This window comes from Melitaea cinxia, chromosome 12 (genome assembly GCF_905220565.1).
Source record: "Melitaea cinxia chromosome 12, ilMelCinx1.1, whole genome shotgun sequence".
Taxonomy (NCBI): Eukaryota; Metazoa; Arthropoda; class Insecta; order Lepidoptera; family Nymphalidae; genus Melitaea; species Melitaea cinxia.
The window spans coordinates 9,078,299-9,222,477 of record NC_059405.1 but is presented as its reverse complement, the minus strand read 5'-3'; the positions used below and the strand labels follow the sequence as shown (position 1 = coordinate 9,222,477).

Genomic DNA, 144,179 nt, shown 5'->3' with positions numbered 1-144,179 from the left:
TTGATTATAAGTTATAACCTTCTCCTAGAATAGACAATAGTGAGTGTAGTCTGCTGTAGCTGTTCCTGTTCCATCGAAATCCTTAGGTAATTTTTTATCAGTTTTAGTTTTGAAAAACATCAAGTTAATACCTCCAGAAAATTGGATGCAAGGCTATGGAATTTTATCAGTAATAATTCCATGAGTTCTTTAATGGAATGAATGTTTTGAATTTCGGATTTTAAGCTAATTTAAAGAGCTTGTAGTTCCAAGCTGGAGAGTTATTAGCCTTGACCTGCAGCAATAGATGCGGGGGATCGTTCGCTTCAGCCTGTGAGGCCAATACTATTAGTGAATCCCTATGAATCTTCCGCATTTATATGGGGGATTCACAGGCGCATAACCTGAAGAAGAGATTCAACGCTGCCTCCAGGTCTTACAGCTAGTAAATCGCTAGGGCAAAGTTCAAACACAGCAGAATTGGCGAGAGACTATTGGGCTTTCCAAATGGAACCCGTGCCTTTTGTTTCTTACAAAAGCTGTCGAAGGTAACTTTTTTTAGTCTACACTTCCATCATTGTGCGAACCTGAAGGCTCTCTGGCATATTATGCGAAAAAGTAAGCGGAATTCTTTGCACTCTTTTTGCGTCGAATTCAACTCTTGACGATGAGGGAAAAGCACCACCGAGCATTCCACGGTGCGAGCACGCGATGCGTAATGTGCACTATGAGCAGTGTCGTTTGTCGTGTTCTGCATTCTTTCGATGTCAAGAAGTCTAGTGGTGCTAATTGTATCCACCAGTGGTTTGCAACCAATGTGCGAGCTTCGTGCGCAATGTTTCCACGTACATTCAAAGTGTGGAATGACCTTGCTATAATTTGGGGGTTTTAAAGCGTCTAGTGTCTACATCTTTTCTCTAAAGGCCATGGGCGACGGTAGCCGTTATAAATCAGATGGCTTCGTCTGCTTGTGTGCCCCATTCTTATATAAAAAAGATTAATTCATTGTTCATAATGATTAACTGAATCCCGAAATAAACGATACAGAATGTTATCAAAAGGGGATTGCTTTTCAGACTTCAGTCATTTCTGAAGTGAAAACTCTATAGGTATGTATGACAGTGTTTTTATTCTTTTTTCCAGGAAGCACAAAATTAAGTGACATTGTGGATAACATTTTACTAATTTTTGCTTACACATCTTAGGGGCCCTGTAAATAGGGGGGCCCGTATCATTGATATGGGTGATACGGCAGTAGTTACGCCCTGAGTGGCACCCAATTCCCTACTGCGGGAATACATATATTCTCAACTTACTTTAATCTATTCTTTTTAACCCTGTTGTACCTGCTTATCTAAAACGACGATTTAAATTTCTTAGTGATGCCAATGAACGCAGTCTTCGTTCTGAGGAAAGCTTACTTCTTGAATTTCCCTCTCACTCCTCTTTCTTTTATACTAAATCTTTCACTGTTCAAGCTTGTCGACTTAGGAATTCTATAGACGTGTAAAATCGGTTTCTATTTTTAACCGACTTCCAAAAAAGGAGGAAGCTCTCAATTTAACTGTATTTTTTATGTATGTTACTTCAGAACTTTTGACTGAGTGGACCGATTTCAACATTTTTTTTTAATCGAAAGGTGGTGTGTGTCATTTGGTCTCAGTTAAGTTTATTTGAGATCTAACAACAACTTTTCGAGTTATATAAATAATACGTTGTTAATTATAATATTATTTTTAACCATTGTTATATCGCCGCAATTATATGTTAATTAATATATATAACCTATACCTATGTATTAATAACTGCGACAAACATGAGACATTACAAATTATATAGGTACTAAGGCAAACATTTTATACTGTGTATGTACTACATTACATATATATACTATACTTACACTTATACTATGTACTACATGTATACACTATAATTATGTATGTATTTCATTACCCATTCTTACACACACCTCAACCATGTAGTTACATACCTTATTCATAAATAAAGTACCTAAGTATTTCGATAATTACCCACAAAAATATAGACATGTATCAAGTCACAAAGAGTATCCAAGTCAAAATAATAAAACATAATAATAAGTAGTTTACGAAATTCAATAATAGTAAGCCGAGTCACAGCAATACGATGCAGAACAAATTCAATAAAACAAGCCAAATTCAGAAAAATAGCACTATGCGCTATATGTACTCGTAGTCAATCACAAACGAAAGACGCGAATACTAAAATATCGTCAACAATTAATAGCTGAATAGCTGGCGCACGCACACTAACAACACGACAGTCACACATATAAAAAACGGAGCGGAGATGGCGCGGGGCGCGGTAGCGGCATGCAGCGCGACAGAAACATTTTATTCAAATACCTATTTTTGAAAAGTCTCTTCGGTACCCTTTCCTCTTAACTGGATCGATTTTAATCATTTTTTCAGTGGCTATAGGCTATAATTATATTTTATACCCGTGCGAAGCCGGAGCGGGTCGCTAGTTAACAATAAACAAAAGATTATATACCTAATTATGCGTGTGTGTGTGTGTGTGTGTGTGTGTGTGTGTGTCAAATACGTAATAGTGTATGTAATGTTTTTTCGTGATTTAATGTATTTTTATGCATAATTTTGAAAAAATATTAGCATTCTGCTCTCCTTTTCTATATAAACTATAGCTGTGTGAAATTTAATAGTTTTCCGTACGCGCAATTTTTTAAAAAGAGGTAGGTACAAAGTTTTTTCTTCACGTATTAAAATATAAAAATTGAACTATTACTATTGTGGTGAAATAAAGAACTAAATATTGAAGAAAAGAATGTAACGGTAACAATTCTGGTAAACATCATTGATCATTCATATAGTTTTGAAATTCAAATACTCCAAATCCATGTTCACACGATTTCGTTATTATAATTTCTCAATCCAACGCGCATCTGCGACCTAGTTGACGCTCCAGAAAGAGTTTCTTACAAAAACATAAAATACATATGAATGGAAACTGGATTGAATTTATTAATACGTAATTTGGTACGGGCCCTACATTAGGGAGGCGAATAAAAGGTAGCGAAATCTGTGAATAATAACACTTAAAATCGGAGGCCCCCCATTTAATGTGTTGAATTAAACTTGTTTCGACTTGTATCGACCAGATACGTTATAATAACATCTTTTTGTTATCTCGTTATACCTATTAGTTCAACCGGTTGATCATAAGAGTCAGCCTGCCGTAGTACTTGTTTTAAAAAACCAAATCTCTTTGTCTACAACTTCAGCTCTGTCATACGTATAGTGTAACGAACGATATACAAACTTATCTCAAAAGTAATTTATTTACGTTTTTATCACAACTTTTTATAATTATTTTTGCGCTTTGTTTCACGCCTTCATATAATTAATACTTAATACAACAAATTATTAGATAACATTACACTGTTCATGTTATGGATGTTACTTTGTGAACAATCGAATTATAACGCTAAACAAAATGATTTCATTCATTTTTTTGTTTTATGTGAATGCACAATCTAGAAAAGATTATGCCTAAAAATTATGTCAAGAAGCTAAACAAAATAGCAGTCGATTGGTCTAGAAAAACAGTGAGCTGCTATTTAAAATGTAGAATGTAGATGAAGTATAATTGAAACACAATAGGTTTAAAAGATTTTGTGATATAAATATCAAAATCATTGTACAACTGTAATAACACACGATAACACTTGCTTACGATTAAAGCAATGTAATTTTTAAAAAGTACCTAGTCAGATTATAGTGTAGCGTTGACTAAATATTTCATTTGAATAAATTGGTACTGAAAACACTTTTAAAATACAAAATATTAAGTATATTAAATGAAAAAAAATATTATACTTTTTACCGAAATTTATTTTCCATTTATCCATATTTAGATATAATGCCGCATATGACAAATGCGAATTACGCATAAGTATACTGCTTTTAGAGTATAATTTTCACTGTTTTCCTTAATTAAATAAATTTCTGAGTATAATAACTTTTGTTGTATACTTTAATATGATATACCTAAACTATGTCCCTACTACTACGGTCCTGTGTTCCGTTCGTATGCATCGCTTCATTATTCATTTTTTGAAGACAACTTGTGTGAAATAAACTTTGTTGTAAACGCATTAGAGTTGTCGTTATACGACATAAATCTATCAACAATTTATTAATAAATATATAATTTAACAATGTAAATCGTATTATATATTATAATTTTTAAATTTAATGTTTATAAACAGTCTAAATCATTGAGTAATTTTTGACAAGATGTTACGTCCTACTTACAGATTAAGCTTACCTTTGATACATTAGCTTACATATTAATAACATAGTTTTTAATTATAACTAATACAATTTAAGCTCATATATGCGAGCCTAAATAGCATTATTTATAAGTTTATTTATTCTTAATGTACACCGAAATACAGACACATATAAAGAAAGATACAATAGAAGATGTACAAAGGCTAGTTTGTGTATAGAACATAAAACAAAATTATCACTATTAGTTGTCATATATAGATATTTTCCGATATAAATATATAGGAAAATATCATACGTTATCTACACGAATTAACGACTAACTTAAGCTACTTCGAGAATTTAGCTCGTATCTACTGAATCATAAAACAACTTTGTGGTAAATTTTTATATAACGCTATTATTATTTCATAGGGGTTACATAGCAACAGCGATATCAATAAATATACATGTATTTAACCGCAATATAACCACATTGCATAAAGCCCACATATTTAAAAGAAATTATAAAACCTTTGTACTATTTTTTTTTTTTGCTTTTTTGTGCGGTAGGTAAGCAATTCTTTTTTGTGTGAAGACAAAGCTTCTGTCGAATAAGCCCTTATAATGATTTAACGGAGCTATCAATAAAACAACAAACTATTTAAACGATAACGATTTGTTACAAATACGCCCTTTGTGAATTTAAAAATCAGCGTGTGTGAGTTTGATAATTAATATTGTTAAATTGTATATTATTAACTTGTAAGAAAACAACAGCTGTATAAAGTCAAATGTGTGTGGGTGTGTATCAGTGTATGTAAGAATCGATGCTTGATGTGTAATTTTTTAAAGAACTGTTACACGTGTAACGCCAATGACAAGCCAATATTGGGTGTTTTTATTATAAAGGACGATATTTTATTTGTAATAGAAGCTAACATTCGTGTCGTATATTAATTACTATATTACACTCGCATAATAGACGCTTTTTTTGGCAAAGATATACTTGAGCACTTACATGCTATAAAATAGGCATACACTTAAGATACTTTTATCAGAACCATACCCACTATTTTTCATAATTTAACATTTAACATTATTAGGTGGTAGGAAATAAGAAGACTACAATTGAAAACATTAGCTTAATTTGATTTAATATTTTTACATAAATTAAACGTCATCTATCTTTAGGAATGCCTATAGTTGTAATGGTTAAGTACTCCTGTTACATTTCTGTAACAGAAACCTATTATCATGCGACTAATTTAGGATCCCATGAATACTTAATGTTCGCAGCACCAAGAGTGTCGAGTTGAGCAAGATCTTCTTGAGTTAGTCGAAAATTTATTTGTATATTCGATTTGATTCGATGAGGTGTCAGTGATTTGGGGATTACAGCTACTCCTCTCTGCAAAGACCACGCTAATAGTACTTGCGCTGGGGTTGCCTTGTATTTAGCGTAAGTTTGTCTAACAATAGTTTCCTCCATTAAGGTATTATTGCTGACTGCTAAACCACCGAAAGAACAGTACGCTTGAAGACGAATATTATGACTGTCACAGTATTGTAGTAAGTCAGGTTGGAAATAATGCGGATGCCATTCGACCTAGACAAGAGTAGGATGGACAAATTAAAAGATATATTTAAAAGAAACACTAAACAGTTACACTGGTAAAATTACCAACCTGGTTCACCATGGGTTCTATTCCAGTAGCTTCAATCAATTCAGTTAAATGGGTTATGGTGAAATTTGACACCCCAATAGCTTTGACTTTACCCTGATCATAAAGTTTGATAAATTCTTTCCAAGCTTCAATACGTAACTCCTTATTTTGTGGACTTTGTGCATTTACTTTTGCTGCACCGGGAAAGTGAATTAGATATAAGTCTATGTAGTCCAAGCCTATATTGTCAAAGGACTTTCTAAATGCGTCTGCAACAAGGTCACCGCTGAGAGCAGCGGGCGCTGAAAGAATCAATCAGTATATTATGAAAACTTTTTTCCGATAATTTTATTACTTAAATCTATTTTAAAGTATTTGAAATACTTGCATAATTTAGTGGTGACAAATACATCTTCTCGGGTTAGCCCGTGTTTAGGCAAAAGTTTTCGCAAAGCGTATCCTAGGAACAGTTCATTTTGATAAACAGCCGCTGTGTCTACAACATAAACTGTGTTAGATGTATACTTAAAAGATATGTAAAAATAATGGTCCAACGAAAACTTACCGAACAACCGATACCCGGCCGCTAGAGCACAGTCAACTGTTCTGTAGTGCTATTCTGTAAGAACATTTTCGTGTCTCGACAGCGGAATCCGCGGTGAGATATCAAATTCGTATTCATTAAAACTCGACAGTCCCGTAGCGCCACACTTGTGAGTGCGGCGACGAGTCGAACCCTGTTGCGTGAGAACGTTGACATTTAATAGTATGAATTCGGTATTCTGTAAGGGGATTTACCGCTTCACACATCACAATTCGAGACTTGATTCGACACTTGACTTCATGCACATATTCTAAAATAAAGTCATAAGAAAAGAATATCGATAAAATAAACACAGCTCTAAATTGTCGCTCTTCGATTCGACACTCACTTCACATCGCTTGCGCGTACGGAATGTTTACAGAATTCCAAACCAAGGTGAAGTGGGTTCGCTTTCGAAGTGAGCGCTGTCACTCAGGTGAAGCTCGATATCGAAATTGTTATTTACAGAATAGCCCTGCTGAATAGAACATCGCTGTTACGTATACGGAATGTTCCTACTAAAATATAAAAAATAAATATATATGAGATTGTTTAATTTTGAAACATTACCTATTTTATATTTAAATTATTATGTTATAACGATTTATGCATTAAATGCATTTAGATAGTTTTAATAGTTATTTCAAATAGAGAATTGCCAGACAATGTTTAAAACACTGGTACCAAATATTTCAGAAGAATACATAAATAAATCTGGTGTATATTATACAGACTTCTCCCAATCACTAACACACACATATATATATTAAAAAATATATATTAAAAAAAAAAAAACATTTTTATAGCGTACAGTGTATGTTTATCTGAGTTTTTAAGACCAGGATGGCAAACAAACGTAAGGCCCACCTGACCACGGCCACCTGATTGTAAGTGGTTACCGTAGCCTTTACATACCTGCAACATTAGAAGTTTCATAAGCGCGTTGCCTTACCCCAGACCGTCCCCAGCAGCTCTGGCTACTTTACTCACCACAGAAACATAGTACTACTACCCGAGAGCGGAATTGCTTAGCTGTGATTTTCTGTAAGGTTGAGTAACGTACTTCACCAGACGCTGCCCCAGATTATAAGCAGAATATTTCCTGCTGTGTCCTAATTCAATAATGAGCGTTTAAATTTGTCGTTGATGTTAACCCTCGTTACATTTTAACTGGTCCATATTTTAATACACCAATTGCAAAAAAATCACAATGTTGGTTTTACAGGATACACAAAAATAGATCTTATCATTTCATGACTGTATGCATTAAATACTAATAAGTAGATAACGATTTTATTTTACCAAACCATCCATCTATATATATAAAAATATTCCATTACAATTTAAATTCACCAATTCACCATCATATTACAGAAGCAACGAAAGAAAAAGCTTCAATCATTTTAAAGCAGCATACAGGTAGGTTAATAAGCTAGCATCAAAATTACAGTCGTCGTCTTAAAAATAAGGTATAAAATTAGACTTTTCAAAACATGGCAGTAAAAGGAATTTAAATCAAGGAGGCAAATTATAAATTAATAATGTTAACAATACCACAGTGCCATCTATCAATTTGAATAATGTAAATTATATTTTGGTCCAGTAAACTTATAATACATATTTGGATTCTAAATAATAATCTTTTCTACCAATTTCCTGTTTTCTGTTTTAATAGATATGTGTGTAAAAGTATAAATACAGTTTAGTATTAGGGGCTTATAAAAATATTTATCGCCAATGTTTTGATTTTTACGTTTTCGCTTTTACGTACTATTAAGTCGACGACTTAGTAAACACGAAAGAAAAGCAAATTTAAGCAATTTGATAAAATATAGATTAAATAACATCCAATAAAAATGTTTAGACTCACATCCAACCGCGGGCATCTTGATTCCATTTTTTAAGATAAATTTTGCATCGCCGAGATTTCCTTCACCAGGCATTTTTTTAGTTAAAACGAGTATAAATCTGAAAGGAAAAAATTTATATTGTATTTAAAACATAAAACAAGGACAATAATTTATCATAAAGTAAATTGTTTTCGTAATATATTGTCCTCATATATTTATTTAGGTTACCATTTGATGTACTGAACAGTATTGGTAAAGTAAGATCTTGACTTCTAAAGATTACATCAAATAGTCCATTTGGTGGACGGGTACAACTAACCTTCGATACAAGATACCAATAATATAATTAATATGTAATATGTTTGTTTTTACACCATAATATATCAGTTTTATAAAGGTATTATTATAATAAATTGACGTCAGATCAATTGAGCGGTTAACTGACGAGTGAATGTAACAGTCAACATATCGATTTGATTCGAGCGGACGTTCGAAGGTGAATGAAGGTTAAAAAATATTTTTGTGATTGTTTTTAGATACGAATGTTGAGAAATTTTTAGCAAAAATTGATTAAGTTATATTACAAATTATTTTATGGTTTTCTTTTTTCGAATTTGTAAATAAAAAATGTTCGAAAGATGATCGAATATTTGGTTTGATTTTATGTATGTAGTATATTATTTTCATTAATAATGTTATATTAACAAAAATAGCGATAAGAATCAATTACGTACAGGTTAATAAATTGATTTTTTACTTTACTACAATAACACTATTTTTCTGAAATAAATATCGCTTGTATCGGGCATACGAAAATAGTAAAATACACACTACCTACCCACTTAATCATAGTCACTAACTCAAACGCCCAGACTTCGAAACATATGTAGATAGCTATATTTTTTTCTAAAATATGTCATATGTGTAATGTGTAACTAAGTAGTAAAAAGTTAATTCATATTTATGTTAATTTAAGGTAACTTTATGTTAAAAATATTTTCAAAATAAATACATAAACTACAAAACTTAAAAAAAAAAATAACAAAGTCAATTTCGTAACTTAATTTTTTTTTCACATAATAAAAAAATAAGTAGTAATTTTAGCTTCCTCGTCAACCACGCAAAAGTTTTGTTACGGTTTTCCCTACTATTAAGATATTTTTACTAGGAAAGTTTTGTGGGAAAAAACACATACTATAAAACCATGTTGTCAAACCACATATTTTCAGTTGCTTAATACGTCCTTTAATCCTGTATACAATAATACTTGTACATATGGACACTTGGAACTTATAAAGACTAAATACCTACTGCACCTTTTGATGCCAGGGCGTGTATAGCTATTTCAAGGTTCAGGTGCAAGGAATGTAAAATATGTACCATATGCCTACCAGGAATATTACAAATCTATTGTAATTTCTCTATTTATTTTATGGTAAATGACTTCATTTTATAAATTATAATTATTATGAGTGATTTACGTCTCATAGTCAGTCATCTGTTTCCATAAAATAAGTAAATACACATAGCTAAGAAGTTCCCTCGCCAAATTGAATTACTGTTGTATTTCTTATATTAGTCAAGTTCTTAAATTTGATCTCTCTATCTCTCTTCAGTCTATCGCAGTCCACTGCTTGACATAGACCTCTCCGAGTTCGCGCAGAACATCCCGGTTTTCCGCAATCCTCATCCACCCACAATACCGGAGGACGATCCATACTGCGTTTGCCAAGCATACTCCGTTCTATTGCACGTTGAGAAACTAATTTTTCGATTTACCGATATCCTGGCGGTTCGATTGATAACTTAATCTAATGTTAGAAGAACTTTAGGGATTGGAAGCATTTAGCCGCACGAGGTCTCGTCAGGTCTCACCGAAAAGACCGCTATCGCAAAACCTTTGTAATGCTACCTACTAGAGGATTATTATGCATTTTTTTAATGACTACTAATGTATATTAAATAAAATAAACTAAGTATTCAATAAACTATATGTCATTTATACACGACATTGAACAAAGTCAATGTAATATTACTAACTAATATATTTTACTAGCTGTGCCCGCGGCTTCGCTCGCGTTGAAATCAGTGTGTCACAAAGTTTTCCCGGCACACTTCCAGTAAAACTCTCATCAAAATCGGCTTAGCCGTTCCGTAAACCTTCCTCTTGAACCGCATGAAAATTGTTCAGTAGATTTTGGGGGAACCGATCACATACACTTTTGGAGACTTTGTTTTATAACACACTAACTGTTGCCCGCGACTACATCCGCGTGGTTATAAAGATATGCATTACTATTATCATATTTAACGCAAATTATTGTTTTATTTCAGTCACTTGAAATGCTTATCGCACTAAGTAACTTTTTAAAAGGCACAATTTAGTTATAATTTAATAGTTGTTTATATAAAACCTCTATAATACACCACATTCTTAGTTTTATTTTCAGGCTGCAGTATAAATAATATATGTTTCATACAAACTATCAACCCTACCTGCCAAATTTCAAGTTTGTATCTGTTATAGTTTTGGAGATTTTGCAATGAATGAGTCAACCTACCATCCTCCATTTTAACCCCAAAAGGGAGTTGATTTCTAAAGATACATTATTTGGACACCTTCTCACCATCTATAGAACGTACATTTTAAATTTCAAGTCTCTTACTTCAAAAACATAGGACTTTCATACAAACTTCCAACCCCCGTTTTACCCCCTTAGGGGTCGAGTTTCGTAAAATTCGTTCTTAGCGGATGTTTACGCCCTATAAGCAGCCTACGTACCAAATTTCAAGTTTGTAGGTGTTATAGTTTCGGAGATTTTGTGATGAGTGAGCCAACCTACCATCCCCCGAATTAACCCCAAAAAGGAGTTGATTTTTAAAGATACATTATTTGGATACCTTTTCACCTTCTATAGAGCTTACATTTTAAATTTCAAGTCTCTTACTTCAAAAAAATAGGACTTTCATACAAACTTCCAACCCCCGTTTTACCCCCTTAGGGGTCGAGTTTCGTAAAATCCGTTCTTAGCGGATGCCTACGTCTTATAAGGAGCCTACCTGCCAAATTTCAAGTTTGCAGGTGTTATAGTTTCGGAGATTTCGTGATGAGTGAGTGACCTTTCGCTTTTATCTATAATATAGATTATAGATATAGATTAACTGCTTAAAGGATGATCTAAAGGAATCATTTCAATCGATTTTGTTTTTTTTAAAGTTAAAACACAATTGTAATCAAATAGTTCTGATAAATAAGCAAGGAAGTAATAAAAAATTAATCTAATATAGTAACTTATTAAAAAACAGCAAATACAATTGGTAAAGACAAACAGACGAAGATGAAATCAACTCGTTAAAGATCCATAAAAGTAATAAATATGGTACCAAGACGTTGGGACAATTGCATATGCGCGACAGTCGCTTTTTTGTCATGACCGAACATATCCCCATTTGGCCAATAAAGAGAATCGGTGATCTCATGGCGCCTCGTCATGTCTTTACGCAGTCACGCGACCAAAAATAACCTCCAGCCGCGCCCTGATGCAACTCCCGAATCGGAACTGTGTGGGTGGAAATATAGGCCAATTTGAAACAGATTAGATTAATTTACTAAACAATTTCAATTAAAGGACGAACAACAAATTTTGTCTAAACGAATGGAGTAATTTTTGTAAATTTTTTTGTAATTATGAAAAAAAAACCCTCAAAAGGATTTTAGTAGATAAAAACGACGAATATTAAAATATCTAAGAACAATCTAAATGTCTAAATATTTAAACAAATAATTGTGTCAAACCGTCAGTATAATAAGGCATTTTAGCATGACCAATTCGGAGAAACATTTTATGGATACAGTACATTGAACCGACTATAAATTCATGTAACACTTACGAAAATAGTTGTTTATTAGCATTTTTGAGTATTTGTCTTCTAACTGTGAGGTTATTGATGAATCAGAAGCTTTCTAAATAGAAAAAAGTTAGAACGATGTTTTTCCTTTAGCAATTGTAGGTCATCGACCTAATGCCCACTTTAAGTGTTTCGCTATTTGAAAGTATCTATTATATACCATATAAACCGTTATACCTAAAACTAAAATTCAATAATTGAATTGTTTAAATAACTACATAAATATTATACTCGTAGAAACATCGAAATAAACACGCAAGTCATAAATTAAGATATGTATTACATCATTCGTGTAATTACCATAACAATTATGTATATGACCGAAGCTTTATTACTTTTTTAATACTATAGGTATATCTAAATATGTTTAAAAATGTAAAGTACTTGCAACAAACTTATTTAAAAAACAAAAACAAAAGACATTTCATTTTAGTTAAAGAGAACATCTTTAAACTAAGGCATACATTTTGTTACAATAACTTTTTTATTTATCGAAGTTTACTATTTTCATATAAGACCCCCGGTATGATGATCTCAATATATTTATTTATTTTAAAACAAATAAAATTGACACAATGCAAACGTTTTAGTTAGTATAAAGCAGAGTTGATTAAGAGGTAACAACAGAGTTGATAAGAAGGTACAACAGTTGTATTTGTACAAACTGTTTTTAAAATAAGGTTGTGTCTGATGGCTTATGGAGTATTTTAAAATGTTTAATTAATAACTGTTATTAAAATTGAACACAAAATCATCTAAATTCTAAGGAATTTTACAGTATTACTTAAATGGAGTGTCGTCCTAAATCAGGGTAATGCCTCAACTTATAGGGGCATCATTTTTTTTCATATTTTTCACAAAATTGAAATGTGATTATTAAGAGATAATTTATTTTAGAGGAACAATAATTGTAAATAGCTGTCGTGTAATAGTAGTTATACATAGTGACAATAACCATGGCACATACAAGGCATTACAGCCGACTGATATAGCTAAATATATATATTTTTTTATTAATATACATAAAAATAATACATATTTAAATAAAAAAAATTATTTAGTGTCATGGGACACCAAGTAGGGAAGAAGTTCCTTCGGATAGTATAGAAGCAACACAATTTGAAAAAAAAAATGTTGAATTTTATATATTAAATTTTCTAGTTCTTGATTTTTTTTTTAATTATGTTAATTAGTTTTTAATTAAGTACATATAAGTATTTAGGAAATTTAGTATTTTAGAAAATAACAAATACCGTAAAATAAAATAAATCAAACAAAATAATAATAATAATAATTCAAACTATTATGTGAAATAAAAACATATATCTATTTATTATTGTCAATAGTATAAAATTACATAAATAATTTAAAAAAAAGTTTACTAGTAATATTTTAGTTTTACAAACGTCATATATACACAGTCGTGTGACCGATATTACGTTACTTCCGTTATATATTTTTCTTACGGTTTTAGTATCACATTTTTTTCAGTTCGGTCGCCCAGCCAAATGTCATGCCGTAAGGAACTTCGTTCCAATAAATACAAATAATACACCCAGACTCAGGCGGGAATAGAACCTACAAGCCCCGGAGCAGAAAGAAGGACTACTACAAACTGTGCCAACGGGCACTAGCCTGTTAGTCGTTTTTCCTATGTAGGTATAGCTTATTTCCAATTCTATCAGTTGCGTAAGTTTATTATAAAACAAATGCGTCACACATTTATTAAAACATAAAACAAATCTTAAAGGATCTAGCACCTCATCATTCCTCACATTATTTCTATTGTCAGACATGACTCGCTAGTCGCTATTGACATCTTACAACATTACTGTTTTTTTATCATTATTCTTTCTTTATCTACGTTATAATTCTATAAGTAATTATATGTACTTTTATCAAGGAAACGACTTATTTTATAATGCATTTTGTTAATACATATTATTTAACCAATACCATTCCAGATTCCAGTAATAAAAGGAAATCACGATATAGATTAGCGCAAAGTTTACAATTTCCTGTTATTATGTAACTGCAAATCAACTACTACCTTTTAATAACAAAAAACTGAATTATATGACATTTTACAACTATACAATTTTACTGTATCTATTCAGTGTCGTAAAATTAACCCGTTAAACGTAATATTAAGCAATTAAATAAAAGAGGTTTTAATAAATCTTACGAACTTGTAACAATAGAACATCTAATTTTCAAATCATCTAAGTTTCTATTACTTCTTTGTCTTTGGTATAATGGCTTCAGATATTGCGAAGACGCCACAAATGATTTTGCCAATGTCACTTAGAATAGAAAATACATGAAGGATCGTTTTTATTATAAACTAGCTGTGCCGCGGCTGCCTCCGCGTAGTATTTAACAAAAAAGTTATTGTTCAGTTCGCAGAGTTATAAAATAAATTATATATAAATATAATAATATATTAATAAATAAATAATTCCTTACTATATCAGCTATCTGCCAGTGAAAGTCCTATCAAAATCGTTCCAGCCGTTTTAGAAATTAGCCGGAACAAACAGACAGACAGACAGACACAAATTGTAAAAAATGTTATTTTGGTACATATATCGTGTATATCAGGTCGAAGACGAGCAGCAGCATCTTCGGTGCGACAAAGCAAGTATGGTGACCTACCATGAGCAAACACATGAGTTCACGCCATTTTTGACGCGAACTTGTGGAGGCTTATGTCCAGCAGTGGACTGTATTAAGCTGAAGTGTGTGTGTGTGTGTGTGTGTGTGTGTTTGTGTGTGTCCGTGTATACATCCATATACATTTAGTAAAAAGCGGTTATTTTAATATTATAAACAGACACTCCTATTTTATTTATTTGTATAGATAACATTCGAATATGGAATATAACAGTTTTCAAGTAACTGTCTACTGTCAAGGTAAACTAAGGTCCTTGTTACTAAATAGTGACTACGGGAACGGGATAAAAACTGGACTCGATCGGATAGGAATTGAACGACTCTAAGCGACCAAAAAGTAGACGCATTCCATTGTTGATTGGAAACGAGATTCAGCCGCCTTGCAATGAAGTTGCGGAACTTGTAAAGGTTTCAGACTAGAAAATACTTATGGAGACGGTATATTTATATTTAACTTTGTATTAACTTTGTTTTCATTGATTGCTTATATAACTAATAAACATCGATAAACGTCGTAATAAACACAAAATACATTGCAATAAAAAAGTAGACAATAAAGTTACATTTAAATACAGTAAGACCGCCTTTAATACCGCCTTTTGTACATTTTTTTTTTCTACAAATTATTGTTAATGTTGCTTGTTTATTTTATTTGTTTGGTGTACAATAAAGTATAAAATAAATAACTAATAAAAATATATTGTAAACTGGCTGCCCGGACAGACTTCTGTCAAAACCAAAAGTTAATAGTAAAAATATATATATTATTAATTTTTTTCCTTTTTTTCATTCCTTGCATCTTCCGTGGGCCCTAAGGTACATACAAACCTTTTATTGTAATCTTCCTCTTGTTAAAAAATGTTTAATGATAAATATGAAAAATGATAACTTTAAAATGATGTTAACTAGGTACTTTATGGTTTACCGCTACCGCACAAATTACAGAGTAAAATGGGTTTTAAAACTACTTTTTGCTAAGATGCGTACTTCTAATTAACTTGTCAACATTATTAGTTAATGAAATCGTGTAAAATGTTTGTTTATCGAGTCCACAGTTATTCGTGGTTGTTAGTTGAGTTGTAGCGACCCAAAGCAGGGCGTAATGCGGTGCAATCACCGCGCGTTCCCGTGAGAACGCGACCGACACCCGCGCCCGCTCTGTTGCCGCGCTGCCACATGCCATATGAAAAAGGTCAATCGCCGAGATACTTTTGCTAAATGTGTAATTTTGTAACAAGGTCCCGGTTAATTCGGAATTACTAACTATTTATACTCTAATTAAATTTATTGAACGGGCTATTTAATAAGGTGTGGTATTTAGGTAATTGCAAATCAAAAAATGTTCATTTTGTACTAATAACAAATCCAAAATCTAATAAAAAATACTGCACAGTTGCACAGAAAAAATATTTTTATGAGCACACATCTAATATTGCCTAGCGCACAGTAAAGTTATTGCATTTATTTTTTTTATTAAACAAGGGTTCTATTTTTTTATCACATACATTATTTAATTATTACACCTTAGAATCAATAATTAATTATATGCATACGAACAATCAGAAACTTCTACTTTTCTGTAATATTATTGAATTGGAAGAGCTGGTTTTCCCTTAATGGAATGTCCACTCTTCCTTTTTTTTGCATCCATAGTTCTTGTAGAATTGGGAGCAGATGCGTTTGCCATTTATCCGGGCGCTTATTAGTATGGACAAGAAAAAAAAGATAATTTGTAATTGTCGAAGTGATCCAATCTTGACCAATCACTCAAACAGCGCAGTCTAAAAATATACCTTCAATTTAAAAAAAATAACGCGACCTAACCCAACGAACTAATTATCTGATTACAATTGCTTTGCAATGTATATGTGCATTAGGTATTTATCAGTTTGTCTGAAATCCACATGGCGATGACATGGCGAAATGTGATAAGGAAGTTTGAATTAATATAAGGCGATATATGTTATCCGCCCTAAGCATTATTTATAAAATGCTATTTATTACTTGGACCATAAAATCTATAAGAAATAGTGCTATACAAAACATATAAATTTGCTGAACGTGCCATTTCAAATTTTAAGTATTTTATGTCCAGCAAGTTTTGATATGCTAATGAAGGAAAACAATATATATATAAATAAGGAAACATGCTATATAAATATTTCTGCTACAAAAATAGTTAATTTGTTGTGCAATCAGTATATTTGATATGAAATTAGTTTATTTGTGTACAAAACATTTTTATTTCTAGAATCTGGAATATCTATACTTAATGTTAGTTTTGATAAGTAATTGGTTTATTTGCTGTGAAATAATGTAAAAAAAATGCTTCGTGATAAAATTTTTTATGTGGAATTAAAAATGTCCCTTTTAACCGACTTCAAAAAAGTAGGAAGTTACTCAGTTCGACGGTATATATGTTTTTTTTTAATGTATATTCGGGGATACCTTCGTCGTTTATGAACCGATTTTGATAATTCTTTTTTGTTGGATAGGAGATATCTCAAGTTTGGTACTATGATAAGAAAACCAGGATCTGATGATGGAATCCAAGAGAAATCGAATGATACCCTCGAAAATCGTAGTAACGACTAGTGCGTTTGTTAATTTTTTTCGGCTATTTACGTTGTATTACATGTCGATGTAATTGAAGTTGAATTTTTTCGTTTGTGAAGAAACACAGTTATATAGGTCAATTTGTGATGTATCTGGGTATAAAGCTAACTAGAGGAGAATAAAATTCTAGTTTCTACAAAGACCAACGTTTAGAAAGAATAACGTTAACAGGAATATATCGAATACCGATATTTTATAAGGTTTCAAAAGTATACTAAAGTTAACAAAATTTAAATGATTTTTATCTAATCGGTACCGAAATGTAGTGTATACATTTTGATAAGCGCTTAATTAACAATACAGATATGTATCATTAATATACATAAATTACTTAATAATAATCATAATAAATGGTATTTTTCCTGTATATAAATGCTTTTACCTTAACAAATTTAGAGTAAGGGCCGAGCCTGATGGGTTTTTTAACCAATTAACTAATTTATTTTTAAAGAGTGCTGGCATTATGGTAATTTAGAACGAGTCGATGTCCCTTAATAGCTTGAAGGACAGACGACTCTGCATTCCACTACACCAAGAAAACCTAGCTATTTACACAATTTAGAAATAACTGTCTGTTAACGTTACCTTCGAGTTGATGGCTCTTTCATGATAAGAGAACATGTCTTTAGAATGATAATAAGTTGAAAAACGAACATTATAGGTATTAGTTGATAGTGTAGGGTGCAGACAGTTTGCAAAAAGGGCATAAAATACGTTTTAAGTTAAATTGAAATTTAAGCGGCATTATATCATTTTGCAATAAAACAAAACTCAAACATATTTGTTTGTTTTTTTACACTAGATATTATTAAGTGATGTTATGAGTAAACCATCATGTAAAAATAATATTTCCTCCCACGATGATTCCAAGAAACTGCTTCGTGTGAAAACAGCGAACAATACGTTTAAAGAACGATAAGACTCAAAGGAACAGTTCATTGAAGACGGCTTGCAGGAATCCATTATTAGTAGATCCTCCTCGTCCCTTACACATCCAGTTTGTAGGTCTTGAGGAGGGAATTTATGTGCATCGATGGAGTTCAACAAAAGTGGTCGTACCGATCACATACTGCAGCCATTGAAGTTCCTTCACACGGTCAAAGCCGACAAAAAATAATACAAAAACCGTTACGCTCCCGAAAAAATATTCCCATCACTCTTGAATGTCTCATTGACAAATCTATATAGTGTCATGATAGGTTTTTTTATATGACTGAAGATTATTAGGTTTTAAGTTCCCGTTATTTTATGAATATCATGTACAGTTTAACTACGCTATAGGGAAATGATCTTTAACAAAAGGATTAAAAGCGCAAAATATATTTTAGTATGAATAGGAATGTACTGAAAAGTAAACGAATAATAACTTGATAAAATGTCAAGTTAGCGACAGGTATGTGTTATACTTATAAATTCATCAGGTGCAAAATGAAATATGAATGAGCTAATAATAATCAGATAAATTAAATAAACATCTATCAAAACGTGTTAGTAGAAAAAAAAAAATAAAAAAACTTCATTAACGGCCCTTGTGAAGATAACAAAACACATGGATCACAAATGTGCGTGGAACTAGCGGGAAACATTCCGTGAATGGGATTCTTAAGATCTCTCGATTATACGAAGTATGTGACTTCGATTATACGAAGTCACATCCTTTAAACATTTTCATCATAATTATACAATAGTAATATTAGTAGATGATAAGCAAACTGAAGATAATTTCATTTAGTAAAATAATAGAAGTCGGTAATGCTAAGATCAATCTTGGATATGTTGTGAGGAATGCCGGTAAGAGCGTGGTTAGCCCGAGGGTGCATTAAGCTATCATGCCATCAGTGCACTCGTCTGGTCTGCATTCTTGAGCCGGGTCCGGTGTCCGGCTCAGGAATGTCTGCATCTAGCAACCCGAGACGGAAGGAGCTGCGGCGGAAGCGGTTCATGGAACCATTCCACGCACTTCTAGAACGATCGAACTGATACTGTGTTTTAATGATATATAAACCTAATTGTTACGTCCCTATGGTTTAAATTTGCAGAAAAATTGAAATGTAGTTGTTTATTCTTTCTGACTCCGAAATGAAATACTGTGCAAATTTTTAAACAGCATTAAGTTAAAAAGTACGCCACTCTATAATAGACCTTAACATGTAGTTAATAAACTATTTTTTTCGTAAATAATTCAGTGACGAGTTGCTGCTTAATGATTCGCCAATACTCATTGCCGCGAAGCGTAACCGTCTTGCTCCAGTGTGCCGTGTATCCTGCCTATACAAAGTGTAATTTTCTAAATGTTTTGGTTTATCAGTACCCTTAATTACATATTGGAAAAAATATAAATCAAATATTTACTAGAATACTCTTAATTGATATACATATCTACAACTAAATTTTTTATACGGCCGCGTAAAAGATCTCTACGTATTTATAAATTCCTATTATTGCTAAATAAGATTTATTAACTTCCAAAAATCCTAATAATTTAAATAATTTCATTAGTTGTTAAAGTGACATAATTTTCGTACAAATATTCAGGTGAAGTTTTAAGTCAGTATTTGTGTGTTTTATTTGACCACATTCGAGTGACTCCCATCTCCCGCTGAGAGACTTGGTATTATCAGCTTGAGTACTCTTTCTTGTTTTTTAAACATACTGGCGTTACAATTTGTTCCAGTCCATTGTTGATTAAACAATCAACCGGGCCCCGCATGCCTCGTCCGTTTCAATTGTTAACAGTTATTGGAAATCAATTGACATTCGGTAAATTGACTCAATGAGACGAATGAATGGTGTTTAGGGACAATAGGTATAATACTATTAATAGTACTATTAATAGTACTATTAATAGTATTATATTGTCCCTAAACATAACTTTAACTAAGATTTTACAATAAAATAGTAAAATTAGCCGTGGCTTTAAAATTTATAATAAACTAGTTGTACCCTGCGCGCGTTGCTGCGCTTTTATTTATTTATTTTTTTGGTCGTACCAACTCAGAAACCTTTGTGGGCTCATGCACAACACTTTGCTGAAGATCATGACATAATCAAATGTGATCTATAAGAATATGAAACGATTCTATAAGGGACATATATATATTATTAAAAAATTCATGTTTTTCACAAATACTTTAGAATTTATTTAAATAAATAAAATTATTTACGATGAACAGTAAATTATTGTGTGTAACGACCTTCTTACGAACGTGGCGAATTGACGTAAATTTGTCTGTGTGACAATTCATATGTGTATTCCATTTTCATTGTGTACAAGATCAGATGGTTCCATTGATAAGAAATTCTTCTGGCGCCGCCGGACGTAACAATATGAACCTTACTTCTTAGAAGGGATAACATCAACATTACAAAATGTCAAATTTTTTGAGTAACCATTCCAAGCGTTCTACAAAAAATAATCGGCCAAGTGCGAGTCGAACACGCGCACGAAGGGTAAACTAAATATGATTAAATGTTCTGTAAAATATTTAATTGTTTAATAAAACTAAATATTTTGTGAATATTTCAAGCGTTTACCTAGTGTTGATTTTAAAATCGGATAAAAGGCTGCAAAAAACACTTTTTTGTATGAGAGGTCCCCCTAAATATTTCTTTATTATAATTTCATGATTTTTTATTAAAGTAAATAAATCTACAATTAAGTATTTTGTGAATATTTCATGTGGCTCCCTGTTACCGTTTATTGATATCGAACAAAAATAGGCAAAAAGTCGCGTTTGTTGTATGGCAGCCTTTAATTTTTAATTTTATTTTGTTTTTAGTATTTGTTGTTATAATTCTTGAGATACACCCTGGTGACAGACGACGGGCGGACGGACGGACGGACAGACAGCGAAGTCCTAGTAATAGGTTCCCGTTTTTACCCTTTGGGCACGAAACTCTAAAAATAATAGACGAAAAAGACGTAGTTTCTATCAAGAATTATTAAGAATAAAAATTCAATCAAACCTTTTATATTTAAACTAGCTGTGCTCGCGACTTCGTCCGCGTGAAATTTTAAAAAATAGTTATTGTTCAGTTCGCAGAGCTATAAAATAAAAATAAATCTAAAATAAAAGTAAGTAGCCTAAGTTACTCCTACATCAGCTGCCAGTAAAAGTCCCGTCAAAATCGGTCCAGCCGTTTCAAAGATTATCCGGAACAAACAGACAGACAGACAACAATTGTAAAAAATGTTATTTTGGTACTATACCGTGTATATCGACAGTACGAGTCACTCCAATTTTATTTATTTGTATAGATAATTATAGATTATTTAAATATAAATTAAATTAGAGATAATTACAAGGATGTAACATTTACTTACAAATAAGTATTTTCTCAACAACAATTCAAACGGTAATACATTTACCAGCAATATATTAGCTCATTTTATGAATGGTTACATATTCTTACAATAAAGAATGGCGGTTCGAGACACTCATCGTATCAGTATCACGTTAGTGGTGAAAGTGAGGTCGCAGCTTTCTATCCGTCGTGGTACCGCTTTGCACCGCTCGCAAGACTGGTGTCTTGCGAAAACTATTTACCACTAATATATTGGAAAGCTTAATCTTTTCATGTTAAAACTCTATCCATATAACCTCTACTAGTAATACGCCCAAAAAAACAAATATAAAATTACAAAATGGCGGCTATTAGCAGCCATATTGAATTCTTCTTTTGCCATACTAAAGCTATTATTAATTGTAACGCCTTTTAATTTGGCGCTTCACAAATTTTTGAAAAATTAAGGCTCGTGACAAAACTGCGGAGAGCATGACCAAAGGATCTATTGTAACGCCAAAAGTAAAAATGAGCCAAATTAGACCTAGGTAAAGGTAACATTAAAAAAACACATTTATCGCATGACAGCAAGTAGGTATATATAGGCATATATATAGGAAAAATAAGTAAAAAGTATTGTTGTTACAACTTACCTCAGGTTAAATGATCTATGAGGCTATGACTAATGACGCGTGAAGTAAATAAGTGAAAATGGGGTTTTCTTTAAGAAAGACTCTAAAAACGAGTAGAAGTAGTAATATCATTTACATATTGTTGTTATCGTTTTTGTCAGTGGCTGCTCTTATACCTGCTATTTATGCTACATTTTACGCTAATGGGAATTGTGTAGAAAATGCTATGGGACATTTCTATGTATTACATTTTAACCATACTGATTTCTCGATATTTAATATGCTGACACCACCTTCATAGCGAGACAGTGATAAAATCCAAAAAAGAAAACTCCTCTTCAGCTAACTGCGCACATGGCAAGGCAACACAATAGGTCTGTATCATTATAGTGTGTGAGGGCATTCTTTGCTTCTCTGAAGGCGAAGAACACAATGTCCATTGTGCAACTTCTGCGGACAAACGACGTGAAACGAGATCCTTGTGCCGCTTAATGTGTGTGCTCACGTCTATACTTCTACAGTCATATCAAAAAGTGTCTTAAATCTATATAGTGATCAGTATGGATGCATAGTTGCGGCAAGTCTTAACAATACCAAATATATCTGATTAATCACGTTTAGAGCTGTATACTAATGATTGGTGTAATTTGAGCTGTTCTTTGTTTTGCAAAGAAGACATCAACCGGGGATCTAAAAAAGTAATCATTTTAATATCAACAAATACTCTTATTTAAATCTAATATAGGTATTATCTCTGCTTTACAAAATTATGAACGGTCATACCTGTTATTTGATAACATAGAATTCCATTATTGATTAGGTAGGCAGGTAGAATAAATTTTATGTTAATCAGAAAGCCAGAAATATATATAATACAAGAAATTTTTTAACATTTTAATGCACCAAGATTAGTAGAATGATTCGTAATGCTCTGGTGACGTCACCCTTACAAATTTGGCAATGCCAGGCGTTCGACCTCCAACCGAAATGGCGTCGTGACTTCTAGAGGTAGGTACAACGAAACTGCGCAACACTTACTAAAAACAAGAACGAGTTTTTTTTGTATTCAAGTTATCAAATGTCGTTTGGAATTGAAACGATATATAATTAAAGTTTTTGATAATATTTAATGAGTATTTTGAATTTTTTGTGAAGATGTAATTAGTAATTACAATATCTTAACTCTTCTAAAAAAAATCACCATTGCGACATAGAACTATGATACAGATGTGGTAAACATAACAATCGAACACCTTTATCCGTGGGAAAATCATGGTTTCATGGTGGTTAAATGAGGTTACTTACAAGGTACCCTTTAAAAAAATCTATTACGCCGTAACTTTTTCCAATGGAATAGATACGTATATTTTTTATAATAACTGTGAGTATTGATGACAAGTAAACGTTGCTGTGCCTAATTATAAAATCACCCCATACAAATCAAATTTCAAATCACAACGACTCTAAAGAAGTTACACTTTAAAAATAGTTGGGAAAATATTTTGTACTGTGGTACACACAAAAATTATAAGAAAAAGGTCCTAAACTAGGAGGCAAAAAATCTAATAGCGAATCTAGCTTATTGCTGTTTCACTGATTTTTGTAAAGGGGTTGTTTCAAATTTATATGGAGCCTGGGCTAGGTATTTGTACAGTATTTTAAAATGTTCAGGTTCATGAAATAGTAATTATTTCTTCATTATTTCTCATTAAAAGGCCTTTTTTACGAGGTAGTTTTTATTTTAAGTATTAAAATCGCAACCACTTGACATCCTTTTTGACAATGACATGTACACAAACGTCATGATGACATTTTACATAATTTTAAATAACTAAAACAATTGGTACCTACGCATCCAACAACAAGTCGATTCTGAGGAGACCTGTGTCTAGTAATGGGTTGTGAAAAGGGGCTGAGACGGATATTTCAATGTCTTATTTATTTAAATAGTGACATTTCATCTAACATAGATAACAAAAATACATAGGTAGATGGCGTGGAGGCACTTCGAGAGTTACCATTCTACGTATGTACCCAATTATCAATTTTATAAACTACCTCTAAATCACTGTAAAACTACTTAAATGCATATTTTATTTTAATTTCTTTGATTTTATACTATTTTTTCGAATACTGTACAAAGACCTGGCCCAAAATGAAACAACTCCTTTCTTACATTGTACTATGCAAAACTATACTATTTCAAAGGTCCCAGTGTTTTCTATGAATAACTAACAAAAAATGAACTATTTCGAAAGGGCGCCAAAATCGCTATTTTGAGGAATGTGGCGTCTTTCAAAAATATGATGACACACTTTGGAAGATCTCATGGAATGTAAAAACTGTGTAATCTATTGTTGAGACATTTGCTGATAAATAACATCCTAATAGTTTTAGAACATCTAAATCATTTTCGACTATACCGCTCCAGAGAGGTAAGGTTTTTATCTATATTTTTAGATCAAAGTACAACCATTAAATAGTTTTAGTAAATCCAAACTATACTATTTATCACATTTCAGTAACTTATTACGGTTATTTTTACATACTAACAACTAACGTATTTTATAGATGACCTCAAAACTATATTAGGACATCTACGTGGCTGTTTTAAACAACTGTAACTATAACTATAAAAAAAAATATTCACTTCCTAGAAAAAATTACTTGTTTTTAATAATGACGAAGCAAAATAGATTACTGATGCGGAAAATTTCCTAGATTACCGCTCCTTTACTTTAACTACTTACATTCATGTCTATCGAGAATACCTCCGAGAGGGAAGGGATTAGATCAGCGTTGAGTCAGCGTCGTGGCCCAAATTCCACAGAACACCATCCGCTAAAAACACCATCAATGGAATACCGCTCCAAGGCCGTTAAACCCAAGCGTCAGAATTGTTTGCCCTGTCATCTAAAAGCCGTTGTTTCATGGTTTAGTTGTCTATGTGGCATTTAACGTCTAGCAGATGCTTTATAGTCGTAAAGTGCCCGAAATCGGTTCGATTTGAATTTATTTCTTGTTAGAAACTTAAGGCATGCTAATCAAAGTTGTTTAAAATGGTTATATTATGAAGTAATTTAATGTAGCTTTTAACTTCCAACCATCTGTTCGAATAATTTAATATACGTAAACTTTTCTCTTAAAATAATTATTTGACTCTTAATTGGTTAGGAAGCCGTGGGTACAAGGTGCCATAGCGTACAATAGTCCCTATTAGTGAAGTGACCTTCAAGACCGTCCCGGAATGCCGGCTTCGTTGGTTTCAAGAGCTCTATTTTCCAAGAATCGTGATGCTTACAAGCACAGGGCACATATTTTTAAGTATAGTATAAAGACAAGATCGATGGAAAAAGATAGTTTAACGTAGTAATATTTTCAACGTGACTATTATTGTTTTAATATTGTAAAGATATAGATATTATTATGATATGATATAATGTATTACTGTGTGATTACCGCAGTAAATAATATAGCGACCCCCTCTCTTACCGTGGGTGTCGTAACAGGCAAGGCCAAGGAATAATATAGTTCCACTTACCACCTTGAAACTTAAAAAGCCGACCAATCGTGGGATAACTATCCAAATTCTGGCTTTAAAATAGTCTTCGGTGCGACAAAGTCAGCCCTGCGGTCACCAACCCGCCTGCCCAGCGTGGTGACTATGGGCAACACACATGAGTTCACGCTACTTTTGGCGCAAACTTGTCTTGTCCAGCAGTGGACTGCGATAAGCTGAAGTGATATAATATATTGCATTGCTAAGATTTGAATACACGGTTAATTTATTATTATTTTTATAAGCTTTTTCTAAAACAATGTGAACAACTTTGACTATTGAATGTTTTCATTTAATCACATTAAAACTTATAATATATGTTTACTTATAAGTAAAAAGAGTGTAGTTTTTAAGAAATGACGAATAACTATCAAGACTATTTCGATGCGCTATAAATTCCTTTGCCTTCTTAGCGCCAGCCTACCTGTGGAGTAAAAAAAGTATTCTGGTTGTTGGGCCGCGTCGGCGCTTTTGAGATAATTTATAAGGCTTTGCCTTTCTTGGAATTTCAAAATCTCGCCGAGATAGCTTCGTGCCCAAGTCACAGCTTCAGCAAATGGAATGTAACGGATTTATATAGGAAAAAAACTGATATTGTGTCAAAATCTATTGTGATACAGCCCCGTAAAACATTCCAATGTTACGATATGGTGTATTTTCAATAATGACAAATATAAAAGTATTTTACTTTTATGAATAAATTCTTAAGGCATTTAACTAATTCATTAATGTAGAACTTTGTCCCACATTAAAAATAAGTAATAAGTACTAAAGTTTTACTCAACTGTACGGAAAATAAATATTCGTATCTTTAACAAAATAAAACTCAGCAGTATGTTAAAAGCTTAATGTTTGAAAATAAGTTTCTTGTTTCATTTTATGCGTGAGCAAGAGGATGCATCTACATTCAGGTATTTTTGTGTTCACTTGGAGCTGAGTCCCGCCCGTCCAGACGTTTCTGGGAAAAGAAGGCCGCATACCACGCCTCGGGCCGTCATTGGTCATTCCACTTGCGCCCAAAGACTTACTTGAAATTGTCTCAGCTACGGCGCTTTTATTTTTCAGACCAGTTTTGCCTTCCATAACCGACAATACCGTTTACTTTCATGGTGGGTTTTTTAAAGCTGTCAGTATAATATACGAGTATAAGTATCTAATAAGTAATAAATAAATAAATATATATTAAAATTCTTACTAGATATTTCAATTTAGTTCGTTGAAGAGTTAAAATATTGTATAGTAATACGAATATTAAAACCATTTAGTCAAATTTGTAGGTATTCATTGTTCACCTTAAAAATGTATGCTTAACAATAAGTATCGCATCTAAACGAGTGCAAACTAAAGAACTGAAAAGATTATACAATAACTAGTTATATATGGATTCACTTTTCTCATCAACAGTCATTTTGTTGACCGTTGGTATCGCAAAAAGTCTCGTAAGATTCATCGTCAAAAAATGACAAAAACTTTGTGACAGACACTCAAATTATTCTATCACTAAAGTTCTTTTTATCAATACTTGGGTTTTGTGTGTCTAATAAGTCGACCTTACCTATACATTAAAATTGTAATATACTAGAAACTAATCTATGACTTAACGACATATGACGACAGTCGCGAACAATCAAAAAACTTTGTACATACGTCAAAAAGAGATAATAATTTTGAGGTAAGAAAAATATGCATTATTTTTGTGTACTTATTATTAAAAGTTTTATTTATAAAAGCTGTTACTAATATGGTCTAGCATGCACATACTATTTTATTGTTTGGTCACGAATAAACGCGAGGAACTTGTGTTGTATCTACCTATTAACCTGTTCCATTCATTAAACTTTAGTACGCATTTGGAACCATAATATTACCAACGATTTTAAATTAGACATATGTAAGTGCAAATTTTTAGGGTAATTTTGCATTATGCATATATCGCAACAGTATTTATTTAAATCAACGTTATCGCAATTTTTTTCGATAGAAAATGTAAAAGTAAACACCTACATCTCAAATCTTCGAAAATATCTAGTCCAAGAATTCTAAATTGGTTCTAAGGTTAATTTAATTGTGAAGAGTTTTTTGTTTATAGTTCCAGATAAGTATTTAACGTAAGTATAAAAAGATACCAAAATGTGTTTTACATTGCAAGGGATAAACATTTTTGAAATAATAAAGTCTAGATGAGTGTAAAATCTACATTGTCAATTTATAAAACAGTCTAATAAATCATGCTGCGATTTCTTAAAAATGTAATCTAATATATAAAATTCTCGTGTCGCGGGGTTTGTAGTTAAACTCCTCCGAAATGGCTTGACCGATTCTCATGAAATTTTGTGTGCATATCGGGTAGGTCTGAGAATCGAACAACGTCTATTTTTCATACCCCTAAGTTATACGGAGGAGAGGGTTAAGAGGGTTAATAAAATATTATGAAATTTTGTGTGCATATCGGGTAGGTCTGAAAATCGGCTGACATCTATTTTTCATTCCCCTAAGTTATAAGGAGGGAGTGGGGATTGAGAAGGTTAATAAAATAAATGGCAAAATAACGTTTGCGGGGTCAGCTAGTACGATAATAAGTATAATTATTTCCAGAGAGGTTTAGATAATTAATTTGCCTTACTTTCGATATCATTTGCTATTTCATTTGGTATCTAACTATTGTTAAGCCGTTGTAATAATGCGGTGCTGAGTTCTAACACATGTCAGACAATTGACCATTGTAACTTTGGATTGGCGAAGAATGTATGACAGAAACATTTTATTCTTTCAAATTCTTCAAATGCACTACTAAAATTACTACTATCTAATAAATAAATTTTGCAGTACTTCGTAAATGTAAATAATTTAACTCTAAACCTAGTATTTTAATTAACAAGCTTGTTTTTAAACATGTACGGTATTGTTTCAAAGTTACCGCATGTTTTTCCTGTTGTGTGTTGTCGCCATTTAAAATAATGAATAAGTATCTTTGTACTTAGCATATTTAAGTGATAGGATAAAATGAACTGAAATTGTCTCGTTACACATCACAGAAGTTATCCAGTTAAGGGCTATATTTTGTTTTGAGCACAGACGTCAATAATATATGAGATGTCTACAAACTATAGAAAAAAGACAAATTTGAATTTATCCAGTTCTTAATTGTAGATCATTCATTGCCAATATTTAGTAAAAATTATATCTTTATAAATAGCTTCGTGAGATAAAGAACTATCAACTTAAATATGTTAGTTACATTAAGCATGTCATGCACGTTATGATAATCTTGGAGTTCTCGCAGAGGAATGTCTTTGATGTAAACGCAAAAAAAATGCGCGGGATAATAGAATCACGCACAGGTCTCAAACCGACCACCCTCGGGCCGTGCTGGCACTGGAACATGTATATACTGAGTAGTATTAAAAGTTGAGTGTAAATTCGGGACAGGTCACTGGTGGTGGTCACATATTTGTAATAAAACAAAAACAGACCCAATTTGATAAATAGGTGATATTAAAAGAATAATTTGGAGCATTATTTTTTTTATTTCTGTCTGAATTTTACGTTAGCCGTTCTGCATCACGCCAAAACTATATTGACCGAGGGTGGACCTTCGGCCCACACTTCGTTATGGTGGGACCAAAGGTCGTGAAGTTGGCGAGCGCACTGGGCAGACTCCTACCGAACCTCGGAGGACCCAGCTCCGACTGCAGGCAGCTATATTCCGGAGTCTGCTGGAGTATAGCGACGTACGGTGCCCCGGCTTGGGCAGATCGCCTCACTGCGAGGAATAAGGCCTCGCTGCGATCTGCGCAGACGATCATCGCGGTTAGGGTTATCCGGGGGTACCGTACGGTATCGTGGGCTGCAGCTAATTCTCTAGTCGGCGAACCCCTGTGGGAGCTCGTGGCGGAGGTCCTTGCCGAGACCTACTCATACGTCTCGGGTAGGAGGGCACTCGGTGAGAACCCCACGTTGGACGAAATCCTACGGGTGCACCGGATGGGGCAAGAAGCACTAATGCGGAGGTGAAAGGAGGACCTGGCGGAGCAACCGTATGGCACACGCGTAACGGCTGCCTTGCGCCCGATCCTAGAGCGGTGGATGCGCCGTAAGCGCAAGCCCCTCACCTTCCATCTGACGCAGGTTCTCACCGGGCATGGCTGCTTTGGTGACTACTTGTGTCGGACGGCCCAAAAGGAGGCGACGACTGGATGTCACGATTGTGGCGCGGCGGTGGACTCTGCCCAGCACACCCTCGAGGTGTGTCCGAGATGGGTGGCGCTGCGTCACAATCTGACGACAGTCCTCGGAGGAGATTTGTCACTGCCGAGTGGCATCAACGCGATGCTCGGCAACGACGAGTCCTGGAAGACTATGGTCCCCTTCTGCGAGACAGTAATGTCCCAGAAGGAGAATGACGAGTGGCTGAGGGAGGAGGAGGCTGCCAACGAGGCCTCTCTCCGCAGGCGACGAACGGGGGTACGTAGGAGGCGCTACCTAATGCGCCTCCAGTAACGCCCTTGTGCCCGTGTCGGGCTGGTACGGGAGCCAGGTCCTGCTAGACACGGCGTCGTTAGGATTGTTCAGAGGTGAGCCGAACAGTTCCCATGGAGGAGAAGTCTGGCCTTTTTGCCCAGGCCAGCCTGTCGCTGGAGGGATCTTGTTGCCTGCAGATCCGGGACCCTTCAATTAAAGCGGCTGAAGGCTCCGCAGGGGTTTGGTCGGTATTGCACCCCCAAGTGCTGAAGGCGACATACGGTCTAGGACTGCCTACACGGGCGTCCTGGATATCACCCGTAAATGGGTTCCGCTGCGATACCAAAAAAAAAAAAAACAAAAACGCAAAAACTATTAAATGAACTAAAACGAAATTTAGCACGATTTCAGTTCATACCTACTACGTAATAGGTACTGGTAGGTGGTATATATAATGAATGAACTAAATAGTACATTGGGTACTTTGCATTCCGTAGACACAATTTGGCACGGTTCCCTATGGAGAGGGGATTCAAAATTTGTACACACTTTTAATTCATTGACGAGTAGTTCGTTCATTTGTATTTTGTTAGAAAGAGACACCTTATACAATACCCCGTAAATATTTCAGACAGTTGTAAAATTGCTAACATCATGATATAATGTGTATATAAGCTTCAGTATTAGGTCTAATTATTTGAAACCTACCTACGGCTCATCTTACGCTGGCATTCATCATATACGCTAAAATTGAAGGGATGGCAATGGCGAACGAAATCATCGGTAAAGCTAGGCTAGCTAGATAGTAAATAAAGTCATCTTAAAGCAATTATTAGCCAGATGGGAATGAATCAAATGATGCGTTGATGATAATTAAAAGCACTAATTAAATTAAACCCTAGACCTGCCGTGCTTTTGGATTTATTTTTTATTTTTCTTCTAACACAATATAAGTACATACATAATAAAAATAATAACCTAAATATGACGAACAAAATAATAAAATTCAACCTAAATCCAGTGGCGTAGCTATCATAGGGCCAGGTGGTGCAGTGCACCAGGGCCCCGGAGCTCAGGGGGGCCTCTAACCTCAGCTTTGAAAAAAAAAAAAAAAAAAAAAAAAATTAAAAAAAAAAGGCCAATACAAGTTCAAACAACGCGGAAAGAGGGGAGGAGGGCCCGATTCTTTCCCTATGCACCAGGGCCCTTGTCCCCCTAGCTACGCCACTGCCTAAATCCGTATTATATTTAGTAGAATTATATGACCAAATATACCTAGATTATGACGTATTTATGACGAATGAAATTTTAGGCCGACAAAACTATTAGGTGAAACAAGGTAACAACAATACAATATACTTAATTGTCTACATAAAAATTTCACTAACATTGTCATAGACAGATAGGATTATTATATACCTACATATTAATTACTGACCCAGCGAACGTTGTTTTATATGAAAATATTATGAAAATTTAGTGTTGTATGTACTTTTCAATACCACATTATAAAAATAAAAATAAAAAATTTGGACAAAAATAAATTAGGGGTGAGTCACCCTTATCATTTAGGGGTATGAAAAATAGATGTTAGCCGATTTTTATACCTATCCGATAGGCACACAAAATTTCATAAAAATCGATCCAGCCGTTTCGGAGGAGTTTCGTAACTAACACCGCGGCACGAGAACTTTATATATTAGAAATATGTATATGAATAGTTCATCAATATATATATATAGTTGTATATAGTTATCAATATATATCATATAATAATTTACCAATATTAAGCTATTTATAAGGTAGGTACGCTTCACTAAAAATAATTAAAGTTTTTTTTTCTCAAGACATCCACACACATCCATGACAATATCCTCAATGTTAATGATAAATAAATAGAAACAATTTACACAAATTTTAGGTATCCATATTAAAAGTCTTAAAATTCAACTTTAACAAAAAAATAAATAGCAAAATATTAATTTTAATACATGTATTAATATTTACTTGCAGACGTCATATGAACGCAATTTTATACAATTAGGATTCGCTACGATTTGAACAAAGTAAAAACAGTATCTAAATGTAACCTATATATGATAATTAAAAAAAGTTTTTTATTTTATATAAAAAATCGTATATCTGTTGAAAATACTTTAGAACACATACACCAGGGCGTGGTACAAATATATTAGGGTCACATAATGAACTGCATTTTTTTTTTAAATTATTAATGACTAAACGTCATCTATTAAATAGAAAACTAGGATAATTACTCACATACTGTCGACGAATGATGCTGGGGAAAATATAAACTTGAGCTATTTATTAATCGGTATAGAAACCACGTTGCACCTTTTTGTGTAAGAATATATCGATTTTCCTACAGCCGCCCGCTATGCCCTGAAGTTTGTACCCAGTAGCGAGCGCGATTCGTTGCATAAGACACGTTTAGATCGCCTGAAAACCGGAAAATGCCGCTCCCGATGTTAAATAACATCAAATTTATTTTTATTTAAGCCATTAACATAAAATAATTGAGTATAATGATGTATATCATTGTAAAAATACTTTTATCTTTACTAAATTGCAACAGTGCTACGGAGCCGTCTTTGCCGAATGGAGAACACGCAGGTATTTTTCTACGTTAACGATAATTTGCTAGTCTTTTATAATAAGATCGCGGATGTCTTTGTATTTTGTATACTCTAACGTGGTATTAATGCTTTGGGGATGAGACAGCTGCAAAGCACGTGGAATAGCAGCTGCGTAACGCCCGCGCACGAGCAAGCTGTGTCCGCACCTGCGCCAAACCTCACCTCAATTTTTTTATTAACATTATCAGCATAGCAGCCATCGTATTAGCATCTGCTCCTCTTTTTTATTAGGTACATACTAAAATTCCGGATGTTTCATCTCAATAGTTGATTAATTTATGAAAAATCAAGTGATCTTAATTAAGAAAATTTTATAACAAAATATAAAGTTTTAATAAAAATAATCCAAATGTAGTTTGAAACTACAATTATAACAAAAGATTCAGTCGATTAACCCCATTATTCAACACATATAATAAAAATGTAACGTATCGCTGTCTGTACATGGAAGATATATAAGAAAAAATATTATTGTGACCTTTATCAAAGCAAATAGCACTCAAAACAATGATTGTTAGAATTTTTGTCTGTTTGTCTATGCGTTTGTGCACGCTAATCTCAGAAACGGCTTATCCGATTTAGATGTGATTTTCACAAATATAGTGTTAAGCTTCAACTTTTAGTGTTTGTTTCATGTCAATCGGTTCATAAATAAAATAGTTATGTCAATTTAAAGAATCACGTTAAACATGTAAATACACAAAACACGGATGAAGTCGTGGGCATAGCTAGTATAATAAAATAATATATTTAGTAACATTGTCCACTATTTTTTGCGCATTAGTAAATAAATCGTTCTACCGATAACATTCAACACTTTTTTTTAATGTTTACATCATCTTTCATGTATACTCACTCGTACCTAAGGGAATTTGCGGTATTACGTCATCTAAATTGTTTTGGACTTAATGTAGCTATAACTATATTTAAAATACATTATAATCTCATTTCGTAGAGAACGATGTCATATAAATTAAAAAATTTATAGTACATTACTATACCTAAAGTAGTTGAAAGAATAAAAAAATACATACTTATAAATCACTAGCAAACGTCACTCATCATCATCATCATCATCACTTATGCCTATCGCCGTCCACTGCTGGACATAAATATCCACAAGTTCGCGCCAAAAATGGCATGAACTCATGTATGTTGCCCATAGTCACCACGCTGGGCAGGCGGGTTGGTGACCGCAGGGCTGGCTTTGCCGCACCGAAGACGCTGCTGCCCGTCTTTGGCCTGTGTATTTCAAAGCCAGCAGTTGGATGGTTATCCCGCCATCGGTCGGCTTTTTAAGTTCCAAGGTGGTAGTGGAACTGTATTATCCCTAAGTCACCTGTTACGACACCCACGGCAAGAGAGGGGTGGCTTTATTCTTTACTGCCGTAGCCACACTAGCAGCCAGCATACGAGTTATATCAAATATCATTTCCATCTAAGTAAATGTGGTGCAATTGAAATGGTTATCCCGCCAACGCTCGGCCTTATAAGTTCCAAGGTGGTAGTGGAACTGTGTTATCCCATAAGAGAGAAAGATACGGGGGGGTACATTCTTTACTGCCGTAACCATACAGTGAAGAAGCTGAGTGACATATGTGTTGTAATGAAGTGGACATGTAACTTGACCAATATAAAACTTTTTTAATGTCCGCTGACATGCTAAAGATAAGTTTCCTTTCATTTATATTTCATAGTGAAGTCGTTTCTAATATTATTTTTACTTTTCAAAATATTATATAAAAATTAGGTTGGTGAATTTAAGAATTTTTACAACTACCACGGAGTTATTAACTCTGTTTTCAATATTACGACTTATAATTAAGTAAGTTTATTCAAGGACGACTATGACATGCATATTATAAGACACCATAGCTTTAGAAAAACACTAGTCGGCTTGAACGTAAGCCCTCATTTACGTGTCGCGTTTATTGTTGTTTACATACTTTGATTAGATCATTGTATGAAATAACGTCACATTTTATGTAACAAACATTTATCAAAGATCGTAGTATACGGTATACGGCTTGCAATACCAGTCGTGTGTCACAGATTAATAAAAAATAGTCGATATTTTTTTTATAACCTACTGTTATCAGGTAATCAGGTACGATTTGTCTATTTATGACATATTAATCATATACAACGTCAGTTGTAAAATTTATAATATTATTTAGGAAAAAATATCTAAATATTATTATCAGTGAAAGTGTTTCTAAGTATTTGGTTTGTTAGATAATAAATTTGTGTGTAATTTAGTAATGAAAATTTCAGGAATGCAAAATGAAGCGCCAACTGAAGAAGAAGAAAATACGGCTGGACCATCTGAATCAGCTGACCGGGTTCGCAAAGGTATATTATATATAATATTAATAATTAAAACTTTGGAGGTACGTGTCATATTAAGACTTCAAAGATGCCTCATTGAATCGAAATAAAATCTACTTATAAAGTAATAATATTAAATAGAATAAAGTACTTACAGCAATAATTGTATGTTGTTTACAAATATATAATATAGGGGATGAATTAGGCAGACATATACTATAAAAAGCAATAGAAAGAAACAGCTGACGGAATTATTACAACTAGCCGAGCGGGCGGGTTGCGCGGTGCGGCGGCAGTCAAGTCGTCCGGACTGAGTGCGCCTGGCGGATAAAGGGACAGTTACTGAACGTGACGCATGTATAGCTGGCGTGTTTGAGGCGCCATCGTAGGTTATAGTCGAGAGTCTACCGACAGTTGCGAGTTTCGCGCTCATGGACGAAGAGTTGTGTTGTCTGTTTTATTATCGGATTTAATCATTTAAAGTGAGAGTGAGAACAAATACTGTTTGAGTTTTGGAGTTGATGTGCTTATCCGTTCATATTGGACTTTTTAAATACAAATGGAATCAATTAGAGGTAAATGTTTTATCATACATAACCTAATTTGGTTAGTTTTTACTGACTTGTAATAAGGTCATCGTCACATTCGACATTATAAAATTTGTTTAAGAGAATAACAAAATTATTTCGTTAATATTAAACATTTAAAGGTTTTATCATGTGTTGTTCTGTAAATGTCAATTGCCGTGGCGTTTCTTTTACCACGTCGGCAGTAACTGTTTATTTAATTTGTTATTTCATTATTATCTAACAATAATACGAAATTTACTACACTAAAACTGAGTTAATAAAAATAATTATTATAAAGATAAATAAATTTAAAAATACAATTTAGTAAACAGCTGTTTGATGTAGCATCACTTATCTTGGCCATTAGTGAACCAAAATAGATATATTAAAAATGGAGTGGATGTTTTAAAATATTTTCGGAAATTGTTAGACGTAAATTGCACAAGCTATCGTTCAGGCTCAAATAAAATACAAAAAAGTACCTAGTTTGACTTTTATATTTTTATGTAGTAGCGACATCTATATACAATTGCAGAAGTTAGTGAAAAAATCATAAAGGAAAAATAATTAATTTATATTTAATACATTTACATATTTTATTAAATATACATATATGTTTAATAAATATAAATATATTTGTTTAAATAAATAGAAAATGTTCTTCATAATATAATGAAAATAGAAGAAATAAGTAAAAAATGCTAATAATTAATAATAATCATTGCTTTTCTAAAAAACAGCAATTTCTTACTGGAAATCATTTTACACATTTGAGTGCACCAGATAAATATTGATAACAATTGTAAGTGAACAATCAATTCTTAGAAAATAATAATAATCTAAGTGACCACTGTATTTTCCTCTTATAGGACAAAATGGAGTTATTTATCTCAGTATTCATATTTAAGTATAATTAAACAAATTTGTATTTAATCTTGAACCTCATTTGAGTTTGTTTATTTGTAGTTACTTAGCTAATTATTATAGTTGTTTCGATAGTCTAAACTTTAACCTTGCCTTTTTTTCTCACCCAATTGTGCCTCTAGCATCCATATTGGTAGCATGACCTCATGAAAATTAGTATGTACTATGCAGGTATTCAAAGCTATTTATTATTCAGTCTCTCATAGTCAAAGTAAGATAATATTAAAAATTGAAGAAAATAAGTTGATATTTACATAAATCAGTTCTTGAATGAATATAAATACAACTTACATTACAGTTTTTCGCCTGTGGAGTCATTTAGCTTTACTGTAGTTATAATACTACCAACGCCATCTAGTGACTGATTAATGAATTTATTTATTAATAGTTAATCTAAAATAGGCATTATTTTATCAGCTAGTAATACTTTCCTTCTACAATGTAAATATAGTTTAATACGTAATATTAGCTGACCTGACGAACTTCGTACCGCCTTATTTTTTTTTCTTAAACATAAATAAATAAATATCTTACAATATATCACACGCGGTCGTCTGTTCCTATGATAAGCAACTTATTGCTATATTCATAGAATTATTACATATATATATAAATACAAAGATTACACCCAGACTCAAGCGGAAATCGAAACCGCCACCCGTAGAACAGAAAGCACTAGAAACTGCGCCAACGGGCTAGTCAAATATGATAATTACATATCATCATTACATAGTATAAAACAAAGTTGCTTTTCGCTGTCTGTATGCTTAGATTTTTAACAGTAAGCAACGGATTTTGATACAGTTTTCATTATTAAATAGAGTGATTCCAGAGGAAGGTTTATATGTACTGGGACGGGTCGCTAGTATCAAAATAAAATATACCCTATCTTTCAAGTTGAATCACACAGCACACGGTGTGCAATTTGATTAAAATCGGTCAAGTAGTTTAGGAGTCGAACGCGGCTAAACAACGTGACGCGTAATTTATATAACTCTGGTAGGTTTTATTATGACATACATCTATTTAAGATAATGTAAGAAAATTGCCTATTTTAATTAAAGTATATATGTACTAGAACTTTTCTTGTAAATCTACTTTTGCCACCCATCGCGGATTTTAATTGTTACAAGTTACAAACGGTTCGCTGATCGATCCTTTTGTCTATTTGTTTTATCTCGTTTCATTCATATTCAAAAATAGCTGATGGCATTCATTCATTCATTCAGTTTTATATTCAACAAAACGCCGCTTTTGTAAATAAGCTCCCCATCTGGCGGATGTTCATTTCCTCTGATATGGTTTCCGGGCTATATCCTTCGATTTGCTTTTTTATCTTTCATGATGACAACCGAAGTCCCTAAATGACTTATGAGTTACGACCGAATGGACAAGTCTAGTCGTCGTAACGAGAAAATAGCGGTCGCATAGGACCTTTCAAGATGTAGTTTAAAATGTACAAGAGATAACGTTATGTGGGTAGGTACGCCGGTGTCTACATAGTGCGTAGGTGCTAGGCATTGGAATTCGAAAGCCGAGCGCCGACCACCCATAGGCATGAGAACACGGCCCCGTCCCCTTCCCCACGGCTCGCTACGGCGCCGCCTCTCGCCGCTCTCTTAAGACACAATGCTGAATTTCATTTGCTCTTAGCGCCGAGCTTATGGACCTTGAATTCGAGTCTCTTTATTTTATTTTCCGTATTTGTCCTGTTTAATGGAAGCAACACATGTCAAAACTTTAAGTTTTGCAGCTGTACCCTTTTTTTTTCATTCATAGGAAGGTATTTTTATTTTATATTTCTAAGAATACCTTAATAACCATTTCTGATTGGCACTGAATGTTTTGCATATGAGGTTGTCGCTGGGAAGCAAAATGAAAATGTTTTGCTAAGTTTACAATAAACATGCATTACAAGAAAATAATGCTTTAAATTTTGCCTCGAATTAATTTTGTCTCGGTACTTTATTTAACATCTATTTGTATACTTTCTTTTTATAGCTTATGATACTCGTACTTTTAGGTATCTAAAACTATCCTATTCATTATAGTATTGTACGTTATGAGCAGCATGTACTTAATTAATGCTATAAATTTTGCATCTAATCCAGAGTTAGTACCATTAAATTAATACCGTCCGCATTCCATACCGTCGCCTTTTTATTCGGTACTGCTATTACCCGACCAGCAGTACTGCCACATTCCAAAGGGCCTTTTTTACGCTGTGTGGTCGCGGTTTCCGTTGAGCACGGCAACGCCGCGTCTCAAATATGAATGAAATCCGGTCGGCGGTGAACGGTGCGGCAACGTCGCACCAGACGCTAGTCTGATTGAGAACTACATCTCTCCCGCGTCGTCCCTTCGCACTTCTCGCTTGTTTATCGTATCATGTAGAATGTAGACGAATAAGTAGCAATAGCGTCTTGAGTCGTGGTGGTCATACTTTATTTAACATGTGTCAACCACACGTGTTAACACCATCGTTTATATATTTTTTATTAAAATTGTTCCCGTTGGTCATGATAGAGAGAAAAATATAGTCAGTATTTCAGTAATTTATTTTGTACTCTATTATTATTTCAGCCTTTCGTAATTATGAAACTTTTTAAAAAATACTTTATTCATAGGGACTTAGTCCCGTAAATGTGGGGGACCCTAACAAACGACACAGCTGTGCCAGGCACCCCACGTAGGCGAATTTGAACCCTCCTTAAAGTACGCACGCATGCGCAGCAGCTATGTCAATGATACTCGGTCGCAACCCTATGCGACACAACAAACGCGAAGCTTATCGAGTAGGCATACTTTCGCCCAGTTTTGAAAATACCTCATTTAATTTACAAGAAATTGTAAAATCTAAACTTGAAATGTGTTTTCGTTACATCACGTGAAATACGTGTCGTGAAGACCATTGTCAGGACAATGCCGTTATTAGTTGACTGTACGCACAGAAATGGTAAATATTGATTTTTCGTGGCCATTACGCTCCTTGCTTTTTTCATTCCATTTTTATTGTTGATTTTTTTTTAGAATTCGTTTTTCTTTTATTCTATAATTTTTGTAATAAACTTTACACATATGAAAATGTATCGTAAATTGTAACAATGAGCGTTTTATTTTAATTTATATGAATTACATCTATAACATTTTATATCAAATGTAAGTTAAATTATGTTTTCTACATATGATGTAAATAAATTATTTAATTCAAATAAATGCCAATTTATAACAAATAAATTTAAATTTTATACCACTAGACTTCTCCAGGTATTTTATTAGAATAGTGATTGCTATTCCAATTTTAGTGCTTGTAAAGTATATGAGGAAAATTTATATATTATGTATTTAAATTATAAAAATATATTTTCAATTTTTCCTTTACTTGTTTATAAATTAACAGTTAGAATTCCGTAATCGTCATTGAATGAAATCGAAATAATAGAAAAAGTAGTAGGCTTAAAATTATAAAGAAAAAATTGATTGCAATCGTTGAGTGCATGCGCACTGAGTGCACGCAGAGGGCCTGAAGGCGGAGAGGAGAGGCTGCGGGAATGGAATGTCGACGACGCAGCCGGGCCGCAATGGCCGCGAACTTGTTGTTATGAGAAACTGTTTAACACACTTGTTTTCCATCTTGTTTTACACTGAAACTTAAGCGCTATTAGTTGCTATGACACATCTATATTATATACGATCGCAGTTAGACAAATTTTACCAAATAACACTTACTAGCTTGTAATAAACTCACTAAAATGTAAGAAACAGAATACTTGATTAAATGTACTTATAGATTTCTTTTCAATCTTTACAGTGTCAGCAAATACTGCATCGCCAATGGCTGCTGGGATGTTGGCACAGTTACTGAAAAATCGACAACCATTAAGCCAGCTGGTGTTAACCACTCCGGGATGCGATGATTCCAATTCAGGATCGCCTTCGACGTCACCCAGCTCTGTTTCTTCCTCGTCTTCGACTGATAAAACTGACAATCGCGACCTTTTCGTATTCTGCCCCGACGCGCCCGATATGCGGCGGGAGGAAGAGAGGCTGAAATCATTTGACAAGTGGCCTCTATCATTCCTGTCCCCCGAGCTTCTCGCGAAAAACGGATTTTATTATCTCGGACGAGGAGACGAGGTGAGATGCGCGTTCTGTAAGGTGGAAATCATGAAGTGGGTGGAAGGTGACGATCCTGCGAAAGACCATCAGCGATGGGCTCCGCAGTGTCCTTTCCTGAGGCGCCAATCGGGCTCGGGCAACATTCCTCTTGGCTCTCAGACAGCGGTCGGCCGCGACGAGTGTGGCGTCCGAGCGCCCCCCGCCCCCAACTCTATCCGCATGCCCGGTCCAGTACACCCTCGGTATGCTTCAGAGGCCGCTCGATTACGCACCTTTAAGGATTGGCCCCGCAGTATGAAACAAAAACCCGAGGAACTTGCCGAAGCTGGCTTTTTCTATACCGGTAACGGAGATAAGACGTTGTGCTTTTATTGTGACGGGGGTCTTAGGGATTGGGAGAACGACGATGTACCGTGGGAGCAACATGCTCGGTGGTTCGATCGCTGCGCCTATGTACAACTCGTAAAAGGGCGGGATTACGTACAAAAAGTTATTTCGGAAGCTTGTGTCATACCCGCTCCCAAGGAACAAAAAGAGACACCTGCCCCCGCACCCCCCGCAGAAAAGGTTAACAGTGAAAAGGAAGAAAACCCCATAGAAGACTCAAAACTTTGTAAGATTTGTTATAACGAGGAACGTAACGTTTGCTTTGTACCTTGCGGTCATGTTGTGGCCTGTGCGAAATGCTCTTTGTCGACCGACAAATGCCCCATGTGTCGAAGGACGTTCACAGACGCAGTGCGACTATACTTCTCATGAGAAGCGTTCATCAGTAGAGGACTCGTTACTAGTCAATTCACCGGGCGCCCCTGACTCGTGCTGAAACCACGCTCTGTGAAACACCGCTTTATCTGTGATTTTTTAGACTATGTTTAAATATGAAGCGGTGGGGCAACCTTAGTACTTCGGGCAAGTTAGATTGACAAACGGGAGTTTATTGTAATTTGAAATGATTTTAAATTATTTATTGTCTATTAAAAACATTAATGTACTCTGTAAATAATCTATTGTAAATATTAGCTTATCATTTTGTCCCACCGGCAAAAATGAAAGTTGTAAATCTAAAACTTTCTAATGCAATGACAAAGTCGTCGCGCATTTATTAATATAAATAATAGATCACGCTTAAAACTTGTTTAGTTATGAACTTTAAAAATAAAACATTACCTAAAAACTAGTATCCTTCAGAAGCGCTTAGTAGGGATTAAAAGACTTTGTTGATTGCATTATAGAAGTTTAACAAATAATTAATGTAAATGTAAACATTGAATTTAATTGAGCGATTTATTTTTTCCATTATAATATTAAATAACTGCACACATGTTTCAAATTAATATTGTTGCAGTAACATTATGTATAAATATGACTACATATGAATAATTGTTCCTGTAAATATTTAATTTTGACAATAACTGGCTATTTAAAATTTATTAGGTAGACATTATGATAAGCAGAGTGTAAAAATGATTTTTGGTACAGAATTAGCAGCCAATGCTCCAAAACAATTTAGGAATTTGTTTAACTTCTGGTAACAAATTGAGAAACATCATTGAACGGGTTACAAAATTGCATTTAAAATTCGGTTACAAATATCGTAAGATTTAAGACGAAATAATAATTGAACATAAAAAAAAATATTTTAAATAATCATACAATAACTAATATTCGTTTTTTCCATTTAACTATTAGTACCACAGAACTGATTTTAATTTTAACCTTACAATTAAATTTATCACTTCAATTAATTATTGAGAGAATTTATAAAAGTCACGTTCAATATTTTTTTTTGTCATAGTTAATTATTATTTCATCCTGTTGATGTTATTAATAAAGATAAAAAATGTTAAATATTCTTTAGTTTTATTTTAATCTATCACCCAATAAATGTTTATATATACACATACACGTTTTAACAAACTCTTACCCTATATTTAATAAGAGTAACATCAGATCATAGCTTGCTTGCTGAACAACTACACAGTGGTGTCCACAGCATTCAACTTAATGAAAACATAAGATCTAAAATCAACTAGTACCTATCATATAAAATCATCGATTTAAACTTATAAAAAATTATTATTATTATCATATCAAATTGAGTAATCAGTCGTAAATTGACTATAATTTATTGAAAGTCAACAATTGAAAAGAATTCTATTTGATTGTAGTTTTAATTAGTCATTATCATATATTTATGAGTGAATACTATTACTACATGTAACTGTAGCAGTGTAGCTGGAATTCCCACCTAACAGGAAGGAAAATAAGCAAGATTTCAACCTCGACTAAATTACCATGGTTTTTATGACGATAAAAATGTAAAATGTTTCGTGTAATGTTCAGTGCTGTAAATTATTATCAGAATTAACGCAGTAAACGTAAAATTAAAATCATATAAGAGTAGATATTTTAAGCACTAAGTTCATTCTAAAGAAGATGGAAGTTTTGTTTACTCATACTCGATAAACATTAAAACTAATAGTATTAATTTCTCTCAGTCCCACAAAATCTACACAATCTACAAACATGTGGTATTCGATACAAATCAAATCATTTTTAAACATAGGAACCTGGCTTAAAAGAAAACGTTATTAACAATCTTCTTGGTTCAAATAGTAATGACGTCTATGAAGAAAATACAATGCAGTGTAGCATTCGTGCAATCATTTGCATCCTGCTAACAATATTATTGGACTCATAAAAAATGGGTTTATAGATTATGCTTGTATTAAATGAAATATACATTAAAGTCCTTAAATCATCAAGCGGAATTTTTGTGGCTGCAACAAGAGTGAGAAATTAGGCGGTAATCAGTTGAAAGCGGAAGGCGACCTGATAACCACTACCCCCAAACCAAGGTATCTACAGTCATATCATGTAATACTAAACCAATTTTTATCAAATTTTGTAAGCATCTGTAATGTGGTCTAACTTGGGAGATAGGGTTTATCTAAATTAGTTTTATTCTCAATTATTGATATCAATATTGGTTATTGCAAATTAAATGTTTATTATACGACTCTAGTGTGTATTTATCGGATAAATTATAAAATCCTAATTGCTGGCGGTTGGCATCTAAGTTGCACGGACATCCGGTAGATGGCGCATATCTATTTCTCTATAAGATGGTGGCTTGGCATCTAAGTTACACAGATATCCAGTAGATGGCGCCGTATTTCTATTTCAAGATTATAGATGGCGTGTTTGAATATAGAGTTCACATATCTAATATATATAATTCTCGTGTTTGTAGTTAAACTCCTCCAAAACGGCTTGACCGATTCTCATGAAAGTTTGTGTGCATATTGGGTAGGTCTGCGAATCGAACAACATCTATTTTGCATCCCCCTAAATGTTAAGTGTAGTCCACCCCTAAATTTTTTAGATAATTTATTTTTTATTTTTTATGATACAACATTAAAAAATACATACAACCCTAAATTTTTAACCCTCTACGATCAACCCTTATTTTTAAATAGCGTTTAGCGGCAAGACGTTTTATATATATATAAATTTAGTGTCACGATGTATGTGGGCGATAAACTCCGAAACTAGTGAACCAATTTTTATAAAATTTTGTAAGCATCTGTAATTTGGTCCAACTTGGAAGATAGGGTAGTTTTTATCTCAATTGGACCCAGTAGGTGGCGCTGCTATCGGTATGGAACTCTGAAATTACTGAACCAAATTTTACCAAATTTCTTAAGCATCTGTAATTTGGTCCAACTTGGGAAATGGGGTAGTTTTTATCTCAATTGGACCCGGTAGGTAGCGCGGATATCGGTATGTAAGCAATCAAATTTGGTAGCTGCTATCCGGGCAGGACAACGTCTGCCGAGTCCGCAATTAAACTATAAATAAATACAGTTATAGTATTTTCATTTAAATATAACCAGTTATATGTTTTTTTTAGTTTTTTAAGCTAATGTAACCAATATCAGTTTTAAATTTTTCAACAACTAATAATGGTATTCCATACCATCTATATCAATTTAAGAAACAAAAAAAAACCACATTAATGAATGTCACAATTATTATCTGCTTTATTTTTGTCATATGCAAAAATTTTACAATGCAGATATTATCGATTGTACATATTTACTTTCACTCCGCAAAAGTTCTTGTTTGTATTTATTTATTTCTGTTAACATTTCTTCATCTGAAGCTATTGTTTCATGTATTTTTTTACACTTTTTTAAAAACTCCGTAATAATTTTCTGTCCTATACTTGTTTCTTCAGTGTCGACGGCTGCTTCGACTTCAAAAAGGTTTGTTTCTAATTGAGCCTGTTTTTGTTCAGCGTACTGAAAACAATAGCAATACAATATACTTTAAATAGAAATTCGGTTGTGTAAAAATTTAGGATTATACTATAAGTACATTTCTAACGGAGAGTGAAAAGTTAGTAGCCAATGTATAAATATACCGTATATAAATTTGGCGACGTGGCTATTACGCTGGCGGCTGCGAGTTCGATCCCCACACATGACAAACATTTTGATTGGCCATACAGATGTTTGCCGTGGTCTGGGTGTTTATGATATCCTTGTGAATCTCCCCACCACGCCTCGGAGAGCACGTTAAGTCGTCGGTCCGGGTTTATCATGTACACTTGATAGCGATCATTATTCATAGTAGGATATATATCCACCAACCCGCATTTGAGAAAGAGGCCTATGCCCGGCAGTGGGATATTACAGGTTGAAGCGATATAAATATGATTTTAAGTGATATACAAAAATATATTTGTCGTGGAAAGCGATATTGTTTAAATACTTCCTTGCTAAGTTATTATGACTATACCGTTATTATGGTGCTATGTTGGTGCTTTGACAGCGAGTTATTATTTTAAGATTATTATTATAAGGGCGGCACATTGAAAGAATTGTACGTCGTGTGAGACGATATCGTTAGAGTAATAAGTTAACACGAAGATAATGTTAAACCCCGTTACATCATTTGTTTTTACAATGGTGGCACGTGGACACACTCGATTTGGAGTGACGACGGTGCAGGGTGAGAATTAGAGTTGTGTCGTACTAGGTACATGGCAAATAACCAACAGATACCCGTAAGAAAATACTAGATTCTCGACTACCCGATATTGGTATTCTAATAACGTAGTACCGTTTATGTCACCTCCTCTTAGCGTAAACGCTTAAGCGAGTTGGCGATGATTTTCTAAAAACTTTATCAACGTGTTAGAAATATTACGATTGTCTTATCTCCTTTTATTAGCTTAAGTACAAGTAAAAGGAAACTATTATTTTAAATACTTGTGATAAAAATATCAATAGATACTTAAGTCGCAGGGAAATGGATCTCACCTTACTTCCTTGCTTACGTCATTTCTATAAATATGTCGGTTGATTGCACTACTTGGTACAATTTTTTTATACAAAACTTTAAAAAGTAAAAGTCCGAGCTCCGACGGGGTCGGGCATTCGTCCAGGATGAAACTGTCGGATCACCGTTACCTCCGTGATTGGTATACACTCGAGTTTAGTGTTAGATTGTTATTAAGATCACCTATCGAATATGATGACGGCTCTATAGCTCTGGCGTCACTGATGCCGTCATATAGTTTAAATGCTATGTGGCTATGATCAATTTATAACTTATTAGCATACTATTGTCATATAGATTACCTGAATTATTGAGTCGGGGAGATCTGCTAATTTAGCAACATGTAGACCGAGGGAATGCGTCGCCGGTCCGGGCGCTATTTTGTGCAATAGGAGCAATTGTTGATCGACCACTGAGGCTTCAGCGTGAGAGTTTACTATCACATTCGGATGTAAGCTCGGGAGTCTTGTCAACTCGTGGTAATGCGTCGCGAATAAACAGAAACATTTGCTCTCTGTGGCTAATTTTCTATAAAATTAAGTTAAAATTACATTAGAACCTATGTCTATTTTTGAAAATTACTTCTTAATACGTAAACTAAGAGATACATATATATCTTTTAATTATAATATGCATTCAATAAAAAATAATTATGCTTTTTATCTTTTTGTTTTTCTTAATGCATATGTCTAAGTTATCTGTTTTGTATCTGATCTTTATTGAAAAGCTAGTGATAAGTTATATAATTAAATATAAAAAGAAATGAAACATGAATGAAATGAACATGAACAATGATGTTTAAATGAAAACATGATTTCAACTTACTCTGCTATTGCCCAAGCTATTCCACAGCCTTCATAAGTTGATGTCCCTCTACCAAGTTCATCAACCAATACTAGGGAGTCTGGAGTCGCCGTCTGTACAATTAGTATGTAATTAACATAATTTAAAAAGAAATACTTTCATAGCATAAATCCGACTTTAAGGTTATACAAATACACTTTAACAGCAGAAGGTAAAAAAGGCCACTAGGATCTTTTTTATTCCGCGGTGAAATGCTTTTACGCACCCCGCTGACGAGGCCGGCGGGCGTGTAGGACTCCTAGCCAACCCAGACTACCCACTAAATCCAGCGGTGCCCTCATCACCATAGTGGGGCGCCACGGGATCGCTTTCCCATGCTACTGCGACGCCCTTACCGTGGTGCCCTTCTCCCACTCTATTGCGAAGGGTGAATGAGCGCATAACAGCGTCTCCTTCCCCTGCTCGTCTCCTGCGGAGCGGTCGCGCTGTCGCTCCGCAGCCTCCTTTAACGCCATGACTTCCTCGCAGAGGTTCCGGCCGATCAGCAGCTCTCGCTGCCGAGCATGCTGCGGACCACGCTCGGCAGCGCTCAGATCTTCGCCTATTACGGCCACAAGGTCGCAGCGCTGCGGCCCCCAAGCGACACAGTCTTCGAGTGTGTTTTCAGGGGTGGCCTCCCTACCAGCGATCTGATGCAGCTACTTTCCAAAGCATTTGTGCCTGGAAAGTACCCGTGTCAGTCTAAAGGATAGCAAACCCGTGCCGTCCTTTGACCCAACAACGTAGGTGAGGATGTATGGCATCCACCGTCGCTAGACCCGCTTAATGTATCAAACAAACACAAACACTAACCTCTCACTCTCCCATAACATTTCTCTTTCTATATTAATATAATTTTAAAAGTTAGTTTGTTTGAACGAGTTAACCTCAGGAACTACTGTTTTGAATAGAAAAATTCTTATCGTATTTTGTAGCCCATTTACCGAGGAAGGCTGTTAGTTAATAATATTTTAGTGCGTTTAGTATTGGTCAGAGACAATCACTGATAGAGATACTAATACAAAAAAAAAAGAAGTTTGGCGCGACAACTTAAGGTTGGCAGGAATGTCGTGTTCGTCAAAATAAAAAGACGCCGACGATCACGATTGAGAAGAAATTTGTGTAAGTTATCAAAACGAACAGTATGGCATTTACGACGCAATTTCTCTACTCGATAATCACACTATTCACCCACATGATGTCTGACAATAGGTAGAAGTAAGCTGTCTTAACTGAGGTAGGGCACAGCAGGAAATTTCCCTTGACCTTACAGAAGATCACAGATAATAATACTGTTTTCAAGCGGTGTCGTGTTTCTGTTCGTGACTAAGGTGACCAGAGCTCTTGGGGCGAATTGGGAATAGGGTCGGCAACGTGCTTGGGATGTTTCTGGTGTTGGAGAAGTCTATAATCTACTGTAATCGCTTACCACCAGGTGAGCCGTACGCTTGTTTGCCGAACTTGCCGAACTATATATATCAGATAAGTCACCCTCAGTAGGGCCGCGGTCTCGATCATCTCCAGCATGAAGGTGCTCTGTCCCTTGTCCTCGCGGTCGGCGGCGCCCACGCGGGCGCACAGGGCGCGGAGGAGCGGCAACGTCGCGCTGCTAGCGGGAACTGGGCAGCCGGCGTGAGCCAGCAGAGCGGCAACGCCGCACGAACGCATCCATGTCGATTTACCGCCCATATTTGCTCCAGTTACTATGTGCATGATGCAGGAGTCTGGAATGAGTTATACATTATGCATTGAGATAAATGTAAATTGCTTTTTTAAAAGTCGCGGGCTACAGGTTGTCAGTAAATAATAATAAACACGTCACACTCAATGATCCTCTCTAAAATTGACTCCTGTGTCTGGAAACATACACAATACTAGTGTATGTAATGTGGTCTGGGCGTTTGTGTTAGTACACAAACGCCCAGACCACATTACACATTTGTATGGGTAAAACAATGTATACCGCGTGCGGGGATCGAACCCACGACCGCCAGCGCAACAGCCTCAAGCCACTACTGTGATTTTGCGCTAACACGCCGTCATTGTTACAATTTATAGCTTTCGCTTAACAGAACATTACCTCGTTTAAAAATGACATCATTGGGTATATAAGAAACTCCCTCTTGTACTTCTAAACAAGGATGCCGAACGTCTTTCAAAATGAATTCATCGAGATCCTCAGTAACAATTGGTCTACAATAAGGCAACGGTGCAGTTGTGGCCGCTACTGCAAACGATACCAGTACATCCAATCTTGACAGTATGTGTGATAAACAGAAAAGGCATTCCGAATATCCAGCTGGAAAACATAAACATAAGATCATTATGAATAAAATCAAATCGAAAACTCCTTTAAATAGATTTTACACTCACTCGTGAAATGTAGTTTTGCATTGTTAATAAACTTAAAAACTACTCTTATAGTCTTTTTCAATTTAAATAGAACAACATGATAAGCACCCGCTTTCAGGAAAAAAAGAATCATATAAATCGGTCGGTATAATCTTGTTTGGATGTCTATACTTGTGGGTCTCTCGACCATACCTCGGAGAGCACTTTAAGTCTTTGGTCCTGGTTGTTATCACAAATACCTGGTAACGATTGTTACACATAGTAGGAAACATATCCGCCATCTGCAGTAAAGCAGCGTGGTGGATTAAGCTCCAATCCTTCTCATATAAAGAAGCCTTTGTCCAACAGTCAGATTTTACAGGCTGAATGTGAATGAGATACAAATAAATAAATAAATAAATAATAAATAAATAATAAATAAATAAATAAACATCTATACAATACACACACGGTCGTCTGTTCCTAAAGTAAGCAACTTAATGCTTGTGTTATAGGTAACAGCCTGGACTGGTATATAGCTACATATATTTTTTTTTTTCGATAAACATACTTATAAATAATACATATATAAATATATAAATAAATATTTATATTACACCCAGACTCGGGGTGGGAATCGAACCCACAACCCTCGGAGCAGAAAGCAGGGTCACTAAAAACTGCGCCAACGGGCTAGTCAAAACAAATATATAAATATAAGGAATATAAAAGGAATATATAAGAAAAAATTTGTTTGTAACCCATTTAAATAATTGGTGAATCCTTTAGACACTTAATATGTAAAATATATTCAGATGGAAATATATCTAGCAATTTCCACTGATATATTTAGTTCTAAAGAATTTATTCTCAAAAAGTCAGATACACATGAGAACCCCGTAATAAATGTAACAATATAAATAGTCGTCTTATAAGAAAATAGGTAGTTAACTGAATAGAATATAATTAAGTCATTGCCTATTATTATCTCTGTAAAAATGGCTATACTCCAAAATATATTTTGAAAGTTGAGACTTAAATCCATTAACTAAACTTACATTTTTTATAGAAGATGGTGATTTGTGGTTTGATATTTGTTTATTATTATTAGAGCGATATTGTAAAGTCACAACTTATTTGAAAACGTAAACATCTGGTTCCATAATATTAATATACAGTATTAAATGTTTTTTCCTTGCCTGCAATTCCAATAATTTCCGTAACAACTTTGTCCTGTTCCTTTTCATACGCCGTTTTCGTTTGCAAGTAATCTTCAGTAATACTCTCCAAAGCATTCGTTTTAAATCTTGCTCCACCTTTCACTGCATCAATTATAACGTACTTTTTATTACCACGAATGCTTTGTTCATCTTTTAAAGTCACCCTGAAAATAAAAATAAATAACTCAGCAATAAATAAAAAAGTTGTTCTGGTTGAAACCTGCTTGGGGTAGATATTTATACTTATAAAAATATATATATTTCGTATCTTGGTGTATGTCCTAGTGTATTTCTCTTGCATACCTCGAATAGTACATAAAGCTGTCTGTTGTTATCATAAGACACCTGACAGTGTTATATTAAGGTAGGGCACAATACGATATATCCTGCTCAAAATCTGGAGTAGCTCGACTGGGGAAGTACCTCAACCTTACAGAAGACCGCAGCTAAATAACATTGTACTCAAGTAGTGTTGTGTTCCTGTAGTGAATAAGGTGACCAGAGCTGCGGTGTAGGGTCGACACGTTTGTGTTGCTTCTGGTGTTGCAAGCGTCTATAGGCTATGGTAATCGCTTACCATCACGTGGACTGCACCCTTGTTTGCTAATTTAATCATATTAAAAAAAGGTTGTTAGTTTAGCAAGGTTACTATCTAACAACTCGAAGTAGAGCAGCGTGGTTGTAACGCTTATCCTATATAGAGTATAGATCTTTGTCTACCACTTATTTATTTATTTATATAGGTCTGCTAAGAAGCGTAAGGCTCACCTGATAGTAAGCGACTACTGTAGCTTATAGACACCTGCAACACCAGAAGAATCGCAAACGCGTTTCCGACCCAATACCCAATCAGGATCTCGGGTAACCTTACTCACCAACAGGAACACAATACTGCTTGAAAACAGTATTATTTAGTGGTCTTCTGTAAGGTCGAGGTACTCCCCCAGTCGGGCTGCTCCATATTTTGAGCCAGAAATTCCTGCAGTGCCTCACCACCACTTTTATATTTATAGGCTGACTCGTTAAAAAGTTACCTAAAATTAAATCCATTCTGTGCATTGCTCTCAAGTTTAATACTCTTCCCAGCATCCAGGCCTAAATCTCGAGCGGCTTTGTTTAATTCCTTCTCAGCAGAAGACTGTAATTTTTCCAATTGTTCCGCTAAATTTTGTAGCTGTTCGTCAAATGATGGTTTTACTAGGAAATCACCTGAAAAATTATTTCATATGATACAACTAGCTGGTTACTCCTGAAATTATATTCTTTAAGAACAGAGGGATAATATTTTCATAAGCATACAGCACTTGGGTGACCGAGCTTAGCTCGGTATTTATTAGGATTTTTAGTAAATCGTGTTTTTTTGAAATGAATAATATTTTCCGATTTTACCGACATAATTGTAAAAACTATGAACTGGTTATTTAAATAAAAAATCATGAGTGCAATTAGAAAAAAAAGTAAAAAGAAATAATCGATCTGAGACATGGAGATTTGAACTGTGGTCTTCTTAGTCGATCCCGACCGGACGATTTCCCACCTGAGCTACAACTTTATTGACAATTGCGAAATTGACCTTCGTATTCTAACGATATTTTAGCCATTTCTACATTGCCTAAAAACAGGGATAGTAGTAATAATAATAAATACTCTTTATTGTACACCACAAAAAAACATTACAAAAAAGTGATAAGGATGGAACGACATTTTCTAAAAATGAATCCTATCTATATTGATTCATCTCCCCCGAAATCCCATGCATACTAAATTTCATAAAAATCCTTGGAGCCGTTACCGAGATTCAGATTTCTTATATATATATATATATATATATATAAGAATTGCTTGTTTAATAGTATTAGATTCAAATTTATGCAACAACATATAGCCTATGTTTCTCTAATTTTTCCGACTGATCCTACCTACAACACTTAAAGCCCTATAATAGTAAAGTTCGTTTATTTAATCATAAAAATATATTATAAGCAAAGTGTAGTCAATAAAATACGAAAAACAGTATTACATAAGGTAATATTCTGTACGAAAAATATAAAAAAAATTCACACAAAAACGCAGATGAAGTGACGAATATCAGTTAGTATTAAATAAAATATCATATAAATCATATCAGATAGTAGTAAGCAGTCAATTCCGTTTGTCATCATAAATACCTGCGATCTGTCTAATAGCGATCGTTACTCAATATAGGGAATATATAGAGTGGAGCATTGGGGTGGATTAAGCCCCAATCCTTCTTCTACATGGAGACAAAACCCTTTTTTTTATTAATTATGTCAGACTCCTACTGACTAAAAAACTACCACGTGTGAGCAGTCGTTCGCCTGGGTGGGCGAGACGGGGTCGCGCTAGCATTCGCCATCTCGCCCCAGATGGACACAGAGACCTTTTTTTACGTGGGGAAAATCCATTATGGATACCCTCCGGCGCGGGGGCGTCAGAGGGTTATGTCACAATGGTGGAGTGGCCTCGCTCACAACAAGGCCACCTCAGACATGTGGCGTCATGTCGCCCGGCCGGCCGAAGTCCCCCGACTACCGGCCGGCGACCCCACTATTACGAGGGGCAGAGGAGGTGGGTTAATCGTCTCCTCCTTGCCCCCGTACGTCTCGCCGGAGTGGGTCAGCGGGGAGGGAGAATCCCTGGCCTCCTCCTGCGTCATTACCTCTTCGCAGAAGGAGACCACCGCCTGCCACGATCTCTCGCTGTCGAGCATGGCTTTTACGATGCTCGGCAGTGAGAGATGGAGACAGAGGACTAGTCCAGCTAGGCGCAGCAATGACATGTGATATAGTAAGATAAATATATAACCTCTGTCAATAGCGTCCATATCCACAGTAGCCTCGATCATCTGTTGATACTTATCTAGGTCGTTGTTTAGTTCAGATATCGGTTCCGCTAGAGAGGAATGCAAGGTTGCGTTATCGGCGTCTCCTAGACATTGCAATAACGATGGTAGTCTGTTGATAGCCTGGAATCGAAGATTATACATGTTATTCTTTTATCATGAACATTTTAGACTAGCCCATCGGCACAGTTTCCAGTGACCCTGCTTTCTGCTTTGGGGATTGTGAGTTCGGTCACGCCGCGAGTCTGGGTGTGATATATATGTATTTATTTATATATAAGTAGGTATTGTTTCTATGTAGTTATCGAAAAAAAAAAAAACTAACTATATCAGACGGCTATTACCTATGATGGAACACATGCGCAGGAACAGATGACCGTGTGTGTATGTTATATATATATATATATATATATATATATATATATATATATATATATATATATATATATTTGATTTGATGATGATGATTGAAATTTTAATCAACTGCAAACTGACAAACTCATTAATAGTTAACTTAGCTATAGTTTACCGCACAAGATTTGGATGTTATTTTTCTGCATTTATTGTGGAAATTTTATAGTAGGTACAAGTAAACTATACAAAAACTTGTCATTCGCGGTGAACAAACCAGCGACCGCTAACACATTATTTGGGTTCCATGACCACTGCTCTAAATCACGTTGTAACAATTAGTGGTATTGTAAATAAAATTATTCACAAATCTATTGAAGAGCTTCGAGATTATATCAATGATGTATATATGGGGTTAGTGGGATTATATTTTATGCTAGACATGTCAGAAGCTATTAATAATTGACAGTTTTTTTTTTAATGAGGTGTTGCAGAGTTTCTTCTCGATTCTTCTCTGTAAAATCTAAATTTCGAATCGATGGTAGCTTTATATTAATCATAATTATTTTCTTAATGATTATATAATTTTGAAAGAGTTTTTGATGCCTACTCAAATAAACTTTTGATTTGACTTAAAACAGTTTCAAAACTTTATAACTTCTTCATACAGCATTGAAAATTTTATTCTGCTGTTACAAATAATATAAATACATATTTCGCAATCATAAATATGTTCGACAATTCGAAAAGTTTACGTCCTAAGATTAATAAGAAATTTGAGAAAAATTATTAGAAAAAAAAAAAGATTATATAGTCATATTATTTACTTGCATGATATTTAACGACAGTGATAATAACGCTATGGATCCGACATATAAAAATTACCTGATAAATTCGATAGCAATCTTGCAAATTGGCCTTTTTCCTTGTAAGTCGTCTCGCCAATAGTTGCAAGTCCGGTATCCTTCTTAAGTGATCCTCGTGTAATTGCAAGCGGAGCTGAGAGTTTTCCATTAGTAGTTCTACGATATCTAGTCTTTCGTTTATTAAGTTTATATCGCGGAGGGGCTGTCTTAGCCATTGCGCTAAAAGTCTGAAAAAGATGGTATAACAATATATTCAGGCATTAAATAGTTTCTTTAGGAACGGAGGACCATTTACCAGTACTCATATGTTAAATATTTATTTTTATATTTGTCATAGATATACAGTACCAACAATTACTACAAATAAAATTTATAAAAACACGTCCCCAGTACTGGGATAATCGCCTATTTTTGTATAGGCTAAGTCTTATGTTAGATGAATAAGTCATAAATTTTAAAAAAGTATCAAGTAATCAATAAAACTGACCGTTTACCATGTTGCGTCCTGCATCGATCCAGAAGACCGTATAAACTTCTAGAGGGCGCGTTACTCGTGTCACCCAATTCTGGTAAAACATTGAGAGCTGTCAGTGCAGCAGAATCCAGATGTAAAAAGCAATCTGGTTGTATTGTTGTTATGCGAAATCTGTAAGTATAATATAACAAAATATTATGCAGTTCTATATAAAGGTACACTTAATAAAAATACAAACAATTAGATCATCACAGACCTGTATGGCATATATAATAATTGTGTTTGCTCGCAAACGAAAAAAAAACCGACTTCAATTACATCGACAAGTAATACAACGTAGATCGACGAAAAAATAGTCAAGCAACTACGCGTTATCAAAGATTACTCAAAAAGTAGTTATCAGATCTCGATAAAATTTATATGTGACCATATGATAAACATCAGCTTTCGATTAAATCAAAAATTATAAAAATCGGTACACCCAGTAAAAAGTTATTGCGGATTTTTGAGAGTTTCCCTCGATTTCTCTGAGATCCCATCATCAGATCCTGGTTTCCTTATCATGGTACTAAACTAAGGATATCCCCTTTCCAACACAAAAAGAATTATCAAAATCGGTACGTCCAGTAGAAAGTTATGTGGTATAATACAAAAAGCGTCAAGTAAAAACGCATTATTAGATATAACTCGAAAAGTAGTTGTTAGATCTCAAATAAATTTAAATGGGACCAATTAGCACACACCACCTTTCGATTAAAAGAAAATTTGTCGAAATCGCTCCAACCAGTCAAAAGTTCTGATGTAAATACATAAAAAAAAATACAGTCGAATTGAGAACCTAATCCTTTTTTGAAACTCGGTTAAAAAGAGCCATGATGGAACCGGCGATCGTATTAAGCAAGAGTAAGTTGTAAACTTGCCATCGCAAAAACAAATGCCCGTTGTTGTGATCACTACGTCAATCCGTTGTTAATATGAGAATAAAAGTATATTATGATAAAATGGAGCCATGGAAGTCAAAACAATTACATTTAGAATTTTGTCTGTCTGTTGTTATGTTTGTTTCCGCATCATTAAAAATTTGCTGAACGATATTACAATCTGCCGCAAATTTCATCTTAATACAACGTCTAGAAGTGGAATTATTACTTAATAAGCAATTGTAGTAAAATAGTAACGAAGTTGTTTTGTAAGCGATGTAGCGGATAGCAGCTAGTTTTATAAAGCGAAAGAACATTTTGATTTATGCGAACTCTTTAAACTGGGGATTCATTAATAGAAAAAAAGTGGATAAAGTTATTTTCTGATGTACTTTAAAATATAAAGTCTAAGATCTGATATATCTATCGCTTGTAGGTAGTATGGAATTTCCCGAATGTCCCCATACAAGCATACCGTATTTTAAATGAGAAATATTCCGTATGAATTACGATACATCTATACATATAATAAAACGGTAGGCATGTCAAAACTGTACATTGGATATTTTTTAAAAGTTTATTTGGGGTGTGATCTACGATCGATACAGAAGCAAAAAATATAGTTTTTAGAATTTTTGTCTGTTTGTCTGTATGTATGTCCGGGATAAACTCAAAAAGTACCGCATGGATTTACTTCAAATTAGGCACGAATATTATTAAGAAGTCGGGTCAACATATAGGCTACATATTATCGTGCTATCACCTACCGGGAACGAGCAGTGAACCTTTATTTCCCCAACGCATTCTGTAACAACGTGTAATCTAACGTCGCATATTTGAATGTTGTTGTTATTAGGTATGTTAATAACCATGCTATATAAGCTAGCTTCACACTATAAAATCACGCAATATAAGTAACTAAGCCGATAAACATAATTAAATGAAAGTAGACAAGACAATTTTAAAGCAGCGCCATCTATGAGACTTTTCTGTAGATATGAAATGTAAAGAAGAAACTGGTAAATGAATGTTATTTTAAAAAGTATAATCGTAGGTATTTTTGGTGCTGTATAGCGTTCACGCAGACGACGTCGCGGGCAGCAGCTAGTAATAATATATTACTTTATTATAGAAAGTACGAAGACGATTGTACTTTATTTATAAAATGTAGGTCGGCCTCGAATTGTAGGTGCTACACAATCTTTTGACATATGTATTTTTTTAAGAACCATACTTATAAATACATATTTTTGAATGAAACTACTATTATGAAAAAACAGAACAGCTAAAGAGATGTTGATGTAATTTGTATGCAGAGATAGATTATAGTTTAGAATACACAGAACTATATTTAGACGGGAAAGGTAATTTGTAATCAGTGAATGCTATTCCCCCTCTCTTCCCGTGGGTGTCGTAAGAGGCGACTAAGGGATAACAAGGTTCCACAACCACCTTGGAACTTATGAAGCCGACCGATGGCGGGATAACCATCCAACTGCTGGCTTTGAAATACACAGGCCGAAGACGGGCAGCAGCGTCTTCGGTGCGACAAAGCCAGTACTGCGGTCACCAACCCGCCTGCCCAGCGTGGTGACTATGGGCAAAACACACGAGTTCACGTTATTTTTGGCGTAAACTTGTGGAGGCCTATGTCCAGCAGTGGACTGTATAGGCTGTGATGATGATGATGATGATGAATGCTATTCTTAGTGAGAGTTAGTTTAAACAATGCGGAATTTTATCGTTTTGGACCCCTCGTCCGTGATCAAGCTAAGTCACTCCCTATCAATTACTGCGTCTATTTGTGTATGTATTAAGACTTAGTTACTTTTTATAACGCAATGACTTTAATTTTTTTTTATATTTTACAGTTACAACAATATAACTTTTTAAAGAAATTGGATACAAAAAAATCTAATAATAAATAAATATCTATGACGCATGGTCGTCTATTTCTAAGGTAAGTAACAGCTGATCAATATAGCTTATAGATTTTTGATAAATTTAATTTAATTCATTTACTCATAATTAATAAATTATTTATAAATAAATACATATAAATAAATAAATGAAATAATAAAGTGAAATTAAAAACAATAATTACCTTCCAAAATTAGTGTTATCATTTAATAGAGATGTGTATCTGATAGTAGCTGCCAAGCTTGTCATCGCAACTTGTTTTCTTAATTCTGGAAAAGCGTTGGCGTCCTGTTGTTGTCCCTCCTTGAATTTTAGTAATCTGTTTAAATCTTGATTAAGGCCTTCAGTTGAAAACTCTCCTTTTTTCACTTTTGTCAAGGTCACGTTCGCTCTTTCCATTACTTTTTTCAGAGCTTTATACTAAAAGTAGAAAATACTAGTATTACACTTGTACTTGCAAAAGAAAAACAAATCGACGTTAATTATATCGACTAGTAGAAAGACGAAAAATTGTCAAGTAAATACGCATTACAGAGAAATAACCAGGGTAATAACCAATACCGATCAAATTTAAATGGAACCACACGACAAGTACTAGCTTTCGATTAAACAAGAATCTTGGAAATCGGAACATCCTGTAAAAAGTTTAGGGATCACATACATGAAAAATACATCGAATTGAGATACTTCGCCTTTTTTTGTAGTCTGTTAATAATACTACTGCCTATAATTGTTACATAGGTATATGTTACGAAATTATTTACTTTAAATTTACACCTGTAAAGATAACAAAGAATGGCTCATTCGTTTGAACTTTCCAAAATTTATCGATTGAATTATTACATTTATTTATTAACTCAATTATTATACATAAATTAATAATTGTAGTAAAATAATACGTATCTGTTTTATATGGAAATTTCCTGAGCTATAAAAATGTCATATATTCGGTATTTTTCTGTTGTTCTTCGTAACCATTGACCCCGGGAAAAAAGTTTGCATCACTCAAAACTCATTAAATCACTTCTAACTGTGATAATAATGTAAAAAGGAAGTCATATTGTAAATTCCAGTTTTCATATAATTTGCCAAAGTATTTTTAACATTTAAAGCATAATTCTAAATACGTTTTTATTGTAAATAGTGTAACTACTTAAATTGCCTACATTGGAAATGGCCTCAAAAACACGAAGTGTGGATGAAATCAAGTTTTTCCAAGGACAGCTAATAATAAGTAACCGTTTTACACTAATGTCAAGGGTCTTACCACAAAGAAAATACTAGACATTTTTATGGTATATACAAATATTTATGATGAGCGGGGATCGAACTCGTGACCGCTTACGTATCAGGCAGCTGTGACCATTGGGCCATTGCGTTGACAAAAAAAATTTTTTACTGCTGGACATAATGCCTTTTTCTCGTATACGCAGAAATATTAAAAACTTAATTAGCCAAGCTTAATTATCCACAGCGAGATGGTTAATAATTTCTTTTTTTTTACAATCCTACCCCCGATTCTACCCAAGAGCCCTGGCCACCTTACCCACCACAGGAACATAACACTACTTGAGATCAGCATTATTCAACTGTGTCTGCTGTAAGGTTGAGGTACTTCCCCAGAAGGGCTGCTCCAAATTTTGAGCGGGATATATCCTGCTGTACTCTACTTCAATAAATTTCTATCAAAAGTGACGATTAAAAAATAAGTACGGTGAAGAGTCCCAAGGAGAAAAACCTAGATTAGATTTTTTTTACAGAGCTCCAAGCGGAAATCGAACCCGTGAGCATAATGAGTAAATGGAAGTTTTGCTACTACTTAACTAGAATTGTACCTGTTGATAATTTAGGTGGATTAAAAAAAAATGTTTAGATGAGTACCTTTCCAAGTATACTTCGTAAAATATATTTTAATAACTAATTTTTTGTAATTAAATTTAAAAAATAATTTATCATTCATATTACGCTTCAGCCTATATTGCTACTGTTAGGCTGTAGGCCTCTTTCCCCCTTGTAGGAGATCAGAGCTTAATCAACCACGCTGCTTCAGTTCGGGTTAGCGGATATATTTCCTACTATGAGTAACGAACGCTATTATTAGGTGTACGAGTACATGATAACAACCGAGACCGGCGGCTTAACGTGCTCTCCGAGGCACGGTAGGGAGACCCACAAGGACTGCAGTCCATTTAAATTAGCTAACATAAAAAAATGTTCTCATCAATCCTAAATGGACCGCTGATACATAAACTACAACATCTCTGGAGAAAACCGAATCAATTGTAGCTCAATATCGATCCCAAGGAGACGTAATCGTTTTCTTCAGGGGATTCGCAAATTTTTTTAGCTTGCAAATAGCTAAGTATTTTGTATAAATAGGAAAAAAATATAAATAGAACTCTTGAAGTAATTTGACTATGGCATAGTTAAGATATAAGTTCATTTTGGAAAAGGGGTTTTTGCCCAAAATTATTTGGAAATTTCTACTCTAAATAAATCAACGCTTCACACTCAACGGCCCCCAGTAGGATTTTCTGCTGTGTCGGGGGTCCGGAAACACACACAATACACATGCACAAACGCCCAGAGCACGACAAACATCTATATGGCCAATACAAATATCTGTCGTGAGCGGAGATCGAACCCGCGACCGCCAGCGCAACAGTCAGTACTGTGACCGCTGCGCCAACGCGTCGTCAAACTCAATGTCAACGTCAAACTCTAAATGAACGGACGGAATGACGGAATTGTTAAATATCGTGTTTGAATCTAGCCGGTTCGGGACCAATTCGAATAATTTTTTGAATATAAGAACCGAGCTTTAGTAAATTAATCATATACTTACGTCATCATTTTCAGCAAGTGCAATTAAACATTCAGATGGAGCCATTTGAACGGTGATAGTCTCTAATTCAGTTAGAAGATCGTCATCAGTAAACTCTGATACAGACAACAAATACTCCCCTGATGTGATACACGCCACACCCAATAGACGACTCTGGAATATAATGTATTATTTTCTGATGAATATGACAGACACTGAAAATCGGTATTTTTATGTATCTATCTGCTACATAATAGGAAATACTAAAATAGGAAAGAGTTTAAATTTTTTTGTGAAACCAAGTCAATTAACAAAAATACTTAAGTTCTTAGAAAAGAAAGGTATTTTTAACCGACTTCAAAAAAGGAGGAGATTACTCAGTTCAACCGTATATATTAATGTTTTTTAATGTATGTTCGGGGATAACTTCGTCTTTATGGACCGATTTTGATATTTCTTTTTTTTTGGAAAGGAGATATCCAAAGTGTGGTACCATGATAAGGAAACCAGGATCTGATGATAGGATCCCAGAGAAAAGGTTAGAGGGACCCTCGAAAATCCGCTTAGCTTTTACTGGGTTTACCGATTTTATCACGTGGTCACATTTAAATTTCATCGAGATCTGATTACAACTTTTGGAGTAATCTTTGATGATGCGTATTTACTTGACTAATTTTTCGTCTACCTGCGTTGTATTACTTGTCGATCTAATTGAAGTTGGTTTTTTTTCGTTTGCCAGCAAACACAATTATCTGTTAAATATATACAGTTAAATTGTGTTAGATGTATTTTTAGTACTTGTGTCTTAAATTCGCAAGAAATAAAAGGCTTTTTTATTTTTATTTTATTTTATTTGCTTAGCTAATATATTGCTTTCAGTAGCCAAGCGAAAAATGAACAATTCAAATGACAAAATAACAATTAAGCAATTCATTCGCTTGACAGTCCTATGACGGTCAGATCATCGGATAAATCGTAGTTATGTTTCATTCGAATAGTAAAGAAAAATCTCTAATGTCTAAGCCAATTTTGTTTCTAATAATAATTCTTAAATAATAATTATATACATACAACTTTTATGTTGGTAATTTTGATTAGTTACTAGCTGTTAAACTCTACTTAAATGTGAAATAAATTATGCACTGGTGTTTTGCTTAATTTTACGTATTCGCTGAATTTGGTCTTGGTTTTTTTTATTTTGATTCGGTTTCTATTTAATAATTTATTACTCAGATAGAGAGAATAATATTTGTGTATTAAAACAAAATTTTTGGTGAGGTCATGTAAGAACACAAGATACGACCAATCGCGGTCAAGTTCAGATGATTGGTTGGAGCTAGTGTCTGCTCTTGCTAACATTAAGATTCCACAATATTATATTTCTCTTCATTTTTTAAAATTTTGGCACGACGTATCTTAATTGGGATAATTTTCTATTATCGGGTTTCAAATTATTAAAGAAATTACATATATAAATCAATAGGCTTTTCTTTTACTAAAAGCAGATGCTTTCAATTGCCTAAGAAACAGTCGACTGCGAGTGTATATTAAGTATAATATGACTGGATAACATATAACACAACGAAGCTTATTACTGTTATATTATTAAAGAAATATAATCAAATTCGTAGACAAAAAAAAAAAACATAAGCGGAATTGAGAACTTCTGATTCGAAGTAAGAAAAATCGACAATAAAATAATTCTTAGATACAATCTGTGTAGATATTTGACCCCTATTATTTATCTACTTTATTATTAGTATAGATAGCAGCTTGACTCAACGTTAATGACCTTATATCCGAGAACCGACACAACAATATTATGTTATATATTTATATAAAAGGAATAGTTTGATTTCAAAGTATACGCATAAAAAATCTTACAATGATGTGAAAGTGACTCGAACAAATGAACAATGTAAAAAGAATACTTAATATTGACTCTTTACGACCGAATATAAAAATTACCTATTACATAATTGTGTTTGCTAGCAAACGAAAAAAAGCCGACTTCAATTCCATCGAAAAATTAATTTGTAAAATGACGATTCGAAAGTGCTTTTGAAGCCTATTTGAATAAAGTTGTTTTAATTTGATCTAGGATACAACGTGGATAGACGAAATATTAGTCTAGTAAATACGCATTTTTAGAGATAGCTTAAAAAGTACTCGTCAGAATATCGATTACATTTAAATGGAACCACATGACAACCAGCTTTCGATAAAAAAGAATCATTAAAATCGGTTCACCCAGTAAAAAGTTATGTGGTAAACATAAAAAAAAAACATCAGATTGAAAAACCTCCTTTTATTAAAGTCGGTTGAAAACAAGGTTTTGATGGTTACTTGACAATTGTTTTTATTATAATAATATACTAGGTCAACTTTGTACTGCCATAATATATTTTATTTGCTGAATACATCGTTTTTTTTTTTTTTAATTTTCGTTTAAATAAACCTCGTCCTAACCAAAACAAAAACGTATCCACTTTGGGTGCAGTAACTCGGATGCTATTCGTGAACATACATTTCAGCGATGCAATCATAAAGACATATAGATAACACGTACCCTAGTTACAGGATCACTCTTTATATTAACCGCCATCAAACAAGGAGCTCGTTCGTTGGAGGAACCTAGACCTTCTCCTAAAACCTCTTCCAGTTGAGACAAATATCCCGGTGAGCCTTTGTATTTGACCGACCAATCGCAGGCTTTTACAGAACCTTCTGGAACGTATATTTCTACTCTATATCGACGAACCTGTAAAAAAGTTAGATAAATTTAGGGTTTGATTAGAGACAAAGCAAGAGCCTTATTACTTTCAAAGTGATTATTAGAGGTTAAATTGAAAAGGTTTATGTTATTATAAGTTTCAAACATATAGGCTTGGACTAATATCTACTTTTGAGAATGAAAGCAGGAATCTTTATTCGTACAAATAGTAGACCAAGGGATCTTTAGTCGAACATATACATAAGAAATCAAGGGAATTCGGTAAGAGGGTTCTTAATGTTAGTATACATTTCGGGTATTTACGTTTGGTTATGTCTATTCCTAAGATACTAAAATCACATAAAAATGGATCAATCAATCAATCAATCATTACAGCCTATACAGTCCACTGCTGGACATAGGCCTCCACAAGTTTACGCCAAAAATAACGTGAACTCATGTGTTTTGTCCATAGTCACCACGCTGGGCAGGTGGGTTGGTGACCGCAGTACTGGCTTTGTCGCACCAAAGACGCTGCTGCCCGTCTTCGGCCTGTGTATTTCAAAGCCAGCAGTTGGATGGTTATCCCGCCATCGGTCGGCTTCTTAAGTTCCAAGGTGGTTGTGGAACCTTGTTATCCCTTAGTCGCCTCTTACGACACCCACGGGAAGAGAGGGGGTGGCTAAATTCTTTAGTGCCGTAGCCACACAGCACAAAAAATGGATGTTAAAATAATTTATTTATTGCGAAATGTTTATTTTTCTAGAATTAGATAACGAAGCGATTCTTTACGAATTCGGAATATTTTATTATGATGATTACTAGAATATTATATTAATTTTTTAGATGTATTAAAATGTTTTTAAAAAACTTACCAGTAATAACTTCCTTATAAGTATTTCGAAGTTTCCTTTAGAAAGAACTAAATAATCAAGTCGATTTGGTTCGATGCCCATCTTCTTAATGTTAGAAATCGACGAGAACACTTCACGAGCCGCCGTTGTTGCATCGATGCCGTGAACGCTGTAGTAATCATTGCGATCGAATATTCTAACAGTTGTTGGTGGTTTCTGAAAATATACAATATTAATATACTATTACATTTTATACCACTACAGTGGGGAACAAACGTACGGTCCGCCTGATGGTAAGGGGTTACTGTAGTCTTTGAAATATCAGGTGTATTTCAAGCGCGTTACCGATCCAACCAACGAACCTCGCTAGGAGCTCAAAGCATGAGAGCAGCGTTGTTTGTCTGTAAATTTATGTAAGATTAACGTAATTCCCAAGTCGGCTGCTCAAAATTTTAAACAAGATTTTAGCTGCTTTGGCTTTAAATTTTGCCAGTTAGGTACGGCCTATGTCGCCTACGCTATGTAGGATAAAGAAGACTCGAAGAACACTGTGGGTTGGGGTCAACATTGAGAAATATAGTAACCCCATATCATTTAATCCGACAGACATCAAAACATAACGCGTATATTATAAAGAAAATTGTAAAAAATTGCAAATAAGCAAACAAGCTCTTTGTAAGAGTTTAATTCCAAGGATCTTATATAAAGTTTTGAGTGTTGGTAAACATAAATAAATGTATGTGATAATTGTCATTATAAAGATTATATTAGGGTAATTTGGTGAATATTACACTGCGCAGCGCACTAACTCGACTCAGAAATTATAAATACAGTGCTATGATGATTATATTCACAGGGCGGGGGTAAGGATACGTAACAACAGTAAACTTTTTTGGTCTTTTAAGAGTAAAAGATCATCTTCTGGCATTCCTGACAGTCTATTTTAGTTGGATAAAATAGCTAGTGACGAGGAGGAGGTTTTAAATCAGCGATATATAGCGATGGATCCGCAAATGTAACATTTAAGAAACAAACTCATAGCTGTGGTGGTTTAGATATCGGCCAAATAGACTTGTCAGTGTGTACTGTTAAAAAATATTTGAAATCACTGAATGTCAATAAGGGATATGGTTCCGATTATAAACCAACTATATTTTTAAAGAATTGTTATAACTTATTAGCCCACCCTATTTTTCTTCTCTTTAATAACTCATTAAGGTCTGGTTCTGTGCCCATTGCTCGTTCGTGGTACCAGTATTCAAATCAGGCGATAATAGGCGATAATAGGCGATAAACATAACGTTCAGAAATATAGGCCGATATCTAAATTATGTACCATAGCTAAAATGTTCGAAAAAATTATCTACGATAATTTGTATCCATAATATCCATTGTATGTATAAGTGGTATTCTGATTGATGAACAACATGATTTTGTCGACAGAAGATTCGTTGAATTTAATGTGTGTGAGCTGATTCATCGTGTACTGAAAGCTATGGATGGTGGTGGCCAGAACGTCTTGTATACCGACTTCAAAATACCGAACCAATGAATGTAATTATATTGTTTTATTAGCTTTTTATTATTTATTTAATTTTCATTTTATTAATTATAATGTTTAATTGTTAAGTTACTCAATTTTGTGTTTTAATTTGAATTTAATTTATTTTGATTTAAATTTAAATTTGATCTTAATTTAACTTTAATTTTGTATTTGTATTGTGTTTCTTGTTTAAGATATTTTATTTCTAATTATAAACTTTTTTGGTTTTAATATTTGTGCTCTGGTTATTATATGAGTTAGTTGTTAGTGACTAGTTTATGCACTATCATGTTGTTGTTCTTCTTTACTTTGTGTTATATTGTACTGTTTGTTTCCCAAATAAAAATTTATATTTTTTCTATTTTCACATAATCTAAAATACTCTATTATCAAACTGTGAAAAGTATCATTTTACAATATACTTAAAACTGTAGAAATATAATGAAACCATTGATAATAAATCATAAGGCAATTTGTTTTTTAAGGGATTTCATTAATTTTATTAAGTCTTTGCCTATATTAATAGGAAGTTGATAGTTTTGTTTAGTCTTCTATTTCAAAAATATTTTGACATCAGCTTATCTATTTCGAGTTTAAATAACAGGAACCAGGATATCAGGTTTTAAGGAAATAACAAGCGTTATTTTAATCGAGTCGCATTAATTCTACGGATGATTCTCGAAGTCCTCGGTTACGACTAGATAACATAAACGCGTGATATATTATTTCTTTATACAATAATAATGATTAATATTATGTCATTTTTTCTACAATAACAATAATATTTCGTTATAGTTTTACGGCATCTGTTTCAGATTTTATGTTTTTAAATGCATATTTAGATACTTTGGTTTTTAGCTAAAATCAACTCGCCTTAAAATTAATATTAATTAAATATTTAAAAATAAATTACGACGCTACCATCGACTTAGTGTTTTTACGGAGAATATAAAAAAAATAATATAAGATATCATATATTTCATATAATTCGTGTACATACTAAAATGATTTTGTACAAAATCGTTTCAGCTACTTTATATTCAAAATGAACAAACATAACTTTAAAAGCCATTTATGTAATAATCCCCGTTTGTGTTAGCTTCGAGTCGTTATTTTCTTCTTACAAAAAGAGAGATCAATTTTATTTATTTGTTTTCATACTAACAAGATTCACGGAACACTAATCAAGAAAAAAAAAATAATGTTATCATAATACACATACGATTTATTTTATAATTAGCTTGTCATCAAAAGCTTTGTTTAATTATTTCTAGTAACGCAACAATTCAAGATAAGATTTCACGATTTTATTAATATACACTTGTTTGTAATGTATAATTAAATAGTAGTACGTTAAATATATACTTATAATATTTTTTTTAATATTTTCCTTAATGTATCCTTGGGTATACGACCTACTTTCGATCGAGATCAATGTCACAGACCCTACAGGATTATCATTGGAAATAAATTATAACAATAAATGACACTGGTATTCATAAAGCATACATATAATATGTACCTACGACGTGCATAAATATATACATATACATATATATAATAAAACATTAGACGCTTGATGCCTATTCATAACACATAGGTATTTAGAAGAAAAAAATCATAAATAATTCTTGGATTTTATAAGATCACTAGATGCGAAAACAATTATTTTTAGTAATTTCTTCAGTCAATATATCTGTATGTTTGTTTCGAGCATACCGTAACTAGTGCTTGGGATTGGATGTGGTTATCACAGTTGTGATCCTAAAGACAACTAAATTAAATCTGGGTGTAGGTTTTATGTCGATACAAGATCTAAAAGAGGAGTTATTACTCTATTAAAATGAGTAAATTACTCGTGTACTTATCGTAAGTCGCAAGTAAAATCTAGTATTTGAATATAATTCATCTTTACGAGAAAAATTATATTCAAATACTAGATTTTACAACGTGTAATTGACGATATTTAGCAACGCGTTAGCTTACGATAGCTTTAAAAGCTCTCAGACATTATAAAGTTAGTCATCCACCGCGTACGTTCGTTAAGTTGTCAATGTTGTCATTTAACTGAACTATGGAATCATATCCTGAATCATATCGACAAATAAATTATGTCATCAATACCGAAAACTTTTCAATAATCATTTGCCCAATAGTCATTGTTATTAACTACGTAATAGCAATTTTGAATAGTCACTTTTTTTCTATATCTAAATGTTTCTGAAGGACAAAAAATCAACATCTATTTTATTTCTAAGTATCATTACATGCCTTAATAATATACTATTATAGGAAATACTGATGGTTTATTCATCGCCGAATATGTGACAAATTTTTAAACTTGAGTTCTTGTAAATTTATAGGTGGCCTCATTTTGCTATGTTCCGTTAAGGTATAGTAATTACTAATATTAGATATTAAGTACTTTATTATATTTTTTGCTATGACCAATAAAATTTCTTCAAAATTTCTTATGAAATATTGATTTTAGCTTTAAAATGATGCACTAATAAACCGCGAACTTTGAAATGTAAATAAATATGCTGTCATAATACAATTAGTTGAACGTTACAATTTGTAAAATGATAATTTAAATCGACGTATTTTGCATGTTCGCACTTCTTAGAATAAAGATCGATAATAGCCGGCCATAGGGTTATCTTGCGGTAGATATTAAATTAATACTGAATAAATTGGTTGTTTCTTCCCGTGCAATGTCAGTGTGCGAACGTTTTTACAACAGTGAGGTTTAAATCACTCAATTATTAGGATACACGTAAGTAATTTATTATTTTTATTTGTTGTTTAAATAAATTATTTTAATGAAGTATTTACAGATTACTACTGTATAAAATAGTTTTATATATGTTGTTGTTGTCACTAAATTTTTAAAATAAGTTGAAAATTCAGAACCCTATTCTATTATGAATTATCAAAAGTTTATGTTAGGTTATATTATTTTTTCAATTATTATTAATGAATAATTATTTTTTAATTGTAGTGATTAGTTTATTGATTTTTCTGTTTAAGTTCTCATAAGGAATTATTATAATATATTTAATGAAGTGAATAGTTTATCAAATCGATCGATTGATTCAACATCCCAATGCTAAGTATAGATAGGCCTCTTTCTCCATGTAGGAGAAGGGTCGCAGCTTAATCCACCACGCTGCTCTACTGCGGGTTGGCGGATAGTCTACAAATACGTTTATTAACTAAGTTTATTTTTATTTTATTTTACAGGTAAATTTAAGCTTTCTAAAATGAGGCTGCTCATTCTGATATTTTCATTATGGGCTTCAGCCTACGCAAAACCTGAAATGTACAAAGAAAAAGAGGACTTCCAGTATTCAAGAAGTTCATCGGATGAGGGATCAAAATCAGGCTACTACGGTGCTCAGAGAGGAAACATGGGAGGAAATTATGAAAGAGCTCACAATATGGACTCATTAGCTCAGCATCAAATGAATAATGTTGTAGGACAAGTGGATGTAGAATTAGGTGAGGGGGCAAATACAAGAACTGGAAGCGTATTTACTTCTGGAAATTCTAGAGGCATATACGGATCCGGAAACTATGATCTCAGTAACCTTAAAGGTAGAAGCTTCGAAGAGGGCGTTTCGTATGGTGACTCGCAATCACAGTCTTCTTTTTTATCCCAAAATACTGGATATAGCGGTAACTCATACTCGGCGGCTAATAATGCGAGATATACTACCAATCAATTAAGGGCTTTAGGACTTGCATCACAGTATGGCCAGATCTCTAATCAGCAAGCTGGCGGCCAATACAGTGGTGGTAGTAATTATGAATATGGCAATCAGGGTGCTAGCAATTATAGATATTATACGAATGGTGGAAGCCAAGCACATAGTGTGTATGACCAAAGTGACGCAAAATTATATAGTGTGGGCAATAATGATGAAGGATCTAAAAGCAAAATAATAACCACTCCAGTTAGAATTTATTTAAGACCTGGAACTAGAATAGCAATACCAGTGTCGGCACAAACTTACGATGCCTCACAAAGTGCATTAGTAAATAATCAAAATACAGTTAATACGGAAGCTGAGTTATTGAGCAACGGTGGACAGCGAGTCAATGTAATAAAACCTACTACCAATGCGAAACATTACGAATCTTCTTACAGCTATCATAAGGAATGGGAAAAACACGATACTCAACCATTTACAGTAATTCCTACAGAAAATCCCTTTCCCCAAAATAGTGAACTTTATGAAGATTCGCAGTTATCTCAATCCATCGGAAAACAATTCAAAAGTCAAGTAGATGCTACAAATACTCAAGCAAGTAACATAAATAGTGCTTACGCAAGTAAAGTAAATGCCGGTTATAACAGTGCATATGGTGCTCATACTAAATCAGCAGCCGCTAGTCGTTTACAATATCAATCTCAACTACATAATTCTGGAAGTAACGTAGCATCAAATGCACACATATTCGACTCTCAAAACTCTGGTTTATCAACGAATTTGAATAGTCTTGTGGAAGATATTAATACCAGACCGAAAAGTTATCAATCTTCGTATTCATATCACAAGGCTTGGGAAAGACACGGAGATCCCTACGTCATTAAGCCAGTTGGAGGTGATTTAAATGCGCTTACGTCCCAAAGACTAATAGTTCCACCAGCGGATCAGAATTTGTACTATGGCAATCAGTATGGTCAAGCTTGTGATTTACAATGTCATTTACGAAAGAAACGATCTTATCATGTTGAACAGTATCATCCACAAATGAATCAAGAAAATTCGAATTCACAATATCTACATGATTGGTTAAGTGATTTAGGTCAACAACAAAGTGAACATCAAACTTTTGACTATTTAGGACAAGAGATACAAAATAAGTGGGATAATTTAGAAAATTTGGGTCAAGAAACTCAAAATCAATGGAGCAACATGGATTTAGGTCAGCAAACACAAAATAAATGGGACAATTTAGATAGTTTAAATCAACATTCTGAGAGCGCCGTTGAAGATTTAAGTCCACAAAGCCAAAGCCAACTAGATCATTTACAAAATTTAGGTCAAGAAACACAGAACACGTGGAACAATTTGGAAACATTAAATCAACAACCTCAGAGTAACATTGAAGATATAGGCCAACAGAGTCAAAGTCAACTGGATAATTTAGAAGATTTGGGCCAACAAACACAAAACACATGGAACAATTTGGAAACTTTGAATCAAAAACCTCAGAGCAACATAGAAAATGTAGGTCAAGAAATTCCAAACATGTGGAACAATTTGGAAACATTGAATCAAAAACCTCAGAGCGAAATTGAAAGTTTAGGGCAAGAAACTCAAAACACATGGAACAATTTGGAAACTTTGAATCAAAAACCTCAAAGCGACATTGAAAATTCAGGACATGAAACGCAAAACACATTGAACAATTTGGAAACTTTGAATCAAAAACCTCAGAGCGAAATTGAAAGTTTAGGACAAGAAGCTCAAAACACATGGAACAATTTGGAAACTTTGAATCAAAAACCTCAAAGCGACATTGAAAATTTAGGACATGAAACGCAAAACACATTGAACAATTTGGAAACTTTGAATCAAAAACCTCAGAGTGACATTGAAAATTTAGGACAAGAAACTCAAAACACATGGAACAATTTGGAAACTTTGAATCAACATTCTCAAAATGGCGTTGAAGAAGTAGGTCAGCAAAGTCAAAACCAACTAGATAACTTAGAAAATTTAGGTCAACAGACACAAAACATATGGAAAAATTTGGATAATTTTAATCAACATCCTCAGAGTGATATTGAAAAAGTTGGTGAGCAAAGTCAAACTCAATTAGATAATTTAGAAGATTTAGGCCAACAAACACAGAGCACATGGAAGAACTTAGAAAGTCTGAATCAAAAGCCTCAGAGTGACATTGAATACTTAGGTCAAGAGACACAAAATACATGGAACAATTTGGAAACTTTGAATCAACAACCTCTGAGTAACATTGAAGATATATGGCAACAAAGTCAAAGTCAATCACATAATTCACAAGATTTAGGTCAACAAACACAGAATATATGGAAAAATTTAGAAAGTTTGAATCAAAAACCTCAGAGTAACATTGAAAATTTAGGACAAGAAACTCAAAACACATGGAAAAATTTGGATAGTTTAAATCAACATCCTCAGAATGTCATAACAGACGTAGATCAACAAAGTCAAAGTCAACTGGATGATATAGAAAATATTGGCCAGGAGAGACAACAGAAAAATGAACAATTAGATAGTAAAGATCAGCAAACTTTTAATACTTGGAACAAAATTGAAAACCAACGATCACGTAAGTCTTAATTTCATACAAGTATCAGTACACTTGGATTTTAATAATAATAATCAATATTCTACATTAAAAAAGACACATATTTAAATTGGTATTGGAAAACAAAATCTATTGTTTTAATATTACTTAAAATATTTTTAGGTAAAGTGACTTTTTTATCTAGTTCTTATAGTTTTACATTATATAACATGTAACATTACAATCATTTCATTTTCTTAACAAAACATCTCAAAGATGGTATTTAATTTGTATTAAAACTAACACTTTTACAATATAATACATATAAATTTACCGATTATTGTTAAATCTCTATAACCAGAGAACAACGATGAAAACAAACTAGACCAACAAAATCTATCCCAGCAAGTAGGATATAATGTCTGGAATAAAATCGACAACTTTGAGTCCGAACACAATATGGAAAGTTACAATAGGAACTTAAATCAACAATTTTATAGTTCACATAAAGAAAATACAGACACTCAGGATCACATATTTCAACATTATAATCAAAATCAAAGAACTAATGAGGGAAAACCTACCAGTAATGCAGAAAAAAATTTGTGGGACATCATTGACAAAGTAATAAGCGAGTCTGAGAAAGAGACCGATATTAACCACAAAAAATATGTAACATATCAAGAATGGGAAGAACAACATAGTGCACATACTAATTATTACCACAATTCACATAATTTTTATCAACACCATAGTTTTCAAAGTAAAGAGACATCAACGGAAAAAACAATAGTTCCATCCACTGAATCCAAAAAAAATTTAGGCATTGAAGTAATTGATCCTACAAATATAACACCAAGAACAGAAAAAATAAAAACCACTGAGAAGCCGAAAACCACATTAACAACTGTTGAAAATAAGTCTCCTACAGAAATTGGCCGTGGTGATATCGGTGCAGATGAAATAACCCAGATAACTGAAGCAAATGATCAAAATAATTATATGAAAGCTGATGATGCACATGATAATTTAAATCCAAATAACCTATACAAAACACAAGACGAAATTGAATCACTAAGTTTAACCCATGTTAATGAAAATCGAAGCAATAAAAAATTAAATCAAGAAGAAACAGATGCAAGTGTAATAGGTTTAGAGCAACAATTTGAATCAATCAACACACCAATTAGAAAACCAAAAGATAATTACAATAGTCATAACAATTTTAATGACCAAACAAGCCCAAAGCAATACAGAGTACCCAGCTATAATAAACCATTAACTATTGAAAGAGAACCTACTTATGAGGATTTACAAAAATCAGACAATCAAATACCTAATAACCTCGAGCTACAAAACTTAAACCAAAAATGGTTTGACTTAGAACAACAATTTAGTCACATGCAGAATGTAAAAGATTTTGGTGAACAGAAACAAGAACCCTTTAGTATAAATATGCAACAACAACATAACGATTTTTATAGGCATTTGGAAAATGGACAAGAAAAAATACAAAAACATGATTTTATTGACTATTACAACGAGCATTCTTTAAATGAAGAAAAAGCTAATAATGGTAATAATTTACAATCAGTTCCTAAAAGGGAAGAAATGGTAGAACAACCCATAGAACCAACCGAAAAACCTGGATTTTGGAAATCTGTCTGGAGCAAGACAGTCAATGCCAAGGATAAAGTAGTTTCATGGTTTAAAAATTAAGATTTTAATTAGTACAATAGATTAAATATGTAAAAATTTTAATATATAAGTATAATTAAAGTTGAATTATTAATACATAAATAATAATTTCTTCTTAATATTATGTATTGTTTATTATGTTCTATTCTTTTACTCACATCAGGTAAAGAATGAAAGTATTTAATGAATGCTTGCTGCTGCACGGAATCTGAAAAATAAGAATGCATGTATTACTATTTCTTATTAAACATTATCAAACTTTTTGTCTTTTTTTGTTTTTGTGTTGTGTACCTCTGCTACTTTTATGTGCTAATTAAAAATGTTATTGTTTTTGATTCAATATTCAAAGTAAATATTAAAGCAAAAAATAATTTAGTTATTTACTTTACTTGATAATAATATGGATATTCTTTATATAAAATGTGTTATATGTAATTTTGAAGTATAAAGAAATACTTCAAATAATGCATTCATTCATACATATGATATGGTTTTTGTTATTTCACCTGTTATATTCTTGTGTATGTTGTATACAATATGTTAGATTTTGTTGTATGGTTTAAAATATATAACTTCAAAAGTGCTGACATCTGGAAGTATTTTAATGAAACTAGTAAGTTTAAAAATGTATGCACAAAAATAAGGAAATTATGTGGTGTCATGGGACAGCAGGTAGGAACGAAGTTCCTTCGGATAGTATAGAAGCAACACAATTTGAAAAAAATAATGTTGAATTTTATATATATTTTCTAGTTCTTGATTTTTTTTTAATTTTGTTGATTGGTTTTTAATTAGGTACATAAAAGTATTTAGGAAATTTAGTATTTTAGAAAATAACAAAATACCGTAAAAAAATAATCAAACAAAATAATAATAATAATAATAATTCAAACTGTTAAGTGAAATAAATAAACATGTGTCTATTTATTTTTGTCGACAGTATAAAATTACAAACAATTTAAAAAAAAGTTTACTAGTAATATTTTAGTTTTACAAACGACATATTATACAGTCGTGTGACTGTTATTACGTCACTTCCGTTATATATTTTTCTTACGCTTTTAGTATCACATTTTTTTCAGTTCGGTCGCCCAGCCAAATGTCAAGCCTGCCGTAAGGAACTTCGTTCCAAAAAGTATTTTCTCTCCTATCTGTATTGGTCTCCTGTGACGTCGAATAACCTTTTTGCTATTTTCTTAAAGTCTTATAGCGCTAGGACCCCACGGGCCAAGGGTCTCGACACCGAATGGGACAAAATCATATTCGGAGCCTAGACCCCTGTATTTGTCTGCTTTTGTTTTTTCAGCCGCTTCACAAGCCGCACCAGCTCTGTTGTTCGTTCCATGTAGATGGGGGCCAGCGTGTCTGAACAGGTTGCATCTGGTCTCTTGCCATCGTCTCTTGCAATACCAGTCGGCTCAAGTAGACTTGGCACGTTGACGGTGGCAAGGGACCGGTGCATGATATCGTTAAGTGCGGCATGTCTCGAGAAGCGGCATGCACTTTTTAGGCATGATAGACCGTGATAGGACATCACAGCTTGTCAACATTACTGCCTCAGGGGCATTTATGAGGAGTGCAGACCGGAACCCCAAGCCGTAGACAGGTTGCGATTCAGAGCGTGTCAGGCTCAAGAAATGTTCCTGTATTTGGCGAAGGGTACGCGTGAAGCCAGTAGCCGGCTACATGCGTACCCATGGCCAAAACCCTAGCACGCGCCGATCCTGTACTACAGCTTAAAAGATTGTCGTAGTCAATTTGCAGTTTATGTCGTCCCAGCTCCTCTGTGAATTTGGAGAAACTGGAAAATTTTGACCTGGGTATGCAATTAAGAAAGCGTTTCTAGCTTCTTCCAAACCAGCAATCTCAAGTTGAAGTGTGAATCTCAGTTTGAAGGGGATGCCCTTAAAATTTTACTTATGAGAGTTGCTGAACTGAACTGATGGACAGAAGATAGGAAGGCTGGTAAAGCGACACTGGAAATTTTGCGAATCCCTAAACCACCATAACGGATAGGTAGGAATGCTTGGTTCCAAGATTGCTTGTTCAGTTGCATATTAAGAACATAGATCAAGTAAAAAAGGTAGATAACGCACCTAGAACAGAAAACTGAAGCCACTTTTTTAAAGATGTGTGAGTGAGTGAAGTGTTGACACCTTTTAAAAAAAGTCCCTAAAATTTTTATTAAACAATTAATTTAATATAGGTAAAATGGGTATGTGAAAATAAAAACCTGTTTATAGTTTTAAATAAATTTACTAAAAATAAAACAAAAAATCGGTAGAATAATAAAAAAATATATTCGTAAGATAATCGTATGAATGGACACTTCCTATCCCCTCTGTTTATCTCTTTTCAGTTTGCAGTTGGTTTTTTTTTTAACTATTTTTCTTAAACCTAGAATCCTTTATGTTGTATAAGTTTTTTAAATTTTTGTCGCTTAGAACTCAGAGTCATCGTCATTGTTTGTATTTTACTAATATGATGTAGTCTTATGTTCAAATATTTTTCAATCACTAATCGTATTAAATTGACTTTATGCGCATGGCCAGCATAATCGTGGTCATTTTCTCAGTCTTACAGCCGCTACCCATTCACCTCTTATTAAAATATTCGTTGGAAACCTAAAACCATGAAATTTGATAGTAAAATATGGGTACCTAGTGTACTCAAAAATTGTAAAAAGTTAAAACATAACACAAACGAGTTAATAATTCATAAATATATTTTGATTTTTTTATTTTCAATTTATGTAACATAAAATCACACGATAAAAAAAAAAACACAATAATGATGTCCACTTTCTACTTAATTATTTTTCTATGATTGCCTACAATTTACTTACCCGCATTTTGGGGTAATGGAAATAAAAATTACTGGTAACACTCCCTCGGTACGTCATTTCGGGGCATAGAAATTATAAGTTCCGAATATATCAGGTGTATGGTGGGGTGCACATCCCTACTGCTTAAAATTAATTTATCATGCCCTTGTACGTAGCCATATGGATTATTGTCTGTTTGTTTTAGACCCTATTAGTAAGTTGCTATCACAAAAGTTAGATAAAATCCAATACAAAAGCCTACGGATTATTCTAGGTGCCATGAAATCGTCGCCCACTAATGCCCTACAGGTTGAGTGTGTTGACCCTCCTTTGCAAATCAGAAGACAATTTCTAAGCGATCGTTTTGTCATAAAATCATTACAGCTGTCTTCCCATCCTCTTTGGCCTAAACTTAACAAGCTCTCCCAACTCTGCAACCCAAACCGGCCACGTTCCTACATTTTAATCAGCTACACCAAATTTTCAAACCTCCCAAATCCTTTCTCAACCTCTTGTATATTGATACAACCTATCCTTATTCTCTACTTCCTTCAAAGCCCTTACCTACAATGTTCCTATCGTCACAGATTTGGGTCTAAAGAAAGGAGATCCTGATATAAAGTTTAAATTTCAAGAAATTCTTCATCAAAATTGGTTAAATCATCATCACATATATACCGATGCATCAAAACTTTCCCCGTCCAGCTGTGTTGGTGCTGCCTGCTGGATCCCTAAATTCAAAATCATCCTCCAATTTAAATGTCCCCCTGAAACATCTGTGTTTACCGGTGAAGCTGTTGCTATACTGGAAGCCATCCTCTTTGCCCTCTCCCATGACTTAGGACCGACCGTAATCTTTACTGACTCACTAAGTTGTCTCTTAGCCATTAAGGAAAATCCCTTTCGTAGCAAATTAAAAGTTTCTATTGTTTTTAAGATTAGAGAGGCTTTGCTCTCTTGCAGTCAAAAGGGTCTGCATATTCTACTTGTCTGGATTCCAGGCCATTCTGGCATTGCAGGCAACGAGACAGCGGATTCATGTGCTAAAGCTGCAATCCAAACTGGTATCCTTGACCATTACAAAAACTCCTGCCAAGACCTCCGTTCCCTAGCCAAAATCCATATGGACAAGTCCTGGAATTTATCTTGGAGTTCATCAAAATTGGTAAAGGGTAAATTTTACTTAAATATACAACCAGACATCCCAAGACGCCCTTGGTTTTTTCTTCATAGACATGCTAGTCGCTGGGTCACATCCAGCATATGTCGCTTGCGTCTTGGTCATGCGTGTACACCTGTTCATCTTGCCAAAATCAGAGTTCGTGACCACTCATTGTGTGAATGTGGCCTTGACGAGGGCACGGTTTCCCACATCCTTTTTTCCTGTCCCAAACTCCTCCGTCCTATATATGACATCCTTCCCTATGATATTCCCCGCCCTATAAATGTTCAATGTTTGTTGATGTTAGTGTTTAGTCCCTACTGTACATTTTTGTGTAAATATTTTGAAATAAATAAAATTAAGTTGTAAATAAACCATGTGTCTGTCCTAGTGTAATTAGTTTATAATAGTTTAGTTACTAACAGTGGTTGTCTTAGTCTAACATTAAATGTTTGTGTTGTTTTAGGTTAAGGTGTAACAATGAAAGTCTTACTATTTTGCCTGTTTTCAAAATTAAATTGAGACTGTTATCTCAACTGCACCGATCAATCAATCTCCTACGTGTGTTCTCCACTCTACGTGACATTGGCGGGATCAACCATGCTTCTCTGGCACAACTGAAAGCCATTAAACCAATCAATCAATCAAGTTCCGAATAACCTCAATATTATTTTGGAATAACAATAAATTTAAAATTTTATATGTACTTACGTGTGAAACGATATTCCTTCAGATTTTTTGTTTACTTTGGTATTGTTTTTGCACCATTTAATCACACAAGACGGCATTTTATAAGCAAAGTTACTGAAGCCTCGTGACATACTAACGAAAATGAGCGTAGTTTGATGCATATGTGTGCGTGAGCGCGTGTATTTACTTGAAGGAGCCGAGTTTTGTGGCTTCACTAACAACAAAGGCCGCGCATTATCTACTTTTTTTTACTATATCTATGATTAAGAATTGATTCTAAGCTAATTTTGATTAAGTCGTCTACTTGTGTTAAAAGATCTGGGTGATTCCAAAAGGAGCAGCAAAGGAGCGCATACGTAAATTTTGGGACGAAAAGACAGTATTTTAAAATGCAAAGTGCATAATGTGGACTAATTTTAAGGAGACGGTCAACTGAATTTTGAAATTTAGTGATTGAATTATTAATATATTCAGAAATAGTACATATAAATATTTTAATATTTGGAGCCAAAATATTAAATTTTTGTTTTACGTCATTTAAATTTAAGTCGCAGTTATTTTTAAAAAGTTCGCTTTTGCTAAAATTAAGTTCCAAACCAATGGCTTCAAATTTATTTTTGATTAAAAAAAGGTCCGAAAACACAGTATCCACATCACCTCTTAGAGTTCCGTCGTCCAAATACTAGATGTTGAATTTAGATTTTTAATTATCGGATTTATAGCTAAACTAAAAATCGCAGGCCCAAGGGGATCACCCTGTTGACAACCTATTTCAGAGGACAGTTCATTAGAACGATATAACAATTTTGTTGGGTCAGCGTAACTGAGAAGAAGATAATTGTATATTTCTGGTATATGCTGTTTTATTTCTGTCAGCAGGGTATCCCTATTTACCAAATTGAAAGTATTTTTGGCGTCAATTTTGACACGTCACAACACGTCAGGCTAGCCGTAAGTTAGGAAAGAGCGTAGGGCATGGACGGCTGCCTCACAGCCTCCTTTTACACCGAAGCCTAACTGTACAGGTTCAAATTCTGAATTTAATTTTAATAATAATTAATATAAAGAATAAAAGATTAAATGATTTATTGGTAATAACTTTTTTTTTATAACATTGAAAATAACTTTACTTAAGAACCTGGTATAAAATATTTTACATTAAAAATTATTTTTGGGACCCCTCTGTTGCTTGTCACACAGTGTCAACATTTACAGGTCTTGAAAGCTCAATGTAAATGCAGTATTGAGATGAAATAGAACTAGATGGCTTAAAAATACCACATTTCCCTAGATCTAGCCCTTTTTACACTAAATCATATTCCCTTCATCTTGTGTATAAAAATATTTTTAAAGTATTTCTAGTCAAAGCAGGAGTCTTAATTAAAAATTTAACAATAGTCATAAATTGTACTTAATTCTTTTATTAAAGTAATTTTTGCACATTTATAGGTATTATATAATAATATATAATTGTATATATATAATTGTGTAAATATTTTATCTAGGTCTCATCTGTAATAAAAATATGTATCTTTGTATCTAATCAGAAACTTAACTGTTTCTGTTTATTATTTAAGGCTGTTTCTCTTCCAAATAAAACAAACCAAGATTGTAAAGATATAATATTAATTTTTTTGAGCTGCGATGAGGAGGATTTCCTATGCCTGTCTGTGTCTATTTTGATTTTGTTTTTATAGATATGTCTGATGGTCCCATATGTATCGAATAACGATATCAATCTTACTAAATTGTATAATTGAAGAAGTTCTCCAAATATTTTACTTTTTCTTAAATTTTATATATATGCATATCAATTTCTTAATGTTAAATTTTTTTTTGAGAGTATACATTATTAAGGTAATTTTAAAAAAATATATAATGATGTTCTTACGAAGAACACTGAAGAAAACGAAGAACGCTTGGCTCCGGCGCTACGGGAAGTGCAGCCCTTGCGTGCGAAAGCACGCTCACTCATGCTCCGTACAAATAAAACCGAATTATGGGGTTTTTGGGTGTGGAGGGTGGAGGGTGTAGGGGAATCTATACAAGGTAACACTGTCATACCTCAAAACCCCATGGTTATGGAGATATCCATGGTTAAAGTTTTGAGGTTAGAAGAAGAATTTAAAGCTATTATAATACCTTTGAGCTCGTACTGTTTGCATTGTGTGACAAATTGACACTTTTAAACAAAATAACGCGTCAGACATAATATTCTAATAAAATTAGTAACATTGCGTGCTAGAATATAGGTTTAGAAATTCGAAAAATACCCAAAACCGAATCGGAGCACCCCACTGTCCACGTGGTCTTGGTCTGTCCTACCCCTAGAGTGTTTTTTTTGTGCCGCGGAGGCGCGAAGGGAGGGCAGCCCTCGCCCGCCGTGCGAAAGCGCGCGAACGAATGCGTAGAGGAGCGGCTGAGGCTGGTCGCCTTCGGCGACCAGCCTCCGCTGCGGAACGGAGCATGAGTGAGCGTGCTTTCGCACGCAAGGGCGGTAGGGCTGCACTTCCCGTAGCGCCGGAGCCAAGCGTTCCTCTAACTTTCGAAATTCTTCTTCTAACCTCAAAACTTTAACCATGGATATCTCCATAACCATGGGGTTCCGAGGTGTGACAGTGGTACCAGGGGTAGCGTTCCCCACCCTCTCCCCCCCCCATCCCCCCACGGTCCCGAAATTCGGTTTTACCTAATCTAAAGCTTTACCGAAATTCGGAATGATATTCAGTAATTCAGTAAATCAAGTGTTGTCAAATTGGTATTACTGATACCTAGTTATGATTTTAAAGAAATACTGATTACTCTAAAAACTATTAAATTCAGGAAGATTTCTAAGTGACCTACTTCATAAAATCGAAGATATTAAATAAGGTCACAAATATAATAACAAGATGTATAAACACAAAAAAAAAATACATCGTACATTGTTGTAATGTGCGGCCTGACTTTAAAATTAACTTACAAGAACATTAACAAAAAACATTAGGCATTTGTTAAGTGACTATTTTTATGAAGTCGGTTTTTACAGATCTTTTGTTATTTTTTATCTCATATAAAGGATTTTTAAGAAGAGACATTTTGTTATCTTACCTAAGTTGAGTGCGTGAATCGGTTGTAGTGATGACATTTTAGTATATACCTAATTTTTTTAAGCAGAATAAAATAAAAACAATTTGTGTTTATATAGTAACCAAAGTCAAAATAAGAAAACTTAAAACAAAGAGTAATTAAAAGTAACATTAAAATTTAGCGGTATTTTTGACTTATGGCACAAACCACAAACTATGACACATTGTTTTTTTTTAACAACAACCAGACTAGACGCTTTGGCCTTATGTCGTACAGCCTAATGCTTGCTAAGGGGACATCGATTAATTAATTACGTGAGCTCAAAATGGGGAGAGAGGTGTCCAATAGTCTCTCCGAATCTCATTTAAACCAAGGAGGAGATAATCGATAACCTCAGATCAACTTCAAAAAATATAAAATATTACAAAACAGAAAAAAAAATTTGTTTACATTTTGCCCGCTAAAATTAATCTCAGGGCTAATAAAATAATTTAGTTTTTACAGTTTACAGTTAGTTTTGCATACTTGAACAGTTTATTATTTCCCGTCAATCTTCATTATATTCAGCGTCCATCTCACGTAAAAGGAGGGGTCCAGGCAAATCACACTAAATCTCATCAAAGGGGTGTCTAAGCTGATCGAAAAATACGTAATTAATGGATAAATTATTTAAAATAATTATAATAAAAAAACGAACCCCTAATTATAATAAAAAAAGCTGTAAAACTTTTAAGTATTATAGTATTAAGTAAATACTTTATAAAAGAGATTAAAAAAAAAAAACTTTAATTGTGTTTGCTCACAAACGAGAAACGCCGACTTCAATAACATTAAGAACTATAAAAACTTGGGTAAACGAAAAAATAGTCAAGTAAATACGAATTAGTAAAGTCTCAAAAATTACTAATCAGATCTCGGTTAAAATTAAACGAGGCCACATGACAAGCACCAGTTTTCAAAAAAAGAAAAAAAAAAGTCGGTACACCCAGTAAAAAGTTAAGAGGTATAATATACTTTAATGATAAAATACTACGTACTACTTAGGTTGATGAAAAAATAGTCAAGTAATTATGCATTATTACAAATAACTCAAAATTTACTCATCAGATCTGGATTAAATTTAAATGGGATCACATGACATCACATTTTTGTTTATCTGAATGATATTCAAATTATCCTTGGTTAAATTATTAATGTTATAGTAATCCAGTGTAATGTTAATAAAGGCAATATCGTTCTGTAAGAATTTTAATTTATGGCTTGTTGTCAAATCTCGGCCAGGCAATTCAGACAGATTCAAACAGCACTCATGTACTCCAGTGCATTTAGCAAAAATTAGGGTGCGTGATCACTCACTGTGCGAATGTGGCCTCGACGAAGGTTCAGCATCCCATATCCTTTTCAACTGTCCCAAACTCCGATACCCTATTTACGATGTCCTTCCCCCTGAAATCCCCCGTCCTGTAAATATTGTTTGCTTATTGATGCTTGTATTTAGTCCTCATTGTACATTCTTGTGTAGATATATTAAACGTAATAGAATTAAATTGTAAATAAATTAAGTGATTGTTCTATCATAGTGTAGTTGTAAATAAATTATTAATAACTAGCTGACCCGGCGAACTTCGTATCGCCTAACAGTGACTTTTAAGTATTATCACAAATCTTTTGTATGGGAGTATAGAAAAGTGTTGTTTTTAGACTTTTTCAGGAAATTAAAAAATTTTTTTTTAGAAATTTTCTCTCCGTAAAAACCACCCTCGTACTTCAAGGAACATTTTAAAAAAAGAATTAGCGAAATCGGTCCAACCGTTCTCGAGTTTTGCGCTTAGCAACACATTTTGCGATTCATTTTTATCTATAAGATATTCTTGTTTATGTATATAGTATTTTTAGTGCTTGTGTTGTTTTAGGTTCATAGTTTGATATATGATACCTACTATTTTGACAGTCTTCAAAATTCTACTAAGTTTGCTACCTCTAATTCACCGACCAATCTCCGTTGTGTCTTCTTCATCTTACATGACATTGGCGAAATCATCTGTGCTATTCGGCACTAGTGGGAGTCATTAATTGTAAATTCATTCTAAATTCATTCAGATTCAAACAGATTTCCAGTGCCAGTTCCACGTAAGGCCCGTGGTCGTCGCGAGCGATCATGATGTGAACAGTGATGTCATCTACGACAAATGACATCACTGTTCGCGACTGTGTTCACTCACAAGTCATACAGTTGTAAGTTCTTACCATGTCCCCATATTGCGAGCACATAGCTGACACCTGACAGCGCCCAAATATGCGTTCCACTTATAAAATTCATCTACAACGCCCGCGGCATTTTAACGTTATAGTCATCACAAAATAATAGATGATGATTATTTTTTGAGTAATCTTTGGTAACGCGTATTTAGTCGACTATTTTTTCGTCTATGTTGTGTTACTTGTCGATATGATGGAAGTCGATTTTTTTCGTTCACGAGCAAAGACAATTATTTTCATAAGAGATCACTATACAATATCTTATTACTATTACAATTTCTTAAAAACACTTTAAATGTTATTAATAATTCTTTTATTGTTTCTTACAGTTTCGTATTACGTTCTAGGGTATTTGTCAAATGTGAAAACGGGCCTATTATTTTGTGACGAGTTGACGACTATAGTGGAACGGCAATTATAGCAGTCGAGGTCGATGGCATTATGAGTCTTTAGTGGAATGTACCCTGTGATGACGACTTGACGTTCTAATAAAGTAAATGTGACAGTGACGTTACACATTGACGTCTAGATGGTTGTGTTGTGTGTACAGTTTATACTAATTGGATTTTGTTATTCTACGTTTTATTTGTGCTTAATATGTTAATTTTTAAGTGTGCGCTTGTAATTTTAGCTTCGACTTATATTTTCTCGTAAGTAATAGTAGTTTTAAATTTTGCTGTTACGTTGGGTCAATTTAATAATTACATTTTAAAAATATTACAAGGTTTAAAAGTTTTCGATTAATTGCATTAAATAATTTATATATACTCACAGATATTTCTTGTTATTTTTAATTAAAGAAATATATTAAATTAAAATACAAATGCGATTCGGTATAGTCGTGTCATGCATTAGATGAACTTTTTTAACATAAACCTTTCACTTTTCTATACATTTATTTCTTATTTGTTTAATTATTCTCTCTTTTTTCAGCCTTTGTTCTCAATTCGTTACCGAAACAAACTTTTTCGACACTGGCCTTGCGTTTATGTATGTTGCCAGCGGAGCATTCGGTGAGAGTAAATAATTATTTTGTTATATATAAACTTTTTATATTAAAATTCATCAAAATGGTTTAACCTAATGCAAACATTCCTCTGGGCTTATTATATGTAAAGTTATTATTAACTAACTACTGTGTTTTTTACAACATAAAATTATCTATTTATGTTCCTAAAATTGTTTGGTATTAAGTTATTTAACATATTTAATGGTTGAACTAATTTAAATCTAAGTGCAAAGAAACTCATTTATTAAACCTTTTATTTAAAATTGTTTAAATATTTAACAATAAGATCATCTACGAAAAAAAAGTATTCTTTGGTCTAAGAATAATTTTTAAGTATATTTGTTATTTTAAAACGCTACAAACTTTCTTTGTTTTGAACCAATAAATTATATTTCTTAAGTTATATTTCATAATGGATACATGATGATGATATGTACATACTTAAACAATTCCTAAAAGTAGAGTGTAGTATTAGTAAAGAATACACTTGATATATTACTAAACTGATTATATTTTCTCATCAAAATAATATCTAACTATATTGAATATATTTATTGTGTTTTCGATGTGTGTGTGCTAACAAATAACTTTTTCAGCTGGCAAAATCATACTTGACAGATACCAGCAAATTCATATCTTAGGGTCATTAACACCAAATCCGAATGTGACTTCATTTGCAAATAGGATCGCTTGTTTCTCAGCCACATTCCTATCATTGGGCTACACTGTCTACTTCTTTTTATTTCTATTTAAGGTAAGATCATTAATAAGTTATAAAATAACACTATACACACTAAGGATTGTGGATATCTTTAATTTCACACCATCTTGGCTAATCAATTGTTAGTTATCTATCCTATAGGTGTAAATAACTAGAAATTGTATTTATTAAGAAATTTCATAGCAAGTACAATATTAGGGAATAATCTTTTATAAAAATCGCTTCAGCCTGTAATATTCCACTAATGGGCATAGGCCTCTTTCCCCATGTAGGAGAAGGATCAGAGCTTAATCCACCACGCTGCTCCAATGTGGGTTGGCGGATATATTCCCTACTATGAGTAACAATCGCTATCAGGTGTACATGATAAAAACCGGGACCGACAGCTTAATGTGCTCTCCGAGGCACGGTGGGGAGATCCACAAGGACTGCACAAACACCCAGACCACGGCAAACACCTGTATGGCCAATACAAATGTTTGTCATGTGCGGGGATCGAACCCGCAACCGCCTACGCAACAGGTACAATCCATGGCTGTAACCGTTGCGCCAACGCGCCGTCAGCGATAAGACCGCCTTTGTACATATTATCTTGTAAGTTTTATTTTTAAGACACCTATGTACTTTAACTTCTATGCACAATAAAGTATATTTCGTCTTCTTCTTCTATTTTAAATCTGATATAAGTTTTGCCAATATCTTACTAATTTTATTTAATGATCTGTAATAGATTAAATTACTTATTGTATTTTCGTTTTATGTGATCACAAACAACTCTTTTTATAACAACCTTTTTTTAAATATCTAGATTCTCTACTTTCATAGTTTTGATGAACTTACAAATTTACATGTACAATGTTAAAATGTCAGGTTAGCATACAAATCATGTTGGTCTAACTTTATAATATACTAGCTGTGCCCGCGGCTTCGCCCGCGTTGAAATCAGTGTGTCACAAAGTTTTCCCGGCAAACTTCCAGTGAAACTCTCATCAAAATCGTCTTAGCCGTTCCGTAAACTTTCCTCTTGAATCGCATGAAAATCCGTTCAGTAGATTTTGAGGAAATCGATCACATAAACTTTTGGGGGCATTGTTTTATAATACACTAACTGTTGCCCGCGACTACATCCGCGTGGTTATGAAGATATGCATTACTATTAAGATGTTTAACGCAAATTATTTTTTTATTTCAGTCACTTGAAATGCTTATCAAACTGAGTAACTTTTTAAAAGGCACAATTTAGTATAATTTAATAGTTATTTTTATAAAACCTCTCTATACACCAAATTTTTAGTTTTATTTTCAAGCTGTATATGTATGTTTCATACAAACTATCAACCCCAATTAAATCCCCTTAGCGGTGGAATATCGTAAAATCCGTTCTTAGCGGACGTCTGCTAACTATAATCTACCTCCCTGCCAAATTTTATCTTTGTCCAACCTGGATGGATAGACCATCCAGCGGTTTTTGAGTTCTCGTAATGAGTGAGTTAGTGACCTTTCTTCTTTATATATATAGATTACAATGCATTATTTGGACACCTTTTCATCATCTATACATTTTAAATTTCAAGTCTCTTAATTCAAAAACATAGGACTTTCATACAAACTTCCAACCCCCGTTTTATCCCCTTAGGGGTCGAGTTTCGTAAAATCATCTCTTAGTGGATGTTTACGCCCTATAAGAAACCTACCTGCCAAATTTCAAGTTTGTAGCTGTTATAGTTTCGGAGATTTCGTGATGAGGGAGTCAACCTACCATCCCCCGTTTTAACCCCAAAAAGGAGTTGATTTCTTAATATACATTATTTGGACACTTTCTCACTATCTAAAGAGCGTACATTTTATATTTCAAGTCTCTTACTTCAAAAACATAGGACTTTCATACAAACTTGCAACCCCCGTTTTACCCCCTTAGGGGTCGAGTTTCGTAAAATCCGTTCTTAGCGGATGTCTACGTCCTATAAGGAGCCTACCTGCCAAATTTCAAGTTTGTAGGTGTTATAGTTTCGGAGATTTCGTGATGAGTGAGTGACCTTTCGCTTTTATATATATTATTATTATATTATTATTATTATAGATTATAGACTAGCTTCTGCGCGCGATTTCGTCCGTGTGGAACAGATGCGCGCGCAATACTTGATCATTATTTTGCTGCGATGTTATTTTAAAACTGCGATATCTCCTGAGATACTCATTGAAATCGAATTGTGTAAAAGGCTTTCTTGTTTTAAATTAAATACTTGTGATGAATAATGTATTTATTTAGATGATGATTAATATCATATTTATAAAAACATCTTCGCATTTAATGCATTATTTTAGAACAAACTTGGTCAGCATAAAAAAGATTATAGTGAGCCAACCTTAAAAGATAGATATATGCTGTCGCGGACTTTTTTTTTAGGACTTTTAAAGAGGATCAATTCTGTCATACATGATTTTTGCGAAACTTTAACTGTTTTCACAGCGAAAACTCTCCAAAGAAAAAAAGAACCCCCGATTTTGAAACATTCTTCATTGGTGTTCCGCTCCTGTTGGTCTTAGCGTGATGATATATAGCCTATAACCTTCCTCGATAAATGGGCTATCTAACACAAACATTTTTTCAAATCGAACCAGTAGTTTTTGAGATTAGCGCGTTCAAACAAACAAAAAACAAACAAACTCTTCAGCTTTATAATATTAGTATAGATTTAAATAGCAATAAAATTTCTAAATAGATCTTGTTATACACTTTTATTAGTTGAAAGCAAGTTAAAATTAGTCACAGTTTTTAGAAGAAAGTGGAAAAATATAAAGACTTTCCAGTACTCTTTTTATTTATTATTATTCACGTGTAAAAAAGATTCGTTTTTTAACAAAAGTTTATCTATTAAACAATAATATAATTATTTATTTATCTTCATGGATTCAGTTAATATACTTAATTTATTGACTAACATAATCAAATGCTCATAAACATTATTTAGGCCAAATTTTATACGAAAAGCAATTTTTTGTCATTATTAAATGTGTCAAATTTTCGAGACATTTCTAACATAACTTAAAATAGAACTTAAAAAACTACCCGTCTATGTGAAGAGGTGTTACAATTACACAGACAACACAAGTTAGTGTACATTGTATGTTAGTGTCTACTTTCAACAAATCATTGGAATTCAGGTTAATATTTATGCTTTTGCAACTAACCACAATGTTACCTAGCGTTACTATCTATCTTAATGACAAGGTACAGATGAAGGAACTAGTTTAAAATCTTTTTATAATTATGGTAATATACTTGTTATCCGCTCACGGCTTAAATTAACCTATGCTTATCAGACTTCAAAAATAGGGAGAGATTTTCAATTAAATTGTATTTTTTTTTTTAATATGTGCTATCTCATAAATTTTACTTCGTGCACTGATTTTGATGATTTTTTTCTTATTCGAAATCTGGTGATTGTAATGTAGTCTCATTTAAATTTAATAGTTATCCCCAATAATACGTATTTGATTGACCATTTTTTTTCGACCTGCCATCGACGTTGATTATGTCCTCATTTTATTACTTCGCGATATAGGTATAGACTGTTCGATTCCTGCATTCTTTAAATCTGTAGATAGTGGTTCTGTTAATAGTATAGATAACGTTCCACGTGAAAGAAGTATACTAGCCCTTTATGAATTTTAATTTGTCTTAATATAAGAGCTACTCTGGTAGCGTATTCTGCATTCATACAAATTTTCTTAGCCCTAAAAAACGCCAATCAAGTGAAATATTTACTAACTAAAGAACTACATATAGAAACGACTCATTATTTTAGTAGAATGTTTTTTATTTTAAAGTGTCACGGAAGGTCATGCGGAACGAGTCCATCAGAGTGGCTCGTCTATTTAAATAAATTCAAATTTAAAAAGAGACTAGAATTTTTTTCTTTCACGTGTAACGTGATCTTATAAACTACAGAATCTGCATATGAAGGAACGCAGTTATGAATCGAACATCATATATATTGGAGACGTTTTTTTTTGTTTGATAACAAATACAATTATTACGTTGTTGTTTTTTAGTTATTATTTCGGTTAGATACGAATTTATTTATTGTTACAGATATTGCTTTTATTCAATTGCAAAGTTGTTCTTTGTTATTGTTTAATAGATATTTGAAATGCAATGAATGATCAGCATGCGGCCTGGAATATCTCACTGCTGGGCATAGGCCTCTTTTTCCATGTAGGAGACGAATCGGAGCTTAATCCACCACGCTGCTCCACTGCCGGTTGGCGGATATATGGCCTACTTTTTTTTTTTTTTTTGATATCGCAGGGTAACCCATTTACGGGTGATATCCAGGATGCCCGGGTAGGCATTCCTAGACCGTATGTCGGCTTAGCACTTGGGGGTGCACTACCGACCAAAACCCCTGCGGGAGCCTTCAGCCACTTTAATTGGAGGGTCCCGGATCTGCAGGCAACAGGATCCCTCCAGCGACAGGCTGGCCTCGGCGAAAAGACCAGACTTCTCCTCCATAGGACTGTCCGGCTCACCTCTGAACAATCCCGACGACGCCATGTCTAGCAGGACCGGGTTCCCATCCCGGCCCGACATGGGCACAGGGGCGTTACTGGAAACGCATTAAGTAGCGCCTCCTACGCACCCCCGTTCGTCGCCTGCGGACGGAGGCCTCGTCGGCGGCCCCCTCTCTCATCCGCTCGTCGTTCTCCTTCTGGGACATTACTGTCTCGCAGAAGGAGACCATCGCCTTCCAGGACTCGTCGTCACCGAGCATCGCGGTGATAACGCTCGGCAGTGACAAGTCCCCTCCGAGGACTGTCGTCAGATCGCGACGTAGCGCCGCCCATCTCGGGCACACCTCGAGGGTGTGCTGAGCAGAGTCCACCGCCGCGCCACAATCGTGACATTCAGTCGTTGGCTCCCTTTGGGCCGTCCGACACAAGTATTCACCAAAGCAGCCGTGCCCGGTGAGAACCTGCGTCAGACGGAAGGTGAGGGGTTTGCGCTTACGGCGCATCCACCGCTCAAGGACCGGGCGCATGGCAGCCGTTACGCGTGTGCCATACGGCTGCTCCGCCAGGTCCTCCCCCCACCTCCGATGGCCTACTTTGTGTAACGACCGCTAACAGCTGTATTTGATAAGAGCTGGGATCGAAACAGCTTAAAGTGCTGTCCGAAGCTAAATATTCGTACAAATCTACAAATCTCCTTCCCGAGCGGGAATCGGACCTGCAAGCCGTCGGTGTTTTAGGCGCTTACAAGCACCACCACACCAGAACGATTGTTAGGATTTTTGCCTATGGATTTTAAATATTTAATTAGAATTAATTTGACTTGATCTATGCTTCTCATCAATGCAATAATAATAATTGTGAAATGCATGATATAAATAATATTCTTAATAGAGTTTCGCGCATGACCGATATTTTACCTTGATTAGTTGTATTGTTTATCTATCTATAAATATGGAAGAGCCGACCTTGACTACATATTGACTAGTTACTGTTTTATGACACATAAATACATAATATGTTAAAATAAACGATTAATAATTAGTGAATTAAAAGTCTAATATTTGCAGTTTTAATGTCAATACCTCTTCATACTTACCAATTTGAACAAATTTGTTTTTCTAAACTGATATAATATATATGGATTTCTGATTTACTTTTGGTCCTGTGTTCTATTCTATGACGTCTTCGGGATTTTTTAAATATCAAAATAAATACAATAAACTCTACTGAATTTACTGGTACTATTATTTATTAGGTAAACGTTTTTCAACCCTTAATTTTTTTTTTCAGGTAGATGAACAATGCCTTCGAGCATTAAACATATTTATATGTGGGTTTGGAACTTTGTACATGTGGGTACAGGTTAGTAGATTTATATATACTTTATAAGTTCATATATTTTCAGTATAATCCTAAATTGTATTTATAACAATATTCTATAACGTTTTCTTCTTTCTTGCAGTGTATCATAACGACGTATATATCTACTTTATTTTATGATAGAAGGTTGATAGTACTTAGGCAATGCCTAGCAAACGTGAGCTTCCCCATTCTAGTTTTAATGGCAATTTTCGGAACAGTTTCTTCATTTTTGCCTGAAGGTAAAAATGTATATAAATATATTTAATAATTAAACTTAAAATTACCGCTGACCTGATTACCACCGTGTTACTAATTTCCTTAAAAATTAAAACAGGAAATGAACTGAGTGTTAAATTTTCATGTTTAAAAATATAAAGTGCCTTGAAAGTTATTATAACAGTAATTTAGTAGTTAATTATCAGTAAAAACCAACTTAGCGTTAATATATATTTTTTTTAATTTATATTTAAGCTAAAGTTATGATTGTCTCTTGCAGATGGCTCCAAAGGGGTTTACGTGTGTCAGGTCGTCAGTTCCCTGTGTAGTTACATTTTGGCGGGAATATTCTGTATATTTTTATTTTCCTTCGAGAAAGATTACGAATATTTTTCAGAGGTAAATTAATCTTTCTATTACACTATAAAAATAAAATAAAAGAAAGTTTATATGTGAGTATATAAAATTGAAAAATAAATAATTAATAATCTCATAATTGTAGTAGGCTTAAAAGCACTTTTGAAATGTTCATTTTACAATTATAATTATATAAATGTAAAAAAAAAAACTATGCTGAATGTCAAGCGACAGACACCACAGATACGGCGAAAAAAAGCTGTACTACAGATTATTTAACCCTTTAAAAAAACGGTCAACCATTAAAAAAATTTGTCATGTCTTGCATGAAATATAAATTACATAACTATAGTTCGAGCTCGAAAAAGAAAATATCAATAGAATTTCATAAAAAGTAGTTTTTTGTAAACGTTTTATTGCTTTCAACCATTTTATGATGTAATGTCACCAATAACGATTTTAAAGACATTTTAGTAGGCCAGTAAAATTGATTACATCGACGCAAAGCAAATTAAAGTTATGTAAAATTATATGTAACAACATGATTTCTATTTGTTATCTGATTCTGAGATAAGCATCAATGATTACATTGTTATTTAGTGTAAAACGAGAATACCAAGATTATTTTTCTGTGAAAACTCTTAAAAATAACACGATATTTTAATTATATCTGGTTAAATATGGCATAATTAGGATGGTTACAATAATTCATACGGTGAATCATTAATTTGATTATCAATGTAAGTTTTGTTACGAAATTTTTTTTATCATAAAAAAAAACTGACTTCAATCTATATCAACAAGTATAGTACCTACAATAATTCAATATAACTACAAACTACTCGTCAGGGTCAAATCACAAATTTGAATAAAACCACGCGAAAAGCACCAGTTTTTATCAAAATCGGTAAACTCAGTAAAGTTTTGAGGTAACAAAACATATAAAAAAATACAATGTAGTTGATAAGCTTCCATTTTTTTAAGTCAAATAAAAATAACGCTGTTAGGTGCTACCTAAATCAAAGGAATCAATATGTTTATCAACAAATTTCAAAGCACTAAAATATTTGTCATATCCAAGTGCTGTTTGAATTATCACGATAACAATCGCGCTATGACTCATGTGGAGCAGGGGCATAAATCAATATCAATGAAAAGTAAAAAGGAAAAGTAAGAAAGAAATATTAGGTTTGTCATCAAATCTTTTATGATATCTTCACTAATTTTAAAAGAAGAAAGATTTCATTTTTTGTTTATATGTATTGGATAAATTCAAAAATTATTGGACCGATATTAAAAATTCTTTCACCAGGAAAATACTACGTTACCACTGAGTAAGATATACAAAATCGAACGGCCAAAATTATGTCATCCATGATAGTGAAACCGCAGGCAATAATCGAGTTTCATAAAAGTTGACATGTTAAAGATTCATTCGTTTTACATTTGACAGTCGCTAATTCATTTTATTTAACCCTCTTAATTCTGTTACAGGGGTTGAGATCTGAATTATTGTTAGATGACGCCTGTTCCTTGAACAATGCGTCACTCTCTGACGTCGATAGTATATTTGGATCACAAGAGCTTATATCGAATACGATAGTTATAAAAGGGAGCATTACTTGCGGTAAGGTCTCCTGACCCGAGGCCGTGCCTCCCGTGGGCACGGTACAACACACTTCCAATTATGCAGCGAAAACTTATGGAAGTTTCGATAGTACTAAAGTAGAAATTAATCATAATATAGAAAACCATAATCTGAATCATATCTCTCCAATCGGAAATAGTATTAATGATAACGATAGCGGCATGTCGTCGGAAGAGAACGACGACTCGACGAGATACGTTTACAATCGTAACAATAATGTTAGTGATAGTGTAAGATCAACGGTAGCGGATAATGAAGTAACAAAGTGCCTAACCAATAATAATAAATGTGCTGTGCTGTGGAATGAAATTCCAAGTTGTTCATATGTTAATAATAACGTTTATAAAGCGAACCTGGACGAGTCTGTGGATACGCTGGACGGTAATGTCGGCGACGATAACGATAACTTGATAGATTCAGAATTTATTGTGATAAAAGTTTCGTGTGATGTTGACGATGTTTGTGATACGAGGTGTGAGTCTGTTGTGGATACAAATGTTTATAATATGGATTGTGATAATTCGAGCATTCTAAGTGTAGATACGAGCCAAAGTTTAGTTCCTGTTGCGAACAACGAAATCGTTAAATCAGAGAGTCAGAAGTTAGTAAGTCTGTCCCTTTCCATACTTCTCGCAGCTCTGCTACAAGCGATGCGCTGTTTTGCCCAATTCTTAGAAGACATCGTTACTCCACAGAGGTTATAATGGCTATTCTAGTTACATTTTTGTGCAGTATTGTATTCGCTATATTTAAGAATGATTACTGTTATTTTTAATACCAATTACAAATGTCAATAATATATTTAACTACCCTCTTTTAAGTGTTGTTTCATTTCCTGTTTCCATTAAAGTAAAACACCGTATACTTTTGATAATTATTTAATAAATAATACCGAAAGTTACACAAATGAGGCTACTATACACACACAACAAATAAATTATGAGGTTAAATAGGTCATTGGTACACTAAATGAATTATTCTCTATTTATTGTCTCAATTTTATTTCACTAGTCGTTTATAAGGATGCTTCATTGATCACTGTTATCAGTCTGTTGTTCGTGTTATGGCCCTTTTTCTTCCATTTGATAGAGTTTCTGTGGTGTTCGGGCGTACTGTTTGGATCGTGATTTGAAGGCTGAGGGGAGTTGGAGTTGCCGACAACGATGGACCATCGTCTGCCACGCCGCTCATTTAAATTTGGCATCTCTGCTATGAGATTATTCTCATATTCACTTAACATCAAATAGTTCTCCACCTGTACATAAGAATAAATATATACATTTTAAATTATTAATTAGGATTTTTATGTCGGAACACTGTCTGATTATCTTTTCTTCAATTTAATATAAAAGTAAAAAATTGACATTTAATTGAGTTCGTTAAGAGCGACTTGTTGTTTTAATATATCAATTAATGATAGGTATTTTTCTATTATATAACTGGAAAACAGATAAATTAAAAAAAAATGTCTTTAAAATAGTAGATACTTGGACTGTAACTAAGCTTACAATACAAACCTTCATATATTTTTAATTCCTTTAATAGATTTCATTTAGAGAAATTGGTTAAATTACCTTATTGCAGCTAGTAATACAATCACCCCCACATTCCAGTTCTTCTAACAAGTGCTCGGGTATGTCTAGGTCTAGGTCTAGGTCTAAACCCCCTTCCTCGCTGATGCAGGTTAGTTCTGGAGGTAGGTTAGGAGGGGGAGAACCTAGACTGCCGGGACCGATACTATCCAGCAATAGATCCCTTCCAGCTCTACCAGGTGCTACTAGTTCTGCTCCTAGAACTAAAGTTTAGATGTTACTAAAATTTAATAACATACTTTTTATTTTAATATTTTGTGACATAGGCAATAAACAACGATTGTGTAGTAAAGTAATTTATGTACGTTATAATTATATAAGTATTAAAAATTGAAGAAGACAGCCACTGTTAGATTTACTAATTTGTCAGTATCAAATGTGGGTCATTTCGGAGTCTAATGTCTAGTAAATTATTTTTTCGCTTTTGTTACTGTTACACCAAAAAAAATGTGATTTTATAATTCTTTCAAAGTAGACAGCTACCGCAAGTTCATTTGCGCCATTTTTATATCAAATAACTTTTTTCGATAAACAAATTTTCCAAAACAAAAAAGACACGATTAGATCTCAAATTGAGCGTAAATTTTTTAATTAAATTTTCTTTTCCTGCTGTCAAGTCATAGTTTGATGTGCAAGAAATCAAATAAATTAACTAGAAAGTCGTCAATCCTCAATTTTTTTATTCTGTGATTAGAAAGTTCCTACTTGAAACGTCTTCAAGATGATTAATTGTGTCACCTTATTGTCAATTGAAATTTAAGTGAAAATGATGCCGCTCCAGATGGCAATTCCATTATTATTTTTTCATGCCTTATGGGAGCTTGAGTAAAAACTGACATAAGTTAGGTAATCAGTTAATTTATAATAAAAAAATAATATAATATATACTATTCGTTTGCATTCAATAAATTAACAAAACTGAACTAGAATCTGACTAGATTGATAGTAAAGAACTTAAGGTATTTATTTAGTGGTGACATATATTTTTTATATTTAATATTTTTTTTATCAGTATTCAAGTATACAAAAAAAAACTTCTGTATTTTTTTATACAACTAGGTTGGCAAACAAGCTTACTATTCATTTGATGGTAAGCGGTTATCGTAGCTTATAGACGCTTGCAACATCGGAAGCATGGCAAACGCGTTGACGACCCATCCCCGACCCACCCCCGTAGCTCTAATCACCTTATCATAGGAACACAACACTGCTCGACAGCGGTATTATTTAGCTGTGATCTTCAGTAAGGTCGAGGTATTACCCCAGTCGGTATGCTCCAGATTTTGAGCAGGGTATTTCCTGCTGTGTTCAACCTCAGTTAATGATAATAATGCCGCGTAAAAGACATAAGAACAGACAGACAAAAAATCTAAATGTTCCTCTATGGCTCTATTTTATCACAATATAATTTTATTCTAATTTTAACCTCAATGAAGTGCATGTGTGCATGTACAGTTCGTATCGTGTGTATACTGTATAATACTTAGTGAGTGTACCGAGCGCGGTCGCAGCGCCGGCGGCGGCGCGCGGCTCGCGGTCGCGGGTGCGCGACGTGGCGGCGGAGTCGCAACCGACGGTGCCGCCATTTTCTCTGAAAAATATACGAAACATCGGAGTTTTGAAGTTAAACTTCTGTACGCGCGCTTGACTCCCCAGTAAGCTGGTGAATGCGTGACGAGAGCGTTGTGAAAGAGTGTGATCGGGCGAGGTGAACGGAAGTGGAGAGGGAGATATAAGTTAGTGAAGATAGATAGTTTTACTTCAGTCGTGTGGTCTAAAGCACACTCGCTATTTTTTTCAAATTACTAATACATATATTTTATGTATTCGTGTCTGTGTGTCATTTCTTGTAAAAAAGTTTATTTTCTCAAGAAAAAATTAAACATTTCATCATCACTTCAGCCTATCGCAGTTCACTGCTGGACACAGGCCTCCACAACTTCGCGCCCAAAATGGCGTGAACTCATGTGTGTTGACCATAGTCAACATGCTGAGCAGGTGGGTTGGTAACCGCAGGGCTGCCTTTGTCGCACCGAAGATGCTGCTGCTTGTCTTCGGCCTGTGTATTTTAAAGCCAGCAGTTGGATGGCTATCCCGCCAACATTTGACGTATTGCTAATTATTAATTTTGTATTATAATGTTTTTAGTCAATATTTTACATTCGCAATTTCAAATTACACAACAAATATTTTATTAATGAATAACGTAACGTAAAAAAAAGACGTAATCCTTTCTACGCATCTGTTCTATGTATACCGTTGCTAATAGTGTGGTAACACCAATATAATGATTGCTTACTAAAATGTTATCTATATTAGCTGTTAATTGCGTTAGATTGATTTTATATCTATATAAGTGCGTGTAGCATAAACTTTGTACCCCTCCTTAAGAAAATTGCATAGACGGAGGAGTATGTAATTTCGCACATATTAATTATAGTTTAGTGACAAGGAGTTGGCGCAACGTTCAATGGTTTGTGGCTGTTGCGCTGGCGGTTGCGGGTTCGATCCCCGCATATGGCAAACATTTGTATAGGCCAATATACAGATGTTTACCTTGGTCTGGGTGTTTGTGCAGTCCTTGTGGGCTCTCCCCACCGTGTATCGGAGAGCACGGTAAGCCATCGGTCCCGGATGTCGTCATGACCTGATAGCGATCGTTACTCATAGTAGGCAATATATCCGCCAACCCGCACTGGAGCAGCGTGGTGAATTAAGCTCGGATCCTTCTTCTACATGGGGAAACAGGCATATGCCCAGCGGTGGAATATTACAGGCTGAAGAAATGTTATAAATTAGTAATTAAGTAGGTTTTTTACTTGGTGTGTTTGTGCGCAACACTGCGTCGATGTAAATCGATGCAGAACAACGACAAGGATCCGATGAGCGAGCACGTAGAGCTGAAGTAGTAACCCGCTTTACCGCCACAACCCACGTTGATGTACCCTGGTTGTGAAGGATCGAATATAGTGTTAAATTTGTGAAAGCATGAATGGACTTATGAAGTTCACTTCGTTGCATATCAAGAAATTGATTACTAAAAAGAAATTGGTTTTGATAAATTTGTGTCATATTGTTACCATTTGTATGAAATCTTAGTTACAAGAATCCACTTAGTCTGGTGATCATCTTACAATGTTTGTTAATTATGAAATTATACGATTAAAATGAGGGATCTTTTAAGAAATATATTATAGAAGCGTGTCTAGAATAACATAACATAACATAACAATACACTTTATTGTACACCAAAACAGAAATAATACATATTATGGACTTAAACAGAGTATCATCAGGCACAAAGGGCGGCCTTATCGCTAAAAAGCGATCTCTTCCAGGCAACCTAGGGGCAGAGGAGATGGTATTGTGTCAGTGTAGGTGTACAAATTGAGACATAAACGTTTGAATATATTTACTTATTTACATACATACATACATAAACACATACATAAATACATACATACGTACATACATACATACACATATACATACATACATACATACATACATATATATAATTTTATTCACGTTGAATATCAAGATAATGCTTCCTGACAGCCTTTTTAAAAATAGAAAGCGATTGTACACGTCTAATATGCAAGGGTAAAGAATTCCAAAGTCGAGAAGCTTGAACAGTGAAAGATTTAGTATAAAAGGAAGAGGAATGAGGGGGAATTTCAAGAAGTAAGGTATTCTCAGAACGAAGACTGCGTTCATGGATATCACTAAGAAATTTAAATCGTTGCTTTAGATAAGCAGGTGCGACAGAGTTAAATAGAATAGAGTAAAATAAGTTAAGAATATGCGTATTCCTGCGAAAGCGAATAGGGAGCCACTTAAGTTTTTTACGGAATTCAGAGATATGATCATATTTACGAAGGCCAAATACGAATCGTATACATAAATTCTGGATTCGCTCAAGTTTATTAATCTGCTCTTCAGTAATGTCAAGATAACATGTGTCTGCGTAGTCCAGAATTGGTAATAGAAGACTATTTGCAAGAGCAATTTTGGTGGGAATTGGAAGTAGATTACGCAGTCTGCGAAGAGATCCAGCCGAAGCAAAAACTTTACGACTGACTTCACAAATCTGCGGGCCCCATGATAGATGTTGATCAAAAATAACGCCTAGATTCTTTACATTTTCACTATATGGAATTACAATACCATTAAAAATTACAGGAGGTAGTTGAGATCGATTTATACGGCTAATTAATTGAGAACTTCCTATAATTATAGTCTTAGTTTTGGTTGGATTTACTACTAATCCGTAAGCTTTACTCCATGTAGTAATGGCAAGTAGATCACCATTTATACGAGATACACATTGAGGCAAGTCACTTACAGTAGAATGAGAGTATATTTGGAGATCGTCTGCATAGAGGTGGTAGAGAGAAGTTATAATATTACAAATGGAATTAATAAATATAGAAAATAATAGAGGGGAGAGCACACCACCCTGGGGGACACCAGCAGCAACCAATGACCAGTTTGAAAATGTGTCATTCAATTTAATTCGCTGCCGGCGACCCTGCAAGTAACTTTGAAACCAATCAGTGGCCTCTGGAGATATGTTAAGAGAACGCATAATGTCACAAAGTATATCAAAGTCTACAGTATTGAAAGCGTTACTGAAATCAAGCAACGTCAACACTGTAACCTCGCGCCTGTCCATACTAGATCGTATATCGTCAGTTATTTTGACAAGTGCAGTAGTCGTACTTATGACCAGGACGGAAACCGGATTGCGAGGTATTTAGGAGACTGTGTTTCAAAAGGAATAGGTTAAGTTGATTATACACAAGGCGCTCGAAGACTTTGGATAAAAAGGGAAGAATAGAAATGGGACGATATTCGGACAGGGATGATGGATTGAGTTTTTTCGGGATAGGTATAATATTAGCATCTTTCCACGTAGACGGAAAAGAGCCAGTGGAGATTGAAGTATTAAAAATTTTGGTTAATATGGGTGTAAGTAAATTAAGGAGAGGAATGATCATCTTACGACTAATGCTGTCAGATCCGACGGAGTTGGACTTAATAGCTAAAATGTTCTTCTTAACATCACATTCAGCCAGCTGATTAAGAAAGAAAGTGGGAGTATTAGGAGTTGGCAAGGTTGAAAGTCGATTTCTTGTCAAAGATTTAGTCACACTATCAATGGTAACAGATGAGGAAAAATGGAGATTCAACTCGTTAAGGTCTAAATTTTGAGAGCGATAATTCTGATGCGCTTTGCCAACTCCCAGTGATTTTAGAAAGTTCCAGACTTTACTAGGATCTTCTTCTTCGATGACAGATTTATAGATGTGGCGTCGTTGTGCATCTCTACACACCCTATTACAACGATTCCGAGCCTTAATATATATCTCTCTATTAGCTTCACAGCTATTCAATCTGTATCGTGACTTTGCGCGAACCTTTTTCTCCTGTAATTTTCTAATTTCAGGAGTAATCCATGGAGCAGGGTGATGTCTTACCCTTACAGGTCGAATGGGTGCGTGTACATCATATAGTTGAATTAACAGAGAGTTAAAAGCAGCCACTTGGTCGTCAATTGTATCTGCATTACAAACAACCGACCAATCGATTTTCGCTGCATCATTCTGGAGTCTATCTAAATCCATCCCACCAAAATTCCGTTGCAGAAGAATTCTAGATTTAAGTTTAGGGGGCTTGATTTTGTACGATAGATACAACAAATCGTGAAAGGAGAATGCATCGGCAGAACATTGACCGTGTTTTTCGACATGGTCAACGGAAGAAACAATAATGAGATCTAAAAGAGATGGAACACTATTAGGAAAAGCATGAGTAGCAAGTAAAGGCAGGATATGAAGATTTGACGCATTAATAAGAGTTTTAAGACGGGAAGACCGGTGATCGTTTTTGAGCAGGCAGGTGTTAAAATCACCCATGATCACTGTGTGACTATACAAAGGAGTTAAATTTTGAAGTAAAGATTCTAATGAGTTAAAGTAATCAACAGTAAGGCATGGGCTATAGAAGACACCAAGAAGAAGTTTTGTATGAGAAAAAATCACCTCCACAAAAAGATGCTCTGCACCACCGGTCTGAGGTTGCGAAGTGTCAATGATATTAAAAGGGATATGAGAGCGGATATATATTGCAACCCCTCCACCAGCCCGACCAATGCGGTCGTTACGGATCAGGTGGAATCCCGGTAAAGAGAAAGAAGTAGAGGGCAAGCAAGGTTTGAGCCAAGACTCGGAGACTAGGACACCATGAATATTGCCATTATTGAGAGATGACAACAAGTCTGGATAATGAGCAGGGATACTCTGTGCATTTATGTGTACTAAATTGAAGTTCTTAGGAGTATTCGCAAAACAGGAGACTAACGTGTCGCTCAAAGATGGAATACTATAATAACTGTCAACACTACTTAAATCATCGGAAGCAGAAGATAGCGATAAAAAAGCATCACTATCATTAATGAATGACATTTATGATATTAAAGATATATAAATAAATTAATGAAATAACTAAATAAAATATTTGTGATGTATATTTCAAAAAAAAAAAAAATATTATGATAAAATAAATAAATAATAATTAAAAAGCAATATATATTAAAATTAAGAAATAATAATAATAATAATAATAGGTTGATATAAAATTATACGTATATATATTATAATAAAATATGTGTAAATACCGTTCAATGCACCCACCAGCTGCATGGAGAGTAATTTAATATACTAAAAATAACAAAAGATTAATAAACATGAGTCGTAACTAAAATCATTACAAAATCATCACTAAACTATTCATGTACTTACTATGAAAACATATACATGTATATAAAGAAGTCTTAGTAAAATTACGCAATTTCGTAGACAAAAAACTATTATTAAATAACTACGCAATAATAATATACACAAAATTAATATATCTTTAAAGTACACACATGCCACATCCAGTTTCGCATAGTCTAGGGAATCTTTAAACATGATATTCATTTGTAAACAAACTTTATGTAACTACCTCCAATATTTTTTACATTTTTTGATTGTACGTAGCTGCCTACTTTTTATGTTTTATGTTTAAACTTTAATTGTTGCTTATGAAAGTGAATTGTATTATTCTTATAAGAAATAAAGTTCTTAAACCAGAAAAACTATTATCATATATCTATACCTATCTATTACCTATGCACATCGGGTAACACTATCAACTAGCTATCAAGTATCAATAAGTTAAAAATAGCAAAAAAAAAGTCATAATTTATACTAAGTAACGAGTTATTAAAATTAATATAAGTTAATACAGCAAATTAAATAATTAAATACCGATGACGAATAACAGGACTGGAGGAGATGCCTGTCACGGTGTAAACTGCAAAACACAAAGCTATTTCTTTAACCCCCGTTTTGGTCGAGATGCAGCCACCTTGCTTTCCGGCTGTTTCTGGACGGCAGTGGTGTTTTTAGACGGCGACTTAGATGCTTCTGTCGAACTTGATCCTGGGATTTTATCGAGGTCAGCCAGACACTCGGCCCGATGCCGCGTTCCGTCCGGGGTAATTACGAAGATTGTGCCTTCACGTGTCCAGCACCGACTGACACCAAACCTCTCTCTAGCCACAAGGAATGCATCATGACGAACCTTAGTTAAGAATTCTGATTGTGTGACACCAGTTCCTTTCAACTTCGTCTTGGCGTACCAGACTTTATCACGGACTGCGGTATCCCTAAAGCGAACCACAATAGGACGCGGTTTCCCCCCAGATGGACGGCCTAATCTATAAGAGGTTTTGATGCTGGTACTAGAGAAATTGGCTACGTTCAAATTTTCAGCAACAATGCCGGTAACTCGCGCCGATGTATCTTCACCCTTGTCTTCAGGGACACCGTGGAAAAGAATCAGTTTGCGCCTAGTCTTCATCTCTTGGCGGTCAATAACTAGGGTCAGAAATTCGACTTGCCGCTGGAGTGCTGTGAGAGCAGAAAGAATGAACCTTTTGAAGTTGTTGAAGTCAGCAGCCAATGATGTGGTAGTCGCATGAGGCGAAGTCTTCAACAAATCTTGCTGAAATTCATACATCTGGGCTTGAAATGTTTCAGTCAGAGATGCCACTGTGTCTTTCAAGGAATCCATTTTGATAACGATGTTTAGGGGTGATTTTTAGTGAGAGGAATTACTTGCTGGTGGGTAATGGAGCTTAAATATCACAATTAAACATAAATTGTACAGTTAAAACAAAGATTACTATTTTTAAATAATAAAAGTCTTGGCACAAAATTTTGTTGTTACTACTTATTTGGCACCTACCCTTTATAACTATAATACTTTTACTTTAAGAAAATTTTTTTTTAATAAAAATGAAATATTATTTTGATAGTTGCTAAATTAATCCTCTAAACGCTTTAAACTTTTTACGTGTTAGAAAACGCGCGCATACGCTACTTATATTAAGGCATTAACAATAAATATAATATATGTCCCTTTTAAAAGAATTATAAATTACCTGACAGCGGCACACCGATGGCGATAGGCACAGCTTGCGAACACTGAACGAAGCCCCACGTGCGTGCAAAGTTACGCGAGCGCACGCGCTCGTATGTGTACATCTTTAGCGAGTAGTGGTAGCCGCCGCAGAATATACCTGTGCGGGCGTTGCTTACTGTTTAGTTATAGAAATAGACTTATGTTTGATACTTGTTGTGCTCGGATAAGTATTTAAAGTAATGGTGGATTATATCCGTACTCTGTGAGAAGCAATTGCCTTTGTTGTTTCACTTTTTGAACTGGCTTTGAGCTGAAAGAGCTTGAATTGCTTCAAACTGAAACACAGGTTTCTAGTTAGGAGTCAGTTCCTACTCTCGTTTACAAACAGCCAAGTTATGATCTTAGTAGCGTAGCGTTGTAAGTTAATTTCCTACAGTATTGTATTGTGTTTTATGGCGTGGGTTTGTAATTTTTAACTAAAAACTGTAGTGTACCTATAAGCGCTGTCGATTGTATACAAATAAATAAAAAAATACTCAAAAGATTTTGCTAATAGCAGCTAATTTTAATTATTTTTTTAATGTTTGGATTTTAAATAACTTTAGGAATGTAGACATGTATACATATATAAGCTTACCATAGACCCAAGCGAACATGACATATCCCGTGTAGGAGCCCTCCACCGCCGTGAGCGCCATGGTGGCCAGCCCGCAGACGAGCACGGCGGCTTGCGTGAGGTACTGGCGCGCGACGCGGCACTCGGCGGAGTTCTGGCGCACGAGCAGGCCGAACGCCGCGCAGCCCACCGCCCACGCCAGGCCCAGGTACGCTTGCAGCAGTTCTGCGGTCTCTCCTAGTCCTGAAATTATGTCTTGGTTGACTTCATGGCCGTATATTGCTTGCTATTTCACTCATTATAATAAATTGTTCCATTATATTTCATGAGCGTATTCAGAATTTTGTAAAGGATGAAGCAGAATCAGTAAGTGCGACATACGCTATATTTATATCTGAGAAGATATACTCGTTTTGATTTTTTTTACTGCCAGGTTTATCTTAGCATATGCTTTACAATTCTAAGTTAACGACTGACGTGACGATATGAAGTTACTGATGCATTAATTATAGAACGGTAACGGTTACCACAGTATTAGTATTAGGTATTTTTACAACTATTTGGACCAGTTTTCGTTTAGATTTTCCTTTGAGATGAATATAAACCTATTATCCATGTATAAATTTAGCGTACGGACGACATATTTACAGAGAGGGCTGAAAGACATATAAAACTTGTAAAAACAGACCCAAAAATACTAAGTAGGTACAATAACATTTTTACAGTAAGATAAACTTTTACGAACCTTCTTCTTCAGCGTGGTAAGCTAGATAAAATATCGGCGTGTTGATGCCAAAAGCCGATATTCCAGTGGACATGAGTAAGATTCTAACAGTCTTAGACCGCAAAGTCGAAAAATCGAAAAACGGTTGCCTGTCGTCCGTTTTATTTCTGTCTTTCATCTTCCGTTTAATTTTGTTTTGATTCTTAAGATGTAGTATGGCACGCCGTTGTGGATGGTACAACGATGCGGATCGGTAAAACGTTCCGAGTATGAAAGTTACAAAAACTACTCCTGTCACCGCTTGCAGACCTAATCGCCAACCGATTGCTCTGAAACACATAAATGACGTTATAATAGAACATTATATTCAAAACACTTTTTAGTTAGCTCCCTATGTTTCCGACTCCGTATGACTAAGGAGACTGTCATTGGGATCCATTTTTGATTAAGTTTTCTGAAACGTATTCATATTTTTAACGATATACAGTTACAATGAAAATATTCATGAGGTTCTATTTATCAAAGGAAATTCATAGTCTTTAAAATTTAAATTGAGAATAAATAGGTTAAGTCATTAAAATAAATACTACTATGTAGATTATTGAATTGAAATGTAGTAGCAAGAAAGGTTAATTGCAAAACGTCTGGTTTAAGAGCCAGCAACGTTATCAACTTAACGTTTTATTACCCGAGGCGGGCGTGGTTTTAATTTCGGACATTAACACACTATGGGTACTGATAATATTCTGATCAATTCACTTCTTTTTAAAAGACAACTAAAACTAATATGTTTTTCGAATTTAGGTTTTTTTTATGTTTACCTGATGACGCTTTTGATGAATGTCGACATGACAGCTATACCGAGACCGCTGCCACTTACTATGAATATCTCGACTAGTTCTCTTCTTCTCTTGAAATATTGGGCCACCATTAACGTTGAGCAATCTCGTGTTAAGCCGACCCCAACCCCGACAACGGTGCCTGAAATTATAAAATTAAAATATATATTAATAAAATGAATTTATAACACAGTTTTAAACCCGCAGTGGAGCTGCTTTGTGGAATAAGCTCCGACCCTTCTCCTAAATAGGGAAAGAGGCCTATACCCAGCAGTGGGATATTACAGGCTGACTCAATCAATATATTAATTAGCTATCAACACAATAGTGTAATTCTACCATACCGACAATACATTGTATTTTAACGTAAGTATTTTATAAAAACAATATCGGTATATACATAACTGTATATTATATCGAAAGTAATGTAGAACAAGTTTTTTATTGCATTTCAAAAGCCTCATTTGTAGATACAAATAGTCTTAGTCAATAATAAAAATAGTCAATCAATAGTCAATAGTCTTTACACCAATATCGTAAGCTTGATGAATTATTTGATATAACGTTCTGTATTCACATGTCGAATAATAAAAGCGTATCACTAATCTTACATGTGTAAACATGTTACGTGCGTCAAGATTGATTACGTTTAATGAAGAGTAAATGTGATAAAAACCAGCGAACCTGTAAATATTTTTCAGTTATGTCAGCACATATAAAATGTTTTATGTACTGTACGTGTACACTATTTTTTTCCATTGCATCTTTATCGTGATAATATAGTCTTCTATATAAATAAAAATGAATGTTGCTAAGCGCATAACTCGAGAATGGCTCGACCAATTCGTCTATTTTTTTTTGTAGGGGGGGGGGGGGGTAATTGTGTTAATAAATATTATGAAATTTTGTGTGCATATCGGGTAGGTCTGAGAATCGGCTAACATCTATTTTTCATTCCCCTAATTTATAGGGCGCGGGGGGGGGGGGGTTGAGATGGTTAATAAAATATATGGCAAAACAACGTTTGCGGGGTCAGCTAATATATATATATATATACTAGCTGTGCCCGCGGCTTCGCCCGCGTTGAAATGAGTGTGTCACAAAGTTTTCCCGGCAAACTTCCAGTGAAACTCTCATCAAAATCGTCTTAGCCGTTTAGTAGATTTTGAGGAAATCGATCACATACACTTTTTGGGACCTTGTTTTATAATACACCAACTGTTGCCCGCGACTACGACTACGATCAAGATGTTTAACGTAAATTATTTTTTTTATTTCAGTCACTTGCAATGCTTAAGTTACTCAGCGTAACTTTTGAAAAGGCACTGGTAGTATAATTTAATAGTTATTTTTATAAAACCTCTCTATACACCACATTTTTAGTTTTATTTTCAGGCTGCAGTATAAATAAACTATCAGACGAACTTATAGCTACTGTATATGTCTCATACAAACCATCAACCCTAATTAAACCCCCTTAGCGGTGGAATATCGCAAAATCCGTTCTTAGCGGACGTCTACTAACTATAATCTACCTCCCTGCTAAATTTCTTCTTTGTCCATCCTAGATGGATGGATCATCCAGCGGTTTTTGAGTTCTCGTGATGAATGAGTCAGTGACCTTTCTATTATATATGTATATATTCTATTCTGTTCTATTCTGTTCTATTCTGTTCTATTCTGTTCTATTCTGTTCTGTTCTGTTCTGTTCTATTCTGTTCTATTCTGTTCTATTCTTTTCTATTCTATTCTGTTCTATTCTGTTCTGTTCTGTTCTTATTCTGTTCTGTTCTGTTCTTATTCTATTCTGTTCCATTCTGTTCTATTCTATTCTGTTCTGTTCTATTCTGTTCTATTCTATTCTGTTCTATTCTGTTCTGTTCTGTTCTATTCTGTTCTGTTCTATTCTATTCTGTTCTTATTCTGTTCTTTTCTGTTCTGTTCTGTGCTGTTCCATTCTGTTCTATTCTGTTCTGTTCTTATTCTGTTCTATTCTGTTCTGTTCTTATTCTATTCTGTTCTGTTCTATTCTGTTCTGTTCTTATTCTGTTCTATTCTGTTCTGTTCTATTCTGTTCTATTCCGTTCTATTCTATTCTGTTCTGTTCTTATTCTATTCTGTTCTGTTCTCTTCTATTCTGTTCTGTTCTCTTCTATTCTGTTCTGTTCTTATTCTATTCTGTTCTGTTCTATTCTATTCTTATTCTGTTCTATTCTGTTCTGTTCTATTCTATTCTGTTCTGTTCTATTCTGTTCTGTTCTTATTCTGTTCTATTCTGTTCTGTTCTATTCTGTTCTATTCTATTCTGTTCTATTCTGTTCTGTTCTATTCTGTTCTTATTCTGTTCTATTCTGTTCTGTTCTTATTCTGTTCTATTCCGTTCTATTCTATTCTGTTCTTATTCTATTCTGTTCTGTTCTGTTCTGTTCTATTCTATTCTGTTCTGATCTTATTCTATTCTGTTCTGTTCTGTTCTATTCTATTCTGTTCTGTTCTTATTCTGTTCTGTTCTTATTCTGTTCTGTTCTATTCTGTTCTTATTCTGTTCTATTCTATTCTGTTCTGTTCTGTTCTATTCTATTTTATTCTTTATTCTGTTTAGTTTTGTTCAAATTTCAAGTCTCTTACTTCAAAAACATAGGACTTTCATCATTACATCATCATCATTACAGCCTATACAGTCCACTGCTGGACATAGGCCTCCACAAGTTTACGCCAAAAATAACGTGAACTTATGTGTTTTGCCCATAGTCGCCACGCTGGGCAGGCGGGTTGGTGACCGCAGTACTGGCTTTGTCGCACCGAAGACGCTGCTGCCCGTCTTCGGCCTGTGTATTTCAAAGCCAGCAGTTCGATGGTTATCCCGCCATCGGTCGACTTCTTAAGTTCCAAGGTGGTTGTGGAACATTGTTATCCCTTAGTCGCCTTTTACGACACCCACGGGAAGAGAGGGGGTGGATAAATTCTTTAGTGCCGTAGCCACACAGCACACTGCACACACACACAGCACAGGACTTTCATACAAACTACCAACCCCTGTTTTACCCCCTTAGGGATTTAGTTTTGTAAAATCCATTCTTAGGGATGTTTAAGCCTTATAAGGAGCCTACCTGCCAAATTTCAAGCTTGTAGGTGTTATAGTTTCGGAGATTTCGTGATGACTAAGTCAACCTACCGTTGTAACCCCAAAATGGATTTATTTTCTAAAGATAAATTATTTGGACACCTTCTCATCTTATATAGAGCATACATTTTAATTTTCTAGTCTCTTAATTCAAAAACATAGGACTTTCATACAAACTTCCAACCCCCGTTTTACCCCCTTAAGGGTCGAATTTCGTAAAATTCGATCTTAGCGGATGTCGACGTTCTATAAGGAGTCTACCTGCCAAATTTCAAGTTCTTAGGTGTTATAGTTTTGGAGATTTCGTGATGAGTGACCTTTCGCTTTTATAAATGTATATAGATATGTATATATATATATATATATATATATATATATATATATATATATATATATATATATATATATATATATATATATATATATATATATATATATAATATATATATAGATAAATAAATTTTTACTATTAACTTTTGACAGAACGAAGTCTGTCCGGGCAGCTAGTATTGAATAAAAATTAGCATAAAAACATAAAGGCAGCTATAAAAATATAATTGTAAAAGTTAAATTATATATTTGGTTAAAAAGTGCAAACGCGATTATACTTTAACTTCTCAATTTCAACGTCTACCGAAACATTACATTGTAAAACTTGTTCAAAAACACTTTTCGAGCCCTATTTCCTTGTAAAATGTCAAATTTATTTATTTCACTTCGAATTGTGCTTTTAAATTATTTTTATTCTTGCCTTCATGGACACATTTCGTTTTCTGGTTTCCTGGGCGTAGTATATCCACCCTTTTTCTATCTATATACATTTATTACTTTTTCCTCTTATCTTTTACTAGCGACCCGCCCTGGCTTCTTACGGGTGCAATGCTGATACTAAATATACTACAGAATGTCTTTATTTATAGTATGAAGCTAGCTTATAGCATGGTCATTAACATAATAACAACATTCAAATATGCGTCGTTAGATTACACTTTGTTACAGAATGCGTTGAAGAAATAAAGATTCACTGCTCGTTCCCCGTAGGTGATAGCGTGATAATTTGTAGCCTATATGTTGACCCGACTTCCCGACTAGAAAAAAGGTCAGGGTCAACCAGATTATGTATCTGGACCGGATCAGGATAGAATGAGGTATGCCAGATCTGGCAAGCTCTATCAGGACCAGGTCTGGTATAGACAAGGATAGCCTGATGTAAAATATAATCAAGTATGGTAAGACATACTGGATCAGGACCCGGTCTGGTCCAGATAAGGACAGCCTGATGTAAAATATAATCAAATATGGTAAGGCATACTGGATCAGGACCCGGTCCGGTCCAGATCAGGATAGTCTGATGTAAAATATTATTAAGTATGGTAAGGCCTATTGGATCAGGACTCGGTCCGGTCCAGGTCAGGTTAGCCTGAAAGAAATTACGCGAACTGAGCCTGAATCGCGCTATCAATGTTTTTAAGCGCACTTATATATACAGATATCAGGACAGTCTAGCAGGGAGTCCACTTCGACACAGTGGAGCAGTCGTAAGTAGTAAGAAGTAGTTAATTATTAGAAGTTAATAAATCATCATTATCATCATCATCATTACAGCCTATACAGTCCACTGCTGGACATAGGCGTCCACAAGTTTACGCTAAAAATAACGTGAACTCATGTGTTTTGCCCATAGTCACCACGCTGGGCAGGCGGGTTGGTGACCGCAGTACTGACTTTGTCGCACCGAAGACGCTGCTGAAGACGGGCGTCTTCGGCCTGTGTATTTCAAAGCCAGCAGTTGGATGGTTATCCCGTCATCGGTCGGCTTCTGAAGTTCCAAGGTGGTTGTGGAACCTTGTTATCCCTTAGTCGCCTCTTACGACACCCACGGGAAGAGAGGGGGTGGCTAAATTATTTAGTGCCGTAGCCACACAGCACAATGAATAAAATTTAATTAATAATAATAATTAATTAATAATATAAAAATAATTAAAAATAATTGATATTTAAAATAAAAACATAAATAAATAATACCTTGGAAAAAATAAACGGAAATAAATATCATAATAATTATGTTAAGTAACATATTTATAATATCAATTCGCTTTTTTTTATTAAACAATTTTTTCGAGAATATACATTCGTGTTTTTTAAAAGGACCGGACCGAACCGGCTGATCAGGATGAGATGAGATTTCCTGATCTGGACCCGATCAGGAAATCTCATCTCATCCTGATCTCATCTCATCCAGACATATCTTCTGCGTTACATACCTTATCCGGTCCAGATCAGGCATGCCCGGTCCGGTCCTTCTAAGGAACACGAAAAAATTTCTACTCGGGTTCTTAATAATATTCGTGCCAAATTTGAAATAAATCCATGCAGTACTTTTTGAGTTTATCCCGGACATACATACAGACAAACAGACAAAAATTCTAAAAACTATATTTTTGGCTTCGGTATCGATTGTTGATCACACCCCAAATATTATTTTAAAAAAATATTCAATGTACAGTTTTGACTTTCCTACCATTTTATTATATGTATAGATATAGATATTCAATGTACGGAAAGCAATTTCATCTAAATAGTAAATATTTTTTTGATTGCAACTAATCTTTACAATATATTCTCTATTTTTAAATCACCATTTTTAGCTGACTTTAGTTATATTATTTGTAAAAGATGTGGGGTATATCTAAAGATATAGGACATAACTATAAATGAGATACTATAGTTATGTGTTTATCTTAAAATTTATTACAAAAGATATAGGATAGCATCATAAATATGCCGCAGCAGAATCTAGTGCAGTGAAACAGTAGAAGTGATAAAGTTGGAGCGTCTGACAGCACGTGGGAAGTACAAGGAAATAACCCGGGATATCATCGCTTATGGCACCAGAGGAGTTTGCCGTAGATCCGATTTATAATAGCCTCGACTTAAATGACAAGTACTAATAACAATTTATGACTATATTTATTTATTTTTTATTTTTCTTACACAAACTAGTGAATGGAAATGTAAATACTTTAGAATTCTGAACTGAGTAAAATTTCACTTAACGTTCGTTATACCTCGGTTAATATTCCCTCATACCTAGACTGAGTAGGCTCTACAGAGAATTAATAGCTAATAATGAGTACCTAATTAGATGTCTTTGCAGATAACCTAGATACTTTTAACAAAAAACTATTAAAATCACCTGATTCCTCAATTAAAGCTATCTGGTACTAATATGAATTTTTAATAGTAATACCTAAGCATATAAATCATTGTAATATTTTTAACATGTAATTCTGTTGGTGGTTCTTATTAAATAAGTAAATAAATGTAAGCACGATGTAATTTTTGACGTATAAAAGACATCTAATTTGATCTAATTTGAGCCAAGATGCCTGTTCAATTATATAAAAATCATTTTTCTGATATGTCTTGAAATTTATAACAATTTTATTCTTATGTAAGAGATATTTATAAATACAGCGAGAGCATCTTGGCGCGCGTAACAAATCCAAAGATTTTTTCTATACCTACAGGCTACAGGTATATGTATAATAGAAAAGAGATGAACCGGAGATTTTAATCACGACTACTTTTACGATTAAAAATAATGAATAAGCAAACATAGTTGAATCAACTGTTCGCGGTGTAATTTAAAATTATTAAAATGGGAATGTTAAAACGAAATATAAGTTAAATCCCTTGAATACTTGACTTTATTATTTGCATTATGGAGGAGAAACATAAAGAAGAGATTTTCCTTGACCGTATTACATGGGATAAAGTTGTGGCTTTACATTTGTAATTTTTCTCTTTCTATTCGATACCGTACTTGCAATAGGGTTTTTATACCAGACGATAGATCGTTACGATATCCTCCTATAAAATAAGTTTTCCATTTATAGACCAATAGCCGCAAAAAGTTTCTCATACGTTGTGAAAATACTCTTATCAATATGTTACCATACTATATCGTTATCGAATGATGTAAAACTTATACTACTAGTCAGTTGTGGGCACGAGTTAGGAGGGCAATAGAATTGCTGATCTGTGCTAAAAAGGTTTTCTCGCTTATACGTTAGAAAACATTTTTGGATTTGGAGGAATTTTTAAATTTTATTTAGGGTTTTATACAAATTGCTGTTTTGATCGTTGGTTTTATATATAAAGAAACGTGAGTTTATACTGGGGAAAAGGAACTCTGAATATAATGTTCAAAATATAAAATTATGTTGTTACAAATAGGTATATTGTAAATTTAAATAGAAAACATGAAATGACTACAATATTTTAAATGTTTTAAAAGTATACAAATGTATGCACTCTTTTTTCTATTACCTACAGTAGCTTTTAATCAAGAATTACTAACTTCGACTATATACGTATTATGTGTTTTTTAATTACTGTAGCTAAGCTTTCAGCAATATTAAACTATTTAAGCTGGTGTAACACTGAAACACTAATATATTAATAATGGCTACTAGTTAGAACCCTATATAGAGCCACAAGAATCTTCCTGGTATTACCATATTCAAATAGTTTCTAATTACTTCGATGCTTTGATTCAAAGTATTGATGATACTTTGATTGAAATCGAAGATCGTACTTACCACGAGTCTATCAAATTGCAACCAGCGCAGCGTAGTCTCAATTTAAATGCTAATACAATTTCTGCCGGTTCGCGGCATTATCCTTGAAGATAGTCAGCTTAGCGCGTGCATTTATGCAATACACAGCGTTATTTTTGCGGCGCCATTTGATGGCGATAGAATGCGAATAAGATCAGACGATGCTGCATTCTCTACAACTACCAGTTTTAAATGCTTCGTATTGCATCTTGGAATTTTAGTATTTCTAAGAAGGTTTACCAATTTATTTTGAAATTGTCGCTTTGATTTTATTTACTTCTTTCCTATGGTGATTATTATAAGCATAATTATTTCAGTCTTTTAATTGCGGTTGTTTTTCTAGGCATCGATTTCGCATGTATTAAATTTTTGTGCGAGAGTTTTAGCTACCTACAATATATTGACTTCTTTACATGATATCAATCTAGTTCAAATTAGTGATAACAATAAATAAGATATGAATATATTTAACAATTATTTGTGCAATAAATATGTTAACCTATGATTGATATAACTTTATTCAATTAAATCTGTTAGATGTGTAATTAAAATTTTATTAAAATCGTGATTAAGCAGTTTGGTTATGGATCCTATTTAAAATATCGCTACTCTGACGTGTAAGGTTAAGCTCTTAAGGAGGAATAACGCTAAAACGAGTACATTATTACGATATTGACTTAAGGGAACTGAAATGTATCATAAATTTTTTAGGTCAATATTATAAATTCATAAGTAGAATGAAAATGACTTAGGCTATATTCGGATTTGATCCAATTTGTTTTAAATCTTGTAATAAATGGATAACGATAAAGTTTTCGATACATGGCAGTTTCAATATTGAATTTATCCATCCGGTTTATTGAATTACGATCATCGAGTCTGCGCCGATTATTGGCTTTGATGTTCTTAAACGGGTGTCAGAGATGTCGGTAACTGATGAAATTAACTAGGGTTTCGATACATCAGGATGTAAAGTTAGTTTAAGGAAGTGTTTGTACTTAAATATTTGTGCATTACTATAATTATAACAAAAAACTTTAGTAATATAAGTAAGTTAATAAAGGTGATAATGAACAAATTTTTTTGTCACAAATTTTGCTTGATTATTTTAAAATACTAATACATCTAACTACAGAATTTTGTAATTCCATTGTAATTAATTAAAAAAATATTTTAAAATTAACTTAGTTTACCGTAACTGAAGAATAGTTGATGGAACTGAGTGGCAAAGGACGTGAACAAGCAGCCGAGGGCGGCGACAAGCCCGCCCACAACCGCGGTGACTCGCGTGGACTTGCGCACGCACAACGCTACCGTGACAGGCGATAGAGCAAGTGCAACGCCAGCTGAAATCGCTCCGAGGCATCCTGAAAATAAAAACATAGATATAAATAATCATTGGATAATATATATATATTTTTTCAACCGTTCGGCCAACTTGATGGTAAGCGGTTACCATAGTTTATAAACACCTACGAGAACACAGAAGACCTGCTTTGCTCATCCTAGCTATCGTCTATATATGGCTTTATATTTTATACTTTACACTAATGGTCGCTAGTTCAAGTCCTACTCGAAGCTACGGAGCATATTTTGTATTTTATAAAATATTTATTTTTAGTGCGCGTGTAATCACCGAGCTACGGGTACCACGGGTAAACCTTTTTTTTTTCGCTGGTAAATACCTTTACGCACCCCACCGACGAGGCCGGCGGGCGTGTGGGATTCCTGGCCAAACCAGACTACCCACTAAAACCCAGCGGTGTCCTCATCGTCATAGTGGGGCGCCACGGAATTACTTTTGCATGCTACCGCGACGGATCGAGATCCACCTTCCCGGCCCACCTTTGTCCATAGAGCGCCCACGGGCACTGTGAATACTCCATCACCCCGGCAGCGAGTGGGAGGAATGGTGGTGCCCTTCTCTCACTCTATTGCGAAGGGTGAAGGAACGCATAACGGCGTCTCCTTCTCCCTAGTCATCTCCTGCGAAGCGGGTTCGCGTGAGCGTCAGCCTCGCACTGACACTCCGCAGCCTTCTTTAACGCCATGACCCCCTCGCAGAAGGAGGTTACGGCTGACCAGCACTTCTCGCTGCCAAGCATGCTGCGGAACACGCTCGGCAGCGACAGATCTTCGCCTATTACGGCCACCAGGGCGCAGCACTAGGGCCCCTACCCGCGATCTGATGCAGGTACTAACCGGAGCATCCGTGCCGCGTAAGTACCTACATCAGTCTATAGGATAGCACCCCGTGTCGTCTTTTGACCCAGCGCCGTAGGTGAGGACATATGGTGTCCAATGTCGCTAGACCCGCCGTTGGGGACCCCAGATCCTCCATCCATCAATCGATTAGGGCTCGCTGAGCCTGAGCTCTGATCCTACGAATCTAGTTCGTACTCGGAATTTGTTCTTTACCTCGGAGGCTTAACAGGTACCGGTACACTTCCGCAAGCACCTGCGCCTGGAGTTCCCAAGGCGGATTGTTCGCAAGAAGTGTCGCCGTCGTCCATATCACGGGTAAACCTATAACCGTTCTGGATCCTCGAAAAGCACGTTAAGCTATCGGTTCGGTTTGTTATCACAGACAACTGAAAGTGATTGTTACTCGTGGTAGAGATATGCGCCATAGTGAAGCAGAGCGATAAATTGAGCGTTGAATCGCTTTGCTGTGAAAATTTACATTGCAACCTTTGTATACATAACCAGTATGGTAAAAAGGCTAATTTAGGTACAGGTTAGTGATTTTGAACGCTTCATTACATCATTTATAGAGTTATCTTTTTATGTGACATCATTTATAATAATAAATAAGCTGTGTGGCTACGGCAAAAAGAATATAGCCACCCCCTTTCTTCCCGTGGGTGTCGTAAGAGGCGACAAAGGGATAACACAGTCCCACTACCGTTACTCTGTGAGAAAGCCAGCCCTGCAGTCACCAACCCACCTTTCCAGCGTGGTGACTATGGGCAACACACATAAGTTCACACCATTTTTGGCGCGAACTCGTGGAGGCCTATGTCCGGTAGTGGACTGCAATAGGCTGAAGTGATGAAGATGATGAGTGATTATATAAAATAATTCTTCAAGAGTTACGTTTAAGTTAAATAGTGACCACTCTATAAAACTCTAGTTGTCTTTTTTTGTCCGCCTGTTAATATCTCCATAAGTATTTTTAAATAAACTGTAAGGAAGACAATATTTTGTTAAAGTTTACGATGGTTTTATAGTGTGTAATTAATTACAATCAAAGTACTTAGTCCGTACAGTACACAGGAGGCGCCATTTATCTCGCGATATAAATGCCGAAACGACAAGAAATTAAGTGGGTATTAAACGATTTTTTTAATTATCGCATCACCTGCAAAGCGACACGTACGTTGGTATGTCATATTTTAGTTATCGACGGTGGCGGTAAAAAGATCTTGATATTTTATTGTTATCCAGAATCATAAAGAAGCTCGTGCAAGTATCTCGCGCCGTTATAAGCGTTATTTAAACATTTCTTACACACAAATGTACATGCAATTAATGTTAAAAGTATTTTATTAACATCTTGTGTACGAGTAGTATCGCATTTATTAAGCTTAACTTAATTTAATTTATTGTTTTGTACATTGTGAAATGATAAAATAAATATTAATGAAAAAATTGTTTAAAATGAAAATTATATTTTTATATTCTATCAAAGGTAAAAGTTGGGAATGTATTTGAATTAAAAATATATTTTTTTTATTCACATACATTCCTAATCTTGAAAGAAAAATTGTAATTTGTAATGCATATTGTAACTTTTAAGAATTACTATTGAAGTCGAGGAAATTTCTGCAAAATTAATTAAGAAATACTTTTAATTAAACTGTTAGGCACAGCTGCTGGCCCTTACTTAAGATTTCTAAATATCATTATTGCATCATTTTACATTTTTTAACGTGAAATTTATTTTTTTAGTAAAAGAAAATGACAGCACTTGTTTTTTTTTTAAATTAATTGAAAACAATAAACGTCAACTTGAACCGTCATATACAAATCTTGGCAGCTATATTTAATGTGTTTCACTTTATGTGCTTACTCTCTTTTTCTACGTAAGTATACGTCCAATTAAAAAGCGCTTAATGGGACGTTTGTGTACAAAGACGATTTAGTGAACCATTCATTTACCATCTTCAGTATCAGCAACATCCGAGTCTACATCACGTCAGTTTATCTTGTTAAAGAAATAACCACACTTCTTCGAGAGATTGGATTTATGACATTTATTTATGATATTTTCGTTCTGTAGTGTATTTTAAACTTGAAAGCAATTTTTTATTTAAAGAACGATAAAATGATTAAGATTGTCATTTATGACTTTATGTTTAATCATATATTTAAGCTACATTTTAAATTAAGCATGAAATGTTAAATATTAGTTGCTTTAGAATATTCGTAACATAAAAGCCAATACAAGCGCATACAATTTATCTTATATAATAAGCTGTTTTAGAATTGAATTTATAAGGAACATTATTTTACAGTACTTGACACGATGAGTTTTTTTTTCTGTATTATTTTAAACGACATTATCACAATATTGACGTCCTTATCTTAAAATGATTTGACTCTTTTGTTAGACCTATCGCACGACTATAAATCTAGATTGTCTCGTAAGTTTCAAAGCACTAATCATACAATGATATCATTGGACCATTGCCTCAAAAGAGTTAAACTGCGATTGCAACTTCACAACTGAGGCGAAACGGGAGCCTGGCAAACACTGCCATAGAAAAACTTTCCAACGAAAAGTGCAAAAGTTCGACGACATTTAAAGTGGCAACGCATCACCGCAGCCACAAAGCACACATCGTGAAGAATAATTCTCCTAGACAATGTTTAATCTCGCTACACACATTGATGAATGTTGCTTTATCTTAACATTGTTTATCTGTGTCAGCAATCGTGCCATGTATCTAGTTTTCCAGACGAAACAAAAGTAAATTAATGAAAAGCTTATTATCTGATTAAATAATCGAACTGTAAAAGCAGACATGACCTTTTTAAAACATACCTACTTAAATATTCATCATGATACACATTTATACTATAATTCTAACTTCAAGAAAAATAGATGAAAAGTTGAAGTATTTTTGCACGTCTCCAAGTAGGCTGTGCTTATTCTGAAACCTCTATATTTTTATAAGAATGCATTATTATGCTATAAAATACACACTGTTATACGGAATATACATCAAACTATAAATTAAATATCATTTGAAGTATTTTTGAATACTATTATAGTAAAAAGAATTGATAAAAAAATAATACGTATGACGTTAACGTTTCGGATGTACGGATGATAGCAAAACAACGCGAAAACCACTTACGAAATTAGCTGTTTTTAATTATGTCAGGAAACTTACCTTAGAAGCCTATTGAATATGAAGGTTGAAAAACTCTTCAATTTTTTACATTAAATATTTGCACGCCTCCAATAGGTGTATGCTTTGTTTTATATTATAGTGTTAGTATACATCGCAATCTGCCATTTCAACTTGCTAATTCTGTGGGCTTTGTCGGTTACTTTCGTTCTCTCGCAGATAGTCTCATTTCTAATTCTATCTTTGAGAGAAACCCCAAGCATAGCCCGTTCCATTGCACGTTGAGCGACTTTAAACTTGTGGACCAGTCCCTTCGTCAGTGTCCACATCTCGGCTTCGTATGTTAACAAAGGCAGGACGCATTGCTCGAAGACTTGTTTTCAAGCATTACGGAATCCTCGAAGTGAAGACTCGACGAAGCCTACCAAACGCCGCCCAGCCCAACCGAATCCTCCTATCGGCCTCCTTAATTAGCAAGTTGAAGTAGCAGTGGGCTGGTCATCTGTGTTGCAGGACCGATGGCCGTTGGAGCAGACGGGTCCTGGAGACCGCATCTTGGCAAACGCAGTGTGGGACGTCTTCCGGCCCGTTGGACCGTACGTAAGATTGCCGGTGTAGGCTAGATGAGGATTGCGGAAAGCCGGGATGTCTAGCGCGAGTTTGGGGAGGCCTATTTCCAGCAGTGGACTCAATAGGTTGAACTGACCGACTGACTGATCATCATCGCAATCTGTTTTTTCCCATACCTAGTAATTAATCAATCGCTAATGACAGTAACTATCCTTGTTGCCACTAGATAGCGCCGTCTACGATTTTTTTAAACTTCGATCCTAAATATGATTATTAATAGGTATTTATTTACGTTTCCGTTTTAAATTTAACATAAAGATGTTATTGAACGCGTGGAAGGAGGTTGTGCTTTATTCTGACAAAATGAAAAGTCCCGTACTTTTAGTAGAGCTTACTCTAATACTATTAATGTAAGCCTTTTGAATATTAAACCTGAAAATTTTTTCAATCTTCAACAATTTTTTTTACGTTTTTACTATTATAAATCAATTTTTGATGATTATTCTCCTTAAATTATATATACAATGATATGCAAACTATCCTGGCCATACTAGTGTTTGCCGTGGTCTGGGTGTTTGTGCAGTCCTAGTGGGTCTTCCCACCGTGCCTCGGAGAGCACGTTAAGCCGTCGGTCCCGGTTGTTATCATGTACACCTGATAGCAATCGTTACTCATAGTAGGGAAAATATCCGCCAACCCGCATTGGAGTAGCGTGGTGGATTAAGCTCTGATCCTTCTCCTACATGGGGAAAGAGGCCTATGCCCAGTAGCGGGATATTACAAGCTGAAGCGAAGAAGGCGCATGAGGGTAATTTTTTTACGAATGAAACGGCAACGTTTTTGTCGATGGTCCTGGAACGAAAATCTAAAGCTTTAGAAAAATGGTAAGAGTGAATATTAACGACGCGCGCGCACACCGTCACAAAAAAAACCAATACCATGAAGTTAGCTAGTCAACGGAGAAGAAGTAAGTAACGTGAACGTCGTTCTAGCCAATAAAGTATAACTTCTTACGTGCGTACATAAGTACACACACTTTTTTTAAGGAATAAGTTATCACAGCACACAAACCTTTAAAATATGTGTTACCATTTTTGCAATTAATATAGTCAGAAAATATAACAAAATATACTGGTATACGTAAGAGCAAAGTTTGTTTCTGTAGTCGCGACAAATGCGGCGAAACGTCTGAAGAGAAATCTCTCTAGCGTTCTCAATAGAAAACGATATTGAATAGAACTTGTGCCGCCTCGTCGTCTTTTACGTTTTTATTTGCTTTAGCGATACAATGAATAACAAATTATCTATGAGATTCATTAAATCGAAGTTAGTAGAAATTTAAAATGGGTAGACCGTTTCAATTTTGACAAGAAGTTGTTGAAATCCGGTAAATTTTCTGTTTATTTATTTTCTATCTATAATTAAGTAGTTGTTTAAACTTTTTTTTTTCTTTAAAACATGAAATTTTTATATGGTAATTGTAAAATAGTGCAGTAAATATTTTTTATCTGTATCATTGTACAACTTTTAATGTTTCTCTCTTGTTTTAACGTCAAACAAACAAACACTTCATAACTTTCTTCCATATATTATTTTCAAATATCTTTATTTCTAAGTTAAATATTTTCTTAGCAGACGTTAAATGGATTTGGTCGCAGCAACAAATGCGCGACAAATAGTAAATGCTTCAACTTTATGACACGGAACACATGGCGTTGACATCGTCTGCGTTTTACGGATGTGTTTTAACATTTTAGGTTAAAACTTTTATTATTGGTAGTTCATAATAATATTTTTGTCACAAAATAATAAAATAATTTTAACATTCAAAACGAAGTGTCGTTTTGTAAAAAGATTTTATAGCTGCGGTTAAATTTGTATATTTTTAATATTATTTCTTAATTTAATTTAAAATTTTGGTGCTAATTTTTTTATTATTACTAACTTTATTTTGTCAAGGTAAACTTGAATTTATGTTACTTCCAAATTAAAACTTTTCCATTGTCATTTTTATATCCTATATATAATTAATTTCTTCCTATCCTACCATAAAGACGAAAAAAAAAAATCGCTTATACAAGGAAATTAAAACTTAGTTTCGTTTAAGTGTTATGTCTCAAAAACATATTTCAGCAATAAAATAAATTACAGTTACTAAGTAAAAGGAATCCTTAAGATGTGTCATGCGTTAGAAAGATAATTTTAATATTCTACCGGCTGTAGTATTCAAAGGGAATTCGTTGATTTATGTTGCTTATTATGATGCTCAAGTGACTGTTCTTTTCAGACTGTCACTTCTTATTGATTGTTAGGCCGCTTGTAGCACAACAAGTGATCTGTGTGGATACCCTGGCGCCGCCGGCTCTTTGGTTATTTTAGTTGCTACATAATTTTTTGTTTTATTTCCTCGTATCGGTAGAAATATCATAAATGCGAAGGTTTGTCACGATAGATGGATAGAAATTTGTTACTCTTTTATGCTAATGCTTATGAATTATTTGAGATGAAGTTTTGTATATACACATAATTGGAGACTCGCATAAATAAGTACATAAGCTTTTTATCTAGAATTGTGTTCATGTGATCGTGAATTATGACGGTTAAGCTGTGCGGACAAAGCTGTTTTAAATATAATTTAATGTGTATTAAAAAAGGAAAAGGGTAAAACAACAGGTTTGTAAATAACAAAGTATTTAGTTTTTTTTTACTGTAGTGATCTGATGAATTGATTTAATTTGTACTGCATCGTCTACTACGAATGAATTTTTTTAAAGCACTACTGCTACGATGGTATGGACGGATGTATTGAATAAAATTTAAATAAGCTTATTTTTACCGACTTCAAAAAAAGGAGGAGGTTCGACCGTATATATTTTTTAATGTATGTTCGAAGATAACTTCGTCGTTTATGAACCGATTTTGATAATTCTTTTTTTTTTTGGAAAGGAGATATCCTTAGTTTGGTACCATGATAAGAAAACCACGATCTGATGATGGGATCCTAGAGAAATCGAAGTAGACTCTCGAAAATCCGCTTAGCTTTTTACTGGGTGTACCGATTTTGATAATTTTTAATTTAATCGAAAGCCGATGTTTATCATGTGGTCACATTTAAATTCCATCGAGATCTGATTAAAACTTTTGGAGTAATCTTTGATAATGTGTATTTACTTGACTATTTTTTCGTCTAACTACGTTATATTACTTGTCGATATAATTGAAGTCGGTTTTTCTTCGTTTGTCTGCAAACACAATTATGTTATAACTTATTTTTAAAGATACATTTTCAAGGAGTGATTAATAGTGCTAGACGACATATGTACGTAGCTAATACAATTTCATATAACGCATATACGTAGCTCCAATTTCAAACGTTAGACTATAAATAATACAGATAAAAGGATATTTTCAAAGAAACTGAAATTTATTATTTATAATTTTGAGTTAACGCAACCGCGTCGGACTAGCGAGCGGGCGCTAATTTATCACACGAAATTACCATTACGTATCTCACAAATCACAAACCGAAAACCGAAAGGCGTATTATGATGGAAATTCACAAATTATGAACGTAGCTGTGTATCGCTTATCTCGGGACCTGTCACCGAGGCATAACATATTAAACGTCCTCTAAGATGATAAATGTTTGTGAGGTCGCAACACACGTAACGCCGTATCGAGCTCACGCCTTGCGTCGATTCTAATAAACGATTGGCGATGATTGGCAGTTAGGCGGGCGGCCACCCGTCTCTTCGCTGGCCTTTTTGCCGGTCTAGCGCTTTTTACGAATATCAAGTAAAAAACAGGCGTCATAATCGACGATTCATCTTGTCCATCATTTGGATGCAGTCAGTTAACTTTGTAAATACACGTCCCGTTTTTTTTTGTTAGAGACAATTCATTATGTCATCAACGATTGGGCGTTTGAGAGCGAAAAGGTTAAATAAAATAAAAAATAAATAGATAAAAAAATTAAACATATCAAGAGAAACAACTACGATTAAATAATGTCTTAAATTTATTCCGTTCATAGCTTCTCATTTTATGGATTACGACAATCTAATTATTATATTTTATATTTTGATAAATATTTACTAAAGTTCTTTCACAGAGAAATGGTTAATTTGTTAATGGACACTCCATTACCAGTTTTACTTGTATTAGGATGGATTAAAATATATTCTAATCATGGTCAGAATATATATAAACACTTATCAAATAAATACACAAATCCTTAAGGGTAACCCATTTTAAAGAATATGAACGACTTTTAAAGCGATAATTCTTGCATGAATTTGTTTAACCAAAGAAATAAAAAATTGTTATTCTCAAACAGCACATTTAAAAGCCTGGATTAAGTCCCAGTAAACACCAATTATTTTCCTGCTAAACCGCGCCCATTTTTATTTCTTATAACTTTGTATATAACGTTAGTGCTTGCGTTATTATAAAAAAGGGGCACGTAAAAATTTCTATATTAATAAAATATGGCTAATGGATTCTTAGTACACTGATATTTATAGGCCGAGGCTTAGGATTTGAGGCTCCAGTCCTTATTTGTATAACATTGAAACGTAACTTATATAATAAAACAGGTGACAAATAATTTAGGGGCACATAAGAATTTCTATATTAATAAAATATGGCTAATGGATTCTTAGTACACTGATATTTATAGGCCGAGGTTTAGGATTTGAGGCTCCAGTCCTTATTTGTATAACATTGAATCGTAATTCATATAATAAAACAGGTGACAAAATTCTTGTGTTTTCTAACTAAACGATTTATGACATTAATAATAATAAAATATCTCACCATCTCTAAACATTTTGTTAAAAATGTATCATTGTACCTAACACTTGATACGTAATCATATTAACTTCGTTAAGTTTCGTCTACAATGTGTGCCCACGGCTTCGCCGGCGTTGAAATTAGTGTGTCACAAAGTTTTCCCGGTAAACTTTCAGTGAAACTCTCATCAAAATCGGCTTAACCGTTCCGTAAACCTTCCTCTTGCCAATGGTGGAGCCCTCTCTCCAATGGTGAAACCGCATGAAAATCCGTTCAGTCGATTTTGAGCGAATCGATCACAAACACTTTTGGGGACTTTGTTTTATAATACAATAACTGTTGCCCGCGATTACGTCTACGTGGTTATGAAGATATACATTACTATTAAGATGTTTAACGCAGATTATTTTTTTATTTCAGTCACTTGAAATGCTTATCAAACTGAGTAACTTTTTAAAAGGCACAATTTAATATAATTTAATAGTTATTTTTATAAAACCTCTCTAAACACCACATTTTTATTTTTATTTTCAGGTTGTATATGTTTCATACAAACTATCAACCCCAATTAAACCCCCTTAGCGGTGGAATATCGTAAAATCATAGACGTCTGCTAACTATAATCTACCTACCTCCCTGCCAAATTTTATCTTTGTCCAACCTGGATGGATAGACCATCCAGCGGTTTTTGAGTTCTCTTGATGAGTGAATTAGTGACCTTTCTCTTTTATATATATAGATTACGTACGATGCATTATTTGGACACTTCCTCACCATCTATAGAGCATATATTTTAAATTTCAAGTCTCTTACTTCAAAAACATAGGATTTTCATACAAACTTCCGACACCCGTTTTACCCCCTTAGGGGTTGATTTTCGTAAAATCAGTTCTTAGCAGATGTCTAGCTCTATAAGAAACCTACCTGCCAAATTTCGAATTTGTAGCTGGTCTAGTTTCGGAGATTTCGTAATGAATGAGTCAACCTACCATCCCCGTTTTAACCCCAAAAGGGAGTTGATTTCTAAAGATACATTATTTGGACACCTCCTCATCATCTATAGAGCATACATTTTAAATTTCAAGTCGCTTACCTCAAAAACATAGGACTTTCATACAAATATCCAACCCCCGTTTTACCCCCTTAGGGGTCGAATTTCGTAAAATCCCTTCTTAGCGAAGGTTTACGCCCTATAAGGAGCCTTTTTGCCAAATTTCAAGTTTTTAGGTGTTCTAGTTTCGGAGATTTCGTGATTTGTGAGTCAACCTACCATCCCCCGTTTTAACCCCAAAAGGGATTTTTTTTCTGAAGATAAATTATTTGTACACCTTCTCGCCATCTATAGAGCATACATTTTAAATTTCAAGTCTCTTACTTCCAAAACATAGGACTTTCATACAAACTTCCAACCCCCGTTTTACCCCCTTAGGGGTCGACTTTCGTAAAATCCGTTCTTAGCAGATGCCTACGTCCTATAAGGAGCCTACCTGCCAAATTTCAAGTTTGTAAGTGTTATAGTTTCGGAGATTTCGTGATGAGTGACCTTTCGCTTTTATATATATTATTATAGATTATAGATTACCTATAGATTATGTAGTCGCAAACCAGACACACGTTGTCTTGTCTTGCGAACTATAAGCCGCGTCAAATTTAAATAGCCTTTAAGTTTTTTTTTTTAATAATAATTAATCTTTATAATTTTCTGTTAATGAATGTACTTCAAGGAGAACAAAAAAAAAAGAATGAAATCGTAAAATTTAAAGCGCGACCAAAGGAAATAGCAATTCATTTTTATGTTTATCTAATACCATTTAACGAGCAATTCTTGAATATTATACATACAGTCGAATTGAGAAACCTCTTCCTTTTTTGATGTCGGTTAAAAAACTACCGAGCTAAGCTCGGTCATCGAGGTACTTAGTTATTAACACTACAAGAAATAAACACACTTATAACAACGTCTAATGAAATAAAAATAATAGAGGAATAGGGTTAGAATTTTATAGACCTTATGACGACCCATTTGTTCAAAACGTTGCGAACGGCAATGAAGCCAGATATAAAGATAACGGCTCTATTAAATACGATAATCGATTCTTGACGACACTTAAGGTACATTATGTTATATTTATCGACTGTTAGTTTTACGACAAAAGTGTTACTGAAACCATTTCGACGTATTCTGGGCGAAATAAAAGTGTTACATTGAGACTGTAGACACTAAAGACGTCGATTGGTTTTCGAGTAATAAAATCCGAAAAAGTGAGTGAATTTATTTATACTCGAGACTATATTATTTAGATTTTCATGTTTAAATCAAACGTTTTTAGAGATAGTTTTATTTTATTTCAGTCTTCTTTTAAATTTGTACTAGCTCCTTGTGCTCCGCAGTTCTATCGAACATATATTCATTTATGTAGTTTTAAACTCTCGAGAGAATTTTATATACACACGAGTGCTATAGGTACAGCATCCAGTCAAAGAATTTATTTATTTGCTTGTTTAAAATCGGCAATTTTAGGATTTTTCATTCAGATTCAAAAATTGTTTTAGCATTAGAAAGTTATTTATCATAAACGTAAATTTAAGTTAAATAAAATTGAAGTGTTTGTTTGTGATTTCAAAGTAGCTGTGATTTATGCATTATAAATGCATTTTGAATTGATTTTAAAATTATTGTCTGTCTGTCTTTTCGTTTTTTATGAGCTAATCCTTGGGACGGCTAAACCGATTTTTATGGGATTTTGACTAGAAGATAGAGGAGATTGCGAGCAATATATAGGCTACTTTTTATCCTAGGATTTCGGTGAAATTGAGATTTACGCGGAAAAATCGTGTTTACTGCGCGTAAGTACCTACCGTACAAATAAATATTGAATAACCAAACTTTTTCTATTCAATACGATAATGTTTGCGAGCAAATCTATACTGATATTACAAAGATGAAAAGTTTGTTTGTTCCTTTAAGCGTGCTAATCTCAGGAACTACTGCCCGGGTAGAAATTTTTTCGTCTTCCTTAGAAGGACCGGACCAGGCATGCCTGATCAGGACTAGATAAGGCATGTAGCGCAGATGATTGGTCTGGACCTGATCAGGATGAGATGAGATTTCCTGATCGGGTCCACATCAGGAAATCTCATGTCATACTGATCAACCGGTTCGGTCTGGTCCTTTTAAAAAACACGAATGTATATTCTTGAAAAAATTGTTTAAGAAAAAAAAAGCAAATTGATATTATAAATATGTTACTTAACATAATTATTATTATATTTATTTCCGTTTATTTTTTCCAATGTATTATTTATTTATGCTTTTGCTTTAAATATTAAACATTTTTATTTACTTTTATGTTATTAATTAATTATTATTATTAATTAAATTTTATTTATTAACTTCTAATAAATAACTACTAATTAACTATTTCCTATTACTTAAGACTGCTCCACTGTGTAGAAATAAACTCCCTGCTAGACAGTCCTGATAACTGTATATATACTAAGTGCGCTTAAAAACATTAATAGCGCGATTCAGGCTCAGTTCGCGTAATTTCTTTCAGGAAATCCTGATCTGGACCGGACCGGGTCCTGATCCAGTATGCCTTACCATATTTGATTATATTTTACATCAGGCTATCCGGATCTGGACCGGACCAGCTCCTGATCCAGTATGCCTTACCATACTTGATTATATTTTACATCAGGTTATCCTTGTCTGGACCGGACCGGGTCCTGATCCAGTATGCCTTACCATACTCGACTAGAAAAAAGGTCAGGCTCAAAATGATCATGTATCTGGACCGGATCAGGATAGAATGAGTCATGCCAGATCCGGCAAGCTCTATCAGGACCAGGTCTGGTCCAGACAAGGATAGCCTGATGTAAAATATAATCAAGTATATAGCTAGCGACTAGCCCGTTGGCGCAGTTTGTAGTGACCCTGCTTTCTGCTCCGGGGGTTGTGGCTTCGATTCCCACCCTGAGTCTGGGTGTAATGTATATATTTATTTATATATTTATATATGTATTATTTATAACTACGTTTATCAAAAAAAAAATGTAGCTATACCAGTCGGCTGTTACCTATAACACAAGCATTAAATTGCTTACTTTAGGAACAGACGCCCGTGTGTGTATTGTGTAGATATTTATTTATTTATTTATATATAATCAAGTATGGTAAGGCATACTGGATCAAGACAACGTCTGGTCCAGACAAGGATAGCCTGATGTAAAATATAATCAAGTATGGTAAGGCATACTGAATCAGGACCCGGTCCGGTCCAGATAAGGACAGCCTGATGTAAAATATAATCAAATATGGTAAGGCATACTGGTTCAGGACCCGGTCCGGTCCAGATCAGGATTTCCTGAAAGAAATTACGCGAACTGAGCCTGAATCGCGCTGTTAATGTTTTTAAGCGCACTAAGTATATATACAGTTATCAGGACAGTCTAGCAGGGAGTTCATTTCTACACAGTGGAGCAGTCGTAAGTAATAGGAAATAGTTAATTATTAAAAGTTAATAAATAAAATTTAATGAATAATAATAATTAATTAATAACATAAAAATAAATAAAAATGATTAATATTTAAAGTAAAAGCATTAATAAATAATACATTGGAAAAAATAAACGGAAATAATCAATTCGCTTTTTTTTGTTAAACAATTTTTTCAAGAATATACATTCGTGTTTTTTAAAAGGACCGGACCGAAACGGCTGATCAGAATGGCATGAGATTTTCTGATCTGGACCCGATCAGGAAATCTCATCTCATCCTGATCAGGTCCAGACCAATCATCTGCGTTATATGCCTTATCTAGCCCTGATCAGGTACGCCTGGTCCGGTCCTTCTAAGGAAGACGAAAAAATTTCTACTCGGGTACTTAATTATATTTTACATCAGGCTATCCTTGTCTGGACCAGACCTGGTCCTGATAGAGCTTGCCGGATCTGGCATGCCTCATTCTATCCTGATCCGGTCCAGATACATGATCAGGTTGAGCCTGACCTTTTTTCTAGTCGGGTGGTTCGAATTTTTGCCCCCTTGCTGAGAAAGGCTATAAAGGCCATTTTTCCTCAAATGAACGTGGGTGAAACCACGGATCACAGCTAGTTTAGTATAAGGTAAATTTTCGAGAGCTTTTTACAAAATTTGTTGGTTTTACAGTTTTATTTAACTTTTAACTTTTCACTCAATTATAGCTAATATAATAAATAGTACAGTAATAAAAATTAAAAATTAAAATAAACAACACCATCTTTTTTGTCATTAAAATTAGACCAATATATTTTTTTATTTCTTTAGTGCAGTCAAATGTAAAAATATCTAAAACGAATACAAGAACTTTCACATTTTCTCTAGATTTAACCATCTAGGTTCTAGATGGTAAAATTAAAAGTAAATATATATAATAATAAGTACACTCATAAAATAATGCATAACAATATTCATTATAATTGTGTTTGCAGGCAAACGAAAAAAACCGACTTAAATTATATCGATAAGTAATTACAACGTAGGTTGACGAAAAATTAGTCAAGTAAATACGCATTATCAAAGATTACTCCAAAAGTTGTAATTAGATCTCAATGAAATTTAAATGTGACCACATGACAAATATCGGCTTTCGATTAAATTAAAAATTATCAAAATCGTTACACCCAGTAAAAAGTTGTGTGGATTTTCGAGTTTTCCTCGATTTCTCTGGGACCCCATCATCAGATCCTGGTTTCCTTATCATGGTACCAAACTAGGGATATCCCCTTTTCAACAAAAAAAGAATTATCAAAATCGGTACATCCAGTAGAAATTTATGGGGTTTAATACAACGTAGGTCGACGAAAAAAGCGTCAAGTAAAAACGCATTATTAGATATAACTCGAAAAGTAGTTGTTAGATCTCAAATAAATTTAAATGGGACCAATTGACACACACCACCTTTCGATTAAAAAAAAAATTGTCGAAATCGGTCCACCCGGTAAAAGTTCTGATGTAACATACATTAAAAAAAAATAAAAAAAAAATTAAAGTCGAATTGAGAACCTCCTCCTTTTTTGGAAGTCGGTTAAAAAGCACAAACAACACTATTCTTGATATTAAAACGTATCAAATGGGATTCGAATAACTGAAAACTCCCTTTTTAATGCGATTTTCTTTATAAAAGCATTCTGCGCGATTTCTAACAAAGTTCAGTTTAAGCGTGGGCGCCAATAATTTCTATATTCAGGCAGTGAAAATAAATTTTAATTTTTCCTGCGATATAGGTATTCACATTCATAAAGCTTCTGCTCATGAAAAACGGCTCAATTTTTCTTTAGAAAGTAAAACGATCTTGCTTATTGTCGAGAGTTTGGAAACCTCTTTGATTCACTCAGATAAAGTGTGTTTACACGCAAGGTTGTAAATGTTTGTTGTGGAAAAGTCTAAATAGCATTCGGTTTGGATTGAGATAAACAAAAATACAAGTAATTTGTTAAAATCTTCACATTTTTACTGTTCATCACCATTCGAGTGTAGGTATAGTTACAGATGACCTTGTATCGCTTTCAGTAAACCAAAATTAATGAATGTAGTGACATTTTGAACTAACTTCGGCAACTCTCCAGACGCATTGTGAACTTATTGTCCCAACACTTACAAATCTCGATTGGATTTCGTCCAATTCGACAATCCCCTGGGGGCTGTAAATGATCGCTTAAAATAAATATTTGAAGAGAAAGTTCATTTTGTGGTTATGGTTACGAATATTTTGATGAATGAATTTAGTTTTATAAGGAGCTTCTAAAATTTATTTGTAATGTTTTTATTAATATAAAAGAATATATTTTGTAAAATGTTTTATTTACATTTATTTTGAAAAGATTTGAGATTAAAAAAGTTTTTTTGATTGTGGTACTAAAGATGCTAATTTTTCTCACCTGCTTGCATCCGAAACTCGGGTCCAAATCGTCTCACTGCCTCGACGGCAATTATCGCGGCGGCCTGATGCAATCCGTGAGCCAACATTTGCACAATAGTCGCTGCGGCCGCTACGCCCCATCCCCAGCCTCCTTCGGGGTAATAGTGTCGTGTGAGGGTTAAGAGTTGTCTGGGGTCGAGTTTCGGCTGGCGCGCGGGGGCACCACCGCTTGCTTCGAGCACTAGCGGCAAGGATCGCGTGCGCAGCAGCGGCGCGCCGCCCGACGACCATGACTCTTCCATCAAAGCCCGCGCGCATCGTGCGCCCCCGTAACTCGCATCACCGCATCCCGTATACCTCACTCATGTCCGCCCGGACATTACACTTATAATAATCAGGTTTGATCAAAAACTCAAAATACAAGTGTTTAATTGGCGTGTGCCACTCGGCTAAAAAGAAAATCGAGATGTATTACGCGCGTGTAAATGATCGAACCGATCGCTAAAGATCTCGATTAAATTCGCTGTCATGATTGTCTGCCGCCCCATTTTACGGTAAATATGTCTTCACCATCGATTGGGTATCAAGTAAACTATCGAAATAAAGAGTCTCTATCGACATTGATATGACATATCTATGAGTCTAAATGTAATAACGTCTCGTAAGCTTTAAGATAGAATCGTGGAGAGGAGTCGCTCGTCTCGACGAACTCATACTTATAAATCCTTACGCCTCTGTCCTTTACGCACTTAATCTTGTAAACTTTTTTATTATGAGACATTTACTATTGGCCAAGTACTTTTTGATCTGAGATTTAACAAATAATAGAGGTATTTTAATAAGAATATATATGAATTACAAGATCTTTAAATAAAACGGGATATATTGGGAATTAGTAACATGAGAAGATATGGCGAAGGAATAGAGTGCGGGTTCTACATCCTACATAAACAAGGAAATACACCTGGTTTGTACTGGAAAGGCTTTTTTAGTTAAAAAAGGACTTGCACACAGAATCGAAGAAATCGAGGGATATCTGAAAGAATAATGGTGTTGAATATCAAGCTACCTTTAAGTAAAAATGAAAAATACTCCATTATACAAGCCTACTCACCAACTGAATCAGATAAGAAAGAAGATGTAGCAAAAATTGAAAAATTCTATGAAGACCTATACAAACAACTATTACAAATTCCCATAAACACATCAATGTGTTATAATTGAGGAGAACAAATAATTGGTAAATATGCAAATGGTAAAACAAGCAAACTCAGAAGATAAACTCAGGATTTTCAATGACTAACAATGCCAAAATAATCCAAGATATATTAATTATACATAAACTAAACTTATTCTTGAACTTTAAACTTATTTATTCGGATCATAAAATGGTTCGTGCTAGACTGACAGGCAAGTCTATAAAGGAAAAAAGACAGTTTCATATAGATGTTTCTCTATCTGATCTAATACATACCTATAATAATGAATATCTTTTCGCTAGATTATAAGAGTCAATAGGAGCAGAAGAAGATATAATACCAATGCAAGTCAAGTATGAGAAATTCCTAAACACCTTAAAAATAAATATAGCATTGCACTGTACTTTCTGTCCCCCTGGGTATTCCCCTGTCATAATACTTTCTGGCGCTCTACTTCCTATAAGACAGTTTACATAAACATATTACGTAATGACTGGCATCTACTGCATAAAAACCCAGCCTATTGATATTATTTATAACCATCTCTAATTCATTCATTCTCCATTAGGCGATCTCGGTAATTGCCTATATCTTTTCAAATAAGTAATTAACTTACTACATACAAACGTATTCTTAGGATAATGTTCCTGATAATAGACTAATATGTGAGATAAGTGTAAATGGCGTGGAAACAGAGAAAAGATAGGCTTAGATACTACTACGTATTTATGGTGATTTGTGGTAATGAAATGAATCTGCTTATTATCTAAAAGTTAATTACCAAACATTCAAATGTTTGGTAATTAACTAACAGGCCTGAATTAAACTTAACTAAACAAGCCGGAATTAAACAAAACCTAGGGAAATATATAAAGCGTATAGCTATAGCTATATTCAGCTGAATAAATAAAAGAAAATTGTTTTGATAAAATTTATATGGCTTATCAATAAAAATAATATTTTACCGAACATTAAAAATAGCTTTTGAATGTATCTATATCTTTGTGACTATAGCTGGTGCATTCAGCCTATAACATCCCACAGCTGGGCATAGGCCTCTTTCTCCATGCAGGATAAAGATTGGAGCTGAATCCACCACGGTGCTCCACTGTGGATTGCTGGTCGTATCGCGGTATGTTCCATATTATGAGTAACGATGGCTATCAGATATTTGTGATGTCAACCGGGATCGACGGCTCTCCGAGGCACGGTGGGGAGACCCACAATGACAGTCATCCAAACCGTAAAGAAATATTTGTAGAAATCAAATATCAATCCCGAGCGGGAATCGAACCTGAAAACCTTCGGTGTTATAGGCGACTAATAGCACCACTACACCCGAGCGGTTATTATAGCTCGTGATTCTGTATTATTTCAGTAGTTTCAGCTATAGGTACTTGTATATAAAACTCTATGATTTTCTTTTAGTTACACGGTATATTATGGAAATAAGAACGTAACTGGAAGTTAAGTTCAACACTAGCATAGTACATTTATTAAGGAGTTTGTTTATTGTTCATAATTTATTAGTATACAGGCAGAAAGTTGCGTTTACTTTGGAGGAAATCCAAAGTTGTTTACCGATTATTATTGTTTCCGACGCGGATCTTTATTGATTAATTTACAAGTTTACTTTTTACGATAAGCAATAAAAGTTTCATAGTTTAGTTTTCATAGTTATTATACATAAATACTTTTTTAAGTCTTACGATGAAATAAAGTGAGAAAATGGATAAAATATAATTTTTTGATAAAACATTTTAGGTGCTCACTTTTACAACATAAAGGCAATGATCGAGTGATTAGACATGTTTTACAGGGAATAAAGAGAAAACGACCTCTCTCTCAGATTAGGGTAGGATAAATAAAAATAGGTTGATTAGCCATAATTTGATGGACTGTATTTCAGAGAGAAAAAGTAAGTTTTGTTCGAATGAGTATTAATAAACACCGGAGTTTTGTTATTTGATTAAAATAAAATCGCTAAGTGATTGATGATGAGATATTAATAGAATTTACCCTATACTGCCAATGATAGTGAAATTAATTCGTCAAATACAAAACTCCTCTTTACCTTTTCCTTTAAAAATTCTGATCGAGAGATAAGATTTAAACAAAAGTACACAAGCATTTTAAATGAAGCTTATAAAGTAAAGAGATGAATTGATTTCTTTAGTGGTCCACGTAAAATAATGAATTGACTGCGCTTGATGTTAGCCAACCATAACACGTACTCAATTTACGGTTTATATTAAAAAGAATTTAATAGCAAAATAATTTTATTGGTTTCAGGGTTATATTAATGACTAACTGTTCCCAGCGGTTTCAACCGCGATAATTTGAGAAAAAGTATTATATAGAGTCTTCCTCGATAAATCTCTTCTTCCTCGATATTTTTTTTTTATAACAACATTAAACATTTCATATAACATAACTAATTTTCTAAAGACCAGCATAATCATATATATATATATATATATATATATATATATATATTTTTTTTTTTTTTTATTGCACTTAAAATTTTTGTACAGTTATTTATATAGAAATTTAGTTAGCAACGGTGGACTTATATCTAGAAGAGATCTCTTCCAGCCAACCTGTGATAGTGAGACTAATATTACATAGCAGGCTAAGAGAGTGCAGTAATGTAGATAATATACAGATTCTTGAAAATAAAAAGCATCATAAAATCATAATTTGTAAGACAGCGATTTAAAAGTGCATTTCAAGCCTGTTTGAATACAGAACTACTTTTTTATTTTGATTTTGAATGAAACTATAGCTATTTAAGATCGAATATATGCTTAGTATTATCATTTATCACTTCATTGGTAGGTATTTATATGAAATTCCAGTACACATGATTTACTTTCAACTTCGTGTGTAGTTTTAAACTGGTTTATTAAATCAGTACGTTAAATGTAACGGTTTATCATTGTCTAAACCTTTATCTAAACATATATTTAATGATACCGACGTGGTCGCTTTTATGTGTAAATATTTTTTAAAGGTTGAATATTATTTGACGATAAAACCGGCTTAAAAGAAAGTCTTAATAATAATATTTCACGAGTATGTGTATCATGTGTGGATATTAAAAATTATATTATTTTTAATGAACAGGCATGAAAAATTTTATGCCGGTATGTTTGTGATTCGAGGTATGGAAGACGTCTACTATATTAAAAAAAATGTTTTCAAGTGCTTTAAGTTAATTAATTTGAAAAAATGAATGGTTACGGCCGTAAAGAATATAGCCACCCCCTTTCTTACCGTGGGTGTCGTAAGAGGCGACTAAGGGATAACACAGTTCCACTACCACCTTAGAACTTAAAAAACCGACCGATGGCGGGATAGCCATCCAACTGCTGGCTTTGAAATACAGAAGCCGAAGACGGGCAGCAGCGTCTTCGGTGCGACAAAGCCAGCCTTGCGGTCACCAACCCGCCTGCCCGGCGTGTTGACTATGGGCAACACACATGAGTTCACGCCAGTTTTGGCGCGAACTTGTGGAGGCCTATGTCCAGCAGCGGACTGCAACAGGCTAAAATGATGATGGTGATCATTAAAAAAAAAATGCAACTACGTGCTTAAAGAATAAATTTTATACGTTTACTGTCGTATGAAGCATGTAGAAAATGCAAACGTCGAGTTGTCTATTATTTTCCTGGCCTAACTTTATATACTAGTGGTCGCCGGTCGGTCGAAATTCGACCATAATTAATTTAAATTATAAGTTAGAGATCCTTTAAGGTTCTGTTGTTGTCAAAGATTATACTTCTATAATAATAAACAAAAGCGCAATATACGCGTGTGTGTGTGTGTGTGTGTGTGTGTGTGTGTCAAATACATGGTAATGTGTTTGAAGTTTTTTTTATTGATTTAATGTATGTTTTTGCATAATTAAAAAAATATTAGCATTCTGCACTCCTTCTCTGTATAAACTATAAGTGTGTGGAATTTCATACTCCTCCGTCCACGCAATTTTCTTAAAAAGGGGTACAAAGTTTTTGCTTCACGTATTATTTATTATATAGATTATTCTAGCCACTTTCACCCGCATGGTTAATAAATAAATCTTACATCAAAATGAACGCAAACTGATAAATGCTTCATATATATTAGGTAACGTAACGTTGTATTATTATTCAGACTACAGTTTATCTATTTTATACCACCATCACAGGTACCACGGGAACGAGATTTGCATTTCTGATTACTCTAATACGCTTAATGAGCAAATGTTTAGTGACCGTAGTATGTTGGTATATAACCTATTTTCTACCTAAGTATATAGTTTAAAAATATTATGAATTATTAAATATATAAATTTGGCATTATTCTCAAGAGAGAGATCTACGTACATATTTTTTTACATATACTTTATTTACATATATACATATCTTTTTTTATTCGTACGGACAAAAATAATAGATTATTTACCTTCTTTTTCAATCTTTTTAAATTAATTTCTTTAAAGCTGTTATGTTCTTAATCTTTTATTAAATTCAATCTCCTCTGAATTCAGAGCAGAACATCTAAAGTCTTAAGAAAGGCTAGTAATTAATTTGTTGAACGATGAATGCTTTCATTAACATCAGTTTTATTACGCTTTTTATTAACACGATGACATAAAAATTAGCTATAACTTGTTTTAACATTTTACAAATTAGACCACTCTTTTAAGATTCTTTCAGCTTGATTTAAGAGAAACAAGTTTACACCTTGTCTGAAAGAACTAATATTTTTTACTAACTTAAATATATAATACAAGGCTATGCTGTTTGGATTTTCTACATTAGCAGTAATCTTAAGTCATAAATGGTAGGTAAAAATTTTCGAGTAAAACTTCAAACTATTCATTCGATTATAGAAGAAACAAGATCACAGCTAAATAATACTGTTTTCAAGCAGTATTGTGTTCCTGTTGGTGAGTAAGGTGACCAGTGCTCCTGAGGGGGATTGGGGATTGGGTCGGCAACGCGCTTGCGATGCTTCTGGTGTTGCAGGTGTCTATAAGCTACGGTAATCGCTTACCATCAGGTAAGCCGTACGCTTGTTTGCCGAACTAGTGACATAAAAAAAAAAAAAAAAATCAGTAATGAGGACTGTGTTTATGTTTATTCATAGATAATATTACGGCAAGTGACACTGCAAGGATCGTTCTTGTATGTTGAGGACATTTTTATCGCGGATTTGCCTGGAAGTAGGTATTTGTACAAATATTTACTATTAATCTAGGTGCTCTTAGGTTTAGTATACTTAACATCATACTCATCACATCTTGCAAAGAATGTAAAGTAATCATCAGTCACTTGTTATAAAATCTTATTACGATCGTTGTTCTTGCTAGTCAAATTGTTTGTCTAACAGCAGCAAAGAAATGTGTCGTATTAAAAATCAAACACCAGCCCTACATAGGATGAGAGGCTTATGTTAACCGTCGGGACATTTAAATATCATGTCAAATTATTTTAGTTCACATTTACTCGTATATTATGATTGAAAACCTTAATTAGTCGATTTATGACAATAATTATGTCCTAATCAGCGTTTGGATTTAGTTTGTGTGCTTGTACACTTTATAGTGTAGGTAGTTATTACTACGTTGTTGGTCCGATTCTTCATAAATGCAAAGATATGTTATTAATTGCTTGTTGTATCAAGCAGAATATACAAAGAGTTGTTATAATTTATATTTTCGTTCTTAAAATACTTTTATATGGAAATAATAAATACCTTAACGAGGCAATTTCAAAATATTTGACCTTAAGCGATACATTCAGTTATGGGTTCTGGACAGTTTAGGAATTTTTATGAGTACTAAATGTACTTGATTCATTTTTTTAAATACATTTTATTGCTGGTACCGTATTAAGCGATCTGTCGATGACATTTCTTTAGCAAGTTTTTCAGTTAATTATAATTTTTTTTCCGCTTATGACAGAGCGTTCATGTGCAGTTATATTCAAGATTTATAAGCAATGTTAATAAAGTAAAATGGTTAGCATTACTTACATACATATACGCAATTTTTTTTTCAATTAAACTTCAAGCCCATCCCAGTCTCATGGTATATACATTGTACATCCTTAGTTACATTATTGCGATTATAAATATTGAATATTGATTTTGATTGGTATATTATCCTTTTTATTAAAAGTAAAAACTATTGACTGGTTATGTATATTAAGGACTTAGTAAACGGAACTTAGGTACTATAGTAGGAGACTATAATTGAACGAATTTTAACGATATAGTATATTAAAAATTAAATTAAACTTTATTATTTTGAGGAGTCAATACTCCTTTTTAAAATATTTGCAAATAAAGTGTGCAACTCGCACGTGACCACTTTTGAGGTGCTTGTTTTGTTTTTGTTACTTTTTTATTTTCTACGCTTATAAAGAGAATGTCTCCACCTTCTCCCAGGTAATAAATAACGAGTGAGATAAAAGAATGTGTCATAATTTTATAAAAACGACCTCGATAATATAATTGGCCGTTAACGTTATTTAATGCGATGTTACGTATTTGTACGTCATTCTAATGACATAAAAACCCTTGTTCGACTAATTAATAGGACGGTTTGACAGTCATAAATGTCACTTTTAAACATCCCATAACTCTTTCAGGGACATTTTAGTTTTTGTATTACGTTTTGGCAGGAAAGGGAAGTCTTCTTTTATCTTGACAACGTTTGAGATATATTCTCAATATTTTCACGATAGAAATGAATTAATTCATGACGGACTTGTCTTGCTGGAAATAAAGTGATCTGTGAAAATTGGGTTTGTTTTTATTTCCCATAGCAATATTCGAAATGTTTTAAATATCCATGATTATTGAACGCTATTTTTGTTTGATACGCGAAGTTACATATAATATATTATTTATATGTTTAGGATCGATAAGAAAAAAAACCGGCCAAGTTCCAGTCGCACTCGCGCACCGGGCGTTCCGTACAGAAATTATGAAAGATATTTTTGTTATATTTAATTATAACTAAAAATTTATGCTTTTCGCAATTTTTCCTTTATCTGTGATATGAGACGTTGCTTCGTACCAAAATTTCAAAATTCTGAATTCACGGGAAGTACCCTGTAGGTTTTGATTCCCGTGCGAGTGTCGAAAACATGCAGCATAAACGGCTGTTTTACTTGATTGCGTGGGCTTAGAAGTTTGATTTTTACACAGCTCTAACGTACAGTAGACCTGAGTATTTGATATTTTCAGTATAATACCTCCAAGTGTTCCTAAGAAAAAGTGTCTTGACAGACAGACGGACAACAAAGTGATCCTATATGGGTTTTGTTTTTCCTTTTGAGGTACGGAATTCTAAAAAGAGATAAGAATCTAAACAAATCAGATTTTTTTTTAAATTCCCTTATAATAAATTTAAAAAAGACTTTTATTTTGAATTGAACCAATAAAGTTGCTTGTAAATTAAAAAAAAAATATCTTTAATTTATTTTTAGGCGTGCCTTTTCTCTTCAAGAGCAACGCTATAAGTATATATGCAAAACACTCATCCAAAAGCTTGTTAAATACGCGACCAAAATTGATGTTAATAAACAACGTTTAAGTTAACGAAATCAAATTTGCATATTAAATGTCTTTTAATGATATATAAAATATTCAAAGCAAGCTCATATAAACCGTATTAATCCGATTTAGAGTTATTATCTCTATTGAAATATATATATATATAGAATTTTAACTAATATCTCGCTAAAATTTCTACATTCAGTATGAAATAGAGACTCAATTGGTTTTTAGGCTATGACAAATATATATTATATTATATGATTTCGATATTACATTATATAATTTGTTTTATAACTGCATATTTTATATTATTTATACCATTATTTTTTAACTTTTCTTAAGTGTTATTTGGCTGCGATCTTTTGTACGAGGTACTTTCCCAGATTTTGAGCAGGATATTTCCTGCTGTGCCCTAATTCAGTTAAAAACGCTTTAAATACATACTTTAAAGTAAGTTTAGATTTAGTTCCTGTCAAGTTCGTATCGTCGTGATGTCAACAACATAAATTTTTCGCATAATTGAAACAAAGTTAAAATTTTAATGTTATTTATCTAATTATTATTATTATATTATAAGTTGGATAATAATTTATATTATGTAATGAGTTATTACTTAGCTGTTTCACATACAAAAAAAATTTAATAAACATTCTGAAGTTCTGCGCTTAGCAACATTTATTTTTATTTTATACAGAAACCTAAAACTTGTTTGTTGCTAAAACATATTTACATGAGCTTTAGCTTATTCTTAACATTTTTTAATATCATATCAAAAATTGACCGCTCCAGCGGGGATCGAACTCGCGTCTCCGACTGACCGTGTCGGCGATCTAGCCAATTAAGCTTATGGAACGATGTACCCGGTAGATCGAAATTTTGAAGTGAACTCTAGTATTCTTGTTTAATAAAATTTTCTATACATTAATAATAATTAATAATAATCAATTAATATACGTAACGCGTGGAAGGCAGTTACATAACATATAACAAATACGTATAAAAACGTACTAAGTACATTTTTATAAACGTTTAACGCACTTGTATTACAAACAAACTTACTTTGGAAATTGCACATTTTTATGAATTCATAATTGATAATACATAATTATAAATCGGAGAGTTGATAAAACATAATGAGCGGAACTTTCAGGTATATTATACCTATTTTTGTATCCAATTGCAGTTTAAAGGTACAGATAAAGGTGCTGTATTATGCTCTTATTAAATTATAACAAATTCCGAAGGCTTTATTTCAGTTGATTAAAATATCTAATCTACTATCAACCTTCCGGGCTGGCTATCACTTTGATGGAAACTATTACAACTTTAGATTACTGTCAACGATATCACAAAGATTTGCAAAGTTGTAAATCGATACAACAATTATAAGTTTACTAGCCGACCCGGCGAACTGTACAGTCTCATATTCCTTTATCGTATGAATATATCGTATTGTTTTTAAATTTTCTTTTATACAGACCTTGTCCTGACCATAACGTACACAAAAAAAATATCCAATTTGATTCATTCGTTCAGGATTTGTTGTTTAATTTAAAAAACAAATATAAATCCGATTTCCAAGATTTGCTTATATCGTAATAATAAAATTATTGAGGAGCAAATGTAGGGCTTCTATTTTATTGTAACATTAAATTTTTTTTGAACATTGAAAAATAAATTCTTATCAAGGACGCTTGAGGAAAGAACTGTGCTAGTATAATTAAACGTAGGTATCTCTGTACTGACATTCATTGTTGTTGAGACAGCTAGTAATTAAAATGTCGAAAATTCTCTAAATTTTTGTGCCTTTCAATTATTTTTTTATATTTATGACAGCAAAAAAGTATGTTTATATATTGTTTGAACAATTGTATCAAACAATATCTATAATTAATAGCAAGAATTGAAGTCATAATGTTAAATACTTTCTTTATTCTTGCTTTAAAGCTTGAATGTATTCAATGATAAGTTCCACATAATCTTACTTACACTCGACTTATCAGTAAACAAAATTATTACGTCAGTTTTCTAACTTTTCTGCACGATTAGCATCTGATTCAATTCGTCGCTATAACTGGCAAGAATGCCGAAGTAGATTTTTGAAACAAACTACTAAAAACTATTAAGTCGCCAATGCACAAAATTCAGACAAATCGAATATCTTACGTGGTTGACTTATTTTATGCGAATCGACAGCGAACTGAATAGAAAGGGTACTGATTTACATGTAAATAGTAGGAATGTACCCTTCTTTGTGTAACCGAGATGATTTAGGAACAAATGTATAATGCGCTAGGATTTACTGAGTACATTTTATCGTCTCATTTGAATTAAAATATTTTTAAAAAACTTTGTTTTTATTTCACTAAAATAAAAGTAATATAATACATCGTCAACCTGCATTGGAGCAGCATGGTGAATAAGGCTTCCTTCTCCTACATGGGGAAAGAGGCTTATGACCAGCAGTGGGATATTACAGGCCGAAGCGTAATATAATTTAGTAACATAGACAATGTTGTTGACCTGCCAGTACAGATTATTTTGTGTTTGGGGACTCCAGTGACTTTGTATTAAACATTAAAAGCAATATATTTTAAGAACATATATGTATATTGTAAGTCATGATTTCAAATACTACTCTTGTAAACGAGTACATACATATGTATAAATAAAGAAACGTCATTTGTAGTTGCTATTTTGGTTTAATATTTTTTGAATCAACTAACTACATTAACTATATAGAATAAAAAAATAAATAAAGATGAGCTTACATTAGCTCAGAGGTTTCTAGGTTCGAGAGTCCTGTATAAGATAGCTGCTTATAACTTAACAAATCAGCATATTATTTTTTCGCACGAATTTTCATATCTATGGAAAAAGTAACCATTTATTAATATAATAATTTATGTATTGTTACAAGGATCAAAATTTAAAAATATATTTCGTAAAGCAATTCTTAAATCTGTTTCCAATCTTATTGAGAATCAGTTTATACACAAGTCGAAACATAATAAACGCCAGTTAATAAACACATCAGCGTTTCACACAGTTAATGCAAGCGACGCTGATTCAAACGATGTTTTAAGACAAAATTCATGCATCTAGGTCATACACAGTTCTATTGGATTTAGTCTTGCAAACTCTATACTGATCAGAAGTGACAGAAATCGGTCGACTGTTTGACGTTTAATTCTGTTCAACTATAGTTATTTTTGGCGGTTTGAAATAAATAACCCTGATAGCATATTTGTTTGGGTGTCTTTTGGTTTTTATTTCAATCGAAAAATGCAAAGAAGAAAACATCTTTTGTATTATAGCGTAACACTCATTTTGTTTTATTATGAATTAATTACACGTAAATTAAATGTTTGTGTTTTATATTTTATTTTTGATTGAAATATCATATATTATGGAATATTTTATGTAGATACTAGTTGCCAGTGAGCAGTATATTTTGTTTTGCTATTTTATTTCGTAAATAATGAACAGACAGCCACCATTTATTATTTACATTTTTGACGAATTAATGCGATTAAAAAAAATAAAATTAGAAAATTAGTCGCATAAAAGTTTTCTACTCACGTAAAAGCAATCTCATTGTAACCCTCAAGATTTAAGATACATTGATGTATCAATCATTCCAAAATATCTCACGAAAACAAAACTTAGGATATATTATTTTTTATGTCATTCATTTTATTAGGCTCTTTTTAGAACTATGAAATAAATCGCAAAATTCTGTTTATACGCTTAGTACTTATAGTACCTTAGTGTGTATTTAAAAATAAATATATTTACTGTCAAGCATCTGAGTAGCGTGTGATGCTTATTTGTAAAGTAAAATTTTAAATGTACTATTTC

The 144,179-nt window shown here is 33.9% G+C and overlaps 6 protein-coding genes across 6 annotated transcripts; 3 read left to right on the top strand and 3 right to left on the bottom strand.

The window, feature by feature from the left end:
* Positions 1–5,378: 5,378 nt before the first annotated feature.
* LOC123658217 (uncharacterized oxidoreductase YtbE-like) lies at positions 5,379–6,988 on the bottom strand. The gene is made up of 5 exons (XM_045593659.1): positions 6,977–6,988; positions 6,480–6,528; positions 6,303–6,410; positions 5,936–6,216; positions 5,379–5,856 (listed from the first exon to the last, which is right to left on the bottom strand). The coding sequence occupies exons 1-5, from the start codon at positions 6,986–6,988 to the stop codon at positions 5,503–5,505; spliced, it is 804 nt and encodes a 267-aa protein (XP_045449615.1). The 3' UTR covers positions 5,379–5,502.
* Positions 6,989–40,793: 33,805 nt separating this feature from the next.
* LOC123658721 (baculoviral IAP repeat-containing protein 7-B) lies at positions 40,794–42,740 on the top strand. Its single transcript, XM_045594067.1, has one exon. It carries the CDS (start codon positions 40,794–40,796, stop codon positions 41,835–41,837), a length of 1,044 nt encoding a protein of 347 aa, XP_045450023.1. The 3' UTR covers positions 41,838–42,740.
* Positions 42,741–45,101: 2,361 nt separating this feature from the next.
* LOC123658578 (DNA mismatch repair protein Msh2) lies at positions 45,102–82,032 on the bottom strand. Its single transcript, XM_045593953.1, has 16 exons — positions 81,894–82,032; positions 74,286–74,335; positions 64,626–64,820; positions 63,607–63,798; positions 61,059–61,211; positions 58,398–58,633; positions 55,386–55,544; positions 54,918–55,125; positions 53,645–53,804; positions 51,853–52,027; positions 50,798–50,982; positions 49,348–49,566; positions 48,759–48,991; positions 47,250–47,341; positions 46,727–46,952; positions 45,102–45,382 (listed from the first exon to the last, which is right to left on the bottom strand). Exons 1-16 carry the CDS (start codon positions 81,928–81,930, stop codon positions 45,146–45,148), a joined length of 2,757 nt encoding a protein of 918 aa, XP_045449909.1. The 5' UTR covers positions 81,931–82,032; the 3' UTR covers positions 45,102–45,145.
* LOC123658577 (uncharacterized protein DDB_G0283357-like) lies at positions 68,843–74,390 on the top strand. The gene is made up of 3 exons (XM_045593952.1): positions 68,843–68,923; positions 69,391–72,471; positions 72,791–74,390. The coding sequence occupies exons 2-3, from the start codon at positions 69,411–69,413 to the stop codon at positions 74,146–74,148; spliced, it is 4,419 nt and encodes a 1,472-aa protein (XP_045449908.1). The 5' UTR covers positions 68,843–68,923; positions 69,391–69,410; the 3' UTR covers positions 74,149–74,390.
* A 2,620-nt stretch (positions 82,033–84,652) lies between the features above and the next one.
* Positions 84,653–94,779, top strand: LOC123658434. The gene is made up of 7 exons (XM_045593858.1): positions 84,653–84,781; positions 85,065–85,144; positions 85,737–85,894; positions 91,667–91,738; positions 91,839–91,977; positions 92,235–92,353; positions 93,806–94,779. The coding sequence occupies exons 1-7, from the start codon at positions 84,729–84,731 to the stop codon at positions 93,950–93,952; spliced, it is 768 nt and encodes a 255-aa protein (XP_045449814.1). The 5' UTR covers positions 84,653–84,728; the 3' UTR covers positions 93,953–94,779.
* A 42-nt stretch (positions 94,780–94,821) lies between these two features.
* Positions 94,822–131,870, bottom strand: LOC123658720 (monocarboxylate transporter 2-like). The gene is made up of 10 exons (XM_045594066.1): positions 131,588–131,870; positions 115,142–115,315; positions 106,185–106,344; positions 105,385–105,692; positions 104,661–104,882; positions 104,043–104,180; positions 98,371–98,497; positions 97,048–97,142; positions 95,534–95,754; positions 94,822–95,214 (listed from the first exon to the last, which is right to left on the bottom strand). Exons 1-10 carry the CDS (start codon positions 131,868–131,870, stop codon positions 94,975–94,977), a joined length of 1,968 nt encoding a protein of 655 aa, XP_045450022.1. The 3' UTR covers positions 94,822–94,974.
* Positions 131,871–144,179: the final 12,309 nt, after the last annotated feature.

Bases quoted from the DNA above. Each gene is read 5' to 3' on its own strand.
- LOC123658217 (XM_045593659.1), bottom strand. The intron at 6,411-6,479 runs GTAAGTTTTCGT...TTTATGTTGTAG, and splicing joins GGCCGGGTATCGGTTGTTCG to ACACAGCGGCTGTTTATCAA. The intron at 5,857-5,935 runs GTTGGTAATTTT...ACTCTTGTCTAG, and splicing joins TAGAACCCATGGTGAACCAG to GTCGAATGGCATCCGCATTA.
- LOC123658721 (XM_045594067.1), top strand. From the start codon at position 40,794: ATGGCTGCTGGGATGTTGGCACAGTTACTGAAAAATCGACAACCATTA.
- LOC123658577 (XM_045593952.1), top strand. From the start codon at position 69,411: ATGAGGCTGCTCATTCTGATATTTTCATTATGGGCTTCAGCCTACGCA. The intron at 72,472-72,790 runs GTAAGTCTTAAT...CTCTATAACCAG, and splicing joins AATTGAAAACCAACGATCAC to AGAACAACGATGAAAACAAA.
- LOC123658578 (XM_045593953.1), bottom strand. From the start codon at position 81,930: ATGTCATCACTACAACCGATTCACGCACTCAACTTAG. The intron at 55,126-55,385 runs GTCAGTTTTATT...CATCTTTTTCAG, and splicing joins AGGACGCAACATGGTAAACG to ACTTTTAGCGCAATGGCTAA. The intron at 47,342-48,758 runs GTGACTTATCTG...CTAATTGTACAG, and splicing joins AGACCGCGGCCCTACTGAGG to ACGGCGACTCCAGACTCCCT.
- LOC123658434 (XM_045593858.1), top strand. From the start codon at position 84,729: ATGTTAATTTTTAAGTGTGCGCTTGTAATTTTAGCTTCGACTTATATT. The intron at 85,145-85,736 runs GTGAGAGTAAAT...TAACTTTTTCAG, and splicing joins TGTTGCCAGCGGAGCATTCG to CTGGCAAAATCATACTTGAC. The intron at 92,354-93,805 runs GTAAATTAATCT...ATTCTGTTACAG, and splicing joins ATTACGAATATTTTTCAGAG to GGGTTGAGATCTGAATTATT.
- LOC123658720 (XM_045594066.1), bottom strand. From the start codon at position 131,870: ATGGAAGAGTCATGGTCGTCGGGCGGCGCGCCGCTGCTGCGCACGCGA. The intron at 104,883-105,384 runs GTTCGTAAAAGT...ACATAATTTCAG, and splicing joins TTACCACGCTGAAGAAGAAG to GACTAGGAGAGACCGCAGAA. The intron at 104,181-104,660 runs GTAAGCTTATAT...ACGCCCGCACAG, and splicing joins CATGTTCGCTTGGGTCTATG to GTATATTCTGCGGCGGCTAC.